This window comes from Haemorhous mexicanus, chromosome 13 (assembly GCF_027477595.1).
Source record: "Haemorhous mexicanus isolate bHaeMex1 chromosome 13, bHaeMex1.pri, whole genome shotgun sequence".
NCBI lineage: Eukaryota > Metazoa > Chordata > Aves > Passeriformes > Fringillidae > Haemorhous > Haemorhous mexicanus.
Genome location: NC_082353.1, coordinates 20,555,723 through 20,695,097, shown reverse-complemented (window position 1 = coordinate 20,695,097; position 139,375 = coordinate 20,555,723). Strand labels below are relative to the sequence as shown.

At 44.2% G+C, this 139,375-nt stretch overlaps 7 protein-coding genes and 5 non-coding genes across 16 annotated transcripts; 9 read left to right on the top strand and 3 right to left on the bottom strand.

The window, feature by feature from the left end:
• Positions 1-31,384: 31,384 nt before the first annotated feature.
• Positions 31,385-40,259, top strand: LCTL (lactase like). 2 transcript variants are annotated; one of them, XM_059858712.1, is made up of 13 exons: positions 31,385-31,516; positions 32,486-32,646; positions 34,098-34,185; positions 34,422-34,531; positions 34,788-34,916; positions 35,430-35,525; positions 36,167-36,221; positions 36,303-36,464; positions 37,033-37,307; positions 37,621-37,747; positions 38,157-38,356; positions 38,864-38,927; positions 40,016-40,259. In XM_059858712.1, the coding sequence occupies exons 1-13, from the start codon at positions 31,393-31,395 to the stop codon at positions 40,129-40,131; spliced, it is 1,707 nt and encodes a 568-aa protein (XP_059714695.1). In that variant the 5' UTR covers positions 31,385-31,392; the 3' UTR covers positions 40,132-40,259. The 2 variants fall into 2 exon arrangements, with proteins under 2 accessions (XP_059714695.1, XP_059714696.1); XM_059858713.1 differs by lacking the exons at positions 31,385-31,516; positions 32,486-32,646; positions 34,098-34,185; ... (1 more) ...; positions 38,157-38,356; positions 38,864-38,927 and having other exon boundaries at positions 34,827-34,916.
• Positions 40,260-41,446: 1,187 nt separating this feature from the next.
• Positions 41,447-49,968, bottom strand: ZWILCH (zwilch kinetochore protein). Its single transcript, XM_059858711.1, has 18 exons — positions 49,862-49,968; positions 49,532-49,583; positions 49,082-49,177; positions 48,856-48,974; positions 48,198-48,394; positions 47,639-47,718; positions 47,224-47,379; positions 46,949-47,020; positions 46,539-46,632; positions 46,106-46,161; positions 45,177-45,279; positions 44,505-44,584; positions 44,203-44,359; positions 43,603-43,631; positions 43,108-43,244; positions 42,736-42,831; positions 42,529-42,647; positions 41,447-41,864 (listed from the first exon to the last, which is right to left on the bottom strand). The coding sequence occupies exons 1-18, from the start codon at positions 49,915-49,917 to the stop codon at positions 41,773-41,775; spliced, it is 1,791 nt and encodes a 596-aa protein (XP_059714694.1). The 5' UTR covers positions 49,918-49,968; the 3' UTR covers positions 41,447-41,772.
• A 10-nt stretch (positions 49,969-49,978) lies between these two features.
• On the top strand, positions 49,979-55,740 carry RPL4 (ribosomal protein L4). Its single transcript, XM_059858716.1, has 10 exons — positions 49,979-50,292; positions 51,556-51,727; positions 52,978-53,084; positions 53,412-53,550; positions 53,869-53,993; positions 54,226-54,355; positions 54,767-54,923; positions 55,049-55,132; positions 55,314-55,434; positions 55,511-55,740. The coding sequence occupies exons 1-10, from the start codon at positions 50,290-50,292 to the stop codon at positions 55,658-55,660; spliced, it is 1,188 nt and encodes a 395-aa protein (XP_059714699.1). The 5' UTR covers positions 49,979-50,289; the 3' UTR covers positions 55,661-55,740.
• Positions 51,388-51,488, top strand: LOC132333607 (small nucleolar RNA SNORD16). The gene has a single exon (XR_009488213.1). It is a non-coding gene; the product is annotated as a small nucleolar RNA SNORD16 (small nucleolar RNA).
• LOC132333604 (small nucleolar RNA SNORD18) lies at positions 52,821-52,891 on the top strand. Its single transcript, XR_009488210.1, has one exon. It is a non-coding gene; the product is annotated as a small nucleolar RNA SNORD18 (small nucleolar RNA).
• LOC132333606 (small nucleolar RNA SNORD16) lies at positions 53,248-53,347 on the top strand. The gene has a single exon (XR_009488212.1). It is a non-coding gene; the product is annotated as a small nucleolar RNA SNORD16 (small nucleolar RNA).
• LOC132333605 (small nucleolar RNA SNORD18) lies at positions 54,399-54,468 on the top strand. Its single transcript, XR_009488211.1, has one exon. It is a non-coding gene; the product is annotated as a small nucleolar RNA SNORD18 (small nucleolar RNA).
• A 156-nt stretch (positions 55,741-55,896) lies between the features above and the next one.
• Positions 55,897-59,320, top strand: SNAPC5 (small nuclear RNA activating complex polypeptide 5). The gene is made up of 3 exons (XM_059858717.1): positions 55,897-56,042; positions 57,241-57,330; positions 57,822-59,320. Exons 1-3 carry the CDS (start codon positions 55,953-55,955, stop codon positions 57,930-57,932), a joined length of 291 nt encoding a protein of 96 aa, XP_059714700.1. The 5' UTR covers positions 55,897-55,952; the 3' UTR covers positions 57,933-59,320.
• A 423-nt stretch (positions 59,321-59,743) lies between these two features.
• Positions 59,744-93,553, bottom strand: MAP2K1 (mitogen-activated protein kinase kinase 1). Of its 2 annotated transcripts, none has more exons than XM_059858714.1 (11): positions 93,234-93,553; positions 79,725-79,968; positions 77,650-77,796; positions 73,156-73,233; positions 72,596-72,647; positions 67,188-67,312; positions 64,903-65,110; positions 63,743-63,807; positions 62,452-62,513; positions 61,540-61,585; positions 59,744-60,651 (listed from the first exon to the last, which is right to left on the bottom strand). In XM_059858714.1, exons 1-11 carry the CDS (start codon positions 93,311-93,313, stop codon positions 60,538-60,540), a joined length of 1,221 nt encoding a protein of 406 aa, XP_059714697.1. In that variant the 5' UTR covers positions 93,314-93,553; the 3' UTR covers positions 59,744-60,537. The 2 variants fall into 2 exon arrangements, with proteins under 2 accessions (XP_059714697.1, XP_059714698.1); XM_059858715.1 differs by having other exon boundaries at positions 79,725-79,935; positions 93,234-93,552.
• Positions 93,554-98,606: 5,053 nt separating this feature from the next.
• TIPIN (TIMELESS interacting protein) lies at positions 98,607-105,065 on the top strand. Its single transcript, XM_059858710.1, has 8 exons — positions 98,607-98,922; positions 99,280-99,437; positions 99,831-99,924; positions 100,156-100,231; positions 101,433-101,555; positions 102,104-102,167; positions 103,990-104,187; positions 104,461-105,065. Exons 2-8 carry the CDS (start codon positions 99,299-99,301, stop codon positions 104,610-104,612), a joined length of 846 nt encoding a protein of 281 aa, XP_059714693.1. The 5' UTR covers positions 98,607-98,922; positions 99,280-99,298; the 3' UTR covers positions 104,613-105,065.
• Positions 103,034-103,168, top strand: LOC132333602 (small Cajal body-specific RNA 14). The gene has a single exon (XR_009488208.1). It is a non-coding gene; the product is annotated as a small Cajal body-specific RNA 14 (non-coding RNA).
• Positions 105,066-105,474: 409 nt separating the features above from the next.
• On the bottom strand, positions 105,475-119,756 carry DIS3L (DIS3 like exosome 3'-5' exoribonuclease). 3 transcript variants are annotated; one of them, XM_059858706.1, is made up of 17 exons: positions 119,551-119,755; positions 116,949-117,102; positions 116,064-116,192; positions 115,376-115,511; positions 114,474-114,650; positions 113,501-113,579; positions 112,469-112,648; positions 111,745-111,914; positions 111,251-111,412; positions 110,334-110,581; positions 109,506-109,598; positions 108,421-108,954; positions 107,519-107,673; positions 107,252-107,430; positions 106,782-106,927; positions 106,076-106,250; positions 105,475-106,004 (listed from the first exon to the last, which is right to left on the bottom strand). In XM_059858706.1, the coding sequence occupies exons 1-17, from the start codon at positions 119,693-119,695 to the stop codon at positions 105,693-105,695; spliced, it is 3,174 nt and encodes a 1,057-aa protein (XP_059714689.1). In that variant the 5' UTR covers positions 119,696-119,755; the 3' UTR covers positions 105,475-105,692. The 3 variants fall into 3 exon arrangements, with proteins under 3 accessions (XP_059714689.1, XP_059714690.1, XP_059714691.1); XM_059858707.1 differs by lacking the exon at positions 111,251-111,412 and having other exon boundaries at positions 119,551-119,756; XM_059858708.1 differs by lacking the exons at positions 111,745-111,914; positions 113,501-113,579; positions 114,474-114,650; ... (2 more) ...; positions 116,949-117,102; positions 119,551-119,755 and having other exon boundaries at positions 112,469-112,522.
• Between the last annotated feature and the right edge of the window lie 19,619 nt (positions 119,757-139,375).

Genomic DNA, 139,375 nt, shown 5'->3' with positions numbered 1-139,375 from the left:
TCAGGACATTCCATGTAAAACACCCAAACCACACCACTCCCAAACTGTGTTCAGAAGGTAATCCTAATGTTATGATTTTCAAAGAATTTACAGTTTCCTGCCTAAGATGGATCGCCAAAAATCAAAGTGAATTTCTGTCATACCTTCACCTAAGACCGAAATTGTTTTTAAAAGGTTTTTCTTTAGGATTTAAAGGTAACAGATGCAAAGCTGTGCAATGGAATAAGGAAGAGAGTAGCAGGGATTGTCTCTCCCTTATGATTCCTTCAGCAGATGTTCCTTCCCTGGCATGGAGGACTCTGTGCTAAGCTCCATGAAGACCCTCCTTCCTTTAAAAGCTGTCGAAAAGCAGCTGTGGTTGGGCCACCTCTGCCATGAGATTGACCCCTGCCCTGCCTGCTCAATCCTGGCCCCATTCCCCAGGGACACGGGGAGCAGGGTTGAGTTTCCCGGCTGCCATTCCAAAGCAAAAGCCAGAAATCCAAGAGTCTTTGCTCAATAAATAAAATTCCAGCACTATTCAGGACTCTGGTGGCTCAGTTTACAGGGAGAGTTGACAGTTTTCTTCTTGCTCGGGCTCGAGTGAGTTACAGCGATGAAGGAAGACCCAAGAATGTTGATTAATAGATATTGGAATCTCCAAAAGGAGGCCCAAAACCCACGGCTGGAAAAGCACAAGGGCAGGGCTAAGAGGCAACCAGAGCTGCAGCAATGTGGGGTAGCAGTGACTCTCTGTTCTTTGCAAATCCAGCAACGACTCATGGTAGAAAAATTCTAAATATCAGCACTTCCAACTGCACTGAGACAACTTCCAACTTCATGAGCTGCCCAAGCATGTACCAAATTTGAGGCACTGACCAGAAGCAAGATGGAAATTAGTTATTGTTCCATATTTCTTCTCTCAAGAGAAGCACTAGTTAGGCTTCTCACGGGTTTGGTCCCAGAGTCACAGAGCTAAAATAGGAAAAAAATAATAAAATTCTGCCAGGAAGCTGCTGGAGCACTGGGGACACTGGGTGAAAGTCTGGTTTGATCCAGCTGGGGAGACCATGAGCTGTAACCATGGGAGGTTTGAGAATGGACAAACAGCTGTCAAGATTGATGTTGGTGTAGGTGACCATGGCAAGGGACTGGGAGATCTTCTGAGGAACTCCCCAATCTTCTCTTCCAATTCCTGAGCACTTTCACATCACCAGCCCTGTAGTAAAGCATTGGAACAAACTGCCCAGGGACGTGGTGGATGTGACACTTGAGGACCTGGTTCAGTGGTGGTCATGGGGGTGGTGCAGGGTGACAGACTCAATGATCTTAAAGGTCTTTTCCAACCTTAATGATTCTGTGATTAATTTGATTGTTATTCCTACATAACTAATTTCACAACAACAAATTTATATCCAACATCCACAACTTCAATGATTAGTGACACACTAGCTAATAAATCTTCTAAAATCCAGGTCCCTCTCAGCTGACACCGGCAGTGAAGGAGGAGCAGGACACATCTAACCCTGTCAGGAGTCAGCTGTCAGCCTCAGGCAGCCCAGCAGAGCATCCAGCTCTCAGTGAGCACAGATCACTCTGCAGAATCTCAGACACGAGTATGAGGAGCAGTTTTACAAATTCCAGACAAACTGCTCGTTCTGGCATCATGACAATGCAATAAACACACATTTCAAAGCCACTTTTGTCAGGTTCCTCTGTTGTTCACTGGACAGCTGCCAGGAGGAATGAAAATGTTACCCAGGGGTGAGCTCTCTGAAGGCATTGGAGCTGGGGCTGAACTGTGCTGATGGATCTTACAGAATCTCAGTCAGGAGCATGCTGGATATTCTGAATTCCGTGTTAGATTTATGGAAAACACGGTGATACTTTCTTTTTAAAATTTTACTAAATAAAGCAAAACACAATGAATGCTCCAATACTGCGATAGGAGATTTCTCAAAAGGGAAAAAAAAAAAGGAACCAGAACTAAACCAAACCCCAAGGAAGAAGCAACCATCAGTCAGCTGTTAAATGAAACCTGTTCTTTCTTTCAGATTAGCTACTGTCTAGTGGTCCATAATTAATATTGATTTGAAGGCAGCCTGCCCAAGGGATCCAGAACAAGTGAGTGCAGCACATGCTGACAAATGAAATATCATAATGGTCACTTTGCAGCACGCCTTGAATGAGTGTCTATCAGTAAGAGGAGGTTTTCCCCACTCAGACTTCCAAAAGGCAACATTCTAATTTGACCAGATTTCAGACATTGGAAAATGGAACTGATACTTGAGGAAACTGGAAAGTACTGCTCTGTTTTTTCAGCTACTTTAATCAGTTTTTTATGTCAGGGCCAGACTGCGTGTCTCGGGGAAGGAATTCCTCGGTGAAAGTCCAGGGACTAAAGGATGGCATTAAAACTTGCATTCCTGGGTGGGTTTTGTGTGAGTGCTCCATGAGCAGGGACCTCCCCTCCCTGGGACCTTCCCCAGGGGAAGGAGGGCCAGAGGTCAGGCTCTAACCCAGGGTTTTAGCAGCCTGACTTTCCTGGCCTGCCACAGACTTTCTGTGAAATGGGGGCAATTCTCTATCTTTTTGGGGTTTACTTTCACACCTGTGATAAGGGAGTAACAGGATCACCTTATGGAGGCACAGAAATTCTAGAAACCAAAGAGCTGAGAAAATCTGGGCCTCTGATCAAAGTGTGATTGCCCAAAGGTTTAGAAGACCATAACCTTCTGCAGCCAACATTGCCTGACACACGGAGAAATGCAGTGGAGGGACCAAAATTCAACACACTGAGGGGTTTCAAGCAGTGTTTTGATCCAGAAATGCAAACAGCAATCTCCTCAAAGGTAAAACATGAGGGGGGAAAGGGTTTTGGAGTCTTCTCCCCCAGAGCCACACCAAGGGGCCTCTGGTGGGAAAAAGCAGCGAGTCCTCCTTGCTGCCTTCTGTCCCTCTCCAAGGGGAGGGTTCAGGGAAAGGGTAGGAACGTGCTTGGGTTGAGAGCAGCCTCAAGTGACAATTAAAAGGATAAACCAAAAATGGCTTGCACAAGGAAAGCAGCTGCTGTGTGAGAGACCTCTTTACACTCTGCACTGGGCTTTCTTTCATCTCTCTAATGACTCGTGCAAGCACCAGAGTTCAGTGCAATTCCTCCCTCCCCACAGCAGAATATCAACTCCTGATGTGCAGCTACTCTGAGGATACAAGACACAGTAAACATTACATAACTCAGTAAAAGCTGTGCTCATGACCAGGACAGGAGCTGGAAAGATTTCCTATGTTTCCATGAAACATCCCATTTCCCTCTATACAATCCTATCTCAGGAAACAAACACAACAAAATCTATTAATTCTAGATTCTAAAGGAGGAAATGACAAGTTATATTAAGAAAAAATAGTGTGGCACTTTAAAAGAAAAACCAAGATGTCCCCAGTTACTAAAAGCAGTTTTATGTGTCCCCTTTGATACTGAAGCAAAACTGAAACAATTTTAGAATTACTCCTTTTTCTTCAACTTATTTTTAAACGAGCATGCTGGATGATAGATAAAACTTAGCTAAAAAAATAATGAATCATCCCAGAAATCATTAATATATTTCAGTAAGATTATTTAAACTCCTTAAGCCGTTTGTTTCCAAGTCCAAAACAGTTAAAGTTCACTGTGTAAATACTGAGCTTCTGAGCATCCTGCTGAACTCAACAGCACAGAAAACCTTCGGCATCATTAGAAATAACACACTGTTTGCATTTTTCATAAAGACATCAAGTGTATTTCATCCCCCTGAAACACGATCTCCCCCGGGGAATTATGGATGAGCAAAACCAGGACAAGTGGAAGTTTAATTTTTTTTAAATGCCAAGAAGCCAATGGGTTAAGCTCTCAATTTATCTTTGTTTCTCCAAAGATACAACACTCTCACAGAGACATTAAGAGGGAGACCACACCTGTGTTTCTTTAGCGGTGGCCTGCTGAAAATATTTGTCAGGCATTGTGTCAGGAGCCAGAGCACATTCCTTCACTTTATGATTAACCTTTGGAGAGATTATGTTGGGAAAAGGCTCAAAGTGACATTCAGAGTGAATTAACGGCGCTCAGGCTCAAGGCTCTGCCCTTGAAGCTGCCGGTGTGTTTCAAACAAAGCCCAAGTCAGACGTGGGCTGAGTGTCCAGAGGAAACAGAACCCACAGTCAGGAGCTGAAAACGAGCCAGGGACGTTGTGATATTTGGGCAGTGGCAAATTCAATACTCCATAGGAAAAAAAATAAAGAAAAAAGACAGATGAGAGAAAACCGACCCTTCTAATTAGATCTGGTCACAGAGACGAGCAGAGCAGCTTCAGTGGAGTCAAACCTGACCAGAACCAGGGCTCAGGCTGTGAGCAGATCCCTCAGCACCCCAAACATCTGTGACAGGTTCTGCCATCTCTGCTGGGCTTGGCACTGCACCGAGCCCTTCCTCCTGACAGGGTTTGCTCCCTGGATCTGTGTCAGCTGGGGCAGTTCCAGCCTTGTTTCATTGAGAGTTTATCTCGAGACTAAAGCAAAAGTCAGGGGCTGCCTGAGTCTGGGCACTCGGCCAAATCTCCAAAGACAAAGAACTTTGTCCAGCACAATGCTAATAAATGATTACACCCTCCTTCTACAAAACATTAATTCACTTGACTCGGGGCACAGGATCCCTTTTCCAAGTGTACAGTAGGGGTTTTCAAAAAACAAACCCATGGCAAAGCAACAGCAACAAGCCCTGACCAAACAGATTTTCCTGCTGTACGTTGCCCAGACTCCCCAGTCCCACACCAGTGACTCCAGGCAGAAATGGAGTGGCAGGAGCAGTACAGGAGTGAATGTGACCCGGGTGTTTCAGAGGTGTCAGGAGCAAAGGCAAAGCTTGCTGTGTCCCCCAGTCCTGGCGTGTCCACGGTCACCAGAGGACAAGGGGGATCCCTCACTCCACACCCAGCTTCCACGGCTGTGCTCAGGCACTGCCTGGGGACTGTCCTGTCTCAGCGCTCTGCCCTCGCCACGTGTTTGTCCCCTCCGAGCCTGGATGCAGAGTGAGTCCAGGACAGCCAGGCCAGCTCTCACTGCCCGGGGTGACCGAGCTGCTGAGTGACAGGGCTGGAGCCAGCGGCCCTGCAGAGCTCTGGGAGGAGAACATTCCGTGTTGTTGAGCACCACCTGCTGGTACCTTGGCCACGGACACTCGTGGGGCAAACCTCCACCTGAGGCTCCTCTTCCAAGGAGCTCCCTTACCCCACCAACTGCTCATCTTGCTATCTTCCCTTTCAATTTTTTGTTATTCTTAAAACAATGCTGCAATGCCAGAGCCTGACATGGTTTTTCACAGTGGCTGAGGTTGGTAAAAGTGTTTCTGCACTGGTCAATACCTGTCTGAATCCAGCTTCACCTTTACTTGAAATTTATTCCATCAGCTCCAAGTCCTTCACTTGAGGATGAATACTTAGCAGCCTAATCTCACACAAAAAACAGATGATGCCCCTGCTGAGAACAAGGACTGCCCTAAGATCTCCTGGAAAAGGACTTCAGGATGTATGGTTTCATCTGCATCCCTCTGTATAACTGCTGCTGCTTCCTCATGAGAGGCAGGAGGAGGACAAGGGAAACTGTACAGTTCACTACAGTAAATTTTCAAGACTACTTTAAGCTTTTTTCATGTGATTGAGAATAATTCCCTGTCTTCAATTATTAAAAGACCTGTGACAGGGATTGGCTTGAGTGCTCCAGCCTCTGCAGAGTCTCAGTGCCTCCCAAAGTGCTCCCATTTTCCATACTGCTCCACAGCAGTTTGCTGCTGCCCCTGGAATGCAGCGAGCTGGCAGCCACATCCATGCATTTATCAGGAGCCTGTGAGCTCCAGATGGGAGCACAGGATTAATCCCTGCATGTTCCTAAAGCATCTGATATTCAGGAACATCTGGGATTTCTGCAGTGTCCCACAGTACAGACCCTCCCTACCACCAAAGCCTTAAACTCAGCTTTCCCAGGTGGAAGAGAAAGAGCCAGGACACTGGGTCAGTCCCCAAAACCCAAGGATGAGCCTGGAAGCTGTGGGGTTTGGGAGAGTTGTGGGGTTTTGGTTAATCAAAAAGACTTGATACCAAGTAAATGATAGAGTTTACAGACATTCTTTCCTTGTTAAGGGACTTCTCAGTACTTGGACTTTGAGGCTGTTTCGGTCAACATCAAGGATTTCTGGTTTTTTCTTCTTTTTTAATAAATTCCAAAAATCCTTGAAAAACACTAAGACAAAGGCATGACTCATATTCAGAATTTCCTGTTGTTTTTTTTTAATGACCAGGATGTCATTGGACAGCTTGTCCTAAAATAAACTGATTACAATGGTTTTAAGAGACATGGGATTTAAAGCAGCAATTCTGCCTTATGAGCCCCTCTCACCAGCAGAGCTGTGAGTGAAGCCTCCAGGGCAAATTCTGGGACTTCTGCAGGTACAACATTCCCAGCAATGGGTTTTAGAGGTCCAGTTCTCACCAAAGACTGACAAAGCTCTTCCTGTAAACTGAGACTCAGCAGAAACAAAACCCAAAGCCATCTCCAAAATCAGAACTGTACTTCCAGGTTTGTCCTCCTGTGGGATACCAACACAGCTGGGAGGCTGATAGGGACACCAAGGGTTGGTAAATTCCTCTTGCCCTGGACCAGGCACACTGGGAATGGGGAGGAATGGCCAGTCTGGATCACTTTTCCCCATGCTCCAGGGCACAGACAGCTCTGCCACCCAGCACCACATCCCTGTCTCCATGAGCATCATGAGCTGCTTTCTCTCCTGGGCTGCCAGTGGCAGGGAGATGAAGATAAATGGGAAGGAAGCATGCTAGGAAAACATTAACCAGAGAGGAAGTGGTTTGGGATGGCACTTGGAAGTGGCCCAGGAGCACAAGGCTGGCCTGGGTCCTGCTGGAGCCCTGTGGAAGTTGATCACGTTCCTTACAGGCATATTAACCAGAAAAGGCAATTTTGGGGTTTTTCTCAGGCTCTCACGTTCATCCAAAGCATCGCTCTCTTGGAAAAGCATTCTAGTTGTCCATTAGATGTGGGGGATTTCTGCTGACCAGAAAGCCTGAATTTGAATGCCACATGCTCCATAAACCCAGCCCGGATAACGCTGATGAGCTGTGAGTTATTTCATTAGCATCATGCAGCTCTAAAGGGGGAGAGGCCACGTTAAACTCCACAAAACTTTTTGAATCCTGTGGAGGAGGGGTGGTGGGGAGAGAAGGAGACTCTCATAATCCAAATAACACATTATGAAACTCGGTTTTGGTCAGGCTGACAGGGTTTGCTGGTGAGCAAAGCTTTCACACACACAGATTTTGCAACAGCAGAGGAAAGCCTTGGTACAAATTACAGAAGGTTAAAAGGCAAGAGAGCCTGCTCCTTGATCCATTCTGAAGTGGGGCTGATCCCAGAGCATGAATCACAGAGCCAGCTGAGCACAGGGTGCTCAAAGGCAGGAGCAGGCTCTGGCTTTGCAGGGCTCTTGATGTGAGAGCAGCAACAAAGCGGGGCTGGAGGTGGTAAAGCCTGGCTTGGGAGCACAGCCTGCATGACTCATTCCCCAAAAAGCATCTCTCAAAGTCTCCCAGCTGAGGAGCAGCCAGCCAAGAGACTTCTTGCTATTCAGAAATTTAGTATACAAGGAATAAAAATTTGTTATGGAGTTACATATGGCACTACATCTGCAAATATTTTACATTTTCAAATGCTTAGAGAATTACAGAAATACTGACTCCTCCAGCCTCCTGTAAATGTTCTGAACACATTTTATAGAAGCAGCAGAGGCAGGAAAGTAGCTTTCTCCAAAGTCAGAGAGTTGGTAGCAGTTTTGAGGAGATCCAGAGCTAAAAAATACTGCAGAATATTTTAGTGCTCCTTTCATGGCACACACAGATTTACTACAACAGCATTCACACCCACTTTTATTCTTACAGTTTGAAATCATTATAAAGTTTTAATTAAAATTCCATCACATATTTATAAAAAGGAGGTTGGTGGCACCACCACCCTTACACCAGCTATGATAAAGCAAATAAAAGAGAAGCCTTAGTTAATTTTAGGTCCTTATTATCTCTGCATACATTTCATTATATTAATGGCTATTGACAGTGAATGTGAGGGCTATGTGGAGGATTGATAATGAAACATCCAGAGCAAAGGCTCCTTTTGAATCCTGATTTAACTCTTTCTACTTATAAATTCCCAGCCAGGCTTTCAGGATGCAGAATTTAGTTGCTCAGTCAAGTACTGCACATACAAAATGATGGAAGAAAGAGAAAGCAAAAAGTTTGGGAACATCTTGTGGACTTAACTCTGCTCTCAGGAAATCTGTTCGCTTGTGTCATCTGTGCAGGACTAAGAAAAATGAAATTCTGCTAAAAAACAATCAATAAAGAGGAGAAAAAGCCAGTAAATGACTGACTGTGGGCTCTGCTCAGGAGGTGCTGGCTCCCCTTCCCCAGCTCTGTCTCCTAAACCACCCTGGTTTGTGCCACACGAGCTCCAGCTGGAGAAGGCTCAGCTTTGGGTGTCCTGGTTAAACAAAAGGCTGCAGCCCAGGACTGGCACCGTTCCAGCAGGGTTTTGGCATCCTCAGCTCTCCCCTCCCCGTGCACACCCCTATTAATAAACACTGGCTGTGCCCTCCAGGGCATTGGCAGAAAACTCCAAAGTGGTGACCTGCTGTCACTGCAGCCGAGCTGGGATGGACCTTTCCTCCTCCTCCTCCTCCTCCTCCTCCTCCCTTTCACTCTCCTCACGCACTCCCAGCCCAGATGGCCAAACCCAGGCGTGGTTTTAGGGACTTCCACTGCTGCACTCCCATGTAAGCCAGTGTTTGTCTGTTTGCAAAGGACACAGGAACTGATACAACACATCTGCTCCCACAACACTATTTCTTTCATCTGTTGGAGTTTTGGCTTCCCGGAGAGGAAGTAATTGGCTGTTAATTAAGGGGGCTGAGAACTGGTCACATCACAGAACTGTGTTTGCAAGCATGATTCATGACAGCATCATTTCTCAGCAGCTGTCAGCAGTAAAGGCTCAGCACTTACAAGAAACTATTATAATATTATACCAGCAAAGGATAAAGACAAATGCTGCGCACAGCTGAGAAAGCAGCAAACAAAATATTTTTCTTAAACCTTTATTCGATAGAGAATCAACTCGAAACATGCTGTTTCTCAGGAGAGATAAACAACAATGCTGCCAGCACGGCTTCCCAGACCGTGAAACTGAAATCCAAACTCTTCAGATGTCCTCCCCAGAGCTGGATGAAAAATGAAAGACCTTTTCTCATTAATAGCTGGAAATTTTAAACTTGTTCTTAATACTCCCCAGACTGTCTCTGTTCCTGTGTCTTTCTTGTCTTGTGCTTAAATTGTTTGCTCCTTGGGGAAGACATTTTGATTTGTTATCTTCATATAGGCCCCAGGAGATCTGGCCAAAATCCAGCCCTAAAGTATTTAAAAGCAGGAAAACAATCAACCTGCATCAGATCAGAAGTCCATATAGAACAGCATCCTGTCTCCAGTGGCTCCCAGCAGCAAACGCTTTGGGGCAGAAAATGCAAATATCAGAGCATGGTGGACTGAACTTCTTCCTGACTGTATTTTCCCTGCTCCCTGCAGCTTAGTAAGAAACAAACAATAAGAAATAAAATTATGGCTCTGCTGCATAACAGAGAGATCGAAATGCCATTTATTGTTGCTGTCTCTATGGATTCTTTCTGAGGGAGCTTTGGCAAGCCAGGGGAAGCCTGTCCTGTCCAGTGTCACCTCATCCTTGCAGATGCCATTGCCTGAGAGAGCTCCAGAGCCTGGGAGAGGTGGGCTGTACCCACCCTAGTGTACAGCCTGAGCAGTGATTAACTGCAATCAGTGCAGGTGAAACTGCTGGGCTGCAGACTGGGGTGATCAAGGAATGCCTTCACAGAGTCCCATCAGCCATCCCGGCTAAACCTGCCCACACACAGCACACAAACACTTTCATCCCTCTAAACAAAGTCCAAGCTTGAAAAAATGTCTTCCTAGAAGCCAAACTTCAGTGCACTGGTCACTGGAAGGAAGAGTTGCACACAACCAGTTTGTCATAACCTCAGTTATGGTTTCCACAGCATAAATATAAATAAGAAATTCTAGAGAAGCTCTGGAGAGCTCTTTTCTCCTCAGCAACGACCATAAATCCCTTGCTTGCCAGAGCAACCACCACGAGGAAGAAGATGGCAAAATGGGCAGCCCCTCTGCCCTGGTGAAAAAAAAAATGGCCCAAAGACAACACACACGGAGGAACAGGGGCTTTTACAAGAAACTCAGATACTTTTGTATGGGCTTCAGCCTTTTTGGTGTGTTTGACATCCACAGCTCCCTTCCAGATAATTGATGCTGGGGAAAAGTCTGGTTTGTAGTAGGCAGGAAAAATTAAGGCTTCATGTTGTTTGTGGGCTAAACCAAAATACCAGGACTTGTATGTAAAACACAAATGAGAAGAAAGGAAAAACAATGTTATAAAAATCCCTCAAAGGAATTTAAAGAGAGCTGACAGATAACGACATCTCCACAAAGGCCTGAGCCTTTTTCCCACTGAATTCCTGAGACTTTGGAGGAGAAACTGAGCAAAATGTTTGTTTAAGTACTCAGGAAGCTTTCAGTTCAGGACTACTTATAGAAAAAGGGGAGCCCTAGGAATTTGAAGATAATGATACACTGCCCTCAAAAGTCTGTTTTTTCACATCAGAGAAAAGCAAGACATTTCCTTAATTTCATGAAGACTGGCTCTCCCTGGGACTAGACACAAAATACTGCAGTTTTATTGATGGGCAAGTGACTGCCAGAGAACAAATCCTTTGTGCAAGGACCAGCAAGTGAGCATCAATAAGAATTTATTCAATATCTTTAAGGTTGCACAGGGGCAGAGCTGTGGTTTCACAGTGCCATGTGATGGTTGAAGGGACAACACACAGGAACGTGAGCAGGTCTGTAGTTCAGGTTTTGTCTCTTGGTGAGTATGAGCTCGAAAAACTGAAGGTGCTTTCAGCCCCAAAGAGTCAGGGTTTGTGCTCTAATAGCATCTGACTGAGCTTCATCCAACAGTGACCAGTTCCTGATTCATAAATCTCTGTGTAACTCTTCAGGTCAAATTACTCAACTCCAAACCCAGCCCCTCTGCACCATCCTTGAGTCTGGCCAAGTCACTGAGCACAGACATAGAAAGAAATAAAAAAAACCACCTCAGACACCCCTGTCCTCACACCTGTTCAACACTCCCAGCCCCAAGATAAATTAACCCAGGCCCTGTTGCCAATGTTAACAAAAGTTATTCAAAGAAAAACAGTAGGCAAGTTCTGAATCTAGAAGTTTGGAGGACACCAGCCTCTGTTTCTGTAAGTTTTGCAGAGCAAATAGTTCTGATGATAGTTGAGAATTTAGTCTGCAATAAATGTGCCACAGACCATAGAGCACAAGCACCCCAAGAGTTAAAGGCAGTGTTACCTGACTGATCAAAAGCTGAGTGGTGAAGCTTTTCAAAATCCACACATTTATCCAGGTTATCTTCATAACTCCTGGCCCTTAGAGACATCCAGAGCAGGGTGAGCTACCTCAAACTTTTTCACCCACAAAAAGATTTCCAAGCTCCTTGTGCCCCTGCTAAAAGCTCGTTAGCTCTGTAATGGTTTTCAGGTGGTCCCTACAGACCAATAACGATTCTGCCCAGATTGGCATCACCTGTGAGGGTTTGACTCCCAGCCTGCCCCTGACTGGTGAAACTCAGAGCCATGTGCTCCAAAACACGCTGGGTGGGAGAGCTGAGCAGGAGCTGGAGCTGCCCAGCCAAGAGCACACAGCTGTGTGTGGCTGCTGTTGTTCTCACAGGCTCCCTCCCAGCACTGGGACAGTTGGTGGCTTTTGTTCCACAGCCACAACTGGAGCCATGCACCCTTGTGTGACTGCAATCAGGGAGCCAAAAATCTGCCTGAGAACAGCCCTGTCTCACAGAGCTGGCAATGCTGGCCAAAGCCCCACACTGATGGTCTGTGCCAAGGGGGTTCTGATCCACGGGGAGTGTGGGAGCTGCACCAGCCACCCCCAGGAACAGAGGGTGGCACACGGGCAAACCAGCTGATTGCCCAAATCATTCCTTAGGTGTTCTCCTTGGGACACCCTGAGCTGGCCTTGCCATGAGGATTTAGGGGCTGCACTCGGTGTCCTGCACAGCCCTGGAGCCACTGCCTGCCCACCCAAGCTCCATTTCCAGTCCACTTCTGGAGCAATGCTGAAGATTCACCCCAAAACCAAACATCTCAGCTGGGTAATCTTTAACCAATTCATCACAAAGAAAAACAGCATCTTTTGCAGGACTCAGAGGAAATGTGGACAGTTCCCTTCTGCACAGATTTATTGGAAAGGTTTTCATAAACACAGATGTTGGGAACGGATGGCTACTGTGTAATCATGTGCAGAAAAAGCCAAAGGACAAAATATCCCTTAATGAAGACCCATACCATGCAATATTCCAAAACAAGGGAGGAAGAAATATGGGTGGTGTTACAAATACACAAATTGCAAGAAGCCAGATGCCAATTTTTTTTTAGTTATTTATTCTCCCACTCTATTTGTAAGCACAAGAGCCCAAAACGACCTTGCTCTGAGCACACACAAGGCAGCTCAAGAGACCTTCATGGCATTTGAGTCAGTTTTTAGAGAATTAAGCCCAGTTTAAAACAACAGCATTGAGATGGGAGATAATTCTCACTATTTCTGATATCCTGATTTAATGCTTGCAAGGACTGCACCCACATTTTAATTGGCATTTTAATGTCACAATTTATTTGAAGAGCTTTTACTGGATTTTACAGAATCACAGAATGCCCTGGGTTGGGACTTCTTTGGGCAATTCAAGATTTTAGTCTGTTTTGTTTCAGTTTCTAGAGGTATAAAATAGATTAAAAATCTTGATGAAAATATTTGAGGCAATGTACCCATTGCCCTCTGCAATTGCCAGTAGCAGCACTGATTCTGCATTAGCACAGAAGTGTTCACCTTTCCCAAAGAAGAGAAAAAAAAATGGAGATTGAAGCAAATAGTCCAAATTTCTGGCTTTTAGCAGTTATTAGTGCAAAAATACATATTTTAAGTTTTCCAGAATATCTCCATAGCATTTTTAGGGAATTTCACTCTCCCTTCCCTCTCTTTCATTTGTGACTTTCATTCACTAATCACAGCAAAATAGTATCCAATGAGAGAAACTTATTTTTGCCAGTCCAATATCCCTGTTATGCCAGTGAACTTTGCAGAAGAACCCCAAACTCAGGCAACTTAAGAATATATTTGTAATATTCAACAAAATAATAAATTCTGCACATGACACAGGAAATAATAATCAGATGATCTCAGCCCCAGAAGTATTTCACTGCTGTGGAAATGCCAGGTTGGAGAGTTCATGTGGAAAAGGAAAAGCCTTGTAACTTCTCCAAACATCAGTCATCACTTCCAGATACCTCTAAATACAGCCATTCATTTCACACTGCAGGATATTGTATTGAAAAGCAAGGCAGGGCCAACACAGCACCTTCCACCACTAAATATGCACTGCACAAACCTTAGCTAAGTGTGTTTTTCCTATTTGGAATAGGGCTCTTTCATTTCCAAAAAAGAGCTTCATGCTTCTCGCAGAGAAAAATATTTATAGCCACATGCAAAAAAAAAAAAAAAAAAAAAAAAAAAAAGAAAAAAAAGAAAAAAGAAAACTACAAAAGAGCTTGAAAAGGCAAATCCAGAGGTATTCCAAGATAGCTCCGTGTCAAATATAGAGTGACTCATCCACCTCTTTCAATGAAAATGTTCATCCCAGATAGATCAAAGGCCCTGAGTACACCAAGCCCTTTTTGCTAAACCTGGCAGGAGAGTAAAAAGGGTTTCAATCAGCAGCCACTTGGTGGGAGGTCTGGGAACAAATGAAAGCCAGAAGACGCTGGCATTTGAGAGAGACCATCCCCTACAATGCACAATAGGGACAATGTATATAATGTAAGCACAGTTTGTAAGGAATAGAGGAAAGCCTGGCTGGATGTTTTTGTGCAGCTCTACCAGATGGATCTGATATGAGCATTTCTGCCTTATTTTTGCATAGACTTTCAAAGATCCTCCCCAGTGCCTATCACCCACGTGCTTTCACAGCCGCGGCTTTGAAGGCTGGGCTCTTTATTGAGGATTTCTTTGGAGCCTGGACGGATCCTGCCGGCTGCCCAGCCCTGTGGTTGCTGCGGACTAAAGGAGCCTCTGCAAACTGCGATATTCCTGTGAGCTCCCATTTTACCGCTTGGGCTTCCACCTCTCCCACCACCCCCACAAAGGTTGGGCTGCGGGGGCAGGGAAACCACAAAACACAGGAAAGCAAAATGTCAAAGTCTCGTTTAAAATAACCCTGACCTGCTGCAGCGGCTGCTTGCAGCGGGAGAGCACAAGGCTAAAGATTATCTTGCACAGTGGCGTTTTGTGTCGGGCTGCTGCTGCGGCAGGGCAGCGGCTCCCCCGGGCCCAGGATGACCCCGGGTTGCTCCCGGTTCCCTCGGCAGTCCTGGGACGGTCCCGCATCCCCGATGCCGGTGGTTCCCGGTCCCCCCGGGGCGGTCCCGCATCCCCGATGCCGGTGGTTCCCGGTCCCCTCGGGGCGGTCCCGCATCCCCGATGCCGGTGGTTCCCGGTCCCCTCGGGGCGGTCCCGCATCCCCGATGCCGGTGGTTCCCGGTCCCCCCGGGGCAGTCCCGCATCCCCGATGCCGGTGGTTCCCGGTCCCCCCGGGGCAGTCCCGCATCCCCGATCCCTGTGGTTCCCGGTCCCCCCGGGGCGCTCCCGGCTCCCGCGGCCGCAGCGCCGATCCCACGCTGCCATCGTGCGGTCGCTGCCGGCTCCTCGCACCGCTCTCTCGTCCGGGCCGGAATTCCGGAATGGTTTGGGTTGGAAGGGACATTAGAGATCATCCCGTCCCACTCCACTGGCAGTGACACCTTTCCCTACCCCAGGCTGCTCCAAGCCCCAGTGTCCAGCCTGGCCTTGGACACTTGCAGGGATCCAGGGGCAGCCCCGGCTTCTCTGGGCACCCTGTGCCAGGGCCTGCCCACCCTCACAGCCAGGAATTCCTTCCCAATATCCCATCTAACCCTGCTCTCTGGCAGTTTCAAGCCATGATCCCCCCTGTCAAGCACTGCTGGGGTTTGGGCAGACGCCATTTCCTCAGGATTAATTTTGGGGACTGTGAGCTCTCACGGTCAGAGAGGACACAAGTGGTCTCCTGAGAGTTAGATAGGAATGGACATTTCTGGCTGTGTCCCATGCCCAAATGTTCAGCATTTCTGTGCAGTAAAGCCATCACCCCATCCTCCTCTCACTGAGTGTTTCACTTTGCTGTTTATGGGAAATGGAGAGAACTCTATTCTCTAAATGCTCCTTAACTCCTTCCCAATTTCCTTTGTCCTCCTGCTTTGCTGGCTGTTTACCATTCCAGCAGCAGGCCAGGAGTCCCATTTCCATCCTGCAGCGTGGCTCATCCATGGCCGACCAACGGCCAGAGGGAGCAGGAATAGACAGACTGCCCAAATCACCCCGGGGGGAGCAGCACTGCCAGACCTCATGGCACAGACTCCAGCTCACTCCACTCTGGGATACTCCAAACACCAGGAGAGGGATGACACAGACTGGTGTTGACACCACTCTGACCAGAGCATGGGTGACTGCAGGTGCCTCAACTTTCCATACACAGGAATCATCTGGGCCACAGTGCTCCAGCCCTGCCCCTGCAGCTGAACAGTTTTTAGGAAGCCATTACAGTGAGAAAAATTAAATTGCAAGTTCCTTGAATTTTTCTGCTATATTTTTGTAACTCTTTTTAAATATTAACTGTGCAGAATTGACTATTCCTACAGAAGGGAAAATCTTGACACTAATATGCTTCTTAGTCATAAAGAATTCATGCATTTTGCCCTGTTTTGAAACTCATTAACCAAGCTTCTGGAAGCAATTTTTCCATGACCCAAAGTAACAAACAGTTTGAAAGTTTCTCTGGGTAACAGTTGCCTACAAAGCACTTAAAATTTATAAACTTCTCGTCCAGTTTGTGCCATTTATCATTGCTAAAGTAAATGGAAGCAGTGGAATCGACTATGCATCATGAGTAATATAATGCAATATTAAAGGACACCCAGTGGAGCACTTGGGAGGCTGAAGGATCTAAATCATACACTCAGTGCTGGGAAACCATCAGGAAAATGTGCAGCACCATTTGTTGGTGGCTGGAGCTGTCAGTGCTCAGCACTCTGTGAGCACAGGGGTACAGGACTGACAGAAGGGATTTATTGTTTGTGTGGATGAGGAGAGGAAGGAACACAGGAAAGGATTCCTAAGGAGTGATCACAGGCATTTCCACAGCACCCAAGCCACACAAAAACTTGCAGGGAGTTGAGGAGATGGGTTCAGGGAAAAGCTCAGCTCTTCCCACCTTCCTCCCCACTCCTTCACTGCTTCTTACCTGTATCCCAGGAAAATATATAGATTGATTTTAGCATATTAATCAGCCTTTGGAATTATTTTCTTTCATCCTCTGTTTTTAAATATAGTTTAGTTTTTAATCTTTCACTCATTTTCTTTCCCTCTTTTTGATTTTTCCTTCAGTCCCACTGAAGATGCACAGAATCATGATGTAAGAAACAAGTCATCCTTCCCATTCCTCTGTTCCTCCTCCAATAATCTGCAAATTCCATCAGCTGAAGGATGTGGGACAGGGATGGATTGGGGTAGACAGGGAGGCCCAGACACAAATCCTGCCTGGTGCAGGGCTGTGCTGGTACTGGGGAAGAGTTTTAGCAGAAGGATCAGGACAAACCCTAATCATGTTACAGAAATTGTGAGATGAAAATGAAAGCTTAAATTCCTTGAGGTTTTATCTTCATTTGTCCATTTCTGGCTCTTTAGATGGACATGTAGACATTATCATCCCCAGTCAAATGATGAGAGGATTCATGAAAGATGAAGCAATAGGAACTTCATCTCAAAGGTCTAAAAATGCTTTAATTCATGTTTGTGTCTTTAATGTCAAAAAATACATTATTTTTCTGGTATGATGACCAAAACAGTTCTATTGTCCTTCTGGGATAATTACTTGTATTATTAGCAAACGAGAAGCTTCTGAAATCATAAAAGTGATTTTCAGAGTGCTCTGTTTTCAGAGTTTTTAATAAGAAGCTTCTCTCCATCACAATTACAGAATAAAAGTTTGGAAGAAAATAGATACAAGCATTCCAGTGACTCTAAAACACCCAGGAAACGATGAATTTTGAAAGCATACTTATCTGCTTTAAGCTTATGGTCTTTAACAAAATCTCCTGACTTTAGAGAGCATTTTTGGCTTTTAAATGCTACCACTTGGATCTATAAAGCTGCTCTTCAGAGCCACTTCCTTCAAATCTTTGCAGAAAACATCTGGGGCTGACACAGGGAGCAAACGAGGCAGCAGGAGTCACATCAGCACAACTGCCTCGTGCTCCCCTGGCTCAATGTTTTCACAGCAAAAGTACCTTTATTTGTAAAACCAGCAATGTTTGATCAGTTACCCAGTACCAGGGATCACACAGTGCAGCCAGTGAGCAAACCTGCCCCAGGAAAACCCGGAGATTCCACAGGGCTGGAATGATTTTCCACACCCAGGAGCCCACGGAATCTTGGCTTCCAGTGACAGCTGGGTCTGGCTGGCCTGGGGGCTCCAGTGGGAACTTCCCAGGCAGGATCAATGTGCCAAGAGGACATCACCCCTTCCAGGACATTTTCAGGTCTTCCACCGATCCAGACTGAGGTTACCAAGAGTAAACTTGAGCTGGGGGCAGGTGGCACCCTCACCAACATGCCCAGTTTAGTCTGGAAGGAAAGATTTCCCATTCCCAGCTCTACCTGACATCCTGGTCAGCTCATCTCCACCTCCAGATTCAACAAAGCAACGCTGCATTGTCCTCCCCCAGCCTGTCCTATACAAGGAGCTTGTGGAATAGTAAATTAGGCTCTGAGCTTCTTGAGGATCCTTTGGGAAAGCATTAAAAGGGAGGCCATATTCCTATTCTGCTATTCCAGCTATATTCAGTGCAATATCAAAGTCTAGTCCCCATGGCTCTGATTTCCAAAATGCCAAGTCCCTGCAGGACACACACACACACACTTCAGAAACAAAACACCATAAAAAGATCAAAGATCCCTCTGGGAATACATTCTCTGCACTCTTCAAAGCCAAATGTCCCCTCACTTGCCCCCTTGTAAACTGATTAATTTCAGTGGGAAGAGTGCTCACAAAACCAGCAGATCCATGCAGTGAGGATAAGTGTTTGTACATGTTAACTCCACAAAAACCCTCTGTATTTTTCCCTGCTCGACAGAAACAACAGGATTTACGCTCATTCTCGTTTCCAAGGTGCAGTTGGTGTTCAGTGTGTTAGCAGGCAGCTTTCCTTGAGTGCTTCTGCACATGGAAGGGGTGCAGCCCCTTTCTTTCCCTGGATGCAGGAATAAATGAGAGCACCATGTGGCCAGCCCTCCTGCTCCAGCCCAGCGCCTGCGGTGCAATTCCAAAATGTGAGGAATGCTCACCCAGCAGCCTCCGTTCACATCCTCCCTGCTATTGACTAAAGCTGCTCTGTCCCTTCTGGGCTGCTTCAGAGAAGAATTTGGTGGGAAGATGAGGGCTCTGAAATCCAAACCATCTTCAAATGTGCCTGTGTGTGGTCCGAGCAGGCAGCTTATGCAATGAGAAATGGGAAGCCACTAAAACGATTCTGCTTCTAAATATTTTGACCTTTATTGACATTTATAAGTAGCAGGCAGCTTAATTACCAATTAAAGGAAGTTATTAGCTACAAAAGGAGCCTGTTCTTTTTTTTTCCCTCATGGCTCCTTTCCCAAACCAGGGCTGTTGGATGAGATGTCTGTGGCAGGACAAGGCAGAGGAGCCCAGGAGACCTTGGCTACTTTATGGCAAATCTGTGCAGAAATCCTTATAGAAGTAAAAAACCTTCATAAAGTGGATATCCAGAGACAGCTCATGCAGAACAACACACTCTCCATTGCTGCTGGGGTTCAAGCCTTGCTTTACAGAACTGTCCCATTTTCCTATGTGGAATTGCTTGATGGACATTATTTCTGGCTGATTTTCTTTCAAGCAAAACCATAAAAACTGGTTTTTTATGGGTTTTTTTCCCAAACTGGTTTTGTGGGGGGGTTTTCCTCTTTTATTTTTTTTCCCTTCACGATATGCATTTAGGGGTTGGCCTGAGGAGCTGAGAATATTCAGGACTTGGCTGCTAATCCTGACACACACTGTTAAAACAACTGGAAGTTCTGCCCCTGAGATGGATGAATTCCTTGAGCAAACAAAGCAGCTCCTTTAAAATCACCCAACCCTTCATACTGGATTGCAAGGGCTGGGAGCTCTGCACATATTTATTGTCCCACTAGAGCACTGGGATTGTTTGCTGGGAGATGGCACTCATGAGAACATCTTAATTGAAAAATATATATTGGAATGATCAATGCTTTCCCATAATTTTAGAGTATCTTTCAACAAAAATTAAGTACAACACTGCAGGATGAGCAGAGCTCTGATACTGACAGATGCAGGTATGACTTTTTAAACTAAATTAGTGCTAGTATGAATTTTTAAAAAGCCTCCTGAAAGAATTACCCTCCACTTGTATTATTTTCAGTTCTGTAACACACATTGTTGTTACAGAAAATGTTACAAAATGTTGTTTTAAGAGTCTTTATGTATGAAGGGAGACACAATGTAGAGAAGACATGGAAACCCAAGGATACTTAAAAGATTATTTCCTGCCTGGGTGAATAACCCCAAGGTATGAATTCCCCAGTAGCTGGGAAGGTGGATGAGTGATCCAAACCTCATTTTGGAGTATGGTATGGAAGATATGAAAGTTCCAGGCACAGTGATTTAACTTTTCCTCAATTCTTCTCCTGCTATTATCCAAAGAGGTCCCACAGTCCTTTCTACCAACCTCAGCTTCTGATTTTCTGGCAAACTTCTGGACTCACAAGCAAGAATTTAATGCCTTTTTTTTTTTCTTTTCCTGAATTTTCACCCCAGATCTTCATGGCTTTTTTTGCTCTGTATTCTTTACCCCTTTTTTACTGAGTTGGTTATTCACCCTCACTTTCAGAGGGAAAAAAATTTTACTTTCAACATATTTGAAACTTAGAGTTTGATCCTACAGTCACTAAAGTCTAAGGCAACAAGGGTGTTCTGTTCAGATGGAGCAGAACAGCCCCAGGTGCTTGGACTTGGTGTTTTCAACCAGGGAGCCTTCACATTTAAAAGGAAATTATTGTGTTCATATTCACTGCCCTGATACACAGGATGGGAAATTTGCTGGACAAAAAGGTCAAATGTGTTGATGGCAGGAGGGCAGAGCTGCTCCAGCTGTGCCTGCTGCAGGAAAAGCCAGCATAGCCCTCTGCAGTCCCAGCTCAGGGGAACCAGACCTGGTGCCTGGGATGTGGAAGCTCAGCTGAGATCCCTCTGTGGGGATTTCAGCCCAGGAACTAAAGCAGAACTAAAGCTCCAGGGAAAGGAGGTACCACAGGGAAGCTGCTGCAGCCTGACACAGACATCCATTATCAAATGTCTGAGAAGAAATTCTGTTCAGATCTATTTTCCTGCAGGTTAATAACAAGGAGAGCTTGTGCAAATATCAGCTGCAAACACTGGGGAAAGCAAATCAAATCCAAGCTTGCAACAGTGAACAGGTATCAGTGATAATGAAATATTTGCCTGGATTTTGACAACCTTGAACAATTCAGTAAATCCTAGCACTCCATGTGCACAGGCTGATGATAACAATTATTATTATCAGACAGCTTCACTGTCTTTGAGAACTGGGCAGCGGGTTCTGGGAGGAAGGAAATTGCTGCCACATGCAGTAAATAAAAAGAAGTTTAAAAAAAAGAAATACATACAGAGTTGTGCTGCAGAATCATTCTATTGAGCCTGACTAGAAACACAGGCAGCTACAAACCAATCATTCATCTCCAACATAAACACAGATTGGGTTCGACTTGCAGTAACATAGGTTGAGATTTTTAGTAGATGACATAAATAAATGTATTTTTATATTTCCTGACCACATTAAGCTTGAAATCAAGAGTTCTAAAATGTGAGCCATACACTGTAAGGCTTCTAATAGCCAATAAATTCAGACAGTCACACTGAAGCAATGTTTTCTCCTTAAAGGTACATTTTGCTGCAGTATATACAAATACAAGGGGACTTGTTTTTTATGGATTTGTAATTATATGTAGCTGAACACAACCATTCAATAAAGGTTAAAGTTCTCTTAGGAGGACAGCAAGATGAAAACCACTTCAGAGGGCACAATCTCAGATCCCAAATATTATTTCTACATGGAAAGACATCAGTAAGGAGATGGGGGAAGGCTGAGGAAAATTACTTTCTCCAAAAAAAAAAAAGACAAGTCAAGGAAAGGTAAAACATTCTGGCTCAAGAACATCAATGCATTCCTCTGTTCCTGCCCCACTAAGGAAGCACAAAACCAGTTCTTATCCTGCCCAGTGCATCTACTTCCCACAGGTAAAGCAGGGCTCAGAGTGCTGGATTTCCTTCAGGTGGTGTTAAAGGAATGAACCATCCTGGAGAATCACCAGTGGTACTTAAGAGCTAAAACACTCCCTCATCAGAGGCTGTTCTTCATCTCCAGCCCTTACAGCACTTCAAAGTGGAGCTCAGCATAATCCCCACACTGGGAAATGGAATACAACAGAGCAAGGACTTTTTCAGCTTCTCAGGAAGGACCAGCAGCAATGTCAGGAGGATTTCAGGCAGTAGAAGAGGTGTGGGAGATGCACAGAGGCCGATGCCCAGCAGTCAGAGAGCTCAGGGCCAGGGATCACAAGGCTGAATTTCAGCTTTGCTCCCCACACAAGCTCTGGCTGAAGGACACAGCCACTGCCAGGCTTGGAAGGCAAATCCCTCAGCACAGACTGAGCCTGTTTGTGTTTTGGACCCAGCACTTGCAGCGGGTCTCTCACAGAGCCATGTTCCCAGTGGGGGAGCCATAAAGAGTCAGTGTGTGCTGGCTCCAGAGCCCCTGATTGCCTGGATGTGCTGGAAAAGCCAACTGGAAATGTCTGAGTGCTGATGTCACTGCAGTTCCACAGCTCTGGAGGCTGCTCAGCTTTCCTTGGGGCACCCATTCCTTGCAGGAGCCTCGCTGAGCTTTGTCCCCTGGCTGGAGGCTTGTGAGCAGAGAGAAGGGAAGGTGGCAGCTGAGAGCCTCACTTCACAACGAGACAAATCATCCTTTTCAGGGAGAATTTGTCATTCCTAGCCCAGCTTAAAAACCAGTAGTTGGGACTGAGTAAATGAAATGGAATTTATTTTCAAAATAAATTTGAAAACATCGATGCTTTCAGGGGGAATTGAGCTGCATGTGACAGAATCAATAAGAACCTCCCCACTCACCTAAGCTAAGGTTGAAAAGTCAAGTGTTCAAGGGCTGGAAACACCAGAGTTAAGGCTGCCATGTGCACTCCTAATTCACATCTCCTGTGTGATACAATTAAAAGCTATTTTTCCCCATGGCCTCACCCCATTTAGTGGGCAGGATGAACAGAGCTATTCAGTATTTCTGGTGGGTTTTTTTTTACCTTTTGGAGTCAATGTGTGGCCTTGGCTTTATTTATAGCATGCTATTTAAACTCTTCACTGAAAACACGATTATTCACATCCTTGTGGGTTTTAATATAACACTTATCACAGAAATATTTGCTTCAAAAACATAACAAATGTCTCATGACAAAACCCCTGCCAGTGAGGTAGGATGGTAGCACAGCCCCTTGAGCCCAAATGCCTAATCAGAATCAGAGGTCCCACAAGCTTGTTTTGCTTAGGATGAGATCATGTGAATGTAATACAGTGTATAATATATTCTTGGGTTTTAGCAAACCAATGGTAACAAAACCCCATTTCTCTGGGACACAGCTCCAAACCTTGCAGTGCCCTGAGCTGTGGCTTTGGGAAAGCATCTGTTTCCTTTCAGCAGTGGCCACAGCATCTACAAACCCTGTTCTCTGGGCTTTAAAACCTCCTTCTAAGACCATGGGGCAAGCAAGCAAGGCCTGATCTGAAGCAAAGAAACGTAGCAAAGTAAGGCTGGAGTGAAATTATTCCTGGCTCACTTGATTCTGGAGGGTACACACTGAAATTTGCAATTTAAAAAGCAAAAGAATTACTCCTACCTCTGTTTGCAGGCCTCTGTACATGCATGTGGTTATCTAATACACCTAAACCCAAAATGTTGTCATATTTGATTACAAAATACCTGAAACTTCTTTGAATGTGCAGCACACAACAGTGCTAATGTTCTTTTTCAGCAGTTAATCCATCAGCAAAAGTTTAACAGACTTTAGCTCAGGCTCTACACAACTCCTCTCACAGACAACTCACATTTATCCTTTGAATTTGGATCTGGGTTACAAATCAAGTAACTTTGCTTTTGAGACACTGTAGAAAAAATGTTGCTTCAGGTTCTTCAACAAGTATGAAACCATTTGATACATACAATTTTCAAGTTTACACAAGCCTGCAGTCCCACCTGCACATCCTCTCAGGAAAATCAATCCACGATTCCCTGTCAGGCTGCTTGTTTTACAGCACAGGCTCAGAGAAAAGTGCTTGTTAGAAACATTTTAAAAACATTTACTCACTGTTCTGACAGCCCTTAGGATCTCTTTCCCTTCTTGTGGTCTGTGTTGCTTATCCTTCACTGTTCCTCAGCTGTCTTCAGAGGCTAGCTGAAAGAAAAATGCACAAAGCCAACAGTTTGTATCCACCAGACTGGAAACCTGGCATGTCTGCAGCATTGCTGTTATTATTATTGTTATAATTATTATTATTATTACAAATATGTTTTGGAATTTGTATTTTTGGCATAATGGGAAGATTCATTCTAAAGAATGTAGCTTAGCTTTTTGAAAACATGCTAAATCAGGTTGGATCATATCAAATTGGAGTATTTCAGAGATGACTGGGACTAAGATACTTTCTTGAGTTGAGGTAGCAAAAAGTTCACAAATATAATCTCAAGTACCACTTAGCAGCATCTTAAATATTGAAATTCTTCTATTAAAAATACTGCTATTATTATTGTGTTTAGGCTGGATTTGACCCTTCCCATGGCAATGTGACAGAGGCTCTCAGAACTCACTCACAGCCAGGCTGTAATTTGCTACACTTTTAACTGATTTACCTTTTCAACAATAAGGAGGCTGTGATGGAGCAAAGTGCAATATCTGCCCTGGGGCAGATATTTCAATTTAAGAACACATTTAATCTCCAGGGGCATCACTTGGTTTTGGATTTGAGCTGAAGTTGCTAAAGAGCATTAATGAGGTCTTGTCTCTGAATTTATCCCTGAAAAAACAAAAGTAAAATACTTTTTCATTTTTCTTCTCACTGGTTTTGTTTGTTTCATTTGATAAATAAGCTACAAGAAGGTCAGGCCGTGGCACCAAACAACTGCCACTGTGAGAGATGTGAAAGAATTTAATTATCCCAGTTCATATTCAGTTTCCCCATGAAATTTAAAATTTTATTTAGGAAATAAGGAGCCTGAAAGTTTAGAAAGGACTTTTCTCAGGCTGTGCTTATGTGAGCAAAGCCCTCCTGTCCCTGGCAGCTCCTGAGGTTGCACAGAACCTTCTGCTCCCTTTGCTGCCCTTCCCCACCTGCCCTGGCCAGGCAGACAGAGATCCCTGACTGCTCAGGCAGAAATCAGAGTTTGCAGCTCCCTGGTGCCCTGTGCAGAACCTTTCCTTTCCCTGGTGTTTTTCAAAGCTGCTCCCAGCTGAAGGGCTGAGGAGGCCAGGGCAGGCCAGGCTGGCAGTGCCCAGGCTGTCCCCAGGCTCCAAACCCTCCTCTCCAGCCTCAACCTCCAGCCTTGGGCAGAAGCAAAATTAGTCTGGACGTCTTTAGTTATTAAAGTGTTTTATCTGTCCACTCTGACAATTTGTGCCTGTCTGGTGCATGAGAAAGGGCCCTTCTGGGGCAAAACCACAGATAAAATGTGATTTAAATCTGAATTTAAAGCCCTGAATGTGGATATTTCATAATCTAAGCTGAATATCCATAAAAAGAACAACTGTATGTTTTTAGTAATGACCTAATTCAACTAATTCAATAATGAACTAATTCAACCCCTTCCAAAACAATTCATGAACTCTTACTCATTATCAACTGACAGTGCTTGGGGACCTTCACTAATTACCACTATTCTTTGCTGCTGGATGTATTTATGTCATGGGTGCAGGGTAAAGATGGACATGGAAAGAAAATATAACGGTTTCTTTTTGTTCCTACTCACAAACAGTGATGGGAAAACCTCCAAAAGCTTTCTTGCTGTTTTGTGGTTGTCAGGACACTTCATTTTCCCTCATTCCCAAGCTTCAGAAGCTTCCTCCTTGTGATTGCAAACAGATGATGGCAGAGGCAGCAATTAGACTAATCCAAGTAAATTCCAATCACTGGTAGCCTGCAGCAGCTTGCAGGGCTCCCATCAAATGGAAGCCCACCCTTAGCACCAAGCTGTCAGCAGGAAAAGAGAAATTAAAATTGATTTTTAGAAGCAAAATTCTGTGACCTTCCTCATTGCACCCAGGAGTATCTGTAACATCTGTCATTTATTACATATCATGGCTGGGGTTTTAACCAGCCACTGAGCTTGGCCATTCAAATCAAGTGTGCACCTTTGACTGTATCAGTGCCAAGTCTCAGGAGTTTTGACCATCTGGGAGTTCCACAAAAGGAGGAAGTGTCTACACCTCTCTGCACACACCAAGAAACATTAAAAATATACCATTTAGGAGCTGGTTTGAAAATGACACCTTTAAAATTGGAGCTTTTACTACAACCAGAATAGATTCTGCAGATTTACCCTATCCTTGCCAATCTTCACAATCTTTCTTTGCAAAACAGAGATGGCAGGTTCTCAAAGAGTTTAATTTTTTTAAACAATGTCCCAAATAAAGCCAGTGGCTAGTGATGGCAGCTCCTCAGTGAGCTCAATGCCATAAAATATGAGAGCAGTGTTTCTCATAATAGTGCAGGAGTACTAGGGAAATTTAGTGTAAGTTTCAGAGTCACTCCTCTCCATCTTTTCTCAGGAATCCCAGTTCAAACACAAGATCTCCCAGACTCTGGAGGTTTTCTTGCAATGGAGGCTGTCTCCAGAAGCTGCCCACAGATTTCCCAGGATACCAGACTGGTGTTCCCCACAGTAAAGCAAACCATCCTCATTTCTCTTCCTTCCAATATTCTTCCATAATTCCAATGTTTTTCTCTGAAAAACAAAACCAGGTCACAAACCCAGTCGAGCTTTGGACAAAAAAAGTTTCCAAAAGCAGCAAATATAATGCAAGGAAAGTCATTTTGTAACACAGAAAAATACAAGCACAGTTATACAAGTGTTCTTGTTCCAAGAACAATTGTAAGTGGGTTTTGTTTTGATTTGGAAAAAACTCCAATATCTCAGTGTAGTTGCAGCAGACCACACACTGGAAAAATTACATGGTTTTCTGGTGGCTGTATAATAAGAAAGGTTTCTTATTTCTGAGACAGAAAAGGCCTATTCAAGGTTGGAAAGGGAGTGTAGCTCAGAAGAATGAAGAATCAGGAAGCTGAGGAGGTAGGTCGGAATTGTGTGAGGGTGATGTGGTCTCATTGTCTGAACAGCTGCCAGGGAATTAGGAAAGACAGCTTCTTCTTTTTCATCAAAACACAGGGCTAAAAGCAGAAATCCAATAAAAAGCAGGTTTAGGTGTTTGCTGTTAGGGTGGCTCCATCCCTGGTGTCTAGTTGGAGATAAGAGATTTTGCAACACAAACTGGCACAGATAGAAAATAAAGTGGGAGGATAAGCACAGTGGGCTCTGTGCCAAAGGTTTTGTGATGTGCTCACACAGAATCCTGCAGCAAGAGAAGCCATAAATATCTGCAGCATTTATGGATGAAGATCCACTCCAGGCTGGGGACAAGTGAAGCACTCTCAGAGTCAGTCCCTGAATTCCCACTCATGGAGTGAGCCCATTGCAGAAGCTGCTTTCCAGGTTATTTTACTGCATTTTACTTCACTGGCCAATTTTGGATGGACTCCAATGAGTAGATTTTTTAAAAAACATTCTTTTTACCAATAAAACACAATAAAAGATTTTATAGCCTTGATGTGTTTCTGGCACAGTTCAAAAACTGCTGCTAATAAAACTTTTCCAAGAGGAAAAAATTACCAAGCTGTCACAATGTAAATATGATCATTTCTTTTTTTTTTTTTTTTTAATTTGGGGTTTTATGCAGGAAATTGGGAAACAACATCACAGGAAAAGATTATGTTAAGAGAAGAAAACCTATGCAAACACAACTTGGAGTGGAGCAGTGTCATGTTCCTGGCAGCCCATGTTCAATGCAGTTGGAAAGAATTGTGTTTTCATACACACCAAGGGCTGGCTCCTCCTGACCACTAAGTCAGTGACAATTCACCAAGTGACTTCAGTGATGCCCTAAAGCAGCAGCCTGGCTTAGGAATATGGCACCAGGCAGCCAGACCAGAGCTCTGAGCTCAGCCCTGGCCTGATCCAAGCTCCCTGTGTGAGATGCATGCAGAGAGGGGTGAGCTGTCAGTCTGCTCCCCTGCCAGCTCTCTGAACAGTCCCAGCTCTCCTGGCATGCCAAAGCCTTTGTTCTTGAGGTGGTTTTGGGTGCAATTATGATTTAACAAGGAATGAGTAATGCCCACCTTTAATCACCACACCTCTGGCATCGTTCAGCTGTGGTGACTCTGGTTCACTGCCCTACCTGGTTCTGCAGGAGATAAAATGTTCCAAATGCCAAAAAAAGGTGATAAAAATGTGCCTTCAGCACCCATGTCCCCAGCAGCAGGAGCTGAGCAAACAGCACTGCCCTTTGTGTGCAGAAGCTGCTGGATTTTCAAGGATCATCACCTCTGTCCCTGAAAATGGCTCCTCCTGAGGAGCAGGAGGGCAGGCAAGTGGACAGAGAGACCTGCAGGGATGAACAAGGAGCTCCTGGTGATATTCTTGCTCTCATTTCAGTGCATTTTTTACTTCTGAGATCTCTGAGATATCTCTGAGATCTCTCTTCTGAGAGGCTCTGTAAGAACTGCAATGTTGATATTTATTTTACTCTACCAGGCAACATTCTCAACTATTAAATTGGCCACGCGAGGGCACCAGCACTGCTCAGGAAAAACAAAAACAAAAACAAAAAAAGGCAAAAAAAGACCAAACCGGGTAAGCCAAGGAATAAACAGGAGTTTGTTTACAAACTGTACAGCTGCAAAAGCACAGGAGAGCAGGTCCCAGGCAGGAGCCCCCCAGGCAGAGCATCCAGCAGCTCGGGGGTGCACAGCAGGGAGGAGGAAATCCCCCACCCTCAAAAGGAGCTGAGCTGCTCCTGCTGCCCCTGCCAGGCTCCCCTTGCCCAGAGATCCCTTTCCTCAGGGTGGGTGTGAGAAAAGCTCTGTGCCCAGAGCCTCCCTCTGCCCCGGCTCAGGCACAGGCTCTGCCCCCTCTCCCTCAGCACAGAGAGGTTTCCTCATCTGACAGCCAGGTGAGCAGAGATGTCTGAAATCACATTTCAGCCCAGCAGTGGTTACCTGGTTTTGTGCCTTTTCAATGGACATTATGTGTGAAAGGGACTGAATATAACTCAAGAAGTAAAAGTAGTGAATTTTAGTTTGAGCTGAACATGCAGACTGGAGAGTTGTTTTTTCCACAAAGACATCACCGTAAGGAATTCCTTTAGAAAGAAAAGAAAAGCATGTGATTTTTCAAGGCTGCCTCTTAATTTTAAATGCATCTGATTTTAAATGATGCCATTATAAACAAAGCCCTTGGCCTCACCAAATCTGTCACTGAGTGCTCCCTGCCAAACACCATCCAGGACACAGACATTTGCACCAAGAGAAAATCATAGAATTCAGAATCCCACAATGCTCTGAGTTGGAAGGGACATAAAGACCATCTCATTCCACACCTGCCATGGCTGGGACACCTTCAACTGTCCCAGGCTGCTCCAAGCCCCATCCAGCCTGGCCTGGGACACTTCCAGGGATCCAGGGGCAGTCACAGCTTCTGTGCCAGGGCCTGCCCACCCTCACAGGGAAGAATTTCTTCCATATATCTCACCTAAATTTCCCCTTTCTGTTTGAATCCATCCTTGGCTCATCACTGCAATTCCTGATGAAAAATATCTACAAAGCCCCTGTTCAAGAGGCAGTCCTGTGTGAATGTGTAGATAAGTGCAAAGCTCATTTTGCTTACAAAGGAAAATCCTCATTGCTAACAGATTCCTGTGGTTAAGCTAAAGCTCGTCCTGCAGCATTGGCTGTGGATACAAAAGGATTGTTCGTTTTTGTTGTGACTGTAAGTGAACAAAATGCTGTTTCCAACTAGATGTTTCTCCCGAGGTTTTGTGATAGCCTGGATTAATTCCATGCAATTCTTCTGGGCAAGTAAATTTATTCTGAATGCCCTGGTAGGTTTGTGGCAGTTCAGAGGAATCTCCCAGATAGGACACATCTGTGGTGAAGAACACCAGGTAAGGCAGGGATGGGGGGAGATGGAAATAACTCCAGCTGCAATCAGGGCTGCCAGACAGCAAGGGGGTGAAAAGGGTTTTACAGGACCATCCTCACAGTCTACACTTACTAACCTTATTGCACTATTTGAAAAGCTATTTCTTCTGCTGTGATTGTAGAGATTCGTGCCAGAAAACCAGAGCAATGAAGAGTTCCAAAATGCACATATGAATTTGAAAAGTGTTTGACTGAATATTCCACAGCAGATTGTGCATAGATTGTTTTATTCAATACAGAGTGCTGTAAAATCCTGAAGTGTTTTATTGTTCTGGAGGTACTGAAATTATTTCTAATTCTACTAGTAAGAATAATCAAGCCAAAAAATTGATTTTGTTGTTATGCCCAACTCCAAACGAATTCCTAGCTCCTAGCAGCACTCAGTAAAACCCCATAGCCCTGCTGCCCTGGGGCAGTGCCTCAGCTGCAGAAACATGCACAGACACTGGAACATTTCCTGCTCTCCTGGCTCCTTTTCCTGGGACTGTTGGTCAGGGCTAATGAGAAGATGAAGGGCAATGCTAAATTTAAATCTACTGACTAAACCAGAGAGCTACTGGCAATGTCTAATTTAAAATCACATGTATTTGCAACCTTTTATATTCAAAATAAAAGCAATTCTAGAGTATCTAGACCTGATTTAAAAGTTTATAGTCTGCTACAGGCTTTTTTTAACCCTGTAATCTAAGTGCTCCCATTTGGAATGCAGAGGTGGAGATATTTTTAATCCAGGACTAAAGGCTTTAGTGCTGTAGTTCCATTTTCCCAAGCCAGCTGTGCAGTTCCTGTGTTAATTAGGAGATGATCATTAATAAACAGAGGAACAGGAGGTCTCTGAGGCTGTACATTTATGACATGTTCTCAAAAGGGGGGTCAGTCCTTTGCCTTTTGTTTTTTGCCACATTTGGGGGTTCGTTTTGGTCAGGAGCCAACCTGCAAAGAAGGTCAGGTACTCCAATGCAAAACATTATTATTTTAAATATTTGTTCTGCTTTTCCTCATGGCCCAGCCCCATCTTCAGATTCACCAGCAGATGCTCAGGAATGTAAAACATCCTTTGGGGACTGTATCAATTTTGGGAAAACAGTGCTTAGCTAAAAGGCCCTTCTGAAACTTTAACTCGGCTAAAATGTAACTCTCTAAAAATTTAACTAGATGTCACAGTTTAAAATTGATGTTGGGATTGGATAAAAAGGACAACGTCAAGATAAAAGCTGCAATTAATTAAAACAGCAATAATTGCAAATTTTAGTTTTCCTTTTCAACTTCCACAGGGATTGTTGCCATGACAGGTGGAAATATGCTACCAGCATAATTGTTTCTTTTTGTCATGGCTAGAGGGTTTTACTTACTGATATTTGTGGGACAGTTTGAAATTCAGAACAAAATAGGTACCAACAAAGAGACCTTTAGAATAAAGATAAGTAACATTAAATATCTGGCTTCTAATAATTATAATTTTGATTGAGGGGATCAATCTTCCCTCATTTTCCCCACCCTGCCAGAAGTTTAACTGCTGCTTCCACTCTGCCCAAACTTTCAGCCTTCAATTATAGTTCCCATACACCAGAAAAAGAACCAGCTTTTCCCTTTTGACTCCCCAAATTTGTGGAGCAGCAACTGCTGACAGAGCTCTCGTGTTTTCCCTGGCAGGGACAGCTGGTGAGGATGAGGAGGGACACCCTGAGGTGCTGGGCTGTGCTGGTGGCAGTGATGGCACTGAGCGTGGCCGAGGACTTCCCGTGGACCAAGAACAACCCGGGCTCCTTCTACTACGGCACCTTCCCAGCTGGTATGGCCCAAAGCCAGCTGGTTTGGGGCTTGGAATGTTCTAGACCTGCTCCTTTGCACAAGGAAGTGACCCAGAGGTTTTCCCTGTCCTTCCAGGGAGATGGCAGGAACAGAAATGGAGGTGGCTGCGGGATGCAGAGCGCTTTGGGATGTGCTCCTGGGAATCCAGGGATCCACGAGACCCTGCATTCCACAGAGCCACTTCAACAGGAAACACAAGGACAGGCTCACAGAGAACAGCTCATATCCAAGTGCAACAAGGCACACCTGAGAACTCTTCTCCTTTTTTATAAATTACCTACAACTAATGAAATAAACTAAAACACCCTTCGTTATGCAGCTAATTGAAGAAATCAGTGAAATAACTGTGCTGGGCTTGTTTCAAGCTGTTCAGTATTATCCAATCTCTTCAGTATGGATTTACAAACCTTATCCTTTCTTCAACACATATTTAAACACATTTCATCCAAGCAAAATCAAAACTAGAAATATACAGGCACTGACTGGTTTTCATACTCAAGTTTTTAAGTCATTTATGATATAGTATTTTATGTAACAACAGGAAAAAAATCCAGAATATGTCTGTATATTTTACATCATCTAAAGTTGTAGTTGCTAAAACTACCATGAAAGCCAGCAGGGAGAAATGATGTGGAACCCTGATTTGTTTTTTACAGTTAGACATTTCTGTCATGCTATCGATGCCCTACCTCATCACTGTAAAATACAGATTTTACAGGTTTAATAAATGAAAGGATGCCATTTCTTTTTGCAGTGTATCAGAGCAGGACACCTTCATTTATTCCCCATTTTCACACTATTTAGGCACAGACACATTTTGAAATGTAGAAAACCTCAGCCTCTCCAGCAGTGCTTCCTTTTGCTTCCAATTCCTCTCTCCTATGAACATTTAGCACCAAGACCACTGAGCAGAAAAATGTCCCAATAACTGCCCTGTTTTTACCTTCAGGTTTCTTGTGGGGTGTGGGGAGTTCTGCCTACCAGACCGAGGGGGCCTGGGACAAGGATGGCAAAGGGCCGAGCATCTGGGATGCCTTCACTCACAGGAAAGGGAAGGTGCTGGGGAACGAGACGGGAGATTCCGCCTGCGATGGCTACTACAGAGTCAAGGTATGGCTCAGGAGGAGCCAACTGCACCTCTGCAAATGGGCTGGGGCCACTCCTCAGTCCTGCTTTCCATTTTGAAGGAACAGCTTTAGCTGCTCTAAAGGTTATTCAGCTTAGGAATCCAAGTGCTGATATTTTTCATCAGTACAGTAAAATCTTCTTCCTTTATAATCTCATAGAAGCAATAATCCCAGTGTTTCCCAAATACATCTCAGCTTTTCAGGATTTTTGTGTCCAAAAAATATTGTAGATGTTGCAGGAAGTCCAAATGCTTAGTTAGAAATACAATAAACATACTTAACCTTTAAATAAAATTAACTTTTTCTCTCTGTGTGCATGTCTGAGATTTTCCATGTATTTTTCAGAGGCTTTAAGATTCAGTCTGAATGTTGTCCATTTTTTGAAAGGATAACAAACAAATAATCAATGCAGCTCTGTTCACAACATGTTTCCAAGGCTAATACCATCAAAACCAATTTTGAAATTACTGTGCTGGAGGAAAGACAGATACACAGCAAGGGGAATCCAAATGACTGTGAGCAGCCAGGGTTACATAATTGTTACATAATTGGAATTGCAACTAATTTAATAAAAGTTCTATTCCCCTGAGGTTTCTCCATGTAGATGAAGTTCAAGGAAGAACCAGAAGTCTCAGCAAGAACTAAGAGAAAAGAAACTATGCCTTACTCTCCTAAAATGGGAAAATGCACGAGAGGTTTCATTTGAGCTCTCAAACCAGCAGAAGTTTGAAAGAACAGCTTAAAAAGTCTCTCAGAGAAGCTGGGGCTCTGAGCTGCCCTAGGGTGTGGCACCAGAAGAGACTGACACAAAGATTATTTGGATTTAGAAATACTTTCTAAAACTTGCTTATATTTGTCCACTTACCCGGTCCTCGTTATATCAGAGCACTCTTTGCTTTCATCATCAGAATTCTCTTTGCATTGGCACAAATACCACAATTTTCTAATTTCATTGAACACTGAAGATGTATAATTTCTTAGCAAAAAGAACATATATTCATATGGGATTTCAGGGGTTTTCTCATTCCAGTATAAGACAGTGAAGAAAAGTCCAAGTAATTATGTTTTTGAGCCTGAACTGAAATGTTTGAAGTCAAGATTTACAGGCCTCTATTATTTTCTAACACAAATTCTGATATAAATATGATAGTATGGCAAAACCTCAGCTCATTTTTCTGCAGCGCAAACATTCGGTCTCCACAGTTGCACAAAACATTACAGGACTTCTTTGGCCTGTCAAAACAAAAAGTGGTTAAAGAGGACGGCCTCAAGCAGAATGAGCCATCACCTCAAAGATCAGAAAAATCCAGACTGAATCCTCTTTTGTGCAAATTTTTCATAGATATTCTGCATTCAGAATTAGTTAAGACAGATGAGGATCTGCAGTTATTCTGCTCGGCCTCAGGATGTGTTAATTGGATTTTCTTCTCACAGGATGACATTCAGTTACTGAAGGAGCTGAAGGTGAATCACTACCTCTTGTCTATCTCATGGCCAAGGATTATGCCCACAGGCATCAAAAGTAAGCACAATTTCACCACATTCTTCCCAATCTTCTTATCTGTAGGGAATTTTACTCCTGAGTAACCCTCAGTTGTTCAACATTCCTGTTACACAGATTTCTGTTTGTCTGCATTTTACCATTACAGAATTCCCAACACTGTAATGTAAAACTCCTTGGTTAATATTTTTAGATTTCTGTCCTTCCAGTTATTTGGGAACCAATGCAGGTAATTCCTTGTCTGTGCTTTCCATCAGCTGAGCAACTGAATGAGAAGGGAATACAGTTCTACAATGACACAATTAACAGTCTTCTGGAAAACAACATCACCCCTATTGTGAGCCTCTACCACTGGGATCTGCCACAGGTCAGACAATATTTAAATTGGTGAAACACCTCAAATAAAGCCTTCTGATAGAAATAATTTCTTAAGGTTAAGAACTAAGAGTACTTTCAAAAAAATAGAGAAGCCTGCATGATTTTAAGAATTTGCAAATATTTCCTATTCATTTGGATTTTATGTGCAATGAAGTTTTGAAAAATCTCTTTCTAATCTAGAAACAGAATTAAATAGAAATAAAAGTCTTTTAAAGCAATCAATAAGGCTTTTTAACCTCTTTAAGGTTCTCCAAGAAAAGTATGGTGGCTGGCAGAACATAAGCATGATTAATTATTTTAATGATTATGCAAATCTGTGTTTTGAGAAGTTTGGTGACCGTGTGAAACACTGGATTACATTCAGCAACCCTTGGGTAAGTCATCAATGCTTTCCTTCCAAACTCTCCCATTGAATTGTTCTGTTCCCAAAATTCTGTGCAAGTGACACTAGAGGAGAGTAGGTGAAAAAATCTTTCCCCTTCCCTCTCCAGGGGAGGGAAGGGGAGAGGGAAGGGGAAAGATTTAAACCACTAATCTTTGTGGCCAAAAATCTCAGTGGGCAGATTTTGCACAAGAGTTTTAAGACATGAAATTCCAGGAAAATTTTGAAAATTCCTCAGCTGGAGAGACTGAAATTAGGAACTGGAAAGGCAGTCTTTATTTACCCTTCCCCATCCCTCAGCTCACCCCTCTAACCCTCCTCACCAACACCCTGCTCCCAAACCGCCACAGCTCAGTACCAAGCAGGCAGGAAATGGGAGCCAAGGAAGGGAAGAGGGGATTGGAGAGGGCCAGCCCAGCAGGGGAGCACAGGATGCAGAGGATGGAGCACATCCCCCGGCTCTGGAGCCCAGAGCAGGACTGACTGTGCCTCTGTGTGTTTGCAGGCAGTGGCTGAAAAGGGCTATGAAACAGGAGAACACGCGCCAGGACTGAAGCTCGGTGGCTGCGGCGCCTACAAAGCTGCTCATCACATCATTAAAGTAAAAAAACTCCTGAAATTATGTGCCAATCCAGGACTTTTATCAGATTTCACTCCTTAAACTGAAATGTAGTTTCACAGCCCTGTAATTTTTAAGTAGGACACTGAAATTATCATTTGGCTTTACATCTCCAGGGCAGAATCCAAGGCACTACCAATGTTTGGCACTTGACTTAACACTTGCAACAATTTGAATTTCCTTATATTATAAATGTCTCTTTTAATTTGTTTCAAGCTGGTTGAAAAAGAAAACATCCAGGTTAGTCTAGAAACAAACATCCTGGCCTGTTGAAATGCACCTGAATGGTGCAAGTGACTTCAGGAAATCTCTGGTAAAAATGAACTTTCATCTGCCTGAATAAATTAGGGAAAGACATCCAAAGAGCAGAGTCATGGGACAGAGCCCTGTCCTGAGGACTGTGTGGCAGCTCCATGTTGCATGTCCTGGCATTTAGGGAAGGAATCTTGCATAAAGGATTTTGTGATGTCTTACATGAAATCAAGGTTTCTATAATAAACACAAAAGAAATTCTGTGGTATTTTCAGGCAGACCCCAGTGCAAAAAGTGATCACCAGCTTTCCACGCCATAAGGGATGAAAATGTGCACAGGATTTATTTCATTTTAACATTATTTTTTACAGACTCATGCCAAGGTTTGGCACTCCTACAACACCACCTGGCGCAGGGAGCAGAGAGGTAATGAAAATTCACTCTGTGCTTGTGCTGCTGTTTCTATTAAGGGCTTCAAGAACTGCAGAACTGTCCCTCTGTTTTAAGGGATGGTTGGAATTTCCCTAACGAGTGGCTGGGGGGAACCTGTTGATCCACACAGCCAGACAGACAGAGATGCTGCTGAAAGGTACATCCAGTTCCACCTGGGATGGTTTGCAAACCCCATTTACAGAGGGGACTACCCAGAAGTTATGAAGAATTATGTAGGTAAGTCCCAGTAGCTGTGACATGAATAGATCAACACTTCTAGCACATCACAGGGGAGCTGTGTCATCCTGGACACTGTGTGCTTTAGTCAAGTGAGGGCACAGGGGAGATACAGCAAGGCAAAGGCCCCCGGGCTGGGCACGGCTCCTAAAGCACTCTGGGGACACACCAGGACACTTGAAATCACTGTTTCTCCATGTATTGTACCCAACTTAATTCTCCAAACCAAAAGGATGAAAGGTGATCTCTTCTTAAAAAACCAATTTAGCTCAGGTGTCCTGAACATTAACACTAAATTCAAGAAAACCCTATTTGGCCCCAGCACAGGGTGCCCAGAGAAGCTGGGTCTGCCCCTGGAAGTGTCCCAGGCCAGGCTGGATGGGGCTGGGAGCACCCTGGCATAGTGGAAGGTGTCCCTGCCCCTGGCAGGGGGTGAGCTGATGATTTTAAAAGTCCCTTCCAACCCAAACCATCCAGGATTTTATGATTCCATGATTTATTGCTGGTGAGATAAAGAACACCCATTTCTGTGCTCCTCAGAAGTTGTCTCCTATAATTATTTTGCTAGGTAGGAAGAGTGCCCAGCAGGGCCTGGGGACATCAAGATTACCAACTTTCTCAGTGCAAGAGAAAACCTATATTAAAGGCACCTCGGATTTCCTGGGAATTGGTCATTTTACCACTCGTTATGTTCTGCAGAAGAGCTTTCCCTTCCTCCAAGTGTCCAGTTACCACACTGACCCTGACCTGGCTGAACTGGTGGACCCCAACTGGCCAGCCCCAGGCCCTAAGTGGCTCTACTCTGTGCCCTGGGGGTTCAGAAGGTTGCTCAACTTCATTAAGGTGAGTAGAGCAGATCTTTAATTATAAAGGAAGCAAACAAAATGCCTGGTTTAGATTTAGATTTTCAACAGTTCCAGCTATTGGTCTTGTCCTAGTGGGAATTTTCTTTGCCAAAAACCTCTTAATTTCAGCTCAGAAAACTACAAAATTCAGTCATTTTAAAATAAGCCTCACAGTTAACTAAAATTCCTACTACACATTTTTCTTACTTAGGTAAGTAAACGTAGAAAATTGCTTTTAATGCACTTTGCTAATTCACATATTCTGTCAAAATAAATTTTATGTGAAGAGATTTAAACATTTCTGTTTGCAGACCCAGTATGGGAACCCCCTGATTTATGTGACAGAGAATGGAGTGTCTGAAACTGTGCAGTGCCCTCAGCTGTGTGATGAGTGGAGGATCCAGTACCTGAAGGGATACATCAATGAGATACTCAAAGGTCACTTAAAAACAGCTTTATAGGATTTGACTTTTGGAGTACTTTTTACTTTGTCCTTTCCATCACAGAGGAATAACTATTCACAAGTCAAAATGGACAGCAGACCAGACTCAAATTTTCACCAAAATGTCAACCCAAGCAAACATATTAATACAAATAACTACAATAACCTACCTGAGATTTAATACTGCAATATTTCAGTTTCCACTCTCAGAAAGGAGAGATTACCACGCCCATAAAGCTCTAGAACCTCTAAGCTAAAGACAATGATTTCAAAGAATCTGAATTAATTTGTACTTCCTTTTTCTGTCCTCTTCCCCATCTCTTCCTACTATAAACCCAAACATTTACAGAACCATATTTGAAGGACAAACCCCACCTTTATCAGTGATTTGTGTTCTGTTTCCAGCTCTAAACGATGGTGTAAATGTCAAAGGCTACACTGCCTGGTCACTGCTGGATAAATTCGAATGGAACAAAGGCTTCTCTGAAAGATTTGGGCTTTACCACATTGACTTCAAAAACAAGAACAAACCACGGTACCCAAAGGCATCTGTTGACTACTATAAAAAGATTATCAGTGCAAACGGATTCCCAAATCCAAGAGAGGTGATGTCAGCTGCTAATTTTGATTTTTTTTCCTTTTCCTTTGATTTATGTGCAAATATCACATTGAATTTCAGAAAAAAACTGGTATGAATACGGTACAGAAGTGACACTTTGATTCTGTAAAATAGGGAGCTCTTTGATGCAGAGATATTCAGGCACTGAAAGTGGAACAGACTCAATTACTGTTTCTAAAGCATTCTAACTGGACTTACTGATGAAATCAAAAATTCTCCATCAGAAGTTATTTAGCAGAGCTGTCAGATTTCTAGGCAGAAAACTCCACAGATGTCCTACCCTACTGGAAAATAACTGGAATGTATTATGTGCCATTAAAAACTTTTTTAAACCATTAACTTGGAGAAATACCCTGGAATAAAAACCACAAAGAAACTTTCAGAAACCCACGTGTTGGTAGAATGAAGTGGGTTCAAGTTCATTGTAGGCACAAGGAGGGAGCTGTGGGAGTGAGGAGGATGCTCAGTCTCACAGAAGTGTCACCCTTCCCAGGTGGAAAACTGGCACCGGAAGGCCATGGACACCTGCTCTGCCACACACCAACACCTTGCTGCAGGTAAGGAGGGCTCTGGTTTGATCTATAAAAGCAGATCCTGTAAAGTTCAGATATTAAATTGCTCTCTGAATGCTGCTAAAAGGTATTTTCTCCCCAAAAGCACTACAAGCCTCTAAAGAAAAATGTTTGTATTTATTGTCTCCAGCTAAAACCACTGTAGCTAAATGGATCAGCTGTGGATGTCACTGAAATACAGGAACTGGAAGAGTTACTACTTAAAATTGAGGTTGGGGATTCTCCTTAAAACAAAACTCCTGAATGCTTTTTCTAACACAAACCAAACCCAGACAATCAAGAAAACCACAGTCAGAAAATCTCTAAATGTTTGACTTTTACATAAAGTGGAACTATAAAAATAAATAAAAGGGCTGAGGACCGGCCTAAGATTAAATTTGGGCTCTGATGCTGTTGGTAACAAAGAAACCCCAACACAACTGATCCAGAACACCTAAAAACCTCCTGGTGTAATTCAGGACCTTTCAGAATTCCTGGAGTAGGGATTTTATTAAGATCAAATAACTACTATAGGTTCTCACAAGAGGATGAGCTAAACTCCACATGGTAGGAAACATCCCAGCAGTCAGCCTAACCTAATCCTGCTCAGCCTCCACTTCCAAGTCATCTTCAGTGTGAATGAACGGGGTTTACTGAACTCTTCCAGGCTTCTCTGTGGAATAAAGTTCTACAAACTAAAACCCATTTAATTTTTCAAACAGATACAGAACAACCATAAAAGGGCCAAAGTTTCCCAAGGATTTCTCTTTGACAATTTTCTTTCACCTTCAGGTGAGGGAAATAAATATCAGAGGACCAGTAAATTGTTAATGCACTGCAGCTAATTCACACCAAGGACAATTTCTGCAGCCCTTTGAGCACTGATATGTCTTCAGAAATAAAAAGAGAGGGAAAACTATCATGGATTTGCCCCAGCTTTGGCAGACTTAGGAAGTTCTGTTTGCTTTGTTTGCTGTTTACGCCAATGTCAACATTTTTATGTTCAAAAAAATCTTTATGTTAACTCTAAGTTAGGTATTACTGTACTCCAGGGGATTAAATCTCTTACATATTCCTCATTTCTCAAATTTTAGATTCCCTGATTGCTCACATGGAAATGGTGACAGAGATTGTTCTTCCTACAGTTTTCACACTCTGCATTCTCATCAGTATTGTGCTCCTCATATTCTACCTTCGAAACCACAGCTAAGATTGATATTTGCACACATCTTCACTTGCCAAAAGATCTAAGGTGCAACTGCTTTATTTGAGCAGTTTAAATTTACCACAGATGCTTCTTTTCATGCCCCTGTAATGAAACATTATTTACCAATCCACCTAGAGCTTTTATCATCTTTCTATTCAATTCCCAAAACATCTTTTTGTTTTTACCAAAATACATTCTCTTTCCACTGATTCTAAAGTAGATTTTACAATCCTTATTATTTAGGAAACTATTACACATTTTGTTAATCAGAAAAATAGTTAAGAGTAAAGTGATTCAAATCTTGCCAGTACAAATTTCAAGTGACTAAAAGCTGCTCGCAAATTCTGATTTCAGTCTGTTCATCAACAGCATTTTGATTACCATGTAATTGCTATTTGAAGAAAGACATGTGATTTTAAAATATAAAAGGACTTAAATATTCCAAGAGCACTGCTTAAATATGAATTTACTATTGTCTAAAAGTTAGGATAATATATACCTTGCTATTTAGGTGTGGAGAAGAGTTGTTTGAAGGGAGTAATCCAAGGCGACAACTTCTGAATCAGATTTAAACCACACCCCTGCAGTTTAAACTTACCTGATACAACTTTATAATATATTACACACAAAAATGTGGACTTTAAGTAATCCAAGTACTTCCAAAATTAATATTCCGCCTTAAATTGCCTTCTACTGCATGTAGAAACAAGTACTATAAAAACTTGGCTCCACAATCCAGCTGGCTGTACTTGAAATATAACTTTGCTCAAAACCAGAAGTTATAAAAATTTATAATAATAATCTATAATTTATAATTTTTTAAAGCATGAATATTGGGGGGTTTCCTTATTCTTACCTACCTATAGTTGAGTTTTTAATACAAAATATTTATCTCAGATTATTTAGTCAGCATGTACAAAACCATGGAATTGTTTAAATTAGACCACCAAAATGTTACCTCACTGATTAATCAACATAACACATGCAACTGCCAACATATTTAAATGATTATGTCCAGCCAATTATACTGAATTTGTTTTTAAAAAAAATTATGCAAAACATAGAAGACAACACTGTTAAAATAACTCACTTCACATTGAAGGAATAAAATAATTTGAAGAGGAGAGAGAAGTATTGTCAAGAGTACTCCAAAATATAAATGCAGGGACAAAGAAACCCAGAGTGGCTGAGGATCCCAAGGCCCTGGATGAAGAGCTTTCCAAATCCTTCAGGATGATGAAGAACCCCTCGATCCCAGGAGAACATAACAATATTGCTTGGTTTGTTGGTTAAGATAATTCACACTTTGAACAGTGTCTGATTGCATTTTTAATGATCAAAAAATTAAATATGAAACCCCAAAGTGCACAACTTTGTTGAATGCCTGTAAATATATGAAAAATATCTGCCATATTTACAAAATATTTATACTGTACAGTCATAATTGCCCTGCATTTTTAACAAGTGAGGTGCCTACAGGTGAATTGTGGCTGTGAAGGTCCCACTTAAGTGGAATAAAGCAAATAAATCAGTGAAGATAAACTGTTTGAAGCCCAGAGTTTCTAAAGGTTCTGCTGGGACAGAAAACACTAAACTTCCCCCCTTTCTGTACCTTTCCAGTCCTGCTTGCTCAGTAACATCAGCTTAAGTGAACTGCACCTGACTGCACTGAGTCATGGTAATAAAATACAGCCTTTCTTTAATGCTTCCATTTACTGTGGAGTCAGACAAGAAACCTGCAAGGACAAAGGGAAAAGCTGGGATTAGCCACTCTTGTTAGAAGGTAGAGATTAGTCCAGATTAGTCCTAACAGCAGCTTCCAGAACAGTTTTCAAAGTGCAGTTTTACTGAAGCACTTCATGACAAGAATCAGTGACAGGGAAGATTTACCAAACCCTCACATCAAACCTCATCCCAAAAAGGCAAATCATTTCTGTACCAGTCTCTCTGCTTAATTCTTCCCCATTCTGATGCTTTTCCACTTGTTCTGCATTTGCTTGCAGCAAGGCAGATCCTCTCCCCTTTGCACCTTCTCTGACTTGAGACCAGCATTAACAACATGGAAATTTCTCTTCAAAACTCTTCTCAGATTCATTAGCAAACATTTTAGAAATAAGCTGGAAGATTTTTTGGGGTGTCAATCATCTCATATTTGTAGCTATTCTGTCATTTTAACTCTAAAAACATAATTCAGCCAAGGTGAGAAGGCAAAAAATCACCACTTTCTGAATACCCTTAATTCTGTAAATACCACCTCACTCTTTCAGTAGAAAGCAAAATAGCATTTTGCTTTTGCTGAAAAGTAAATATAAAGCTCAGACCTGCCGAACTCAGGATAAAAACTGAATTTGTTTGAAGTTTGTGCTTTGATTATTTCATTTCACTACTAACATTCCCCACCTGAATTGTCTGATGTCCCAAGTTCAACAGGAGCATTGGTGCTAACTTGCCACGTTGTTTTAACTTCCTTCTGTCCATGCCCACTGCTTATCTCCACCCTCCAGACTTCAGGGAGGTCACTGAGAGAACAATCAAAAAACACCAAAATTGAGTCAGGTATTCAGCCACATCTGAATTTTATGCTGCAAATGCTGAAATTTCTCTTACTTTTGATAGAATTTCTTCACAAGAGCTGGTCGGATGGGCAGCTGAAACACATGCTTCTCATTCAGAGGGTTTTCCTTGTAATACTTCATGCAAATCCTACAAGAGATATCAGGTTACTTTCTTTAAAGAAATACATGTACAACAGAGCAAAAACCTTGTGCAAAATTAACTATACTCTCACATTTTATTATTTTCTTTAGTTTTCAGTTTTAGTTTTTTAGTTTTAGTCCCAAAGCAAAATTTGGCAGGAAGATCCAACTCCTCTTTCTGCAGTCTCACTATCACCAACATTTTGGTGCTTCTTTAGAACTGCCAAACAAACTCTATTTGTGATCATCATTTAAAGAGCAAAAGAGGAAATGAAATAATTACTGTGTCAAAGGGAAGAGGTTCTCATGTCTGAACTGCAGTAAGCCTGTACAGCTGACCATTATTTCCAGCATGTGGTGAAGCTTTTGAACACGGTGGACTTGTTCCTGGAGCTCCACTGCCGTGGAAATGAAGTAATCCTGGAAGAGCAAAGAGCTTCTGCTCTTACCTGAGCACTCCATTGCTACAGACACACAACACACCCTCAGCAAATGAAATAATTTTCCTGTTTCTTTAGAGAAGCCAAGATTTTTAGAGTGGCCCAGCAGACTCAGAACAAAGTCCATCAAAGTGTGACAAAGGTTCACTGCCTTGACAGTGACCCAGATCAGATATTAGGGGAATTATCTTGGAATGAGAAAACAAAACAATGACATTTCTGCATTTCTGACATTTCCAGCCTCATGATCTGCAGTTCAGTTTCTCAGCTCATATGATTTGCATCCCACCATCAGCTAAGCATGCTGTGCTTCATAAAATAAAAATAAAGCATCTCACCAAGTAGGTTACTGTTGCAAGTTCCTGGCCTGTAAAAGGAACAGCAGGAAAAAAATTAAAATTTAATATATGGTATCAGATGAAATATAAGCAATGTTCAGGTGATCAAACAGGAAATCTACTAAAGGACAAAGTCAGCAGGAGTGTGATGTTATTTACTGACACGATCATTCATTCCAAACAAGAAAACCCCTCTAAAGTAGCATGGTCCAGGCATGATTTCATTGATCACCAAGGCTGCACAATGAGGAAACCCACCGTGTTCTTGGAGACAACCACTCTCCTCAGGACACACAGGTTTACAAAAGTAGTGAAAATAAAAAAGCAAATAAACAAAGAATGAGAACAGGATGACAGATGCCAAAAAGAAATGAAGGGGTATCAACAACAGTAAAACACAAAGCTATGCTTCTTTTGAAACAAGTAAGTTTTTAAAATTTTGAAATTTGAAAGCTGAAAAGTCCCATTATTAAGGAAGCTGGAAACTGCACTTCTGCAAATGGGAAGGAAGAGATAGAGGTTACCCCAAAAGTTCATTATTTCCTGCATGGAACACATTTCTCTTGAATTCCTAATGCTGGTACCAAGTGTCAGGCTCACCTATGAAAAAACTGACATAATCTTTCTTCATCTTCTCTAAGCCAACCTCCAGGAGCATCTGAATGGGAGTGATGTCACTGAGGGAAACATCCTCCATCTTTCCATGGTAGGACTGTTGGATCAACTGACTTAAGAAACTGCTACTCCCCTGATGAATCTAAAAAGAAACAAGACTTTCAGAAGTTCAACACCAGGGAAACACAATTTAAAAACAACACAAGTGAGGGGCAGTGAAGGGATGAGAACTGCATTTTACTCTATCCCAAATTTTAACTTCTATTGAGAAACACACAAATACGTACCCATGGCTGTATCTCACCACGTTCCAGGGATTTTATGACCAGTGTGAAACAGTCTATTAACTCCTGATAGGAACTGACACCTGGAAAGAAAACCACTGCATTTTCATTATCAATCCAGGCTCTTTCTCTGGCTGTTAAGTCAATAACACCAGGCCAACACACCCCTGCATGAACAAAACCCCTCCGTTAAAAAGAGAGCTGAAATTACAGACTGCACAACTTTTTGGCAGCTTTGTCATATGATGACTTTAAAAAAGGTTACCCAAAAAAAACCAATGACAAACCAATCAACAGAGACCAGTGAATTCTGTATACACTGAAAACTGTCCTTCAGATCTAGAGAAAAAGAAATAATAAAGTTTTCAGAGCAGATGGGTTTTAGCTTTAGAGAAACTACCAATGGTTTTATACCTTTTGCAATCAAACAAAAAGAAATTATCTCCTGCTAGATGCTGGTTAGTTATTGGAAGGTTGTAAGAAAATAGATCATCCTACATCCCTAAAATGGGCTCTGTTAGGAAGAGAGCAATTGGTAATGCTGATACCAATTTTCTGAAGAGCTGATGAGTCCTTAAAACTCAGAAAGGGATAGGAATGTCCCTGAAAAAGCAATAGTGTCTAGCAGATAGAGAAGAAAATGAAAGGAAAACAGATAGGTCACAATACACTTACTTTTCATTTTGCACCATAATTGTCCAGTGAAATCCAGGTCTCCTCGCTCACCAAAGATTGATTTTATGCAACTGTCCACAGCAGCTGTGTCACATTTGATTTTCTGGAAGAATTTATGGGTCTTCAGTGAAAAATGGTGCCTTAGAGTCAAAAACTTTCCACATCTGAATTTCTCCAGAGATCAAAACTGTCTGCATCACTGATTTCCTCCTTTTTTCCAGGGAAACTACCACACAGTATTTGGCAGCATACTTTTATTTAAAAGTGAGTCTGATTCTTTACAGAATTATCACACTGGATAACTGCTAGCCTTGGGCCAGGAAACAAAAGCCACTGTCAGAGAGACTTCAGATCTCAGCCAGGTATTGTCTGTGTACCCAGCAGTGCCTGGGAGGCCAAAATCCAGAGACACAAATTCTCAGAGCAGAGAACTACCTCCCTGTAATCCTGATACAGAATAGTTCTGTGACACAGAAACCAATATATTCTTAGATTATCAACAAAATGCTGCTTCTCTCTTAATAGAAAATAGACCTAAACCTTTCCTTGTAAGCTAAGAGGGGAAAAAAATAGCTTAATATAACCAAATACATTTTTTATAATTTGAATTTGCCCATTGCTTCACAATACTATAAAACACTAGATAAGAAATATATTCAACTGATAGTATTAAATTGGCACCAAAACCAATTTTAGCAAGAAAAGCAAATTAATTATAGAATGCAATGGCAGAAATGTCAGAATTCCTGGAAGAAATCAGACCTTTTCCCTTTATTTTTACACAGCAGAAACAGAAAGCAAGAGATCCACATTCCTTTACATCACTATTTACACATATAAACAATATACAAGATTTAGTCAAAATCTGAAATTTCTGCAGTAAAAATGGAAGCAAAATGACAAAGTAGCTGTTAGGAAATTGCACACACCTCTGTTTCATTCTTGTCTTCAAATGTATAATCTCCATCCAGTTTCTTCTTTAAATCTAGTAGTTAAAAAAAAAAGTTCCACCACTATGAAAAGTGTCATCAAACCAATCATTAATCCCCAGGCACATTATAAATAACAAATACACTGAATAACAGAATTGAGTCCTTTAAAACTGGTTTTATTGGGTAAGGATAAAGTCTGAAAATACTTTCTTAAAATACTAATTATTATTATTATTATTACTTTGATCTATGATATTAGGACAAAGAAAAATGACAAATATGTATTAACCTATTTAACTACTCTGTGCAGTGGTTACAGCACAGAAATGAACATTCCCAGTTCTAATGCTTTAAAAGTTGTATGTGGAATTCCCTTTCATCCCTGTGAAATGCCACACCCCTCCCTCCCCATGGAACAAGCAACAATTACCAGTCAGAAAATCCTGGACCAGTTTAAGAGCTGATTCAGACTCTGATGGCTCAGGCCACTCAGTCACACCCGTCTTCAGACCTTCAGCCAAAGCCTAAAAGCAGCAGGAAAAAGCCAACAGAAATCAGCTCTTCCTGGGAGTCCTGCATGTGTCATCTTTCACAGACAACTTCACCAAGAAACACAAATCTCTGCACAGCTAACGAGGAGTTACAAATTTTCAGAATTTCCTGGATGACTTGCCCTCTTTCTATTCAAGATTTCTAAAACTGAGCTCAAAGTTTCAGCTAAAATAAACACTTGAAGTTATCTCTGAAAGGTCTGATGAAGTTTTCAAGAAAGGAAATGATGAGCACATAAAATCCCCCTTCCATGCAAATGTGAAATGGGAATTTGTCCCCTGCACTCACCAAGAGGAACTGCAGCTCTTGGTACAGCTGGAACACAGGACTTCTGGGGTCCCCCGACTCCAGGGCAATATTCTGAAAGTTCCACAAGTTTATTCCAGTTTCAAACTTTAGAAATCAAGTGTCCTAAAATTTTCATCAGTGAGAAGCATGTCTGTACAACTTACAATTCAGGTTATGAACAGGTTACACAGCTTTTATCTTCAATCCCTTATACTACTCATGATGTGAATTGTGCCAAGGGCTTGGGTTTATTTGCCTTTTCCATCCTGACTTACCAGGGTGGCAGCAGAGATCGCTGGGGGAGTCTCCAGAATCTTTTCCACGCCATTCCATGTGATATCCACATAGATGTTGCTTCCAGATTCTACAATGGTGTCCTCTATTGCAGCAGCTGCAATCAGCTCATACCGAGCAAATCCTTTTGTTGTCACCTAAAATGAATGGATTTCAAAAATAAAAACAACAACACACCACAGGCAAAGTAATTTTAAAAGCATCTCACATGCATGCAAAAAAGGGTTAATACCAGACAAATGCATTATAAACATGACCTGAAATCAGACTTATACTATAGAATCATACTGAGGTGGTTTCCATAGAGAATCTAAAAAGCCTCCCCAAACCAGCATCATAAATCCCAAAAAGGAGTTTTTAAACTCCAGTTAAAGCCATGACAGCATAAAAACCTACAACAGATGAATGATGTCTTATTTTATGTTCCATTTTGAGCTCTTCCAGGTTTGGAAAACAGGTTTTATCAGCTGTAGGACCTAGGAAAGGAAAAAAGTGAGAATCAAAAACCCCATTTGACACAATTGAAATTTGGCACTTCAAATTCCTTCCCAAATACTCAAGTTAGTGAAACATGACTCGTGCTGTCCTTTAGAAAGCTGGAATTCTGCTTGCATTTCTCTGTTGGTGATAAGAGCTGATATGAACATACACAAATGTTTAGAATGAGTCAGGGGTTGTGTAAGATGCTGAATGGCAGCAGTTTAAAAGTTTATAAATGAGTTGAGGTAGGCCTGCACAGCTACAGGTGCACTGAGTAGATTAAAAAGCCATTTCCCCCCCAGCATTGGTTAAAAACATCTTTTCTCTTATCTTAATCCCTTCTTGCTCATTAAGACCAGGAATACAGAGCATTTCCAAGCCAGTATCACACAAAGAACAAAGACAGCATTCTGACATCATTCCCACATTTTTTAGCCTTCCTCATTTAATTTTCTATGCACCATGAGCACCTTACCATCACAGGAAACCAGGTAAATATTGAGCCCTGTGACTTTGTTTCCAGCCTTGAGAGGCTCAGCTCCAATCCAGCAGGTGTGCTGAGGATCAGAACCATCACACCTGGCCCACAGGGGAGGAAGCACAGGCAGGTCACTCATCCCCAGGGAGGCCATGTTTGGGTTTTGCATCAGTGTGTACAAGGAAATCAACTGCCTAGAAACAGGAACAGGAGAAAGTAAGACGCCAGCAAATAACACAAAATATTAATGTAGACTGAAGGCTCCAAAAAGATAATTGAGTATTGCATTTTAAGCTAAGTAAAATAATACATGAGTTAGGTAAACCACATTTTGGTACCATGCATTGGTATTGTAATAACACCAAAGACATAAGATTTTTAGGACTTTATTTTTAACAGGAGCTTTACAAAAAACAATCCACTGAAGTCTTAGTGAGCTTTTTTGGCTCATCTACACCCAGTGAATCCCATTAACCCAACAGCCCAGCTCACAAGTACTTATCCAAATCCTGCAGGATGGAAAACAGTCACAGCTCCTCATAAACTGAGTAATTTTATTTAGGGGATTGAAAATACAGATTCTGAATATTAGAAAAAGACACAGAATTACAAAAGAAAACCCCCTCAAAAGGGGAGAGAAAGCTTTCACACTTACTTTGCTCTTCCAACAGAAAGAGCCAGGGCTCCAGGACTCTCCTTTGGCAAGACCTCAGAGGCATAAACAGCATCATCTGTTCTTGATTCCTCCATGGAGTCGCTTTCTTCACTGTGTGTCTTGAAGAGAAACGTGCATGTAAGTCAAAAACTGCAAGGTGTGTGAAAAACATCTGATGGGAATTCAAAAGTCTGGATTACATTCAATGCCTACCAAGCACACTTACAGCTTTTTGCAAAATATACATTGTACTGCTTCCGTTCCAAAATTTTTCAACAGGATTTTTGCAACTGCCACCAACCAATGAGATCTCTACATCAGTCTGAAAAAAAAAAAAAAAAAGGTCAAAACTTTTAAACTCACTGTATAGAGACACTGCATTTCAGCAGTTTTTTTAAGAGGATGGAGTTGACAGGACAAGGTTGAACAGTTTCACACTGACAGAGGAGATGTAGATTGGAAATTAGAAAGAAATCCTTCCTGTGAGGGTGGGCAGGCCCTGGCACAGGGTGTCCAGAGCAGCTGGGGCTGCCCCTGGATCCCTGGCAGTGTCCCAGACCAGGTTGGACAGGGCTCGGAGCAGCCTGGGATAGTGAAAGGTGCCCCTGCCATGGCCGGGGGAGAAACGGGATGATTTTCAAGTTCCCTTCCAACCCAAACCAGTGTACGATTTTACCTCATAGAGATAGGGATGTTCGGGGATACTGTCCTTTCCTTCTTTAAGTATCCTGAAAGAAAAGAAAACGTTGAGACACACGACCTTTCTCCTCAGCCTTCCTCATTAAACAGCATCATTACCTAGATACAATAAACGCTCCAAGGCTACAACCGGAGCCTCAGCAGCCTCCCCACAAGCGGGGCCAGACCTCCCTCAGCAGAGCAGCGGAGACCCCCAGGCAGTGACCCCGATCCACACCGGTTCAAGAGCCCGGACAGCCCCAGGAACAGCCCCGATCCCCACCGGAGCAGGAGCCCGCTCAGCCCCAGGAACAGTCCCAACCCTCACCGGAGCAGAAGCCCGCCCAGGCCGCCGCCCGCCCGGCGCCGCCGCTCCGCCGCCATCGCCGCCCGTCACAATCGAACCTCCCGCCCGCCGGCGCTACGCAATGTCTGTGAGGGAAGGGTGACGCGTCACGCTGGATCCCTCCGCCGGCACAGAGTCCCCCGCTTTGGCGGGGAACTGAGCGAGACAGAGGCGCCCGGAGAGCTCGGGATGGGCGCGACGGGGCCGAAGGGACTTGGATAGGGACTGGGATCGGGGCTGGAGCTCGGTCCGGAACTTGGACTGGGTGTCGGGGGTTGACCGGCCGGCGCGGCAGAAGCGGCTGTCAGAACGCGGAAGGACATGTACGTATTGACGAGAAGGTGACGAGTCCTTCCTTTTCCGGTCGGGGCGCGGCGCAGGCGGGCGGCCGCACGAGCAGCTCCGCCGCCATGGTGAGGGGCGCGCCGGGCCCGGCCCGGGGCAGCGGGGGCCGGGGGGGGAGCGTGGAGGGCAGCGGGGCCGGGCCGGGGGAACAGGGCTCAGCGGGTAGGGCCGAGCCACGGGTAGATCGAGACCCGAGCTGGCGGTGTGGGGCGCGCGGCCGCCATTTTGGGCCCGTCAGTGCTCGGCGGCCGCGTGGAGCCCGTGAGCGACCGAGCGGGGCTGGGCCGGGGAGGCCGCGGGAGGGACCTCGGCCTGGTCGGCCCAAAGTTCTCCTTTCCTGGGCACGGGAAGGGATGGGATGGGTCCCCATCGCCATCTACCAGTGCTTTGTAGTTTCCTTATGTATATATCTAAAGCGAAACTGGCCCCACGGGAGCCTTTGCGCCCATCTAGAGTGGGACAAACGGCTTATATATGTCTCTTTTTTTAATCTATTTTTCTTGCAAAACAGGTTTTAAGAGGCCTTGGTCTAAAATCAGGTTGCAAATGAATCTTGCCAGTACAGCTCAGATTGTGCTCTGATGCCTTTACCCTGGCCAAGTTTGTTGCTTGTGTTGGGGTCTCTGGGTTTACACTAGAGGCCAGAGCCTTACTTGTGACCAGTGTCACATGCAGAGATGGCCCTTCTAGTGCTATCAACTACTTAGTTTGAAGTTCTGAATCATTTTAATACCTCTAAAATGAACTAAAATGGGAAGAGGAAGCAAAATGCATTGCCTGTACTGTTACCACCAGATTAATTAACAACCGATACAACATAATGCTAAAACTTTTTTTTTAAAGGGTGCTCCTCATCCTCTGGCTACTTTTAGGCATCCTTTCAGCCTTTTGACAAGCAGCCGGTGCTGAGAGCAGCTTAATTTTTCAGTGCATAAATATTAAAGCACCAGAGGTTGTTCGGTGTCCTCTGACACTGTTTGACGAACTGGTTACAGCATTTCCTAGTTCAGATTACAAATGTTTGGTTAACATAGGTGGGTTTTTTTAATAGTATCTGGGAAGTAGTTTTGAAGGGGCTTATTAGAGAGCCCGGAGGCTGAATGATGTAAATGCCTTGGAAACTCAGGTGTAGTTCTCTGGAGGTGAGCTTTGCAGTACAATATTGCTGTGATGACGTAATTTGCGTCTTATCCAGTGCCCAGCGACAGTTGCCTGCTGTCATCGTGCTGGCACTGCTGAGCTGACGACTGCTTGGTTCTGAGCAATACCTGAGGGTTTCAAACACCAGGAGTTCACCTGACTTTGTACTGAAAGGGTTTGTGCTTCCCCAGGCTTGCGCTCGGCCGCTGATCTCCGTGTACTCCGAGAAGGGGGAGGCGTCGGGCAAGAACGTGACGCTGCCCGCGGTGTTCAAGGCGCCCATCCGGCCCGACGTGGTCAACTTCGTGCACACCAACCTGCGCAAGAACAACCGGCAGCCCTACGCCGTCAGCGAGCTCGCAGGTACGCCTGGGCACTGCCTCAGCATTTGGCTTTTGTGGTGTTCAGGTTCTGGAGTGCTGCAGTGTGTGCACTGCTTTAGTCTGAGCTTCGTGATAGGGGATGGTGAGCTCTCTGCACAGAGCAGGGAGGCAAAACAATTCCTGCTCTAGCTGAGGACCAAGGACAAATGATCCAAATCTCAGGCCCAAGAGCACAAACAACATGAACTGAAGAGAGAAAAACAAGAAGGATGGGACTTCATAAGCTAAAGCTATAATCGGATAATCAACTCCAATATGCTAATAGACAAAAACTTATAAAATGTGAGACCTCATGACCAGGCATCCATTTTTGTGACCATTTTGGTTCCTTGTGGGTTTAGCCCTGGCTGGGCTCTTGTGCTGCCCAAGGTGGATCCATTGAAGCCTTCAAATAAATAAGCCTCCCTGTAACTCCGTCTAGCCTCTGTTCTAGGTCAGTCTTACAAGGCATCAGGGCTACACTGCAGGGGGGTTCACATGGAAATAAGGCTGGAGTTGGGATAAGAGTAGCATTTATCTGTGGGGTTCTGCATAAAAGGCAAGGTCGTTTGTTAACAGTATGGTTTTAAATGGTTTTAAAGCATTTAAAATGCAGCATAACACAGCAGTTGTATTATTCTGAGGAGCATCGAGGTGGTGTTTTGGGGTACTCTGTTGTCTTGCTTGAAGTGCACGTTGCTGGAAGTATCACAGTGCCAAGGTCCTCAGATGGAATCATCATTCTTTCCAGGAGAAATATAGAATGGCTCAAAGTGTTCCAGGTGAAAATCCCTGCTCCACAGTAACCTCATGAGACTTGCCTGAGGCATTCACCAAGGAAAAACTCCTGCAAATGGACATTTATTAGATTTGCTTTTGTTGTTTGTGCTTCTCAAGAAGTCTGTGCTAGGAACATGCCTTTTTAACCTTATTTCTAAGTTTCACACAAACATCCTAACTTGCTAGGTATAGCAATGCCAAGTCAGACCTCCAGATTGAGGATCAAGCTTAAAATAAGTGTCTTAAAGATCTTAATTCAGAATCAAGTACATTAATAGACTAGGATTAATTTTTATTGATCAAGATTTGTTATGCTGAAATGATGAGATTCCACTTCATTGGTCCGTGTTTCTGAGACACATGATTGGGTGGAAGTTCTGATCAGTGCCCTGAGTACAGCACCCCTCTGGCTGTGGGAGCATGGCAGTGATGTCCCCCGAATGACCCTGATGGTGTCTCTCTCTGTTGCAGGTCACCAGACCAGTGCTGAATCATGGGGTACTGGCAGAGCTGTCGCTCGGATCCCGCGTGTCCGGGGTGGTGGCACTCACCGCTCTGGCCAGGGTGCCTTTGGCAACGTATCCTTCCATGGCTGTGCTGGCTTTGGGGGCACCGAACTCAGCCAGCAGAAACGTTTTTAATTATCTAAATGTGAGATGGAATCTTTTTCTTGAGGTAGTGGCTGCAGCTCAGACTTGATTTGATGTGATTCCCACTCAAACCACATGACCCGTTCTGTCTTGCCATGATGTCGTAATTTGCGCCTTACCCTGTGCCCAGGGACAGTTGCCTGCTGTCAGAGTCCTGGCACGGGTGGTTGACGACCCATTAATGCTGAGCAAGCAATAAGGAGTCACTTTGGGATAAGAAAGCTCCAAAAAGTTGTTCTTAACTGCAGCTCCCAGATGTGTCGCGGCGGCCGCATGTTCGCCCCGACCAAGACCTGGCGGCGCTGGCACCGCAGGGTGAACATCATGCAGAAGCGTTATGCCATCTGCTCTGCTCTGGCTGCCTCTGCCCTGCCAGCTCTGGTCATGTCTAAAGGTGAGAATTCTGCCTCTGCAATTGTTTGTCTGAGTCACTGTTGGGTACTTGTGATGGCTTAGATGGAGTCTTGCAGTGCGGTTTCATTTGTGTTCATGGAGGCAAAGACTAACTCAGCTACACAAAGTCCTGTGTGAGTGAGACCTCTAAGACACCACTGGAACTTCACTGCTCTCGTTATTGTACCTGATTTCATGAATTTCTATCATGAATTTAATTTATCATACATCATTTATGAATATACAAAGCAATAACCTTGAGGAATGGTCTGGCCAAGGTCAGTGAGCAGCATTGAGTGTCTTGTTAAATCCTGTCTAGGCCACCGCATTGAGGAGATTCCAGAGCTTCCTCTGGTTGTTGAGGACAAGGTTGAGGGCTACAAGAAAACCAAGGAAGCTGTTCTCCTCCTGAAGAAGCTTAAAGCTTGGAATGACATCAAAAAGGTGAGCTGGGAAGGTGTGATCTGAAGGGCAGAACACAGGTGATTCAGGTGTGCAGTATTAGAGTAGGGATTCCAAATAGTTCTGTATTTTGACTCTGGAGAATGATGAACATCTCACCGGTCCGTGTTGCAGATGTGCAGTGATGATGGTGAAGTTCTGACCGTGCAGTGTGTTTTTGGATCTGGCTGCTGGGCTGTGGGCTCCTGGGATGTTCATTTTCTGCTTTTCCCAGGTTTATGCCTCCCAGCGCATGCGGGCCGGGAAGGGCAAGATGAGGAATCGCCGCCGCATCCAGCGCCGGGGACCCTGCATCATCTACAACGAGGACAACGGCATCATCAGAGCTTTCCGGAATATCCCCGGTAATTAACCTGGGACACACTCTCTCCTCTGTGGGGACACTGCCTGGAATGATGAGATTCCACTTCATGGTCCGTGTTTCTGATGCACATGATTGGGTGGAAGTTCTGACTGGCTGCAAGTACTTGATGTGTTCTTTGTTGGGGTGATGTTTAGGGTGTTGGTGACAAATGTCCCAGCCCTGAACTGTGTTTGGGGCAGTTAAAAATGAGGCTGGTTAGTTTGCCCCTGGAAAAAGGCTTATTGTTGTTAATTTAAAGTTCAGTAGATGTTCTTACTGAGAGGTGTGTGTAGCTCTGTAGTGTCAAAGCCAAAAACCCCCAGACTCTTTCTGCATCTTGTCCACTGCTTAGCCTCGCATTCTTCAATTGTAATTGCAAACTGAAGGGGTTGCTTTGCCTGCTTTCCTGCAGGAATCACTCTGCTGAACGTGAACAAGCTGAACCTGCTGCGCCTCGCTCCCGGGGGCCACGTGGGGCGTTTCTGCATCTGGACCGAGAGCGCCTTCCGCAAGCTGGACGATCTGTACGGCACCTGGCGCAAGGCAGCCACGCTCAAGAGCGACTACAAGTGAGTGCGGCCAGGGTTTCCCCTCTCCCAGAGAAGGGATACTGGGACTTGCTCCGGAGTGCCTGGTTGTGGTGAATTAGCCATGGTTTTATCGCCCGCTCACTCTCTGAACGTTGGTTTCGCAGCCTGCCAATGCACAAGATGACCAATACAGATATTGGAAGAATCATGAGAAGCCAGGAAATCCAGAAGGCCCTGCGTGCTCCAAAGTGAGTGATTTTATTTAATGAACAAAAGCTGTGCAGGGAGGTTTGAAATTGGTTTCAGGCTGGGATTTCTTAATTTCTGGGTATAAACACAAGGAATTGCAGTTGTCCAGATTTCAGGGAGAATTTAGCAGAAGTGGCATTGTGGAATACACTGACGATACAACATGGCTGTGCTTTTCAGGAAGAAGATTCAGCGCAGGGTCCTGAAGAAGAACCCACTGAAGAACCTGAGAATCATGATCAAGTTGAACCCCTACGCCAAAACCATGCGGCGCAACACCATCCTGCGGCACGCGCAGAACGTGAGTGGGGCTGCCAGGGCAGGGGCTCGGCGTTCAGGTGGTGCCCTGACTGATCATCTCTCTCTGTCTGTTCTAGCACAAACTCAAGGAAGAGAAGAAAGCCAAGGCCCAGGCCAAGCTGGCAGCTGCCAAGGCCCCAGCTGCACCCAAGGCAGAGCCCGCTGCCAAGAAGGCCAAGACAGCCAAGGCCACCAAGCCTGCAGCCAAGGCCAAGGCCGAGGCGTAACTGTAGCCGTGCTGCCCCAGGGTCCCCGCGGGGGCTGTGCCCGCGGTCTGTCCCTAATAAACGTTGTTGGAATACGGAAAGCCGTGTCGGGTGTGCGTGTCCGAGCAGGCGTTCGAACGGAAACTTCCGGGAAGAGGAGGAGGAGGGCGGCGTGGCTGAGCCCGGAACCGCGGGTGCAGTGACCGGCGGTGGCCGCGCGGGGGCGGCTGCTGCGCGCCGCTGTGGCGGTGTGACGTCAGGCGGGCGGGCCGTGACGTCAGGGGGCGGGGCGGTTCCTGCGCCGGCGGGGACGATGCTGAGCCGGCTGCAGGAGCTGCGCCGCGAGGAGGAGACGCTGCTGCGGGTCAAGGCGGCGCTGCACGACCAGCTCCGCCGGCTGCGGGTGCGCGGGGACACCCCGGGGACACCCCGGGCTGGGGGCGGCCCTGGGGACGGGAGCGGGAGCGGCGGCGGGGCCGGGCCTGCCCCTCAGCCCTGCGCGGCCGCGCTCCGCCACGGGCTGGGCCCTGCGCCCATCGCTGCTGGGGGAGGGAGCAGGGAATTGCTCACAGGTGGTCTGGGAAAGGGGGATCCACCTGCGGTGCTCTGAGAGGCAAATGTGACTGTGCAGGGTAAATCTCAAAAGAGGTAAATGTAATTGTGAATGTGTGTTGGATACATCTGTCATAAGTACCTGTAATTGTGAGTGTATATGTACATTAAGAGATAAATGTGTGAGTGTGTGTAGGATGTCTCTTAAGTGGTAAATGTGAGTGTGATGCATGTAGGATACACTGAGATAAATGTGAGTGTGCATAGGATACCTCTCTAAGAGGTAAATGTGAGTGTATGCAGGATACATTCACAGATAAATGTGAGTATGAGCAGGATACATCTCTAAGAGGTAAATGTGAGTGTATGCAGGATACATTCACAGATAGATGTGAGTATGAGCAGGATACATCTCTAAGAGGTAAATGTGAGTGTATGCAGGATACATTCACAGATAGATGTGAGTATGAGCAGGATACCTCTCTAAGAGGTAAATGTGAGTGTATGCAGGATACATTCACAGATAGATGTGAGTGTGCATAGGATACCTCTCTAAGAGGTAAATGTGAGTGTATGCAGGATACATTCACAGATAAATGTGAGTGTGCATAGGATACCTCTCTAAGAGGTAAATGTGAGTGTATGCAGGATACATTCACAGATAGATGTGAGTATGAGCAGGATACATCTCTAAGAGGTAAATGTGAGTGTATGCAGACTACATTAAGAGATAAATGTAATTGTGAGTATGTTACATCGCTAAGAGGTAAACGTGAGTGCATGGTTTGCCTTAGCTGGTGGATGGAGAAGGGATAGTTTGAGGAGTGGAACTGAAGACTACTTGGGTTTAGAGACTGTGCGCATCATAATAAAGGAGCTTAGAACAGAATTGCAGAAGATTGAACAAAGCTTTTCCAAGACTGACAGGTAAAACCCCGGAGTCCCGAGTGGGAAGCGTTAGGGCCGTGGGCAGTGTCAGGCAGGCGGGGTGTGCCGGGTGTGCGGGGCTCTGGTGACAGTGCCCGCAGTGCTCAGTGCGGTCCCTGCAGGTGGAGGAGCTGGCGCTGCAGTCCATGATCAGGGCCGGCGAGGAGAACGTCCCCGTGCCCCTGCCAGCCCTGGCCGAGGACACTCAGCAGGTAAGGGGGTCCCTGGGCTCGGAGGGGGCCCCACGGCTGGCCGGCAGCATGAGCTGGGCTGGGTTGTGCAGCTCCTCGTGTCAGCTCATGGATGCTCTCATCACTGCAAACTCAGCTGTAAAATGTCCGTTTTGCTCCTGGTTTGTTGTGAGGGTTTCACCTTTCCCCATCCCCAAAAGCAGCACGGTGTTTCCAGGGGGACTGGGAAATACCTGTGTGCTGTAGCTTCAGTCCCCCACGTGTTAAATATTCTGTGCAATGCTTGTGACCCTGGGGTGGCACCGGTGCTGGGGATGGAGGCACAGGTGCTGCTGCTTCTCACTCAATACCTGGCCAGCCTGGCCCAGGTGCAGCTTTCCATGCAGATCAGGGCCTTGTGGCTGTGATGGGCTCTCAGTCAGCACTTCTAGCTCTGGGATCTTTAATTAACAGTGATTGAGAGATGTTTGGTGTCTGTGCTAGGATTGGTAATCAGCCCTTTTCTCTGACAGACTCTTGGGCAGATGGACAATGAGGCTGCCATCAATCAAACAGAGTTACACCTCAGTCTTCAGGATGATAAAGAGGAGGAGGAGGAAGAGGAGGAGGAATCTGATTCTTGAGAGAAAAAAATCAGAGATGGTTTCTGATAGAGACTCAGGAATTTCTTCTTCATTCATCTGAAACTCACCAAGTGATTTCCATTTTGTGCTGTGTGGGTATGAACTGCTTGACATATCAGAGTCGAGGGCAGTGACACTGAACACGTGAACTTCCCAGGCTGGGCACATCTTGACTCAGATGTTGAAAGAATGAAAATCTGCTGCACAAATATGTAGCATAATCCATTCCACATTTCAAACCTAATGTAGCTCTTACAAGATCTCTGTATGTGGAAGGGAGGAGCAGCTGATCAATTAACACGTGCACTAAAGCAATAACTTGTCTGTTCTCACTTCCTGATGTGAGAAACAAATCCAGGTCCTGGAGCTGCTGCCCCAGTGATTACACTCTAACCTCATTTGCCCAAACTGGCAATTTAGGATACAGGTGAGAAAAGATGTGTCCAGGGCTGCCTCCAGCCTGCAGCTGCTGTGTTCTCAGTTCCATGGGAAGCTGGAGTTACTCCCAGAGTCCTCCCAGTGTCAGCCCAGTTCTGAGCACAGCAGGGAGGTCTCTCTGTCCCCCTGGTGCTCTTCAGTTCTGTCAGTCTGTCCCAGAGAAGGATTTTCTGCTCCTTCAGAACAGCAGCCAAGGAGCTTTTTATTTGTCCACAAATTGTAGACTAAGAAATGATCTGTGGTGCTTGTACTAAGCTAATACTCCTGAATTGGTGTTATTTCCTTTTTCTCTCATTGTAACCTCATAAATCAAGGCCAGGTCGCCTGCTTTCATGTGATTCTCAAGGAGGAGCATTAGCAGTGTAAGAACTGAGTTATAAATGGAAAGTGATGTGAAATCTTCACAATTCTTGCATTTGGAAAAGTGTCTGGTGTCCTGGAGGTGGTCAGAACTGACATTGAGCCTCCAGTGAATTCCTGCCACTGTTTAATGAGTGTTAATTTGGCTCTTGTTTGGTTTGTACCAATGGAAACTGCTGGGATGTAAATGTGGCTTCATCCTGTACTAAAGACTATTGGGGTTTTGGATGTCTTAATGAAGGAATGCAGAACAGGAGGGAAGAGATTGTTTAACAAAGCTTTCCCAAGCCTGTCAGGTAGGAAGCCCCCAAAAGTCTGAGCCAAAACTGCCATGGTCAAATAAGCCCTTGCAGTGATGTGTGTGAAGAGCTGCTTTGGGAGGAGCTCAGGAGCCATCCTGGCCTTTCTTGGCACATTTCAACTCCAAAGGGTAATTTTGACTGTTGAAAAGTGTTATTTGTGCCCAGCATGGTCCAGAGTAGTTTTCATGGGTAGAATTCCTGCTGCTTTTGTGAACGAGTGCTTTTGGATTTGAACAGCCCAGTTCTAGTGCATGTTGCAATAAAGTTCTTTTCCTGCTGTCCTTACAACTGTGCTTGCAGTGCCCAAATTATTGCTGTCTGGGGGCACGACCCAAAGTGGGAGCTGAACCTCCCAAACCTTGCTGTGCATTTCTTTCAGCAAACAGTAAAAGGCTCTGTTTGCTGGGTGTAGGCAAAGCTCAGGAAAGAGTTTAATTTTCACCCTCCCAGCTGTCACTTCAGGTCTCTGCAGCCAGGACAGGCTGGAGGAAGGCCTGGATTGTCAATGAGTCATTTCCTGCCTCTGCTGTGCCAGCCCTTTGATACCTGATCTCTGGCCATGTGCAAGTTCATGGCCCGCTGATGGGGATTCCTTCTGGGGAAGAATTTCAGGCATTTCCTCATCCCAAGCATCCTTTCAAAGAGCTGATATTTATAGTGCAGTGACCAGATTAAAAGCCTTGGTCAAGTTTTAAAAAAAGCTTCAAAAAGTTACTTGATAATATATTTATTAAGAGAACCCATTGCTAAACATCTGAGAGAATAAAACAATAAAGGATTTTCATACACTTTTAGACACTAAACACAGTTGTCATGACTCTTTAGGTTAAAAGAAAGCAAAGTGCTTGGATCATTGTCTTGATTCCATAGGACACTTCCAAGAACTAACTTTTAAAAATCAATTAGAAAGACATACATCACTAAATCCAAGGATGATGATATGTTTGAAAAATAAATATAGAAATATGAACAAGTCTACAATTAGAATATTGCCCTGTGCATTCTGAGAAACGCAGGGCTCTTGCCTTCTTCACCTGCAAAGAGAGAGATCTCTAGACAACAGCAAAATTGGAGCCTAACTTTTGGGAACAGCTGGGCAGCAGCAAAGCATGCTCACAGACAGGCTCGGAGCATCCCGATCCCGGGGAGCTCAGGGAAAGCATGATTGAAGTACCAACGATTTACAAAGAGTCTTGATAAAGTTCAAACAAGCCAGGGGCCAACCCCCCCCTGCCCCAGTGATATTTTCATTAAGAAAGAATATCCATAATCACCTAAAATCAGCAAGCACTGGAACTTACACAGCTTACATTTGGTCAGTGAACGACGGAACCCGGAACGATACCAATTAGTTTAGGACGAGATTTAAAACCGTTTTGGCACATGCTATCAAGACATTCTTCCTCAAGAGGTGAAAGACATGTTGGAACAGGTACAAGCTGAGGAGAGAGGACCAGGAGAGCGTGGTTGTCACCAGAGGTACAGTCCAGGAGCTGGCCCCGGGCTCAGACGCCGGCGGCGTGCGTGGGGGTGCTGGGCTGGTTAAGGCCGATGGTGGAGCAGAGCCACCCCGCAAAATCCACCTCCTCCGCCTCGGATCTCTTGATGAAAGCATGGATCTGGGCACAGGAGAACAGGGTCAGGGTGGCAGCCCTCAGCCTGCTCAGGAGCAGCCCTCAGGAGCACCCAGAAATCCACTTGGAGCAATGGAGCTGTGAAACTTCCCAGAGCACGTGGAGGAATTGCCACAGAAAGGCAGAACAGGCAGCACCAGGCAAAGCGTCCCAGGGGAATCCTGCCCCTGCCTGCTGCACCACAGAAGTGATGAGGATGTGACTCAGCCACTCAAGGGAATACTCTGGAAAATGTCTGCCCGGGCACTAAAAGGCTTTTTGTAATAAAAAGTCTCTTTGCATTTTGCACCATTATTGTGCAGCAGGGTCAGGGCAGGGAAAACCTGATTTCCTGCAGTACAACTGAAGTCCTGGCATTACACTTCAAACCATAACAAGATGCACTGAGACTGATATGGTTATTTCACACAGGGAAAAATGCAGGATGTGTGCTGAGTTCTACAGATTTTGCCAGACATAATTGGTAAAAAAGGGACAAATCTTGTGTTTCACAACAGATGATTAAAAATGTATTTAATTAGTCCATATGGTATGTGGAGCTTTATTCCTTTGTCCTCCTAAAAGCATTAATCAATGCTTTATTATTAACTAATAGAGTCAAGAGAGAATTCTTTTGTAAATTAATTGTGATTATCAAATGGCAGTCTCCACAACCCACCAGACTTTTGGTCTCCTTGACAGTCCCTGTTGTAGGAGGTGTGAAACCTGCAGCCCCTTGATCTCTAGCTCAGTAAAGCTGTTCCTGCTCAAGCTGAGCTGCTCATGGGCCACCAGCCACCCTCGAGGCCACTGCTCTGACCTGCTCTGGGCCAGCTGAGGAATCCAACCTGCCTGGGAAAGAGCTTTTAGATCAAATTAAAAACCTTCACTCACCATCAGCTGCTTCAAGTCGGCTCTCTCAGCAGGATTTTTAATTAAACTGGGAAAACACAAAGTGGTGCACAAGTTACACTCCATTATCTTTTAAATAAGGCTCCAGTCGTGTCCTGTTGGCTGCCCTGCTCTGGTCTGATGACACCACTCAATGAAAGCACCAGGTGCCTCTCAGACAGAGATGGGAGCCTGCAGTTCCCTTCTCTGGGTTCCACAGCTCCAGGTAAGAAATCCTGAGTTGTCTGAGACTGATGAGTGTCTAAACCAAGCTGGGGAGGTAAATCCCATTTCAACTAATACAACATGAACCCCTTTATCCCTCACATTTCTTTGCCCCAAGTTCTTCAAGCTCAGGATCAAGTAGGGCTATTGCATGACTGTCCTTCTTTTTGGAAGCTGTAAATAGAGATATTTGATAAATAAACAAACTTTTGGACTGCAATGAGCTGCCCCCCTTAGCACTGGTTCAGAGCTGGCACCACTGAGGTGCAGCTGGGGAAGTGAGGAGATGGGGGAGTGGCTGCTGGGATAAAGGTGCTGGCTCATGGGCAAGGAAAACCACCTGGAGCCTGCAGGATTGTGCACCCCGTGGCCAAGCCCTGCAGGAGGAGGTGCCCGAGCCTTGCAGAAGCTGGCTGTGCTGGGGGCCACTCCCTAAGGACTGCTCTGAGCAGCACAAATTCAGGGCTAAAGAGGGAAATCTCCCCGAGCCTTGGGGCTCCTCTGGATGCACCTGTTGCCTGTGAGATGAACTTGAGGCAATTAACACCCAAAGAGGGTTGATTATGCTGATTGCAATCCTTAAATCTGCCCTGGCCTGGAGCAGGTACTCTGCTTGCCAAGTGCCTGACAAAGCTGAGCCCAGGTGTCCCTCTGCCACTCAGCCACAGAGAAAACAAAGAAAATACTCACCATTTGTTAACAAAATCTTGAAATTCAGAACCAAAGACACCATTGGGCAGTTTTGGAGGTGGCTGTAAAGAAATAAATACATTTTAAAATCAGCAATCATTCAGCATAATGTTACAGTGTGGGACAGTTCCATGTCCCCCATCTGAGCAAAGCTGTGCCACCCTGTCTGACCTGGGTCATTACTCCCAGCTGCAGGACTTCAGGAGTTCCAGTACTAAACCAGACTTTCCCTGGTATGGGGTGGGTTTTGCTGGGTTTGGTTGGTTGGTTGTTCTGTTTTCTCCACGTACACACCTGGATGGGGTGAGCACAGCCTCAGGTCTCATTAAAGAAGGCTCAGAGCACTAATTAGCACCATCATTCTCCACAGTGCTGAGGGAAGATGCCCTGCACATCATTAGTTCCATAATCCTTTTGATGTCAGTTTTCTGTCCCTGGGAATGGTTTGTTCAGGCTCTGAATTCAGGCAGAATTCTGACAAATAAAGAAGGAGAAGTGCATAAACCTGCACGTTACTGCCTTGTCCTCCAGGAGTTGCCACAGGATCAGGGATAAGTTCCCATCCTTACACTGAGTTACTTTTCTGCACAGGGCAGGGACAAGGCCTGCACCCCTCCCTCACTGGAGCACAGCCTGTGCTGAGGCAGCAGCTCCTGCTGGAGAAGTTTGTGCTAAATCAGAGGTGGCACAAGAAAATCTTGCCAAACTCTGAGCTACTGCAGCTCTTCAGCCCAAAGTGGCCCCCTCAGGGATGCTGCAGTACAGGACCACAGCAGCTGAAGGGATTCAATGCTAACTCCATTCCCAGTTAGTGCTGGCAGATTGGGGTTTATGTAATATGCAAAACAGATTTGTAATCTGAGAGAATTGTGCAAGCAGGTGAGTTACAGAAGCAATTTATCAATTTCTCAGTGGCACAGGCAATGCAGGGACCCAGACACCAGCTGTGCCTTTCAAATGGGTGGGCTGGACAGTTTTCAATAATTCATCCAGCTGGAACAATTGTTATCCAGCTGCTACACATGTCAGCTAACATGAGCATGCTTTTGTCTTTTTTTGAAGAACACAAGCAGTGGAGTCACACAAGTTTCAGTGGTACTTGTGACAATACTGGAAACAGCCCATTCTAACATATCAATCTCCAAGTAGCCTTGTGGCCTAGCTATTTGAAAGAGAAGACAATTGTGACTCAGCCATAAGGCTAAACCAGACTAAACAGCACTAACCCCAAATTCCAGGATGCTTTCAGAGTTCAAGTTGTGAAGGGCAGATTTTTAAGTTTATAAATTACCTCATTGACGATGTAATCCAGAAGTTCAAAGATTGCCATTGGGGGTCTGCTGTCTGATCCATAGGCTGGCAAGAAATGGGAGAGAAATTGGAGAAACTGGGATCAGTGTCACTCTCCCTCCATGGCTTTAGGAAGCCCAGGTCTGCCACTTCTGGCACCCAGCAGATTTACAGAGAAAGGGTGCAGCAGGGAAATGCTTTCATGCAAGGAGACATCTCCAGGTCTGACCCAAAGCATTCACTTCACTGGGATCATCCTGCTGCACTGGGATCAGCACCCTGGAGAAAACCAGAGCACCAGACTGGGATCTCAGAGTGGAGTTTTTGGGTTTGTATCAGTTTTTTATCAGATGATGAAATCTGAAGGTTGTGAGTTCGATTCTCACATGGGGCACCACTTTGTGGAGTTTTTGGGTTTTTTTGTTAAGGTTGGGATTAAATGTGTGAGATGGTAGTTCTTGCTCAGACTCAGATGTTTATTAGTTCTTATCTATACTGTAGTCTCACAAATTGTGAGTTTTACAGCACTTCAAAAAACTAAAAATGGAGTTCTATCTTTCTCTCTACAAGGAACAAACTGTCTAATTAAGAAATCACACTTCAATTATTTTTACTTTTAACCTAATAACTACTTGTGGCTTGCAATGTGGACTTTTTTAGACAATTACACAAAACCACCCAAACCCATGGAGAAGAAGGTGAAGGACTAGCCCTAGGAATTCTGCCCTAAAAGTTCTATCTTGTTTTATATATATATATATTACTATATTCTAAAACCTTAAACTCTAAGTTTTTTACTATGTGATATTACCCATTTCTATTTAAACTCCACACCCACAATCCCAGTTCTGTCATTCCATTTTGGAAGCCTTCTCCACAGGCCAAATGCAGTGCTCTCTTGGGGGTCAGTGCCTGGCAGCACAGAAAGTCTCAAATTCTCCCCACCAGGGATCCAACATCTCAGAGCTGGGGCTCTCACAAGAACCACCAACCAAAGGTCTCTGGTGCTCTGCTCCCACAGGGCTCCTCCCAGGGAAGCTGAGCCAGGTGCCCAACACAACCCTGATTCTGTAAAGGTTTAAATCCCCTCTGTGCAGCCCAGGATGAGATAAAAAGGACCTTGAAGCTGGCAGGAGGGTCAGGGTGAGGGTTGTGACTCACAGCTCATGGGCCGGCCGGGCGCTCTTTGCCTGGGCGAGGTCTCTGTGACTGGAGAATCCCCCTCCACGGGGCAGCCAAACATCAGCTCCAGCTCCTTGGAGTCAGGAGGGGGGATGGGGTACCTGCCAATGGCCATCTCCACCAGGGACAGCCCCATGCTCCAGATGTCTGACTGCACCGAGTAGTGAGTGCCCTGCAGCCTCTCAGGCTGCAAAACACAGGGGAGGGGAGGACAGGCAGCTTTGTGACAAGGAATTACCAAAAAATGACATTCTGCAATAACCTGGATCAGTTAAAGCATGAAACCCCAACTTATTAGCACAGCATGCTCAAATGAGTGACTTCTTGTATTTTCCTGAAGTTCCCCAAACATTCCAGCACTGCATACGAGTGTGAGACTCTTCAGAAATTATTCTCTTAAGTGCTGTTTTATTTCTTTAGCACACATCTAATGGAACTCTTACACAAGGCTCTGCAGGCAAAATCCATTTTGTATTGTCTTTAGGAGATTCACACACTGTAAAGATATTTAGGTATGGGATTTTTTTGCATCATGATCAGAAGTGTATCTGACTATTCCAGTCCCACTGCTTCAGAGATCCTCAGCTCTGAGCAGTGTATTCACCTCCTGCTTCTGCCAAAACCAGCAGATGAGTGCTGCACCAACTCCTTTTGCTTCATTTTAGCACCTGCTTTGTCAGCCTATGTTCAGTGCTGAATATGGCTCCTGAAATTATTAATACATTCATCTACTTCACCCTTAAGTCCATTTTTACTCAGAGTTCTCAAAGAAAACATTCACTTTTCTGGACTCTTTTTAAAATCAAGCTCATATTTTACCAAAATGGTGCAGATCCTTCTGATTTCATGCATGTTTTGGAAAAATACATATGCAATCTGAAACCCCCTCTCAGAGAATGTGAGCATGCAGTAAAGCCTCCTCCCTCTGCCATAAGGGGGTGATAGTTTTGTTTAATTTGTTTTGTAGCATTTACTGAGATGATATTTGAGTTTTCTCCAGTGTCCCACCTCAGTCAGTTCCAAAGCCATCTGGACAAACTACACAGCTGCTGGACAGCAATAGAAATGTCCAAATCCCAAGATTTTCATAAAATGTAAGTGTACAGGAAGGTGGGTGGATGAAAAAGAGCAGGAAACAGAGAGAGCACTTGTAATATAAATATAAATAGAATTAAAATCTAGAAATCTGTTCAAGTTAAACAGTGTTGTTTTTCCACACCTCCATGTGGTGAAAAGAGATGTTTGCATGTAATCATTCTGTCTGCTTTTGTGTGTATAGAAGTGTGCAAAGGGAGCTGCTGCAGGAGAAGATCCTTCAGACACTACAGGACAAAATCTCCCTCGTGGCTTGGTCTGGGATGCCAGAGAGCCAAGTAAAACTCCCCAGGTAAAACCCTCAGCCTGTAAAAACAAGAAACTGAAGAAAACTGAAGGCAGAGAGCACTTGGCTCTCATCCCTGCTCCTGGAGGGGCCAGGGCAAGGCAGGAGCATGGATGAGCTGAGCTGTGGATTTGGTTTTGCTCATTAGCGACAGCCCCCAGAGGTGAGAACTTCAAGCCCAGCCTGGTTTCAGGTGTCACCAAGGAGAAATGACACAAAGACAACGCAGGGCTCCTGCTGAACAGAGCAGCATTAAAGCTTTTCCCTGCAAGCCCAAGCCCACACAGTTCTAATCCTCCAGCCAGAGCTGGGAACAAGAGCAGCAGTTCATGGTGTGCTGCAAAGGTGTGTGAGAACAAAAGAGCTGCCACTGCCATGAGCTGGGGCCTGCACATCACACAGAGAGCTGGTCTGGAAAGAAGTTCCAAGGTGTTCCTCATCCCCAGGGACACAGAACACCCTGGAACAGCCCCAGATTAACTCCCTGCCCACTGCCAGGACTTCTCCTGTGGCTGCACTTTGCCTGCAGAGCCAGCCCAGCAAATGCTGGAGTGGGGGGAGAACCCAAGGAAAACAAGCCATAAACACTGGGCTTTTCTGGGAGACAACGTGTGTAACCCCAAAGGCAACAACTGACTGGGTTCTGCAGAGCACACACAGCCCCAGCTCTTCTGCTGTGCTGTAAGCATTCCAGGTTTTTGGCTTTTCCTGCAACAGCTCTTCCCCCACACACACAATCTGATGTGACACCGGAACATTCCTGGAATGCAGGAAGAGCTGAACCAGGAACAGCAACAGTTGGTTCTTGTTAGATCACCAGAACTGGGACAACTCAACCCCAACAAACTCAGAGCTGGGTAATCTGGATTAAATCTGTACTTACAGACATGTAGGAGCGTGTGCCAACAAAGGAGTTTGCCATGGAATCTATCAGCTGCCCACTGACACCAAAGTCACAAAGCTTGATTTCACCTCTAGAGTTTACCAAAATGTTGGATGGTTTTACATCTGGGGAAAAAAAAAAAAAAAGGATGATTTAGGAGATAAAACAGGAAATCTGACAGTGCAAGGTGAGAATTCTCACGTGCCTCCCTTTGCTTCCCTTCTGTGACACAATTCTGGCCCTCCTCTGGCAATAATCAGAGACTTGGGTCCCTCCCAGGTCCACCTCACAGACTTTCTACTTAACTACAGACAAATAAAAAGAAATATTCAAAATTACACATGCAAGAAAGGTTGTCAGCTTTTTGATTTCACACTATTTGACTTCACCCTATTTCCTGGCTTTTAAGTATTAGGTTTGGGCCTCCCCATCCTCCTTGCAGATAAATGGTCTCCTTTGAAATAAATAAGTGTACAACAGTGTAACTCCTGCATAACGACGATGCTTTGCCTAGAAATGATCAACAGAGAGGCCCTACATATTTATTTTACAAAGGTCAATGAATTACAGCAGCCAGACTATCATTCCTTCATATTTACACAGGCATAAATCACCCCATGGCCAAACACTTCCTGGAGTGGGATCTTGCTCTCTGGGTTTGGGTTTGTTGGGGTTTTTGGGGTGGTGGTCTTGGGTTTGTTTGTTGGTTTAGATCTGGGGGTTTTTTTGTTTGTTTTTTTTTTTTTTTAAAGCTCTGAAAAAATAATTTTCCTATTATTGAAAATGTATATTTAAAATAATTGGAGGTTGTTTTTTTTCCTGTGACAGAGCCCCCTCACAATTTTGAATTCATCACTGTTCCTAAATGGAAATTTAATAAGGGTCACTGGTAGCTTAGCAACTAATAACAGCTCTTTGTGAATGCAAAGGTACAGGGAACAAGTGTTCAGTGTTTCTTTTATAACTGCAAGGAGGTTTTTCACTGTATCTCACTGCTTGGCTGGTCATTACCAACCATTATCAAAATAAGCAACCAACAGCCCACACTGGCCGAGTAATGCTGCAGAAAAAAGGGAACTGGGAAATTGTTCTGAAGAAAGAGAATCATGATTTCACTTCAGAGCAGACTCAGAAGTCTGTGGCTGTCACATTTTCATTTGCTTTTCACTTTTAAGCACAGATCTATTCCAGGAGCAGCCCTTTGGCTGGGATGTCCCTGGGAGGAGGACACTGATGTGACAAAGATCTCCATGCAGGAGGTTTATCCCTCACAAAGCAAGATCCATGGGGAGGGGAAAATAAAACAATTCCAGCTGTCTCCCCCCAGTTCCTTTTGAGGAGTAACACCAAGTTTGGATAATTATCTACTTGGGGAAATTGTGGCTCCATGTTTTTGCCTCTTTCCAGGCAAGTGAAATGTCCAGGAACAGTTTCCTGCTCTGATTTGTGGATGGAAAATCCAGGCAGGGATTTTGTGTGTGCTGCTTTCAATTGCCCACCCCTGGGGGAGGATCTGGCCTGCTGGGCACACAGCTGCACCTTCTGCAAGCTCTGCCTGCTCTGGGCAAGCTCTGCCTGCTGAGACCTCACCACAGGGACCCTTCACTGTGGCAAGGATGGATCCAGGCTGGAGCTCGACCTAGCAGTCTAAAACTCTAGCAGGAGCTACAAACAACCCAAGCCAGAGCCCAAGCAGCTGGAGCAGGGAAGCAGCAAGCAGAGATTAGAGGTTCCCAGCTGCACAGGAATCTGCACCCAAAGCTCTGTGCAAAAGCAAGGTGGAAAACACAGTGTCTACAAAACACACTGGGAGCACAGCAGAGCCTGAAGAAACCACAGCCAGCCAGGTTTGTGCTGCTCACCAATGCACAGCCACAAACTCAAAACAAAGATGTAAATCCTCACTTTCATCTCTAGAGTTCAATGATTCTTCATAATTAAATGGCAAAGAAAAAATCATTACCATTCCACTGCCAGTGCCAAACAATTCTCTCTACGAGCATCTTGAAGTCTCAGAATCCCCCTGGTCTCCTGAAGGTTTCCCCTTTCCCCTCAGTGTTTTTGCAGGTGGCAATGCCACACTGCAGCTCTCAGAGCAGCACAGCCCCATCTCCTCTCTGCATTCCTGCACAAAGCTTCTCCTCCCTGGAGTATTTTCATTTTCCACACAAGGCACCCCATGTGATCAGTGTGATGTTTGGAAGGCTGCTGCATTTCCACCCCTCTAAATGTAGCACCTATTCTATTTTCACTCCAGAGCCTCTGAGCACTTGAGCAGTTTCTCTGGAAACCAGAGATTTGTACTGCCAGAGGAACAGGACTGCCAAGGCATCCTGCAAAATGTATGCTGGAACTTGCAAGAACAGACAAAAGGAACACAAAATGTGTTATGTAAGCACTTCAGCTTTAAAGAAAGTGGAAGATATTTTATACACCACCCCAGACAAGCCAGGAAGAGAATTCTGGAGAAGTCCTTTGCCAGGGGGATGGATTTATGGCACTGCAAAGGGAGCTGGTAACACAGAGAAGTTTCCAGAATGCCTGATAATCTCAGTGAGAGGTTCCTTCCTCTGCTCTGCCCCACAGGCTCATTCTGAAAGGTGGCCCTGGATGTTGTTAAAACACCTTCAGCCAGAATTCACTCTGTACAAGCTACAGAGCAGACATGTGAGCAGACACAGAGCAGAGAGGTGTCTTGCAGCACATCTTTGGGATTTTCCAATCAGTTCCCATTTGTCAAGGCAAGATCTCACAAGAACCCTCTGGAACTGCAGCCCTGGAACAGAGCAGTGACACTTCCCTGAGCTGCTGCCTCCAGCTGGGGTTCAAACCCTTACACAGCAGCTTCCCTGCAAGGAGAGACCTTCCAGAGAGGATTCAACTCCAGACAGCACCACAGATATCCTTATTTAACAGAAAAAGAAGAGATTGTTAAAATATCCAGCACCGTTGTGCTTCTCACCCCTTCCTGTCCTGTGCCTTGGATCCCACCAGCTGAACTTCCAGAGGTTTTGTGATTTCATTCCTGTCTGCTCAGAGAGGACCAGAGCACAAAGCACAGAGCTCCACGTGAGCAAACCCTCTAGAAAAGAACTCTACTCTCCTCTAGAAAAGAACTGTATTTTCCATTCCTGCTCTACTAAGCCCCAACACCTCCTTCCCTGAGCTGTCTGGAATGACAAGTGATCACTGCTCCTCAGTTAGTCCAGGACACAGCTGTGCATGGAAGCAGTTTGGGTTAAATATTCCAGACTTGCTGATATTGCCACACAAGTAATAAAACATAGCAGTGGAATAAATTCCTTCCTGCAAATGAGTTCTCACAAGCCTGGCTGTCTTTAGATTTAAGAACAGATTTTTTGGCCCTTTGTTGCTGTGTTCTCACGTTTAACAGGGATGTCTCTTCATTTTTAAGTCACCCACTCTCCCCACAGCACAAGTCCAGTAAATCCTGCTGAAAACAAGCCCACCAAGTGCACACATTTTCCCCAGGGATGGATGAGTGAGAACAAACAGCCCATGTGAGGTGCTGTTCTCACCTTGTCAGTGCAGGAGAGAAAGCAAAGCACAGAAATCTCCAGTTGTCAGAGCTGTGTATAAAATAATGCTGACACAGGCACAGGAGAAGTGCTTTTACCAGCACTGTTTATCTCAGCTGGGATCCAAGGGAGAGGCAGTTTGGAAAAACTGCCAGAAGCAGCTTCACCTGCACCCCAGCCTTCATAAGGGGAGTCCAAAGGATGCACAAGCTCAGTGGCACAGACAGACCCACGGACAGCACTGAGGACAGAAGCTGCAAGTTTGGCTCTGGCTGTCCAGAGAAGGGAGAAGCACTCACTGCTCTGACTGATTCTCCTTTCAGCTGCCAGCAGTGGCCATGATCAACTCCCAGAATGTCATTTTGGCTCCCTCTTTATCAGACACCACAGGTGTGATGTGATCACAGAGCAGCCTCTGCAAGGAGTGCACAAGGCCACCAATTCCTGCTGCTGTCAGAGCACACAGGAGGGAACCTGGGCTGGAAAACAAGAAGCACCACGAGGACATAGAGCTGTGCACTGCAGGGCACACCCAAGCCAGGACAACTGGAAGCAATGCAGAAGAGGAATTTCTGATTTCTCCATGAACCTGCAGTGCAGTCTCTGCCATAGCAAACACCGTGAGGTTAAGCTGCACTTAAACAAGATCAGGAGGGCTTCACTTTGGATTGATCAGATTTACAGGTGGTAAAGCTGGAAATAAATAAATAAAAACTGCTGTCTCAGTTGAGCAAGATCAACCTAAAAAAAGCCCCAGGCACCAACATAGTAACAACCCACTGCTGTGGCTGACTCGAGGACAAGATGCAGCAGTAACTCTTCCAGGGTGCCCTAAAATAAGGTGATCTCCCTTCCCTGGAGTCCTTATGCTCTGAACAGAGACAAATGACTTTGAAACTGTCACCAGAAATGTTTAGAGTCTCCCTCCAACCTCCCGGCTCCACAAGAGAGCTATATTGGTTTAAAAAAACCCCACAAACCAGGAATGTGTGATAAACACAACTTCATGTGTAAGGTGATCCTACAACAGCTTGTGCAAGCTGGGATTGCTGATTCCTCTTTTTGGTCTGGGCAATAAATGTAAATTCAGACATGCATTAATGTCTGCTGCAGATATTTGATAATCTGAATATTCTCTGTGGCCCAAAGCTGCCCAGCAGCTGCTGTGGGTTGCACACAGGGCACCAGCACTGCTCCAGCCCCACCTGCACAGCACACCCACAGCAGCAAAAATGGATTTATTACTCCACCAAGGGTCATGCTTCTTTAATGGAACATGCAACAGATTAATGGAGGAGTTGGATTTTAAAAAGGGTAACTAAAAGCAGAAAATAATTTCATACATTTATTCTAAAGTGAGTAAATACCCAGGATAAGCAACACTCCCATTTTACACAGCTTCACCATGGTTTTTAATTGCTTTAAAGTATGCAAAGGATGCAGTTCTGCATGACAGCTCTCAATAAGCAGCATGTGCATGTAAGACACATGGGGAAAAAGTGACTTTCTTTTAAAAGTTTTCATGGCAATGACTATTGAACAGTCACATGAAATTTAGCTCAGGGGTTTTCACTGCAGTCAGTCTCAAACACAGACAAGTTCTGTGTGCACATAAAATGCAAGAACAGCAGTTCAAGCATGGATTACAAACCCAGATAAGCTGCAGGAAGACAGAAGCTGAAGACACCTGATAATCATGGGAAGAGATTTGGATTTAAAACAAAAAGTTTGCCCTACACTGCCCAAGAAAAACCCTTTGAACCAAAGTCATATGGAACCATAAAGAACCAAGCATAGAAAAAAAAGAGGAATTTTAATGTGAATAAAAATCATTCTCAAGGAAAGTTACAACACAAACTTTTCTCTCACCTCTGTGCATTATTTTATGTTTTTCTCTCAGATATGTGAGTCCTTTTATTACCTAGAGACAAATGAAAAGCAAATTAATTTAGGAAGCAGAAGAGAAAGTTGAATGCTTTGTCTGCACAAGAATTCCTAATGCATGCAGCTTAACAGAAACCCCAAAATGTAACCACTGCCAATCAACACAGACTTTTAATCTGTCCCTCCAGCTCGGACTAGAAAAATGAAAAATAAGCTGAATCCCTTCCTGGGAGCTCTGTGTACAGAGAGCTCTGCACACATTCTTGCTGTAGAATGGAGAGGAAAAGGTAATACTGAAAAATAAGGAAGTGTTAATTCAGCTCTCATCCAGAAGCATCAACTGATCCAAAAGCAGCAACTCCAAGCACACAGCCCAGAATGTGTTACTCATTCCAGTGCCCACAGCTACCACGTACAAAGAGAAACTGAAAAATGAAAAAACACACTGAAAAACCTGGGAATATTCCCTCCTCCCTCATCCCCAGCCCCCTGGATGTGGCACTGCCCAGCCAGGCCCCAGAGGTGCCATCCCCTGCCCCACTCACCGCAATGCTAACTTTGCCCAGGATCTGCTCTGGAATCCTCCCAGCCTTTTTCAGCACTTGATCCAAGGAGCCACCATCCTAACAAGAAATATTTGAATAGTCAAGCTTGAATCAAATTGCTCTAAAATATTTTAAGCAGGGCTGTAAACTGAAGCTTTAATTTGTTTAAAAAAACCCCAAGTTGCTCTTCATGTTTGCTTTAACATTGTTGTGGTGCAAATCTGAAATAAATAAATCACTCCTCGGGAGGAATCAGTCAGGTTTGTGTTTATTTTAAATAAACATGTGGCCACTAACAACATCCACTCAAATAAACACTGCACACAATGCTCTTCCAGAGCAGCACTTCCATGGTTTGGATCTCCTTAAGGAAGCACTGTCCACAAACAGGGGCAAGCAAGCAGGAAGGATTTCACAGCTTTCTGTAATTTTCAGCCCAATGCATTTTTTTGTTTTTGGCACATCCATCCACCATAATCCTCCCCCTCCAAAGACAGAAAGAAAAGATTTTATTGACCCTGATTTATGAGGCTGAAAACTCCTCATACTGAAAGAGACAGAGATTTCTGAAAATCCCAGAATGCTGGGGCTGGAAGGGACCTCTAATCCTGGGGCAGGGACACCTCCCACTGTGCCAGGCTGCTCCAAGCCCTGTCCAGCCTGGCCTTGGGCACTGCCAGGGATCCAGGGGCAGCTCCAGCTGCCAGAGGCACACCAGGATGATGAGAGAACTCAGATCCCTGCCCCAGTCCTGTCCCAGAGCAGGCCCTGCCCAGGAGGAGCTGCCTCTGTCACTTCTGCAGGTCCAGGGTGACTCTTCCAAGGATGGTGTGGCACAGAAAGAACCAAAAGAGAGAGAAAATGTTTTGAAGGTTCCTGGTAAGCCATGGCCTTGTTTATTAGATTAAATAAACTGCCTGCATGCACACACACCCCCAGCAAAGGCAAATATATCCCACTGTTGCTAAGAGCTTTTCAAAAGGAAAACTGGGAAAAATGCTGTTTATTTTTAGCAACTGATTCAACAATAGACTTGTGCATAAGGTCTGGATTCTCTGGAGCAGAGAATATACAATCAAAGAAGAAACTGGAAAGTTATTTCTCCAATTTAAAACCATATCCTGTTGTCTGGATCAGCACTGGATAACTCCCAATGCTTGCCATAAAGATCCAGCTGGAGTAATTAATTGTCTTCTGCCTTAACCTCCCCTTTGGAAGTTCCCATCAACATTTACACATGGTGAAAGCAAAAAAACTGAACACAAAGGTTTATTATTTGAGGACTAAAATCTACAAGTCTTATGAGAAGGGAAGTATATAAACACTTATCTGATCACGTATTTTTGTAAAAAACACACCCACATACTCCACACTTGATTAAAAATACACCAGCAGAAAAAAATATCTCTAGAAATCTCTTAAACCAGTCTGAATTTCTGGACAGCTGTCTCTGCTGAGACACTGGTATATTAACCATAATTCTGTTACAGAAAAGAGCCTTTTTCCCCTTCCCTGAGGAGCAGCTCTGATCCTAGACAAGGCTGAACACAATTCAGCTGCCTCGTCTTGGTTGCAGCCTTCAGTGTCTTGCAGGAGCTGCCTCCAACCCTTCTGCCTGTTAAATACCTGCTGCTAAGCAAAGTTAGGCATTGATCTTGAATTTAGGTACCTAAAAATATCAAACACTCAAGTTCCATGCCTGTTCCACCTCCAACTTTTTTGTTCATAATCCTGCTTAGGTTTTGTAACCCACTGCTAAAAATAAGAATTCTGAGTGGTAGCAACTGAAAAAAAAAAGACCCACATTGGAGATTTTCATCCAATCTTTTATCCAAAAAGAGACCAAAAACTTCTACCAATGATCTGCATTAAGCTTAATGCTAAATTAAGACCATAATAATAAATTATGACTATAATAATAGTCTAATAATGATAATATAATAGCATAATAATAGCATAAATTAAGACTGTGATAAGCCACCTCTCTTTTGATTTCATAACTTATTGATCAGCTGTTCTACGTGTAAAACATTGTACCCAGTCTGGCTTGGACCAGATTCAGCACTGAGCCACCAGATTTCACCCTGCCTTCTCTCAAATGGAAAATGTTTGCTGTCAGACATAATATTCCCTGTCAGATATATTATTCCCTGCTTAGGAACCTACAAACCCTGATTGCTGCTGGTGATTTTCTCATTGACAAATAAATTGAGACTCTTTAGGCCTTTTATTTCTCCTCTGGAATGTGGCAACACACAGGCTCCTTCAGCAACTGCAGCTGTGCACATCTGTGACATTTAACATATTCTCCAGCAATGCCCAGACAGTTTTTCACCACCAATTTTCCTATTTTTCACTCTTCTTTTCAATTTTGAGAGCTGGATTTCCCATTCCCAGCAGGAGTTAGGATTTTGGGGGTGCAAGCTTCCCCTGGGCTCCCACATCCTGGAGCCCGCATGGTGAGCGCTCGTTCCTAAGCAACCATCGATTCCTTCTCAAAATTCTGAGGGACCACAGAAGCATTACAACAATCACATGCACTTTCCAGAAAAAATACAGCTTCTCTCCAAAGAAACAGCTCTTTTCAGGGGAAAAAATAAAGAGGTCTTTGGCTGTATTGTGCTCTGTGTTGTTAAAAACCTCCACCAAGTGAGGCAACAAATTCAACTGTCCCTTAATTACAGAAAATTTACTTTTCATGTTTTGAGTCCATATGGCTGGAGAAAGGCAAACAGATGTCGAGAAGAATGTGTACTTTGTATTAAAATGAAACACGGTGAAAAAAAATTTTTTTGGCATTAAAAAAGTTGTGTAAGATCCCTCTGGGCTTGCTCACTGTTGTTCATGTTTGCATTTTCTGTAACATTTAAAAAAGGGACAAAATATGGATTCATATAAATAAGAAAAAAAATAGAATCTGCACAGCTGCAGTATCAGTGATCTGGTTCATTCTGCAGAAAAAACAAAGCTGAACCCCAGTCAGAGCAAGTGTTTAAGTAGCAGGACTGGGTAAATATTTTGAAATACAACAAAAGGATAAAAAAGAAGCAATTGGGAAGCTACATTTGTGCAGGGCAGACACTGGAGAAGGGGATGAAACATCTCCTATCAATCCCAGCCTCTGATTTGCAGAGTAAATCCAAACCACATCTTTAGAGAAGAGAACTTGGGTAACTGCAGGGCTGGTGGCACTGAGGGTTTGCAGGAAGGCTCAGGGAACAACCCCAGGGGAGAACTCCCAGGAAATAAATTTTCTGAGCACCCACCATGTGCTCCATGCAGATGGAGATGATGCCTCAGATTTTAGCTTTTATATTTTTCACATTCTGTGCTGCTTTAGTGGGTGGGTCTGGGCTTCACATTATGGGATGGTGAGCTCTGTGCACAGAGCAGGGAGAGAAAACAATTCCTGCTCCAGCTGGGCACCAAGGACAAATGAGCCAAATCTCAGCCCAGGAGCACAAACCCCGTGGGCTGGAGAGAGAAAAACAAGCAGGGTGGGAGTGCCTGGGCTAAAGCTGGGCTGGGACAATGAACTGCAAGGTGCAAATGGAGCAGAGCTGATCCCAGGGAGAGCCCTGTGCCCGGCCGTGCATTTTGGGGCCATTTTGGGTCATCTTGGGTGCAGCCCTGGCTGGGCTCTGGTGCTGCCCAAGGTGGGTCTATGGAGGAGATCCTTGGAATCAATCCCTGCTTTAATCTGTCATTCTGCTCCAGCTCAGCCTTTACAAGGCACCAGAGATCTCCCATCAGTGGATAACCCATTCCTGGCACTCACCATGTGCTCCATGCAGATGGAGACCTCCCCATCAGTGGATAACCCATTCCTGGCACTCACCATGTGCTCCATGCAGATGGAGATCTCCCATCAGTGGATAACCCACTGCTGGCACTCACCATGTGCTCCATGCAGATGGAGATCTCCCATCAGTGGATAACCTATTCCTGGCACTCACCATGTGCTCCATGCAGATGGAGATCTCCCCATCAGTGGATAACCCATTCCTGGCACTCACCATGTGCTCCATGCAGATGGAGATCTCCCATCAGTGGAGAACCCATTCCTGGCACTCACCATGTGCTCCATGCAGATGGAGATCTCCCCATCAGTGGATAACCCATTCCTGGCACTCACCATGTGCTCCATGCAGATGGAGATCTCCCATCAGTGGATAACCCATTCCTGGCACTCACCATGTGCTCCATACAGATGGAGATCTCCCCATCAGTGGATAACCCATTCCTGGCACTCACCATGTGCTCCATGCAGATGGAGATCTCCCCATCAGTGGATAACCCATTCCTGGCACTCACCATGTGCTCCATGCAGATGGAGACCTCCCCATCAGTGGATCACCCATTCCTGGCACTCACCATGTGCTCCATGCAGATGGAGACCTCCCCATCAGTGGATAACCCATTCCTGGCACTCACCATGTGCTCCATGCAGATGGAGATCTCCCCATCAGTGGATAACCCATTCCTGGCACTCACCATGTGCTCCATGCAGATGGAGATCTCCCCATCACTGTAGAAGGCTCCATAGAAGCCCACGATGTAGGGGGAGTTGCACTCGTGCAGCACCTGCAGCTCCCGGATGATCTGGTTGCGGATGGCTGGCTTGATCTCCAGGTGGATTAACTGCAAAAGAAACCCACTCAATAAAATCAAATCCACTCTTCAGGAGTGAGTTGTGTCATTCAGAGAGGTTTTCAACACCTGGCAGGCCCTGAGATGTCCTGATCTCAGAGCTGACTCTGCTTTGAGCATCTCATGACCTGCAGAGGCCCTTTCCAACCCAAATTATTCTACAATTTAACTGTAAAATAATCCATCCTTGCTTTTCTAGTGTGTGGGAAATGGATTTGGAGAGAATTCTTAAAGCTTGACAGAAGGTTCACACAGTATATATTTGTATGTAAACTGATGTATGTCATTTGTAGGTAAAGGATGATGGGTTAAAAACCACTTATAATGTATTGTAATTAGGAAATAGTTGGCTTCTGATTGTGATGCTATGAATTATAACATCGGTACTCTCTCACCCTTCACATGAGACTGAAAATGGAATAAAAGCTTTTAAAACACCTCTCAGTTGCCCTATCTTTGGGTCAAAAAAGGGCAAAATCCAACACTAGTGGCCAAGGGAAAACACTATAACACAGCACCCAGGAAAAGGCAGGAATTCCATCCTCTTTTCACAAAACACTTCTCCAGCAGAAACTTTTGGTTGCAGCACTTTTCCTTAGAGAAATGTGTCAAAGATGCACTGACTCAGAGGCAGCTGCTGAAAAATACCTGTCCAGGTGTTTGTAAAGCATTAGTGCAAGGAATGAGCTGAAGCTCCCAGGAAAAGCTCCCCAGTACCTTTTCCCCACCAGACTGTTTATCCCATACAATACAGGAGTGTCCCACATGTGAAAGGAAAGATTATGGAAATGAAAGTTTGGTTAATAAATGGAAGAAAAATCACAATTCAGCAAACATCTCAGTTGCATCAAATATTCATGAACTGGGTCAAAATGTCCTGTTAAACCCACAGCAGGTGAAAAAACAAAAATCGATTAAATTGATTCAGTTTGAGAAAACCTCAGTGACTTGTGCATTTTGTAATTGTCACATCTCAGAACTGGGCATTTTCCTTTGCTTCTCCCCAAACTGCCAGTGTCCTCAGCATAGTTTATTCTTAGCACAAGCACATTTTCCTTTAGTTTTGCTGAAGTTGATGATGTCCCCATCTTAAAAAGAAACACCTTAAAAAGAAAATTACTTTTATACTGTCTTTTAAAGAAGTCTTCAACTTCTGAATCAAAAAAAGGGAAGTTCCCAGTGTAGTAAAACAATGGGACCTGGGATGAGTGTTCTGTTCCCAGGGATATTGACAGGAAGTGAAAGCTCCTCATGTAAACTAAATGAGAATTAAAACATCAAGCTATTTCAGTCACAAAAAAAAATAAATCTCAGTTCTCTTGCAAACTAGGTCACAACTGCTCCAGGTTGTAAAGCATGAAAAATACTCTCAGAGAAGGAAAAATCCCTTCCTGCTCAGAAACTGCATCCCAGGATGGAACTACTGAACAGGAGATGCCACTGAACTCCACTGCTTTCCCTCATTCTCATTTTTTTGAGTTCTCTTCTTCTCCAGTCTCATCCAGAGCTCTTTTCTGCTGTGGGCCTGTGAAGGAAACTCTTAAGACAGGTGATACCTTTTCCAATCCTCTAAATTTACTGCCCAGAATACAGAATATTGCCACTTTTGTCTAATTGATAATTTCCAGTAATTTTTTAGGCCTCCTACTCCTGAGTGAGAGAGGAAAAGGAGGAACAAATGCCAATCCTTTCATTACTAACACATGTGACACTGCTTCTGAAAAACTGGGATGCTCATGTAGGATAAGGAAGTGCAACATTTCCTACTGATGGAAAGACATCCCTTTCTCTGAAAGCTGGCATTAAATAGTAATTTCTGTGTGTCAGCACCAATTATTTCTCTAAATAAACTCGCTGTATTTCAGAGACAACATCCTCTATAAACACCATCCCCAGGCTGTTCCTTCTGACCCCCTCACCTTTCTTGCCATGATGAGGCCGGAGGGTTTGTGAGACACTTTGAAGACCACACCACCATTGCCTGCTCCCAGCTCACTGATCTTCTCAAAGTCATCATCCTTCAGCTCCCCAACCTTCTGTTTCTGGGTGAGGAATGCCTCCAGGCGCTTCCGCTGCTGCTCATCCAGCTCCAGCTCCTCCAGCTTCTTCTGAAGGGCCTCCAGATTTGTCCTGCACGGGAGAGAAGGGCAGGATTGAGCAGAGCTGTGAGGGGGAGAGGGAGGAACAGAGGTCAGAGTGAAATCACTCCATTTCTGCACCTGCACACGTTGCCCAGAAGCACCCAACCCGCACAGTCACCCCCGTGAGATGTGGTGCTGCACCTCTGATTTAAGTGAACTGTGTTTGATTTTTTTATCCCAGATAAAACAATGACAAACACAAGATACCCAGCTTCCCCATCCCTGAGGTCCTGCCCACATCCAGGCATGCTGAGTTTCACCACCTCCAGGAGTGGCTTCATGACTCTGCACTTCTGGTCAGAGAGAGCTCCTGAATCACAGCACTCCATGCTATTTTTAGTTGTGTGTTTTCAAGGTTGTGGTGTAATTTCCTCCTCAGTTTGCCTAAATGTTTTATTGACTGATTTCCACAGCACTGTATAACCAACAATTCATTCACAAGTTTCTAATTTAGTTATCAGTAAAAAGTCATCAAGCCCAGCCCAAGAGACCCAAAACAAAGTCACTGGAAATGTGAAAGTCTTTGGCCCAAGGGTTTTCAGCTTATGTTGATTTTGTTTAAGGACACATGTGCTGGAAACCTCATTTTAACATGAGGATTCATGTTTTTAAGCAACACAAAATAGAAAACCAAAACTTTATGCAGGAGTTAAGTTTGGAACTACAGACACAAGTTCAGTGTTCCAGGAACATTTTAACAACTTCAGTTCCTATGGAAATGCTTCATTCCAATATGACAACTTAAAGGCTCCTTTAAAATTTCCTGCTTCCAACTGCAACAATAAGTTGCTGCAAGGGTAAATATTTAACAGAAAGAACCTGTTTTGCTTCACCAAATTTATGCAATGTTCCCAGTGTTGCTAGGATGAAGAATTTGAGGAAGATAACGTATTTCTTCAGAAGTATGAAGAACAGAACTACTTTCCATTTAAAAAAAAATTAAATTTCACCAATAATCAAAACTATTTCTATTCACCACTTCATAAAATGTTCACTCTGAAAATCTGTTGTACAAAGGGACATCCTCACAGCCAGTGAGGAGCTGGTCAGCTGAGAAGATACATGACTACAACCACAAGTGTCTCTATCTTACCTTAAAAATCAAGTATCTGCACCAAAACAAAATTATTCTTGTACTATCTTTTAAAGAGAAACTTCATTTCTGTCCTCATACCGTGTTTAGTATCTGTATAATCACACACCAATAATCCTGGAGTATCCCCACTGAAAAATCCCCCAGGTAGATAACGTGGCTTACACAAACATCCAAGTCAATCTGTTTTACTGACTCTGTTTTCGAGAGGAATCATTAAGAAAGAAACACATTTTTTGAAATTCAGAAATGCATAACTGAATGATTAATCCCTGGATTATTTTTTCCCCATCAAATGTGCCCAGTGAAGCAAACAAATTCCAGGCTGAAGTCAAAGTGAGATGTGTCTTTCCTAGAACACAGCTGAACCAGCTCTTCCTACACCATGAGCACAGGAGAAAAGCTGAGGCAAAGTCAAGCACCCCTCACTTTCCTGCAATCAACTCCAAAACAATCAATGCTGGCCACAAACTCCATGTTTTACCCTGGAAAATTACTGTTGTGAGAAGGCAGAACTCAAATCTTCATTATAATTTACAGGTTTTGAGAAGAAACTTGCTGTCATTTTTAAGGATTGCTGAATAAGGCAGGGTTGTCCATTTGGAATTAAAAAAAAACAAAACAAACTAGAGACACAGAAACAGGATGCAACAAGGCTTTCCTTGCTGTGCTCTGAAGAAAACAACTATTCAGTTTTTCTCTCAGGCAGAAGGGGGTTTTTGGCTTTGGAGAGAACACAGAGATGCTTGAGCACATGACTTGGAGCAGACAGACTGCTGGTGTGAGGGAACAAACAACTGTCCTGCTGATGCTTTAGGAACAAAAACACTTGCTAGGATAGCACTTATCTATTTAGTCTAATGTTTGTCTGGATAAAGCTATTTTTAAAATATAAGTTGCCTGCTTCAATCTAAATAAACTGGGCATTCACTTAAAGCAGGCATTTCCTTGCTTGAAATTATGAATTATTGCTGGGGTCCCTGCTTGAATACAAGTCAAGAGGTTCCAAAGGCTCTCCCAGTTGGGAAAGTATTGATCTCATGAATTTCAGCACCTCAGGTTTCCCCACCAGGTGTGGCCACCAGTAAAATCACCAGAATGTTCTAAGCTCTAATTTCATTACTTGCAGTGATGAGCAAGGAAGTTCTCAGATTTTCAGGACCAGTAACTACCAACATCTCCAGTTAGCTTTATGAAAAGAACAGAACTATAATAACTGAATGTCAGCCATCAGGAAAGAATTGATTTTTTTCATTCTGGCTCTTTGCTGGAAGGACTGGACAATAATCAATTTAAAATGCAGATAGGTAAACAGAAGGTGTATTTTTGTCATCTAAATTGGTGGTGTAACCTACTCAGAGTGTTTCCAGGACGTAGGACTTTGGAAATTTCAGTTTTTTAACTCCAACTACTGTAAGAACACTCCCCTGACTGCTAGCTGGGACTGTCACCTGGCCCCTCCCCAGGTAAAAACATCACAGCAAGTTCCAAAGCACAGAGAAACAGGTGGAAAAGTAAATCATTACACAGGAAGTTTTACAAACTGAATGAAACCAGCACATCCAGAATACAGAAGAGAGAATACTTTAGACAGTTCATCACCAGGCACCACAAAAATGTTCAGGAACTTTGGCAGCTAAAATAGCAACATGCTACTGTGCAACTGTCTGCCTCCAGAAAGAGCACTGGGAGTCACTTAATCTTGTATAAAACTTTTATTCAGAGACAAAGATTCCTATTAAAATTCATCCCCATTACCTGCTGCAGTCTTGGGGTTGTGTTTTTCACTGTCAAGGCACCATGGCTTTGCCAGGGATCCATCAAAGCAGGAAATCATCAAATCAGCTCAGGACTCCACAGTGCCAAGCCCTACTCTGAAGCAAGAGGTGATCATCTCATTTATTGCTAGCAGTCTGGGAGCCAAGCACACTCTAAACTGCACCAGGGATGGGATCCAGCTCTCCCAGGGTGATCCTTGGGATGAAGCCACGGGGAGGTCAGAGCTGCTTCCTCCATTTGGGAAGGAGACAGAGGAATCCCACAGAACACCAGCAGTAAACACCTTCCTGCTCTGCTGGCAGAAGGGGAAACACCCTGCACAGCCAGCAGACAGAACCTCTGCACTCAGTGCTGTGTCCTCACAATTATTGTGAGATCTCTCCCTTCCTGACCAAATGGAAAGTTCAAAAAAAATACACATTCTGGGCAGGGAAAGCTGGTTGTTTCTTCCTGTCTCCCAAGGGCAGCATGAGGTACCAGGTGCCCTAGAGGAGGAATCCTCTGCACCCACATTTGGTCAGGGAGGATCTTCCCTATTAGCTCCCATTGCTTCTTCCCTTCTGTGCTCAAGGAAGTGTTCTGACAGTGCAGCATCCTCCCCTGCACTTCAGTGACCTCCCAAGTTGGAAGAGAATGCAGCAAGAACCAAAGCTGTGTCTCCTACTGCTGGCTGGGCAGGGAGGAGCCACAGACTGTGCAGTGAGAGCACTCAGCACCCAGAGATGCACAGAAGGCAAGGGGAGATTCTCAGCTCCTGGCTTTGGGAACAGCCACCTCAGCACTGAGGAAAGCACTCCTGGAGGAGATGCATGGACATTTCAGAACACACTTGTTCTCCTGGAAGCAGTAACAGGAAGAGAAATGCTGCTTGTAGGCTGCTAGCACATAATGGCATAACAAAAACCAGAAAATAAGTCCTTAATTAATACTAGTACTCCAAATCCCCGGGAGCTTTTTTTTTTTTAATTCATGTTAGTGCTAAGTTAATCATACACTCAACCCTAAAGGCTACAGTGAAGCTGTTACTCAACTCTAAAGCCTGCTTCAGAGAGAGAAGAAAAAAATGTGGCAGGGGAAAAAGGAAAAAAATCTGAGAGCCTTTACCAGCAATTTGTCAAATATCTGTTCAAAGGCATTACTATCAGTGCTGCAAGCTGAACAATTAGCATGAGTGAAAGCGTCAAGAAGTACTTTCACTTTCAGATCTCCTGTCGCATGAGGATACAAAGCTTGGGGGTTGTTTTCCAGAACAGTGACATTAATGCTTTCCCCAAGCCCACACAACTGTCAGTTTAGAGAAGAAAGTAGGCAGTTCACTACATAATTTCCATGAACAACCTCAATCAGGGAGCTGAAATTAAGTGTTAGGAACATGAAGACATTCTGTGGTTTTGAGAAGACAGACTACTATGTTGTGTGACTCTGCCAAACCCGGGCAACAAGACAAACTCTTATTAAACTTTTCCTTTAGCAAAGAGCAGGTCACAGAATAACATGGAAGATAAATGTAATTCCAAAAGTCCTCCAGCTTAGAGCACAGGTGTCTGTCTGGGTTAACTCCAGTGCAGCCTCATAAAACTTGCAGTCAGAGCATCAACTAAAAAAAATCCAAATTCCCTATAAATGCAATGAGTCTGCTTTGGAAAAATACACTGGTTTTCAACCCTCGTTGATTTTCAATCCTTGCAATGTGTTAGAGGATCCTAAAAATTTTCCCTTGTACGTAGATGGGATTTGTAGGTGAATTTATCCTCTGAACATCCTTAAAGCTCATCTTGTCCCAGCCCTGCCATGGCAGGGACACCTTCCACTGCCCCAGGCTGCTCCAAGCCCTGCCCAGCCTGGCCTTGGGCATTCCAGGGATCCAGGGGCAGCCCCAGCTGCTCTGGGCACCCTGTGCCAGGGCCTGCCCGCCCTCCCAGGGAAGGATTTTTCCCTAATATCCAAAATTCCATCCACTTCCACATCACAGTGACACTGCATGGCATAGAGTGAGGTTTAATACTGCCAGAAAAAAAAAAGGAGGCAGACATTTGATGAAAATCTATTTCTCAGTAAAAGGCATGCAAAACAAAACCATTAGAAAAGCACTGCTCTGTCCAGAAGAGTATCCTGCTAGCCCTAATTTAATGTAAATTCTCATTTTTCTAAGGCTGAAAGGCATGAGTTTTAAAGAAGAAAGCAGACACAACTTCAAATCTCCTGTTGAGTCTCCAGCCAAGTGGACAGCTGAACTTCCAAACCTCCCTCTAGGCTGGGAATCTTTGCTTTAAGCCTCCTCCTCTTTCTCCTGAGCTCACCATCATCCCATTCTCCTCCCCTGAGCCCAAGCCCATCACCCAGCACATGTGGGCTGAAGGCAGAGCCCAGGAAAGGCAGAGGGTCCAGACTGGAGCCCTGGGTGCCTCTTCCCTCCAGGGTTTTTGCAGCTGGTCCCATCTCCTGGTGTTCCAGCCCCTCATCCTGAGGGGCAGCAGGAGCTGCTGGCTCAGGCACCCCTTTGGCATTTGAGCTCTCTAACCAATGCCACAGAGAGGGAGTTTGGGTTTTTTTCTGAGTTAAGAGCCTTCCTCAGGACTTACCATTGCATTCAAAATTTGCCCTAAATCAACTCTGTAATCTCAGGTTAAGAAATTCTACAGCCAAATCTTCGGAAATCCAAGCTCTCCATCTCCCTTTCATGTCTCTGCATGATTTTTCCCAGCCAACACTACACATTATCAGGATAAAGGAAGCACAGGGCAATTAAAATTTCCTTATGGACAGAAAAATGAACTTATTGATTGGATATTTAAAGCACAACACAGAGGATACACAGAATTATAAATTCTGATCATCAGCTGACACATATATTTACCCGAGGCCTGCACTGTCATTGTTTTATGTCTCTGAATTAGGAGTTAAATAAAATGACAAAACCAAAGGATGAGCACAGCAATAGTTACAGTAACAGTATCTTCCCAACTCTCCCATGTGGCAGCTACACAGCCTTTGAGGGCCACTACAATAATAAAAAAGATGAAGTTACAGGATCAGTTTTCAAGGCCCCTGAATTAGGCCAGGATTAGAATTGAGACTCCTCTGTGCAAGGGCTGAGCCTGGAGCACAGCAGGACAAACTCCATCCAGAGCCACAGAGACCACACCAGGGACCAGGAAAAGAAACTGCCTGAAAACAGACCCAAAACCCCATAACTGGGATTCTGAGAAAGCCAGGAATTGGAAGGTTTGCCTGTATTTCAGATGGATGGATTGCATAACACTGAACATTTGTCAGCACAGCCATTTAGCAAAAGAAATTAATAACTTTTACCTAATATATGAATGGAGTGTACCAATACATACAGAAATATTCACATATCTATATCCAAAGAGAACATTTTTTTTTTCCCAAAAGAATGTGTTCTGCAATCTGCTGACTCATCTTCCCACCACTCTGAAAAAAAGTTCTGGAAAAGCACAGAACAATGCTGAGTTGTACAAAACCCTGCAAGGAAGGGGGAAGAGCTGCCAGGAACTTTCAAGGGTCTGTTATAAAAACCCATAAGGAGGTTTTAAAAAACATTCTTGTTCATCCAAAGAATCCCACACTGTTGGAATATCTCCATCCTGGTGCTAGGGATGCAAAGGAAAACAATCTGCTTTTTTTTTTTGTGTCCCTTGTTATGGACTCCACCTGATGGATGAGGCTGGATCCAGGTGGAAATCCCATCCTGAGGTGTCAGCAGGGAGGAGTTCTGCTGGAATCCACCTTCCTCCTGCCCAGACAGGACTCAGGATGACAAAGGCTCCTCCACAGATGTTTGCCAAGAGATGCTGAGCACTGAATGAGCCTGGCCCAAGGTGTGCCCCTGCACTTCTGCTCCAAAGTGTAACCACGGTTTTGTCTGAGTAATGCTGAGCACGTATCAAAGCAGGAATCATCTGAATGCTAATTTCTAGGGACAAAAGTGATTAGAAAAAGAAATACACTGCTTCCTCAAAAAAAAAAAAAATAAATTAAAATTAAGAAGTCTTTGGAAGAAAGAACACAATTCCCCAAAAATTCACTTTTGCCAGCTAACATTTCTGCCTCCAAGAGACATTCTTGTGTTTTGGCAGTGGAATTTGCAGACTTTCCACAGCCCAGGCAACTCCCAGGGCAATGGTGGGAGAACAAATGCAGCTGTAAAAAAGGTAACACAGGCAAAAAGGGGGAGGAGCTTTTTTACTGGAAAATTTAGAAGTCAGTAATTGAAAGGGAACAAACTACCTAAAGGTGAGATGGAAAGGTTTATCAGACCTCATAGAAAATTCCTTCCTCAGCTCATTTCAGAATGTTTTCCCTGTTTACAGTAAAATACACTAAAAAAATCCACTCTAAAAAGTGGCTGGTGGATTTCCTGCCTCATGTAAATTCCCCACAATTTTCATGTTTGGGTTTTTTGAAGTTAGTGCTAACTCAAAACCTCTTTTCCCAGGTTAACAGCAGCAGCACTGTTGTTACACCAATAAATAATTCAGCTGCATGTTGGCTTTACCCAGACCCTCTCGATCCCTTTTTCTTGCTGTGAGACAACACTGGAAGGTCTGGCAGGAGATTTGTTCCCCTTGAGACAGAGACCTGAGCCTACTCCACTAAAATCTGTGCTCCTCAGGAATTGCTGCAATTTCTGAATTCCAGCATCTCCCTGTGCTCTGTCACTCATCCTGCCAAGGCAGGAGGTGATGGTCTCATTCTGCCCCAAGGCTCTCATTCCCAAATACAAATTAAACCCCATTTTCAGTGGGATTATTTCCCTGGCTAAGCTGACCCTGTGGCTACCCCAGTGCTGCTGGGCAGAGCTCTGAGGACTCCTCAGGGCTCCTCTGGAGGGTTCTGAGCTCTCAGCCAGGAGAGGAGAGGCTCTGCAGAAGGAGCAGGATCTTGCACAAGCTGTGTTGTGAAATCACACCTCTGTGCCCTCTGCAGCCTCCCTGTAAGGACAAGAAAAGCAGCTGGATCCAGAGCACAGCTGCACTTCCCTCACCACTTATCCTCCTCACATTTCCTCAGCAACAATTATTTTTACACCCAGTTTTTAACTCCCCTAAACCTACTGAAGCTTTTTAAGCTCATAAAAACTAAAGTATTCCTCCATTTCCATCATTGTACTTAAACTTGACTGTCAGAACATAACAAGACAGTATTAAATGTCTTAAAATCCTTCCTACATCCATAATTGTCAACAAAAAGCTGCCTACAGCCAGCAAGAGCTGCACAGGTCAGTGTGCCCCTTAATTCATTAATTTCTGTGCTACTGGTGTACACTTAGATTTTTTTTCAGCACAAGCCCATGAGGTGCTGCAGGCTCTGACTTTTCATTATTTTATTATAACAGATTACATGTTCTATTAATGCACTTAAGTAACATTAAAAAGGTATTTCTAATTCAGTGAAGGACAATGCCAGGCTCAAGCATATTAAAAGAGAAAGCTGTGCATGAGTATATTTTAATTTAAAATGCACTCTCTCATATCACATGTATTTGGAAGTTTGATTAATCCTTCATTAGTAGGGGATTTAAAAAAATGTTTCTCTCTTTTTTTTTTTTCTTTTTTAATATTTAAAAGCTTGCAGTAATTCTACATGTATGTTGAATGCAAATGTAATCCAACCAGATCAGTCATAAAATTCCAGGGTCTAATCTTCCAGAACACTGCACACAGGCAAAAAAGCTCCCCTGACGTCCAAGGAATTCCAAAGGGAAAAAAAGCCCAAACAAAAAATCCCCCCAGGAAGCAAGGCAGAAATGACCCTGCCAGCATTAAAGTGAACAACTCTGTGAAAACCTTCCCTTCCTTTTATCTAATCTCACATCCAAGAAACTGATAAAAACCTACTCCATGGAGGACAAATCCTCTTGGAACAGGATCCACTGGGAAAGAGCCCACAATGGGAACTTAAAGCCCAAAAACCCAAACCCAAAGCCCCAAACCCCCATTTCTCTGATGGGACACAGCCTGCCCCTCTACTCCTCAAAAACCCAAACTGAAGCTCCCTTGAGGAAGGCACTGAAAAACACAAAAATGGCAGGAAGCACAATAAGTAAGCAACTGTTTACTTTGCAATTTATAATATATACTAAAGTGCAAGCCAGTTCTGCACAATCCCCAAACTTTTCTTTGCCAAGCGACCACAGGGAGTTGCAGCAGCCATTCAGGGACCTCCTTAAATGCAATTTAACCAGAATAAACAGCAGCAATAAGAAAAGGCTGATTAATTAATACTCAAACTATGACTGGAATTTGCAGTCACCCACTTTTACAAAATTACTCTCTGGCTTGAACAGTTCTAAGGCATAGATTTGTTATAATTAAAGCTTTAAAAAGAGAAAACCCTGAAAAACCACATTGTGCCTGATGACTTGGCTCTACTCACAGTTTGCTTTGGATTTTCTTTCTTTTTTAAAAAGAATTACAGCTCCTAAGGTGGTAAAGACCTATGGACAGCATCTTAAATCCCTCTCAAGGGCCCATTTATTTTCAGCTGTTGTCTACTTTTTTTTTGCTCTCATTTTTATCTAATTAAACACAAACCTCCCGATCATAGCTGATAGTTCACATCTGAGATTTGCAGACGTCACAGCTCAGGCTTGATTTGGGAGACACCAGTTGTTGCTAAAACACATGCACAGTTAGATTTTGAAAAAAAAATACACTTCAATCCCATCGTGTCAAAGCTCATAAAATACATAAAAGTCAGTGGCACTCAATTTTTAAAAAGAATTGTTGTTATTTTTGTATTTTATCAAATGCCAGGCACTTTTGGAAGGTTTATATTTTAACACCAGAGCTGGGAAAGTTGTTTGGATTTACTGAGACAAGGTAAAAAGTCATGTTTCAGAGCAGTTAGTTTGACCCTTCTCTTTGATTTTTTTTTAAATTTTATTTCAAAGATGCCATTAAAGAACTTCATGAAGAACCTTTCTTTCCATGTGAACAAAAATCTTATTCTAACATGGAAAGTGGCATTATCTCAAAACTTGCTTTTTTTTCCTACTTCACGTTCTGAGGCTGGGTTGGCTTCAGAGAAACAAAAATTGGTTGAAAACTGTCAGATAGTGAAAGCAACAGAGAGTTAGAAGTTTGAAAGGAACATAAATCCATAAACTGGAGATTTGTTCTTGGTTCTTTTGGCTATTAAGACACTAAACATTCAGCCAGAACAGTTTTCCTCCAATTAATTTTCATTCAGGTTTGCTCGGTTGGGTTTTTTTCCTTTCCCTGCAGAAGCTTTGCACAATTATATCTGTGCAGCTCCGAGGAATGAAATTAAATCTGCAGCTGGCCAGTGTCATCTTGGTTTCAGCCTGAGGAGCTGAGGCAGCTCAGAGCAGCAGAAAGGTTCGGCCCTCGCCGTGCAACCGCGGCTCCGCGGGAAGTGTCAAAAGCAGAAATGAAGCTCAGGGCACAGGAAAACCTCTCATGAAGTTGTCTCTATCGTCCCACTGGGCAGAGCCAGGGATTGGGAAGGCCCTCGAGAAAAATTATTGGTACAGGATGTTGTGGTTAAGTAATAGCTACAAGTAACAAAATCTGCTGTCGGAGAGAAACATTGTGAAATTTTCATTTAAATATTTGGGATACACGGTTTTAAATTCTAAGTGTGCTAACTCCCCTTTATACTGCCTTGCCAGGAAAAAGAGGGATAAAAAAGAGAAAAAGAAAGGAAAAGAGGAAAGAGCCAGGCACATGAGACCCAGGCCTCCTGCATACTCCTAAAACCCCACACCACGTGCTATAATAAGCTTTCCCTTGCTCCAGTCAATGAGCTCCCATCACCAAATAAGGATGAAGACAGAGGACAGGACACAAATGCAAAGCAGGACATCCTGAATCATCCAGCCCCTTCTTTCATTTCCTCCCTTTCCCCTTCCTTTCTGCCAGGAAGTCACGGTGTCAGAAGTGCTCATTCCTAAAAGCATTAATGAGTTACAGAGCCTTCCCCTGTGACAGAGAGAAAGCCTTGGAATTCCAGCACGCAGCTCCCCAGACCCTGCACATCCGTTTGGGCCGGTGCCAAAATCACCTTCGGGCCTGAAGAACTTCCTCCCCTTCCCTGGGGATGCGGGGGTCCTTGGGGCACTCACAGACAGGAATTCCATCGCCTCGCTCGGAATCTGCCTTCTTGCCCTGCCAAGTCCTCGAGCTCCTTTGGTGCTTTGCCATGTCTGAGGAGCAGGGAGGCGTTTGGAGAGGGACAGGTTTGTGTATGTAACCAGTAACCAGAGCCTCGCATTGCCAAAATTCCAGGAGGGCAGGCTCGGGGCTTTAGGAAGTGTTAATATGGCAGTGCAGGGATGCACGGCATGCACAGCAGCCTCACAAACACCTGACTGAGGAATTCAGGCAGTGACCAAAGGGGGAAAAAACCCAGAGCAGGCTCGGGGAGGAAAATAAACAACCTTACAGATTAAGGAAATGAAAAACAAAACTGTTTTCAACTCAATTCCAAAAACATTTTTAAATTCTGATGCAACTGTTCTTTGCTATTTGAAATCTTTCACAACGAGGGCCTAAAATTAGCAGGATGAGGGGATATTTCCACCTTTAATTAATCCTGGCTGTATATAGGACAGCTGGCTGCTGAATTTACTTTCACTAAGCTACTTCTTTTAAAAATACTGGACACCTCTAAGCCTGGCAAAAGCTGGGTATAAGGTCCTGTGTGTGACACAGATCACAAGTCTGGGGACACACACACACAAACCCCAGCCAAATCAACACACGGAGCAGAAAATGAAGCAAGGCAGTTCATCAATGCAGAAAAGACCCAGCACTCCCAGGAGTCTCCAAAGGCTTCCAACAAGTAAATGAGTATCATACATGTAAAAGCAATTCAAAATTAATGACATTTCTTGCGGGAAGAGGTACGATATTGAGTATATTGGGAGCGAGTGATTTACATCAGGTACTACAAGCAGCGAGTGATTGGTGTATTAGATTTATTCTGTAGAACAAGACTAAAACACACAGAGATCCCTGAAGACTAAATCAACATATTCCCAACTGCCTTGAGAAAATCGACTGGAAAGTGCTACCCAAGCAAATATAAAAACACAGTATTTTCCCCCCTGTCAATCCAGAACAAAAGCTCTGTAATATTTAGATCATAATGCTTAGATACAATCAGTAACTCCTGCCAAAGAACAGTTTTTAAACAGCTCACCGCTCAGTTAATCATCAAAAGAGTTTGCTAGAAATGTCACAGCTGGAGCTGCTAGATGCTGAATTTTTTATTTTTCGGGAGGTTTTTGCTTGGTTTTGGGGTTACATTTCTTTTGCGGTCGATTTGGTTTTGGTTGTTTGATTTTTTTTTTTTTTTAGATATTCGGGTGGTTAAAGGAGATCTGAGCCTGTGTGAAAACGTGGCACTGATGAACACAGAGCACTTTAAAGCCCAAGAGCCGCACATGTCACTGCAAGGCTGCCTCACATCCTCTGTGTCACCGTGGTACAGCAGCACATCGCAGCTCAGTTTCCATCTCCCGGAGAGGACAGCACTGACCATACAGGGGCAGGAATCTGCTCCTCCAAGACACACCTTTGTTTCAAAGCTCACTGAAGGGCTAGCCCGACACCATTGTCTGAAAATCAAGGTGTGAACATTGACCCGTGAACCTCAAATGCAAACCTGCTGTAACATTTCATCACTTGGCGGTGCCGGGGCTGTGTCTGCCTGACCGAGGCCACCCTTCCCACCCACATCCGTGAGAAACGTGCAACAGAGGCTTCACCAGCACCACCATGCAACCATCCAATATTCACTATTTTTTTCCCCCACAAGTGTCCCCGTGATTAGCTCAGCCCTTCCCACATTTACAGTGTCATGTTTGTGTTGCCCACAGAGGAGCTCCGAAGCTGTTTCTCCACACACGCTCCTGCCGTAGCCAGCACAACATGTCAATTAGTGACAAACAGATCTGCTCAAACTAACGATTGTTTGGGTTAAAGCCAAGGACGAGGCAAAACAAAACAAAACACCTTTTCTACAAATCTGCGAGTTCCAGTATAAATTCTCCCACACACAACGTTTATGAAATATGCCATGGCAAACGTGTAATTTGGCATTACTAGGTAATTATATAAGCTGAGAACCCAGCAGACACCATTACGGACTAGGAGAAAGGAGTTATACAAGTTTCCCCCTATTTTTTCACCAGTTTTTTTTCCCCTCGCCTATGTGACAGAAGTTTGTTTACTGCCGAAGGCAGCATCCCCTCACTCCGCGGAGGGCACGGCGAGCATCCCCCGCCCTGAGGCACCCGGGAGTCCCGCCCGCGCTGCTCGCGGCAGCCGGGCCGGGGCGTGCGGGGCAGGGCGGGCTCGGAGCACCGCACCCCGCGGACAGCGCCCGGCCCGGGCCGGCCCGCACCCCGCCCCGGCGGCACTCACTCCGCAGAGCTGGTCCCGTTCACGGCGGATCCATCAGGAGCGGGGTTCAGCTGGATCGGCCCGGGCTTCTTCTTCGGCATCTTCGCCCGCACACGGCGCGCAGGGGAGCGGACGGAGCGGCCGCGGCCCCACTTCGGACAGGTCCGAGGGACTTCCTGAGGCGCGGCAAACTGGGCGGGGAGCTGCCCTTCGCGGCGGTGCCCCCGCGGGCTGCGGGCAGGTGGCCGTGCGGCTGCCGGACCCCACTCCGAGCGCTCCGAGCTCCGGCGGGCACTGCCCGGGATCGGGATGTGCCCGGCCGGGACCGCGCCGGCGCGCGCCGCCCGCACCCGCCGCACGCATGCGCGGGGAGCGCGCGCACGCGCACGGCGAGGAGCGAGGCCGCGGGAAGCGCTGCCCTCAGAGCGCTCCTGCCCTCAGAGCGCTCCTGCCCTCAGCCTGCCCTGCCCCAGCCCTGCCCCGCAGTCGGCGGCGACAGCGGCAATAATCCTGCCCGGGCAGGGTGGGCAGGCCTGGCACACGCTGCCTAGAGGAGCTGGGGCTGCCCCATCCCTTGGAAGTGACCAAGGCCAGGCTGGACGGGGCTTAGAGCGCCCTGGGATAGTGGAAGGTGTCCCTGCCCATGGTAGGGGGTGGCACTGGGTGGGCTTTAAGGTCCCTTCCAACCCAACCTATTCTATGATGACTTAAACACAACCTTGCTTTAACACCAACTTGCTTCCACAAATCGATGAAGGACTAATTTTTAAGAGTCTGCCACTTAATACTAAAGGACGTGCGAACTGCAGTATTACAAGCAGTGGGAGCAGAGGGATCCAGAGGAGAGGCAGGACAGAGGTGTCCTGTGCCATCGGCTGGACCTGGCACAGCACAGGTCACTCAGCCCAGGACGCGTGGGGCTGTCACCAGCCACGGGCCAGCGGGGCACGGCACCCCTGGGCAGGACAACTGCGTGTCCATGCCCCAGTGGGCCCTTCTGGGGCAGCAAAGGTGCTTTCAGAGCAATATATATATATCTATATATGTCCTTGCTATGGTCAGTGGAACGTGTTCTTCCATCGCAGTTCTCTCTCCACCAGGGAGAACTGGATTGCAAAGGTGCAGTTGTTTGGCTGTGGGTCTTGCGGGGGGTTCAGGGGCAGGATATGGAATATTAAAGCACCCAAAGGCCCTGTTTGGATAGCACAGCCAGTCTGGACACACGTGTGCAGTTAACTGTGACACATACATTAATCACATGATAAGGTTCAGGAGACAAAAGGAGTTCCATGCATTTGACTTCCGTGAACAGAGTGACACTACAATCCTGCCTCTACTGCTGAGATCTGTAAGGAACTTTGCTAAAGTTTGAGTTGCTTTATAAGACTAATTTCTCATTGTCTGAATCCAGCAGAAGTCATCTGAAAACTCTTTTAAGGCCTGTGGGAGTTACACAGTGAGAAGGGCTTACAGATTTCTTCTGATTTCTGACACAGCTGAGAAATTCTTTCCCTTGCTGCTGTACATTTCTGTACCACACAGTGCTCCATCTGTCAACAAACACAACACATGGAGCAGAAAAGACTCTGCAGTTACTCATAATTTTGCTTAAGTGATAAATGAAACCTCTCACAGACACACGTGAGCTGAGAAGTGAAGCAGCACCGAGGAACCCAGCACTGAGGTGGAGGTAGTGCCTTGGTACTGGTAAAAGAGTGAAAAACCAGTTTCTTTGGCAGCTCCATTTTCTCCTGAAATTCCCTAACTGTCCTTTTCAAATACAAGATATGTGAATACACCACCTGAATGAATAACATCTTTCCAGCAGAGGACAGGTTTTATTCTCCAATGAGTTGATTCAGACACCAGAAGAAGTGCAGAGTTAATTCCATAACAAAATTTCTGCTGTGAATACTGTGGATAAAGAACCAGCCTGAATTCTGTATGATTTAAATTGTTGTGGTTTGCAAAAGTACAATTATATTTTAATCAAAGTAATCATTAATGTTTTTACAGAAACTGAAATGATGAACAAGGTTCCCCATATATAATGAAAAAATGATGAAGAGTTCCTATCATCTTATCCATCTCTAAAGTAAAAATAATTTTTTTTTCACAGCTTTGCCATTAAAGACATATTCCCTCTTTCCAATTCCAGATATTAAGGGACAGCTCCCTCCTCTGGAGTGCTTTGTCCTTGCACTGAGAACACTGGACTGTGAAATTACTGATTGCATCAATCTCTTTTCAAATCCCTTTGACCAAAGTACAAAACCCAAAAATATCTTGGATTCACTGTATCTAGAAATAAATTCATGGGCGTATGGATTGATGCCACTGCAGAAATAATTTCTGTGCTGTTGTCTGTAAAACAAAGAGGTTGAACTTCAGGGCATTAGTTACTATAAATGAAGTGCATTTCCCCAGCCAAAACAGAACACACATTTTGGAAATTTGAATATTCTCTGTGGAAGGAACTGTGTTTTGCTGAACAAATGGGTGTTTCTGGAGGTGAATCACAGAGGAAAAGATGAAGAAAAAAGAGAAGGCGCTGTCATTTCAGCGAGAGGCTTCTGAGCGGGGAGACCTTCTGATTTATTGATCTCACCACTGCTTGGAAAAATAGAAATAATTTGTCTCTGAAAACAGAAGTGGAACAAAGAAGCTTGTCTTCATTACCACTTTTTTCCCCTTATAGAAACCAAAATTTTGCCTAATTTCTTGCATGAAAAAAAAACCACAATTACTATGTAGATCAGTTGCATCTAAATTAAGCCAACTTTTCAAACTCAATTGCCACATAGAGCTGCATATTTTACAGCCAAAACTTGTGCACACAAACTTTTATTTGCAAGATTTAATACTTCTTATCTATTTAGTGGTTAGCAAAGCAAGTTATGGAAATAATTAGTCCCATAAAGCAATGGAATTTTTGAAGTCTGGTTCGAATTTTAATAAAATTGGCCGAGAGGATCAAAAATTATTTGAAGGGAGCTGACAGAGAGCCTGACAGAGGCCACACCTGTCTTGCACCTTATTTTCCTCAAGAAACACAGATTTAAAAGAGCCCTGTGGATCACAGCACAATTTGAATGCTTTGTGATATACTAAAAGCTTAGAAATGAATGTTTAGGGTGGCTGCAAAATATCAAATTTAGATTAGATCAGCGAGGTATAAATGTAAATAAGTATAAATGACAAATAACTGAAATTTGCTTCATCCTTAGGATGTGACTTCCCATTAAAACAGATACAATGGGAGCAGTTGTGCTGAGGGTTTATGGCATGAACAGCTTTGCCAACACGATATTTGAAGGGTTTTTTGCTGAGCAAATTCTGCTCCCTTAGGAATAAACCCCTTCAAGCGTGGAAGCAGGCAATTATCCATTTGACAGATTTGCTTTGCTGTATATTACGTGTAACAAAGCAGGAAATGAGACTGAAATATAAAATAAGGTGCTAATTTTCTGCAGTTTTTCTAATGAAATTACAGTAATCAAACAGAAACAAGCAGTAATATTTCCTTTCCACCTGAACTAGAAACCAGAAGTGTTTTCTAGAATGGAGGCAACCTGTGGGGGGTGTTTTGTTTGTTTTTTCCTGACTTATTATTTTAGCAGCATGTGGCTGGTTATTCATTTCCTGAGGAAAAACCAATAATCAATGCTTGCCAGCATTTGCTTTTTATTTAATTAGGACTGGAAAGAACCACCTAGGTCATCAAGTCCAGATTCTAATTAAACACTCTTCAAAAATATTGATTAATCAAAGTCGCATAAATATGGTGGGTTTTATAACCCTGTGTCCTCTGCAGAGATTGTAAGTGATCTTCTGATTTTTTCTTTTTTTTTTTTTTTGTTTGTTTGTAAGGATTTTTCAAAGAGCAACTATTATTTTCAGTGCAAAGAGCTCATCATGTAGATATTTGATTTTCAGTAATTTTATATGACAATTACAATATTTTGTGCTGGAAATTAGCAGCACTTGATCTATGATTATTATTAAATCTCTGTGCTAATTTTCATACTTCAGCTGCCTCGATCAATTGAAGAAATTGGCCATATCTAAAAAGATAAGATTAATTGATTCCGTGCTAAAAAATCCATTAGTGTGCTCTCCCTATATTTAATATATTCTTGATTATAAAAGATGCTGCAATTTTGAATACACATTTTAAACATTAACTGTAAAAGAATTTTAACCAGAAAGTAACTGCAATTGATTTTGTCTTACTAGAAAGAATTCATTAAATTACCAGAAACATTGTTTGTCAAATTTGAATTTATAGAGAAATAAGGGAAAACCAATTCCTTTAATGGATTAATATTTTACATTAATTTATATAGTTTTGTTTAAACAAAAAAGACACTGTAATTTAAGTCAGATACGCTTCTATGGACTGAGCTGTAAAAATATGAGAACAATTTAGAGCTCCAACTGCTTTGGAGACAGGAGCCTGGAGCCTCTCCTGTTGTCCCTGCAGCCCAGATCCTTACATGGCATTTTATGTGCACGGCTGCCAAACCTCTGAGGGCTCAGCATATTTATTCCAGCCTGGACAACTGCAGACTGTTCACTTGTCAATTCCCAGAAGACTTTGTCTGGAGAACATCTCAGGATGGCTCGCTGACCTGGTCCTGGGCTGAGCCAGGGTGGGAATCCCTGACCTGCACTCCGGGCAGTCTGGCCACAGGAGCAGGGCACTGTTGTTTTGCATCACTGCATTTTTATTTTTATTTTCCCTAATAAAGAACTCTTACTCCTTCTTCCACATCTTTGCCCCCTAATTTCAAAATTATAATAATTCAAAGGGAGGGGGTTTGCATTTTCCATTTCAAGAGAGGTTCCTGCCTTCCTTAGCAGACACCAGGATGATCAAGGGGATGGAGCACATCTCCTGTGGGGAAAGGCTGAGAGCTGGGATTGCTCAGCCTGGAGGAGCTTTGGGGTGACCTGTGCCCTTCCAGTTCATGAGGGGACCTTACAGGGAGGATGGAGAGGGACTGTCTACAAGGATCTGGAGAGACAGGACAAGGGGCAATGGCTTCAAGCTGACAGCATAGGTTTAGATAGGATATGGGGACGAAATTCCTCCTTGTAACGGTGGCGCAGCCATGCAGCCAGGTTGCCCAGAGCAACTGTTCCATCTCTGAGTGTCCAAAGCCAGGTTAGACGGGGCTTGGAGAAAGCTGGGATACTGGAAGGTGTCCCTGCCGAGAGCAGGGGGGTTGGAACGCGAATGAGATGATGTGTAATGTCCTTTCCCACCCTGGGCATTCCCGGACTCCATAGTCCTGGGATGGCCTCAGCCGCCTCGCCCCACCCACTGCGTTTTGGCGCCAAAACCCCCGAGCCGCCGCCTTCGGGAGCTCGCGAGACTCGGAACTCTCGCGGGACCCGGCGCGCGCTGGGGTGGCCGCGGCCCCTCAGCCCGGCCCGCGATCCTTCGCGGCCAGAGCCGCTCCAGAGAGCGCTCCTGGAACAGAGAAACAGAGCTATTCCTGCTATTGCATCAGCCCGGGGCTGCTCCGGAGAGCGCTCCTGGAGCAGAGAAACAGGGCCATTCCTGCTATTGCCTCGGTCCGGAGAGCGCTCCTGGAGCAGAGAAACAGAGCCATTCCTGCTGTTGCCTCCGGCCGGGAGCTCTGGGTCAGCTTCCCTGGGGCAGCCGGAAAAGGGAACTCCTCCTCCAGACCACGTTTCGGAGTGGGTGAGCGCCCTGTGAATTTGGGGAATTGCCCCTCCGCCCCGGAGGCTTTGGTGGGGGATGTGAGCGGCACGCGGTTCCATGGATAAGCGCTGTGGTCAGGAATCCACTTATTTTGGTTAATTCCTGCCACTCCCAAGTAACTTTGACGAGTTGAAACATCACAAACTCTTGTTTTATTCGGCTCAGCAAGGCTGGGTAGTGTTATCCTCTGTATGGTATCTGCTGTTTAACTTGTATGATGATCAGGTTGGCAGATCTTTTCCTGAAAAAGCTGTAAATATTGTATGTAATTGACGTTTATCTGCTTCTGTGGCAGCCTCGCTGCTTCTCTTTAAATGCTTTTGGTGTTTTCTGCAGGAGGGGGAAGAAAGGCTTTATGGCAATGCTAGATCCTTTAGAGAACAACTTGTTTGATCTTCCTGATTATGAGAACACAGAAGACGAAACATTCCCACCTCTTCCACCTCCTGCCTCTCCAGGAAGAGATGATGCAGAATGGGCTCAGGCTAATGGAGGTGAGCACCTGGGACCCCTAAAAATCCCATTTTAATGCTGAGCCATCGAAATTAGTGGTGTTGGACTTCAGGGCCTAAAAATAGGCAGAAAACAAACTATAAATTTAAAGTGTCAATCATGTGATGCTTTCCAGCTTGTGGGAAAACTTTATTTTTGTAGAGTCCATGAAAATATATGCACAAAGGAATAATTATAAAACTCAAGCTCTTCTGACAAAATGTTGCTACAAATAATTATGCAGCTATGATCTATAGTTACTCTTTATGACTTGGCTTTTAGAAGAGATAAGAGTGTTGGATGTGCTCTTAATGCACTTTTCAGAACTACAAGTAGAAACTTAAAATGTACAGCAATTGTTTTGAATACTTAAATGATGCTGTTCTCTTCCCCAGATCCAGATGGAAACCAGCAGTCCCAAACAAAGGATTCTGCTGTGACCACACAGAAGGCAGTAAAAAGACCAAGGCCTAAATTAGATGCCCAAAGGTAACATTATACAGAATATTTCTTTGTGTGCTGAGTTTGATGTAGGGCTGTGGGAGAAAATGATTAAGGTACCTCTAAAACTAGTGTGAGTTCTTTATAAGCAACAGAAAAAATCCAAGCTTTAGGCTGTATCAAGCAATGTGAGAGTATTTTCTTTCTTTATTTTTTTTTAACTTGTTAATTGAAAGAAGAAAGTAGGTTTCAAATAACTCCCCCAATTCCTATTCCCAGGTTAATTTCAGAAAGAGGGCTCCCAGCTCTGAGACACATGTTTGACAACGTCAAGTTCAAGGGCAAAGGGCACGAGGTAAGAGCTGGTGAGCCTTGGTTTTGTTTCCTGGGAGGTGAATGTAGGTTTGCTCGAGTGCTGCCCATCTGATATGGGGAGCATTGATAGCACTCTTGCCTGCCAGCTTCCCAGCAGTACCTGGACAAGCCCTGATGGCATTTGGAGCTGCAAATTTTAAAACAAACATGAAATGTTTTTAAAAAAAAATCCATCTTTTGATCATAAAATTCTTTTCCTCAACTCTAAAACTAGAATATCCCATCTGTGACTCTTGTATTGTCCATACCAGCAGGGTTTTGAATCCCAAAGTCTTTTTAGAAAGTGTGGCATAGCACTTGAGCAAAGAGCAAGCAGGACTTTCTCTACAGGCTCTCTTCTTGTTTTGGGTGCACTTCAACATGCAGAGCTTATTTTCCTTTAGATATCATTATGGAGCTGGCTGTAGATGGGGAGGGTCGGTCTCTTCTCCCAAGTAACAAACAGCAGGACAGGAGGAAGCAGCCTCACGTTGTGCCAGGGGAGGTTTAGGTTGGTTATTAGGGGAAATTTCTTCACCAGGAGTGTTGTCCAGCCCTGGGAGGCCTGTGCTGTGGAGCCATCGTCCCCAGAGGGATTTAAAAGACATTCAAGTGTGACACTTGGGGATGTGTTTTAGTGGTGGCCTTGGCAGTGCTGGGGGAGTGGCTGGGCTCTGTGATCTTCAAGGACTTTTCCAACCCAAACAATTCCATGATTCTCCTGGCACACTGCAAGGACACCCGTGCATCTCTGGTTTATGTGTTCTCATTACCACTGGAGCACAAAGGAACTGGGCAGTAGTGCTGAAAGGTGCAAAAACCTTTCCTAGATCAGCCTAATTTGATGTTACCTGCATTTTAAACATCAGGGTCAATGATCAATGCCAGCTGTGCCCCTGTGGATTTATTTCAGCCTGAGTTCAGCCCTGGGTGTTTAAGGACAATGCTTCAGGACCTGCAGATGTTTTACAGGATATGCAGATGCTCCCCTGAACTTGTGTCAGTGCTTTTCTCACAGCCTGAGCTTACTCTGACAGGGATGGTGGGAGGAGGAAGGAAGGGTTACCCTCACATAGGTCCTGCTGACATTTTGCAGAGACTGGCAAGCTGCTCCCTGTGTTCAGGAACTGCTGTCCCATTCCCCTCTGCAGTCTCCCTTCTCTGTCAGCTGTAGCAGCTGGGTGTTGTGTTTCCTGCTCCAGGCAGAGGACCTGAAGACACTGATCCAACATATGGAGCACTGGGCTCACAGACTGTTCCCAAAACTGCAGTTTGAGGATTTTATTGACGTAGTGGAGTCTTTGGGAAACAAAAAGGAGGTTCAGGTATGTGTTTCTGTCAGCTCTTCATGGTGTTTGGAACAGTGCAAGAAGTAGGTTTAGAGGATCAGTTATGCAGCAAAAGAAGACTTAGGTTGTGCATGCTGATGACAAGTATAATGTTATTTAAACAACTTTCTCTCAATTTAGAGCTTTGTCTGGTATTTATGTTTATATTTAGATACAACCTTTCTTTATTTGAAATAATCCTCCAAAGAATTGGCTTCAGCATTTTCAGGCCGTCTTTAACCACAGCAAGTTGCTTAACCAGCTGGAACTGGTTGGGGGTTTGGGTTTTGTGTGGTTGATTTTTTTAATGTTTGAACCTGCAAAAGAAGGCTGATAAAGAATTCAGCTTCACCTGGCTGGGTCATAGGTGATGGACTGGGAAGTTGATCACAGCACTGAAGGTCTATGTGTGAAATGGACATGAAGTGAGAGTATTTTTTCAGAGCAATAAAGTGTAAAATTGCTGTGGCTTTCCCATGTTCCCAAAGTTGAACATAAAAACCTGCTGCAGATGAAACACCAGTCTTTTAATGTCCCACCTGCAGACCTGCCTCAAGCGGATTAGACTCGATCTTCCTATTTTACATGAAGACTTCAAAAATAATGAAGGTATGCTCTCTCTGCTGTTTGTTCAGTACTTCAGTGCTTAAGATGATTTATTTCCCTTCCTACTGCCCAGAAGTGAATGATCACAATAGGCTTTTTTAGTGTAGAAGAAATTGTTGAGAGGTCTCTGCTTTAAAGCCAGGCTTCTGTGAGTCTTATGGTGACACAACTGAACTGGTACTTGCACATGTATATGTAAAAATAAATAAAATTGCATGGTCTGCTGAAAGGAAATGGAAAATGGGATTAACCAGCATTGTTAGAAATACTCTTCCAAAAAAACCCCTAAAACTGCAATTATTGAGCACACAGGTTTGTGTTGTACTCTCACATGAGGGCAGTCTGGAGAGCTCTTGGATCCTATTAAAGCAGGAATCACCATCTCGTCCTGATTATTCTGTGAGGAGTTGCAGTGCAGTCAGGGGGTGGTGTCCCTCCTAGGCCGAGTGCCTGCTCGTGCTGGGGCACTGTTGTGTCTGTCAGAGCTGGCACACAGCTCTGGGACAATTCCTTCTGCCAGGAGGATCAAAATCCAGCACTTACTGAGGATGTAAGGCAAGTCTCTTCCAATCAAAGAGAAATTACACATAAACAGTTTTTTAATTAAAGAGGAAGTAGAGTTCACATGGTAGCTTGTAAAAAAACTTTAGCAGCAGAAAGGAGGGAATTTCATTGTCGTTCCTAAGGATCTGTGCAGGGTTTTGCATTTCTACTGTCAGTCTCTCTTGAGAGCATTGTCTGCCCATTGTCCCGTTTGTCTCCATGTGAACCTCAGCCTCCAGCCCAGCCAGTGCTTGGGAATGTGGATGAGTTCATGTGTGGAAACAGCTGGCCTGGGCTTCGGGGTGCCCTCGGGGCAGCGGTGACACGTGGCTGCCTTCCCTGCTGCTGCAGTGTGAGAGCTGCACTGCAGCCAGAGGCAGCCACGGACAGCAACACGAGTGGTTCCTGCCGACAGCGTCCGCAGAGAGAGCGGATTGTTCTGTGCGATGGTTCCACACACTGCCCTGCCAGCGGGCTGAGCGCTGAGCTGCTCTCAGCCGGGGGGCTGAGGGCACTGCTGCAGCTGCAGGGGAGGAGCTGTGTGAGAGAAAACCTCAGGCTGGGGTGTTGTGTTAACATCCCAGCCTTTTTGTCAGCTCTCCTTTCTATTCACGGGCTTAAAGTGGTGCAGAGGCCTTGGGTGCTCTGCTGCTCTGTGAGTGGGTGAAGTTTGTCTAGCTGAACTGCCTCCACTTTGCATGTTTCAGTGCTGGCAGATGAGTAAATTTCTCTGTAATAGAGCACACTGAATTCAGAACTGACTACTCAATGTATGTGTTCAGAAGGGACCTTAAAACCCATCCTGGTCCATCCCCTGCCATGGGCTGGGACACCTTCAATTAGTGTCACACAGCCTGGCCTTGAAAGGTTGGAATTCTTCCTGTAGGACTCCTGCCACTTTCTAAAGGACAGTGTTGTATTAGTAGTGTTGGGAGGAAAATTACCTGGCCCTAAGGATTGCCTGGATTTCCTGTCCCTTTTGACCCTTCAAGCGCAGCTGATCTTGCTAACTCAGTACACAGAGCTGTGCCTCTGCACTCAGGCATTGATTGTTGTGTGTGTGAGCCCTGAGCACTTGTGCCCTTTGAATATTGGGGATGTGGGCCTAGGCAGAAAATTTCCCATTAAAATGAAATCCTGGAATGAGTTTCAGCTGTCAATACAAAATGTAGAACACAGAAATGCCTTCAGAATGTTCTCTTGACTGCTGTGTTGTGGATATCTGTGGGTTTAAATATTGATTCTGCCCCTCTTCCTTGTACCACCCCTCCTTTTTAACCAGAAGGAGAAGGGGAAAGCAATGGGCTGGATGCAGCTGCTGAAGGTGCACATTCCCACTCCGGCAGTGCAGAGGAGCTGGATTCCCTGCCTGGGCCGAGTCTGACGGAGGAGCAGCAGGAGCGGATGAAGAAGAACCGGCAGCTGGCCCTGGAGCGGAGGCAGGCGCGGCTGCAGGGCCTCAGCCAGTCCCAGCACCAGGGTAAGGACCCCATTTCTGTGGGAGCAGGGGCCTGAGCTGCTGGCTCACGGCCCTGATGGCTTTCCTAGGAAGTGCTGCAACGTGCAACTCTCACATTTTAACAGTTCTCCTGTAGTGGTTGTACCAAGCTGTGACAGCTTTGTCTCTGGTGAAACACAACTCTTATCTCTGAGCTGCCTTTGCCACAGCCTGGGATTCTGCTGATGGAAGCATCAGTTAAACACAGCAACAGGGTCTGCTCATGATTTTTCTTTTTTTTTTTTATCCCAACAGAGCTCCCCAGCAGTTACTCAGAAGAGTTTGACAGCCCAGTTGCTCAGGATCCCCCTGACCTTACTGAAGACACTCAGGTTCCTGCAGCCAAGGATGCTCCCACAGAAGAAGATGGAGATGATGAATTGGGATGTGTCAGGGAAGAGCAGTAGTTCCCCCACACCGTGAATGCCTTTCTTGACCAAAATAGACCCCCTGCTTTAAGTACTTTCATTACACTGAAATGTTGCTGGCTCTTGGCACTCCAGAAGCTTCAGGGACGTCTTTCCCATGGCACCACTGAAGGACAGAACTTGTCCCTGGAAGCTGCAGGGGAGCAGCTCAGTACACCAGGAAACAGAACAAAGTTCTTCAGCTGCACTTGAACCATCATTTCCACCTCCCAAAACATTTTCTAGGACATGTTTATGAGTTTTTGGACCTACTTTGAATATAGTTTATAATTTATGTTCATTTGATGGATTAAGTTGCTGTTAAAGGTGTGTTTGGGGTTTTTTAACAGTCCTTTTAACAGGGGTACTGGATTTTTTTTAACTGCTTATTCATTACTTATATATTTTTCATATAAAATGAAAGCTATTAAATTTCAAAAGTCAAACCTGAAATTCTTGTATGAGGCTGCTACAAGGCCAGGGCTCCACACCTCCCCATCCCTTGGGTCAGACATCTCTCCCCTGCCAAGCACCTCCCCTCAGGGAATGAGACCTTCTCCTGATCTGCTTGAGCCTCTGCTTCATCCTCTTCTTAGAGTCCTGGTTTTCCTTACACCACAGCTTTTTTCTTTTTAGAATGAAGAGGAATCACCCCTTCTGATAAAGGGGTAAAAAGTACTGAATTTCTATGCACTGAATTAAGCCACTACCCTCAGGGCAACAGGTGTTACTTTATGAAGGAATTTGCTTTTTATATCCTTGTAGGGAAGAAGGAAGTATTTAGGTTTTAAGAACTTAACTTGTGAACAACATGAGCAAAGTAATTTTTTGAATGATTTTTAAAAGAATTCACAGCACACTCTTTAGTCTGAAATATGAGCTTTATCAGGTATAAAATCTTTTCATAACTCATCCATACTCATAATCAGATAAAAATAATTCTTATTTAAAATAGACATTTAGCTTCTTATTGAAAGGACTCTTGAATATTTAAATAAACTGCTTTTTTAAAGATCCCCAAGCACTTGTGCACAGTGAACAGGAGTGGGACAGCCCCAGCAGCTGGTGGCAGGTCCCAGTTCAAGTCCTGACGTCCTCTGTCACATCCAGCAGTGCCAGCTCCCGGATCTCCTCCAGCAGCTGGTACAGGCTGGGCCCCTTGGTCTGACAGAACTCCCGGGACTCCTCATCCATCACTTCCCCCCTGGCTCTGTCCTGGGCACGCTGGGCCTCCTCTGCAGACTGGCTGACTTCCTTCACCAGGTCAGACTTCACCACGTGGAGACTCCTCTGGGCAGCCTCGGTGTCCACAGTGTGGTGCGGCGCGTTCCTGATGATCTCCAGCTTGATGGTTTCAGCGTGGCACCGGGAACTCTGCACAAGGATTCTCACCTGCAAAGCAGTACTCTGGTTACATTTCTGATGGGGCTATTTCCTCTTCCTCCCTCACATGAGATACTCACTGTGATGTGATCAAAAAGGCTCAAGGTCATGGAGTCTCCAGTAGTTGTAGTGGAGGTGATTTTATGCTGAGAGCGATGGAGGGATCCAGGCTTCCACTGGCAGCTCCCAGCCCCTTGACAGGAGATGACCAAGCCCTCTTTGTTTTTCATGTAGGCTGCACCTTTGATTCCGTACCTAGAGAAGAGCAGAGAGCAGCTGTTCTAACCAGTGTCATGTCTCTTAGTTTCAAAACCCGCAGGCTGGCTGGGATTGTAGGAAAGCAACAGGAAGGGGCAGGCATGGCAGCCTGATAATCCTGCCTCAGGAACAGGATAGGTGTTGTTAAAGAAACCCAGACATGAAAACAGCATGGAGACAGTGACTGAAGTGTTTCGAGAGCAGTGAAGCAGAAGTGAAATAGTCAGTGATCCATTATCTTAGTACAGGGTGGGGCCTGGAATGGATCAGTGATGGGAGAAGAGCAGCTTTACAGGTTTTTCCAGCCAGACCATAAGGAGACAGTTCTCCATTTTAAAAGAAACTCCTAGAAAAGCTGCAGCATGTTTGCTCTGGGTTCTCCGTAAGGCAGCAGCCTTTTCTGGCTGGGGAGGCTCTTGAGCCAACCCTGTGGAATGCTGGAGAGGGCAGATGTGAATTGAGCTGTGCCAGGCTGTGCCCTCCCAGCGTTCCAGCAGCAGCAGGTGTCAGTCCCAGCGCCGGGCTCACCGTGGCACGAAGACGAGCACGCCGTTGGTGCGGATGGAGTAGATGACCCCGTCGGCCACGCAGCGCTCGTCGCTCTCGGCGCTCCTGTCTCGGAAGTACATGCACTGGAAGAGCTCTGTGGACTGCTTCTGAGCACGCTGGGCTGCCTGTGAGCACCCCACACACACAGAGACAGAAACTACGTAAACATTCCAACAAGCATCTCTGGCTTTGACTTCCACAGCTGCTTTTTCCCATTATTTATTCTCTTATCTGTCCCCAAGAAAAATTACATCTAAAACAAAATCCTACATGCAGGGCAAGTGAAGTATAAACACTTTTACTACCACTCTCAGAAAACTGATATTTAAAAAAAACCCAAAGCACTACAAATAAAAGCAAAGTGCTGCTCTTAATTCACAAAAGCCACAGTCAGGAGTGGTATCCCATTCCCTAGGGCACCATGGAGACTCCCAGAAGGACGCCCTTACCCGGTTCCTGTTATTGATGTGTCTGCACAATTCCTCCAGATCCTTGTTGCTGATGATGTTGTCCTTCACATCCCCCGGGGTTCCCCTCAGGGTCGCTGCCATCAGGAGCCTGTGCACAACGATGTCAGCATATCTCCTGATGGGAGAAGTGAAGTGAGTGTACTTCTCCAGGGCCAGCCCTGCCAAGAGAGAGGAACAGAGATGAGCAGTCAAAGCCTCCCCCAACAGTTGAGAAATCACAGGAAAGGCAGGAAAGTGATCAGATACCATAATGATGAAACTGCTCCTCGGGACAAGAGCCAGTTGAGAAGTACAGGGCGTTGGACATGGCGTGGGTGGCCATGGAGCGCAGCAGTTTGTTCACAATGGGATCCGAGGGGTCGTTTGCTCTGTCCAGAGACTCAGCCAAAGCCTTGTTAGACCTGGCAAAAAGGTGGTAATTCCAAAGAAAATTACACTACCCCTGGTTATAATGGCTCACAGTTGACAATAGCACAAAACTCACAGAGAAGTTAATAGTTAGCCATACAAAAATGGCAGAGTGATATTGAAACTCTAAATGCAGTTTAGTAACATCTCTGCTCTAAGAAAATGTTTAGAAAAAACCCAGTTTTCACCCAGTTGTCTGCTGCAACCTGGAGAACCAGGGACTGGAGCAAACTCCATCCTGTGCAGTACAAAAGAGTGAGCTGGTCCAAACCTTTGTGTCCAGCACAAATGGGACAAGGTGACCCCCAGGTCACAGAGGCTCTACTGATGCCCTTCACCACGGCCTTCTCAGGTTATCTTGCCCAGGGAGTTATGAATTATTTTGAGTAATTTAAAATTACTAAATTGCACAGAATCACCTAATTTAAACCAGTACTCTTACACGGAAAATACAGTGCAAACAAGGCCACCGCAGAGCTTGACCACTGCACAGTGACTGAACAAATGTTTTGTCTGGGTATGTGTAAAATTATTCAGCCACTGCCATTTGGAGTACAGCCAGCAGAATGCAGGCAGCTTCTCCTGGTCAGAACATCATCAGAAAGGTTCTGATAAAACTCCTTTTACTGCTATGCATTGTCTCGTAACATTGATATTCAGAGCTGGATTTGTTTAACACTAACATGGTCAAACAGTTAATTGCTTAACTTTAATTACAGAACTTTAGTCAAGAAAGCTACCGTGTGTCTATTGAGAAGCCTTTGGCACTGGCACACTCCCGCAGCTCAGTGAAGAATTCCTGGCGCGGTGGAGGGTGCTGCCGCAGCAGAGCTTGGTGGGGAAAATCCTCGGAAATCCTTTTCGCCACCCAGTGGTTGGCCAGGATCATGCATTCGGCCACGGTCTCGTGCACTTCCAGCGGCTGCTTGGGGATGAGGTCATGGATATTCCGTTTGTCATCCAGCTGCACTCGGATCTCGATCCCCTCCAGCTCCAGCGCGCCGCACCGGTCCCGCTTAGCCCGGACGTGTCGCGCTATGTCGGTGAGCTTGGATATGGCCCAAACCAGCTCAGCCAGCTTCTTCTGCCTCGCTCCTTCATCCAGGCCTTGCAGTTCCAGGATATCCCCCACGACACTCGTGTCCCCATCCAGCAGTCCCTGGGCTGTCTCGTACTCCAGCTTGTAGGCAGAGCGGATCAGGGTTTTGCTGTACTGAACCCTCAGCGTCTCGAACGATTCCTTCTCCAGCTCCCACAAGACACTCACAGCGTATCTTAAAGACAACACCACGATTCTGGAATACTTCTGGTAGACCTAAACTCCCACTGCAAGCACATTCAACTCTTAGAAATTTATAGATTTAATTCTGGTTGTGGAAGAATCTTTTTTCTTCATTAAACCAGTGCTCAGCAACACCACTAAATAATGCACTTGCCTTTCAGTCTCATGCATCACAACTGAAATGAGGACCAGCTACACAGCAGTATCTTCAATTCATCTGCTGAAGCAGAGTACCCCTAAGGTATAAAATCTCCTTTATGTTAAAGCAGAGCTACAGTGTGATAGTCACTTTTACCCATTTTTATTTTATTAGTCAGATGCATCCACAATGAACATCTCTGTACCCTGAATGTCCTCATGCCAGCCTTGCATATCCTCACACCAGCAGCCAATTGAGCCTGGAAATTGATATAAAAAGGCCTATAAAATTCACCCTACCTGTGGCAGAACTGAAAGGTAATTTTTCATGTGCACAGTTCTTCCAGTAATAATGCAAAATGACTTGTAGAAGTGTCCCTGCTGAGAACAACCCCCAAGCCTTACCTGTCCACCCCGCTGAGGAGGGAGCACAGGTCAGCGCTGAGCACGGAGGGCAGCATGTCATAGCGCCGGTCTGCCAGGTAATACGTGGTAGCCCTGGAACAAAACACAGCCACTGCTCTTCCCACCCACAAACACTGCTCCACAGCCTGGTTTGAAAAGGTTACTCCCACAGAACACTCACAGGTGCAGTGCCAAAGTCAAATAGCAATTTGTACAATACAACCCTGATTTTGCCTTCCTTGGTATTTCAGCTGCCATTAAGGGCAGAACCAGGGCTGGACAAAATTTGCTCACTGAAGAAGAGGTGACTTAATCAAACACCTCTGCTGCCTTCACATTATACTCCTTTGAGTCTACAAAGAATACAGTTCATTAAGTGATTCAGCAGTTTAAGTTCAAGACACTGGCAATAAAAGAAAAAAGAGAATGAAATATTTGCACATTAAAAGACAAGATTGAATATTAAAACATAAGCCTGACAAATACCTCTGGAATGAAATTCATGTAAGACTTAATTCCATTTTGTGGGTGTTCACCTCCCTTGGAATGCAAACAAGTGGTTTTTAAATGTACTTTAAGTCACAGATGTTAAATTAGACTAAAGCAAAGAAGAGTGATTAGGGAAGAAGAAACTGGTATAGCTTTCTGGAAAATGTGTCCAAATAAAAGCAGAATGTTATTAGTTACCTAATACTTTAATTAGCTATAAGAAATGTTTAGTTAGACATGAAAGGTGAAAGCATGTTTCTTTGCTTCCAAAGTTTTCTTAAGGTAGCATCACAAACTTCTGAGCTCCATAAATTTTCTCATTTCCAGAAAATAACTCACCTTGCCCTGGCCTCAACATCAGTGTAGGAATTGGCTGCCACGAAGTGAGTCACATCTGCAATGTGCACCCCCAGCTCGAGGTTCCCGTTGGGCAGAGTCCTGACAGAGAGAGCATCATCCACATCCTCGCAGCCCTTGGGGTCAATGCTGAATATCAGGTGGGTATCTCTCAGGTCAAGGCGTTTTTTCACCTCCTCTGGACTCACTTTCCATGGATTCTTTGGAGAACTCACTGGCATTTCACTCATCTATACAGAAAGATTGTTGATGAACATAGATTTATGTATTTTCTACAAAAAGATGTCAACAATTAGATTTAACTAGTTTTTCAAATTCTTCTTTTGTTTCATTTTACAAGTCCATTACATATACTTTACAGAAAGGATGGAAAACTTGAAAAGAATTCTATGTGTATTAGTAACCAATGTCATTACTGTGGGGATTCTACAGCTCTGGCAAATAAAACAACTACATATTGGTTTTTTAGTCTTCTTCTTTCTATTAATTGCAGGTATAAACAAAATAGTTATCCATGAAAGCTGGTTCCTCTCCCATTTGAAAACAAAGTATTCAATACAATGATTTGAGTAGGATGAGGCCTTCAGGATCAGTAGATAACCACATACTAAAGACAGAAAAAATCTACCTCAAATTTGAATTAAGAGTTTGTAATCTCCTCACAGCAAAAGGATTATCTTAAAATCACTACTGACTTGAGAATCCATAGTATCAATAGAACCACTGATCCAAGAGATTCCAGAAAAAGAAAGTAAAATAATAATAAATTTTCAGCTTTTAAAGTGGGCTTTCAAAAACCCACTGGCAACAAAGATGTCGAGCTGTAAGAGGGTCCCTCTCCTTGAGAAACAAGACCCTGGAAATGAACAGAAAAGGCTGGATCTATCACAGAGACAAACCTGGATTTCTGAGAAAGGGGCAGCACAAATGCTGTTCTCCACCAGAATAGCTGCAATTTCCCCCTCGAGATCCCCAATTCTCCCCAGCACTCTCACAAAGTGCCCGTTCGGGTACAGGGAAGTCGACTCCCAGGAATCGATGCGCACCACAACTCTGTACTCCTGCAGGGAGACAGCTCTCTTAGAACAGCTCTGTGCCCCTGAAAAGTACAATTTATTCCCCTAACACAACCTTAAATTTAGCAGAAAAATCCCAAGCAAGTGGTAGGTAAGTGCTCAGGGCAGCTGGACTGTGGTCCAAATTCAGAACTCAAGCTATGTTACCTGAAGCTGAAGTGGTCCTGACAGGAATTGAACACAATCCTTCAAGGCAGAAATTGAACCCTCACAGATTCTGTTTTACCATGGTTTAGTCAAGGAAAACATCATCAGAGCTATAACACCCACACAGCTTTGTAGGAACACAGAACAGAGAAACACTTCAGTTAAATTACCTGTAATGCTTCAGCCTGCTGAGTGCTGATCCGGATTTTGGGAATTCGGTAATCCCAAGGTGTTACGAGGACTTTCTGAGCATTTCTGCCCTGGGACTGGCTCTCTTCTTTAGAGGGGAAAGTGACCACATAATCCCTCCAGTTCTTCTGCATGATTCCAACTACTTTACCTTTAAATCAGGAACATTGTGCATTAAAGAATTAAACAGAACCAGGAAAGCAAATATGTGGGAGTGCAGGAGATTCACTGCTTTGTAAAATCAACTGATGTGTCCCCAAATCTGTTAAAACTGCCAACAACATATGGTGTGCAGACAATACAAGTGTGTGTCATAAACTACTGTTGGCACAGGCAGATTTTAATGAGCTTTTATTTATGTGGAGACTAACTCATTGTATAGATTTCAACTGACACACAACATAAATTATTCAGAGATTCCCAATGCTGCTGAATTGTGGCCAATTCTAGTAATACAGAGAATTGTTAATAGCAAAGAGCAAAACAAAACATGATTTCCCTACAAAAAGAGAATTAACCTCTTGAAACTTTTAGCTCTGACCTCAACCAACTTTTAAGATGAAGCTACAGCTGCAGAATAATAATTTCAAACAAGATTCTAAGTTCCCATGGTACCCAGGCATTTCACATGGGGATACTTTTTCATCTAACATATTTTTCCCCCATTATTTATCAGCAGGGAATTATAAGGATGTTTCTCCTTACCTGTGGGCATAGGGTCACCTGTGGTGTCTGCAGGTGCTTTGTCCTCAGTCTCATTTTCACAGAGGGCAACAGTCCTCCCCTTCCATTCATGCACAGGCAGCAACTCAACCACAACCACATCCCCATGGATTGCACGATTCCGAGCCTTGGTCCCATAAATAAGGATGTCACTTTGAAGTTCTGTATTTCAAATAAAAGGAAACAGAACTATAATCTTCTAAAAAAATTCAAATCCCTCCATTCTTGGCAGCATTCTGCTGAAATAACAGAAAATGGCTTTTCCAATACTATTTCTTACAAAAAGGACTACTGTCAAGAAATTAATATTGCAAAGAAATTAAAACCTTTTCCTATTTTTTTTTTTAAGGATCTTTTAAGGAATTCTGTAAGTGAACTTTTGGATAAAAAGCAGCATAGGCTGGGATAAGTTCACTGCTCGTAGGCAGCAGCTATAAAAACAGGCAGCATAGTTAAATTGTGAAAGCCACTGCCACAAGATTCTGGGGAGGATTTAGAATAAAACAAGCTTTTAAAAAATAATGAGTATATTGAGCACTGGTTTGACTGCAGGGTCTGTCACAGGAACATTTGAAAGTAGTCATCAGTGAGAGCTGGGCCAATGTGTCAGTGCAAGGGTAATGGACTGCTCCTTCAAAGGTGCTGATTAGTAACTCAATCCTGGATCACTTTGGATCAGCTTGATCCAAAAGGCAATTTTCCAATTATGTTCACCAAGACCAGCTTCCTAATCCTGCCAACATCTTTGCAAACTCTTACTGCAGTCAAAGGAGTGGCCCCCTGAGGTTAGAGCAAAGCACAGGGACAATTTGCACCAGCATTTCCCTTCAGAGAGGTGCAGGCAAACAGGACAAGAGGCCAGAATTTGGCCAAAGGGGGTAAGAAAGAGGAAGGAGTTCTCCTCACAAGTTCCACCCTCTGGTTAATCTTTAGCTTCCTTTTTGGCCTATGGAAATCACACAGGCATTGCAGTGTCTCAGCCCTCAGCTGGTTTGATAACTGAACACCTCTCACCTGTGTCTTTGCTGCTAAACCCCTGAAGCCGGACAAAAGCTTCCAGCTGTGCTCGGTGCTTATTGACATTCAGTGCACCCTGGAAGAGACCAACAAACCAACCAAAGGATGAAACAGTCACCCTAAAAATAGACAACTTTAAAGGATAACATTTGGGGGGTTACAATTACTTTTGCATTAATTAGTTTTTATTGATCCGTAGGTTATTTGGAACACAGCTGTTCTCTCTACAGCAGGGTGTAGGACTTTAGGTATTCACTTCTGGAAAAGTAAATTCTTTTAAATGCCGAATTTATTTGTAAGATGCTAAATGACATTTTGCTCCAAGCACAGGCAGTGTAAAATTACTTTTGCTGCCTGCCTTGGTAGAGAATCTAGCATCACTCCAACAAGAAAGAAAAACCTCAGTGTTTCTGTTTGTATTTTATTCCTGCCTCTGATGAATTTGCCAAGAAAGGAAAAAAATCACTGTCTCTAATTTTTAAAATTATTTTTACAAGAAGGACACTTGTCTACCAACAATCCATGTTAAGACCCTGAACAGTCTTAAACCTGTAAATTAATTTCATTGACTGGGAAATCTCTGTGCAGAAGTTAGAACTGCTGCCTTTGTGCAGCACTATTTATATTTAAGAACAAGGTCTCACTGCTTCAAATCACTCCTGGTCTCTCAATTTACAGGTACATCACATATCAACATAGCAAATTTCAAATCCTCAATAGCCAAATCTTACTTTAACTTCTCCAAGACAAAAAAAAAAAAATTATATATTCACATGTCACAACATGGGAATTAAGGGAAATACTTTGAGAATTCTAAAAATCCTAATCCCTTCCATCCTATTGGTTTTTGTTTTCTTTTCCTCTTTCCACCACAGCCATGTTTCTTTCTCTAATCACTCGAATTCAGGCAACTCAAGGGATCAAGCACAAGACTGCACTGCTCTGTGTATGTTCCCTATGCAACAAATACCTGCAGGTATCTTCCAGACTTGATCCCAGCCTCCAGTACCTCCACAGGTAAGTGCTCAGGATATTCTTTTCCATGGTTCTCTTGGCTTTCACTCTCCCGCTCACGCCGAGCTTGGACTATGGAGTCAAAGAGCTCATGGGCAGCCTTCAGGTCAGGCCAGAAGTTATCCAAGTAATTCTGTATGCACAAATAGAAATAAACAGAAAAGTACTATGAGATCTCTGTTCCTTTAATAATGCATTTGGAAAGCCCATATTGGACAGGATCTCTCTCACACTGTACCCCAATAACACAATGGTAATGATGAGTCTGCTCTAAACCCCACAGATCTGTCCCAGGTTCAGCCTAATCCACTGCTAAATACAACAAAGGTCAATCAGTTTGGTGCAGTTTTTACTGAACATCCTTTCACAGCTGAACATGAACATCCCACCCCAAGATCCCACGGAGTACCAGCGGCATCAGTGATGAAGAATTAATTATCTTCTCAGACATCACTGTATCCTCAGCAGTCCAGGCAAAGTACCTGGCATAACACTGTTAATGGATATTTAGGCTACAGCTGCTTATGGACCACTTGCATTCCAGATTTAGGCAGCTGTTTGAGGGAACTGGTCACTGCTCATCAATGGCAAATTCCTTAAAAACAAGGAAAACAAGGTAAAGGTCTCCTGAGAAAGATGACCTTTATCATCAGAGCTGCTGTTTATCTTTCCAGCTCTCTGCTTTTTTCTGAGATTCCCATAAGTGACATATTTGCTTGCTTTGATAAATGGAGATATGAGCTACCTCACAGTTTTCTTGAATGTAAACTCTGGCATGATTTGCAATACACTCTAATGCACTTGCTTCATCATTTTGATGCAGCATAAAGGAAACCTTTAACTTTTCTGGCATGTTACCTTGAAGGAAATCACAAACACTCCTTCTGTTTCATTTCCGTACCGCCTGATAGCATCTTCATCTTCTGTTACCATAACAACTGGCATCTGACCCAGGCAGTGATTGTGATACCAGGCTGCTGCATTGTAAATATTCCTAGAAAAGCAAAGTTTGAAATAAGACTTCTGGCACAGCTCATTTGCTACTTGCAAGATCTTGCTGGATTTGTATAAATGAGATTTTGATTTAACACTCAGACATTTGAGAGATAAACACCAAGCTACAGAAATGTTTTTCTGCAAAAATGTTCCTCTACCATTCTTAAGCTCCACAAGAAGAGAGGAGAATAGAATGTTTCCTCCCCAGTACATCCACTTGTGCCTGGACTCCAACACAACATGAAGCTCCTCTGAGTGACTGTAAAAAGCGGGCTGGAGGTGCAAAGACTCTGATGCTATGGTGTGACTTTAAACTGATCCAGCTTTCTCTTTAGCATTACTGCATTTAATTTAATTACATTTTGTCTCTTTCCCTAAGAAAACAATGCTGATACATCTACAATCATAAAGCACAATGCAGACTTGCAGTGCCTGTAAACTGCTGCAGAGCTAAGCAGAGCAGAAGCATGAACTCTCAGTAGCTGGTGCATGCTCACATCTCTAAAATCATGATGCTGTGCAATGTGACACTGCAGAGGTTCAAACAAACCTGGTCTGCCACTTCTCCATGGATTCTCCCTTCTCCCTGGGCAGGTAGCAGTGCTGCTGGAATTCATTAGCAAACACAGTACAGTCGTGACGGGGATCCTTCAAGAGATTCCGTAACTTGTTGTACTGTCTGCAAGGAAAAAAGAGAAATATATTCTTGTGCCTGCTTTTGATAATCCTGTTTTAACTCCACGTGAAAATACAGCTGAAAAACTCCGGGAAACTTACTGTCATGCACAGAGAAATGCACTCATTAAATTACACCACTGATGATAAATCCTAAACCATCACCTGCAAGCAAACTTTATTAAGTTCCACCGTGAGCACTTCTGATTTTAAACATACTTGTTTTCCACTGAGGCCCAGAAAACATCCTAAGTGTTCAGGAACTTGTTTTATTTGTCACTTTTGGGGCAAGTGCTATTACTTTAAAAGCCTTCATGCTTTAGAATTATGGGAAGGCCCCGAGAGCAAATTTTACTCTGAAATGCTCTGGCAATGCCCAGGTTAATGTCTGGTGAGAGAAGTACCATACAATAATATTAATTGCTCCCCAAAGACAAATGCTCAGGCATCAATAGAGCAAATCAAAACCTGTCCATAATCTAGCTGTGGGCACATAACAGATCATTACTGCAAAGTCTAATGAATTCCTGCCACCAGCCTTTGGATTAGTTAATAATGCTGCAGGTTTCAAATTGCTCCTATCAAGTGAAAAGTACACCAGGCATTGATATCCATGGGTCACAAAGGATCCCAGTCCTTCCCCTTCTGTAAAACTACATCAAGACACTTGAAAGGCATAAAACCAAATGATACATTTTTTTCAAAAATCAGCATTTTTACTTCAATCTAAATAAAAAATAAGTTCCTATGGGATAAATACCTGCGCCCTTTCTGATGTTGCACAGCCTGACAAGCTGTTTGCATGAAAATAATTCCTTTCAGCTCCGGAAATTCCAGAATCTCCAGGTACTCCTGAACAACCTTGCAGTCAGGGACAACGTAGTGTGTGACATCATCTGATAACAATTTGCCATCTGGAAGATAATTCAGAGTTTCAACGTTCAAACTTTCAGTTGCAATAATGATTACTTGAAATTGCTTCCTGATATAAGAAAATTAGAGTTGTGTCTCCTCAAATGGGTACATTTCTTTTTCTGATGAACAAAATTACGGATATTATGGTTTAATTCTGCAGTCCATAAATTTGTGACAAAACCCTTTTGCACCCACTGATGCAAACTTTTGTGCAGATTCTACCCAGAGGAGTGAAAAAGATCCACTTTCATTATGAAAAGGCTATAGCTTAAAAGAGTGAAGGTTACAGTTCTTTCTTCTCTGCTTCCATATGAAAAAGGGACTATACATCTGGCACAGAAAATCTTTTCATGGAATTTCTAAAGGCTGTAGAATTATGAGCAGTTCTTTCACCTGCTTCCACAGCCCTCTCTGTTCAAGCACACCATTTACAGCAGGCTCTTTACATAAAAGAGCACAGGGAAGGGTGCAGGCAGAGAAAACCACTGCTACTGCAAAGGAAAGATGTTTTTAAACCTAAACTATCAACCATCAGTGTTAATTTTCTTTATAGAGACTCTATCCCATCAAAATATCAGACACAACACATCACAGGTGACATCTTAAAAAATACCTCAAAATTCAAGAGTTTAATTGCTTTTGATATTTCAAGGAGTACCCAAAAGCTTTCAGATGGGAGGGGATCTCCACTGAATTTTTTCTTAATACCCCTTTACTATTTTTTATAAACACTGAACTCACCACAGTGCAGGCAAATGATACAGAGTAAAGCATATAGATATTGACAAGTCAGGCTATTTTTATGTATACCTTAGAAGCTGACACGGGACAATCTCTGAGCACAAGTGTGAATCCAGCCAGCACAATTGTGCACGCAGTAACCTGGCCTCATCTCACACTGAAGGCTTATAATGGATGATGGCAGCATATACACAAGAAAGCTAATATTTATTAATAATTCAGAAAAGCATTAAAGTGAAATGTCACTGGAAGATTTAGGAGCTGTGCCCATACGAAGCTATCCTTGCCTAACCCATCCATCTAGAGCAGCATGACTCCCAGGCAGGCACAGCCCACCCTTACAAGCACTTGCTGATGTGATTTTTGCAGGCAGTCTCTCCCAGGGCATGAAATAGATTTGCTCAGCACACTGTGTAGAGTCAGGAAGGAAAATAAATATTTCCCTCACATCTGGGTTACCTTGAATAATCACATAGGGACATATTCTGACAGTCACCTGTAGCACAATTTACATTTAAGTACAAAAGAGGGGGAGTTAGGCACAGCAGGAAAGGTTAGAGTTTTTTCTGATATGTGCCTTTAATTTATCCTTGAAGAATTCACAACCAAATGCAGTATTTTAGGGAGCAGTAACTATCATTAGTCCTGATTTCCTAGACAGCAGTAATACTCTCTAACAGTCTAAGTCATACACCTTCTGGCCTCGACTGCAGCCTAAATCAAAAGTGAAAACATCTATGCCAATCATAGTTCCAAGGAAAAAAAAAAAGTGTCACAATTCTCAACTTTTTCTTTCAGGCAAGCCATTTGGTCGATTTCAACAGGTTGGATATTATGTTTATTATTTACCAGTCATTTTCCTGCATCAAATAAATTGTTCTATTGAATAACAACTACAACAAACCCAACTGAAATATCAACCACAGCTCTGGTGATGATCTACGATGCACATAACAGCACCACAGTACGTAAAAACAACAACAAATGCAGACATCAGAGCCTGGCAGCCTTCCCGTGTCTGAAATGCCCTGATATAACACAGGCAATTACATTTAATTACTGAACAGAAATAGCTGCTGATGCAGAATTACAATGGCTTCAAGATAATGGCTTGGCCCCATTGTAGTACTTAACAGGTATGTATGGAATTTAACTCATGCTATAAACCACCACCCTGCAGAAATTAATTCATTTTAAAGGATCTTTTAAAACAAGAGAAGTGTAAAAACTGAACAATCCTTTAGCCTTTTATCACTGCCAGTAAACTGTTCACAGTTAAACCCTCTAACAATCAACTCCTCGGTTCCTTCCGCTCTTAACGCCTCGTTGATTTCTCAAGGATCTTGCTTTAAAGGCTACAGCCGTGATTTGTTCAGGACCATCCAGGACACCCCAGGACGGGGATCATCCCTTCCCCGTCAGGGACAACCCTTGCCCGAGGATCATTCTCTGTCCTCTGGGGTTCTCCCAGCTCAGGGATCACCCCTCGCTCAGGGACCACCCCAGTTCAGGGATTCCCCCCGGCTCTGGGATCACTCTGTCCTCAGGGATCCCCCCAGCCCAGGGATCACTTTGCCCTCATCTCTGACCCCCGCACCCGCGGCCCTGGGGACGCCGCCCACCGCCCCAGCCCGGCCCGCGGGCGATCCCGGCTCTGTCAGTGCTCGCCCCCGGCTCCCCCCAGACCCCTCACGGCGGAGCCTCACCGCGGGCGCAGGCGGCGCGGCACTGGGCGCTGCGGCACAGGGCGCTGCGGCACGGCACGTCGGGGCGCAGGTAGTGCTCCCGCACCACCCGCACGGCGCGGCCCTGCTGCCCCCGCAGCTGCAGCACCTTCTCCGTGCGGAGCATCGGGGCGGCGGGGACCGGCCGGCAATGGCGGGGACCGGCGGCCCCGAGGCCGCGACTGCCGGGGCGCCTGCGCGGGGCGGGGCGCGGGGTCACAGCGCGGGGATCGGCTCAACCGAGGGGCGGGAAGAGAGCGGGTGGGGCGGTCTGAGGGAACCGGGCGGGAACGAGCTGAGGGGGCGCGCGCTGAAGGACGGGTGGGCGCGAACTGAGGGAGCTAGAGCTGGAGCTGAGGGACGGGCGGGAACGAGCTGAGGTGGGGGAGAGCTGAGGGAACCGGGACGGTCTGAGGGACGGGCGGGAGCGAGCTGAGGGACAGCGGGGACGAGCTGAGGGAACCGGCCGGCTGAGGGAACCAGGGCGGCCCTGAGGGGCGGGCGGGAGCTGGCTGAGGGGGAGCCCAGTGCAAGCCCTGAGGGAGCCCAGGCTTGTGTGGCTGGGCGAGCACAGAGGGCCGATTCCCTTCAGGTGAGGGATGAAGTTGTGTGAACCTCCATGGTCTTTCACTGCATTTCTAGGAGAAATTCCGGGTCCGTTCCTCACCCCTGATTTCTTGTGATCTCATGCCAGAGCACTCCGCGAGGTGGGGATCGGGGCAAGGGTGTGTAAGGAGAGCAGGCAAGCCCTAATGACAACTTATCTCACAGTAATCACCAGTATTGTCCTTCACATTTGCAGAGCAGAAGATAAAGGCACTGACAGATGAAGTCTAGTCCAAGATGAAACAGAAAAGCAGTGGAAGGTCAGGAGTCCAAAGCAATGTCTCTGGGTGTGAGTCAGTGCTCTGTGTCTGTAATGCTGCCAGTGTGGCTTTTTGGGGATGATTGTTTTGACTCTTAGAAAAGCATTCATACTTTCTCAGATGATAATTGCCTACACCATAACTTCACTTGAACATAAATAAATGGTGAGAGCTGTGTAGTGTTTGTCCTTAGGAGGGAAAAAACCACTGGGAAAGAGCCAAGGCAGTATGTCACTGTATGTTCCTGTTTATTCTACTTCTTATTTTTCACATGTTTTGTAAAATGTGTATCTCCAGTGACTAATACTTCTAAGTAACCAATTTGTGCCAGTAAATGGAAGCACCATCTGTAAAAAGCTGATTTGCAGAAGCCAAGTTCTCAAACATCTGAGGAGGAGGAGGTGTTATAACTTAGTGAGAGACGACCAAAATGTAGACTTGGGTTTGGGAGTCAGGATGATTTCAGATGTATTATGTAAGCAGGATGTGAGAGGAAAAAGGAAATGGAGAGCAAAATGATGGAGCTCTTGTTCAGCAGGAGCAAAGATAAGTAGCCCATGCTAATAGAAAGGGTAAGAAAAACTCAGTGTTTGGTAAAAAAAGACATTTAATTGAGTTTGAAATGTAGCAGATGCTGATTGCTGACACAGTGAGGAACACAGACCAGTGTGCTTACTCAGTGACATTCAATGACTGTAATAAAACAAAGGGTAATTAAATAGAAGTAGCTGAGATCACTGCTCCCATTTGTGCACTGTTTCACAGAGGAAAATGGAAGACCTTTGGGCCAAGTTCATGCCCTGGGCATACAGTTGAGTAGCTGCATGTGTATTTATAACATCCTAGTCTGAACAGTTTTATCATTCTTGAGTTTCTCCACTTCCTTCCTCTCTTAGAAGAAACCTCAAATGGTCGCAAAAGGCCAAGCTGGAGTCACTAGAGCCAAAGAGAACTCTTGACACTTTATCTGACAGCTGAATTTGTCCCTGTGAGATCAGAGATGAACTTTCATGCTCTGGTATTTCATGCTGATCTGGTAATTGTCTTTACACAGGGCAAGAAATTTGTGCGGGAACAGCCAAAACTAGCAAGATAACGTGTGCATGTTTAATTGTTTAAAAATAAAAGTTGCAAAAATGTTGGTGTATCAATATTAGAAGATCTTACCAAATGTTGAAGAATAAAGGTGAAGTGCAGTCTGCTTGCAGAACTATGGGACATACATTGCTTCATACAGCTTAACTTCATAAAGTACTTTGTAAAGAAAAAACTCATCGTAGAATGTATTCCTCACTTTGTGCAATGCCCCTGTGGATAACACCAGCGAGTGCTAGAGAAGCTTTTATTTTTACATGGGCAATAGAAGTCTTTCAGTTGTGCCTGCTTGGGATGGGAAGTGGGAGCCTCCCGGGAGCTCTCCCTGCCTGCAGAAGCCTGTCAGGAGATGCAGGACAGATTTCAGTGTGTTACCTTTTAACAGAAGAGTTTGGGCAAAGAGATTTGAGGTCACTGGAGAATACCAGCAATTGGCTCAAGTTTCCCAAGCCTGACTCATCTGACAAAAGCCACAAACAAGAGGCAGAAGATAAGTCTGGATCCACACAGTTATGGAATCAATAGAAATTGTATCTTTCCATTTGAAAAAGGCCCTTTTTATATATTTTGTCCTCTGAGTACTCTGTGACTGAGGTAGAGGATGCAAGATTTGATTATCTTATAGCATATTTTTGAAGTTGGTTCTCCCATTCTTAAAGCAATTGTGGAGCAATTGGCAATTCAGCATCTCCTTCTAACTCATCCTAAACTTGATAAATGTTCTTTTCTCTTGGAGATTCCTTCTCCTGGATCGCTGGCTCAGTAAAAGCCAAGTATTATAAAGATTGCACCCACATCTAGAAAGGTCTCAGGATTATTAGGCCATTCCTTGCACTCATAAAAAAGAAAGATATCAGATGATCTTAACAATGTCTGTTTTATGTAATCCCGTGTCCACTGGCATTAATTATGTCACCCTCCTTTAATTATTTTTGTCAGATCTCATGTTAATTAGACTGTTATTTTGCTTAGGATTGCACTTTCACTGATGATTATCTCATTTATCCTTTAAAATCATTTAAACAGCGTTACAAAGAGAATGCTATTTTTATTCTCATTTTAGCGAAAAGAAAACGATTTTTTATTCGTGCATTTTTGGGCTTCCGAGTACTCTCCGTGGATTTCCTTTCGTCCGAACCGCGCCGTTGTCCTTTGCGTTCGCAGTACCGGACACCCCCGCTGGGGGACGCTCTGTAATCGAGTTTGGGCTGAAATCGGACCTTTCGCTTCCCCGCCCGTCTCTAATGGGCTAAAATTCAAAATTCCACCTTTCAGCTTCCGTGAACAAACTGCTTGGAGTTGTTTATAGCATAAAGAGACAATTTTCTCCACAAAATAAACTAGAAAGGGATGCTGCTCTATAATAAAACAAAAAAAAGAAAAATGGCTTGCAGATCTCTTCAAGCATGTCAGGAATATGAAACTACACGATGTTTACAATTATTGGAAGCATAAAACCAATTTATCACAGTACCTGATATTTACTATGGCATGCATTTGATCTTCTTTCCCCCACCCTTTTCTTGCAGGGATGCAGTTCAAAAGTTTACAGCACAGGAATGCTAAGCTGTGGACTCTTGTGTTTCACTTACTTTCTGTACCTTGGCTTAGTTTATCCAAGGCTTTCCCTCTGTATTTACTGATGAGAGATCCTAAGTATTATTTAAAGGGAAAAAAGCCTTTATGCTGAGATGATTAGAGTGTTTGTTTCAGGGAGCTTTAGGTTGTTTGCAGCTGATAATAACTTGGTTATTATCCAAGATAGTAGTCCATAATTTTGCTTTCATAAAATATGCTTATATTTGCTATGCTAGAAATTATGAAAACAATTTGGATTGAAGGAGAAGGCCACCATACCAATCATTTGTCATCAAAATGCATTTGATTCGGTGGGATCCTTGCACTGAGGTGATGCTCAGGGTTGTCTCAGCCCTCAGAGCAGCTCCTGCAGGGTTCAGAGGATAATGGTGGTCAGAGATGGAAAGACCCAACAGGTCAGATTTTCCACCCACTTCCAAATTGGGAGTGCTCCCTCTGGTACATCTCGCTCAGGTCTGGGGTCAGTGCTGCACAATATCATGCTCTAAGGTTTATTTATTTATATACCCCAGTAAATAGAAAACAGAATAGCAAGGGTGACTTTTTATCCCCCTGCTTTCAAAATAACAAGAAGTTTCTAGGTGAAGCTGATTAATTCCCTCTTAGGCTCCTATCAGCAGAAATTAAATGGGGTTGACTCATGGGGAACTCTGCAGTTGTGATTTGCTCTACAAATGAGATATAAGAGGTTTTCCTTGAGAGCTCAATGATGTATAAAAGGAAACTAAAGGAAAATGTATTACACTGCATTTCTGGGCTGCAGCTGTGCATCTTAGGTGCTTTAAATTCTTCTTACTAAAAGCCCTTGAGCAAAGATTTTATGCCCATAACTGCTCTATCCTCTGGCAAATCATATCGCCTGGCAGGGCAGGGTAAATATCAGGTTACTCTTTAAAACAAAAATTACAGAGGAAAGAATACAATATTTCAAGATTTTTTTTTTCATAATTATTGTTGAGAACCAAGTCTCAGCCAGCAAGTAATTCAGGAATACCACAGCTTTAACCTGTGCTGCCCTGTTCTGTATGTAGTGATATTATTGAGGTTTCCTTGATGTCCCTGTGTGATAACTGACCAACAGTGAATATTTTTAATTGATGTAAAAGTCATAAAATGACACGTGTACTGCTAACCACTTATTGTGCAATTGGAGGTTTTCATTTGGCAAATGTTCAAGCTTAAAATGTGTTTTTCATGATTATTCCCCTTATTAAAGCTCATTTGCTATTCATGGAAAGTGAGCACAAAAGAGATGTGAGCAGTCAAAGAAACTCATTTAAAAATTCAAATGAATATCCAAGGGAAATGGATTTCAGTGTTTGTCCAACTCTACTGGGACACTCAGCTGCTGAGCGTCTTCTTAATGGGTGCCTTTGTCATTGTCCTCAAGGCTTCCATCACAAATGCTGCATGGTTCCTTACGACTTCATATTGCAGTCATTATGCAAAATTCATTCTTGATATGGTTAAAGTGGTTCATTAGAGAGAGGCAAGGTGAGAGTGTGTTCACCACCTGCCTGCTGCTTTTACAAATGAGGCAAAAAATAATTTGTTGTGATACTGACTACTGAGTTTAGTGTGGAGTCAAAGGAACTCAGGTCTTTGGCCCTTGCTAAGAGCTGAGACATCCAATGGCCTTGCTCATCCTGGCCTCAGGGACTCCAGTTATTCCTCTCTGTGTCTTAGTGATGGGAAGGATCTGATCATCAGCTGTGGAAACAAAAAACAGTAGCTGATGTTTATTTTCTACCTAGGCTGAGCTCCTGCAAGCTAAAATGACACCTTTATTCTTCACTTGCTTTCCTGGCAGCAGGATCTGCATGCAAGGCTCCTTCCTCTCCACTGCTTTCACCCACAAGTCTAATTGAAGTAAGTCAGGTGGTCAAGAACTGTCCTCTAGGTCCCAAACACTTGACAGAACCACCAAAGTGCTGCTTGTTACCACCTCACTAAATGGTGTACTTCCTTATTGTGCTGAAAATACAAAGAGATGTGAGCAACCACATAGCTACTAGGGATAGATAACTGAAAAAACATGTTGCATCATTCAGCCTGAGACTTTGGAGGTGCATTTACTCCTGCAAGCTGAGGTCAAAGGCTGATGCTTTTCAGAAAGGTTTTGCTTCTTAGCCAAATTTTTAACTGCTTCAATTAAAGAAGATCAGATTCTTTGCCTGGGGTCATATGGCAGCTCAGTGGCTCAGCCAGGGTTTGAGCCAAAGATCCATTCTTTTGGTTCATCACCCTTGAATGCAAATAGGAAATTTAATTCTGCTTTATGAAGATACTAGGCAGATTTTATACATTTTATATTTCTGGACTGTATACAATATATATTTCTGAAAGAGACCGAACTGCCATTATAATGAGGAAATAGTCTAATGGGTAATAAATTTAAGAAAAACAAGACAAAAAAAAATGTTTTCAGGGGAAGAAATTGGACCTTGAACTAGTAGTTTGTGGCAGCTGATAAGATGTGGAACTTTCTGAGGGTGTGAAGGACATTAGAATGGCAATCAAAGACCAAAATGCTCATTTAACTTAGTGAGAGGCTGCCTGATTTTTTTACACTGATGCTTATTTTTGGTATTTTTCTACTTTTTCCCCAGCTGCACATTGCAGAATGCAGTGTGTGGAGGGAGTGCATGGCACCAGTGTAAGCAGGTGTCCCCACGCTGGATGAGCTGGTGCAGCTGCAGGTAAGGGAAAGGTTTTCTGCTGGTGCAACAGGAAAGCCAAAGAGCAGCCCCAGCAGTGGGACAGAGCTGTTCTGGACTTACAGTCAGGTGCCAGGAATGCTCTTACAGATATGGCAGCCCATACCTTCAGAAGCATGGAAGAAGAGGAGGGGCAGTCTCAGATTATTTCTGGCTAATATTTTTGCTTAAAATAGAGTTCACCATGTTATTTTTCAGCTTATCTCACCACCCTTCTTTTTTTTTTTTTTTTTTTTCCTTTTCCCTTCTAGAATGGCCTATCCCTTCAAGTTTCATTTTTGGAATTTAATATCTCCTGTTGATTTCTGTTCCTTATCTTCTCTTGATCCATTTCTGCTTCTCTTTTAGATTCTGTCTCCTTCAGTCTCCAACTAATGTCTCCCCCTATGTCAGATTAAAAAAAAAAAAATTTACAAGATACTGGGCTGTGAAAGGAACTAGGGAATGTTTATGTGGTTGCAGCAGGCTGACCATTAAAGTGACTTTATTTCTACAGCATTTCAGATGCTGGGCTTGACAGTTTCATTTCTGAAACTATTTTTACTCACAAAAATCCATAACAGCATTTCCATTATTTCCTTATATGATTTTTTTGCCTATATTTTATCAAGTCATCTTCTTCTATTCAGGCCTGATTTCAGACAATAGGAATACAAAGTGGAAAAATCCTTTCTAAAAGAGACTGTAGCTTTTTATCTATTAAAGCATCTTTCTGTATCCCAACACATTTTTATCTCAGCCTACTTTTCAGCTTCTCCTGTTGATTTGATCCAATGGAATGACATGCAGGGGTGACTTAGATGAAAGCTACACCTGAAAAGGGTGTGTGCTCAGAGCTGAGGAACCTTACTGAAGCTGCCTTCCTCATTATCCAGCAAAGTCCTCTTGCAGCTCTGGATCCTGATTGTAGACCATGCCATATTAAAGCAAAGGCCAGCTGCAGCTGTTGCCTCCCACTGAAAACACAGAAGGAGTTGGTATTTTACTAAGCTATCACCACTGGACATCACAACAGAATAGGATGGATAAAAATGATGGATTTTATATTCTTGCTTTTCTAAATATCATGCTGTCCAAGCATTTATATATGTGATGTTCTATTTTTTCATCATTGCAAGAAAAAAACCAACCAAACCATAACTTGCAGTTTTGAAAAGGAAATTACAGCTAGCATTAAATATTCTTGAACAACATCAGTGTATTAAATTCTGGCACAGTTTGCATAAAGAGACTGTGTGGCAATTTGTAAGAGCATGTGCAATAGACACGTTAAGAGGCGTCAGGTGTAAGTTGTTCCTTGCCATGGTAGTAAAATCAGTGACTCCCAGACTTTCTCATCTGGCAAATCCTTGCCAGCCCTCAGGACTCCTGCACAGACCCCCAGACCCCCTCAATGTCAGTGGCTGTTGCAAACAGAATAAAGAAAGGCTCATTATGATTTCACAAATAAAGTTTGGAAACCACCAGACGTAGTGATGGCTTTGGCTCCCTGCAGCTCTACACTCCTGTGGCTCTGGGCTGTTGCTGTGACTCCAGGGAATGGTAGGGTAAGCTTGTGGTGGAATATGATGATAACAACACTGAGCTACTGAGCACAGCCCCTTTTGCTTGCCTTGGAGAGACGCTGGCCCAGGAAGGTCAGCAGGTTGTTTGCTTCCTGCTGAGCTAATTGGCAGGGTGACAGCCACTGCCTGCCAGACTCATGCATTTGTTTAATCTCTGCTGGTTGGGGATATAAACCACCAATAGACAAAAGAGGCCTTCTTTAAAAGAGCAGATTTAGAGCTGGGTGAAGATGGGTTCTCCCCTTAAACCCCAGGGTGTCAGTAGTAGCTGCTCTGGATGTGCACAAATTAACACCCAAGCTCACTTTGGATCAGTTCAGTAGGAGGAGGGGGGAACTATTGATCTTGGTATAATATGAAAAGTAACCAGGATCAGGGAGATTTGGCATCTGAGGTTTTGTATTTAAAAGCTGATGCTGCTTATAAGTGCAAGATTGAACGGATTGTAGGAGAGACAAGGAGCTTCCTGAGCTGATTTAAGATGTACCAAGCTGCTGTATAAAGGACATGTGCAAGGCCCAAGGGAGTCAGTGTAAAGAATCTTGTTAATGTTTATGGGCTTTTGATCAAGTCCTAAAGACAGACTCAAGAGCTGAGATGTTTTGACTTTGAAACAAAGGCCCTGGTGCAATTATATAATTTCTATTATTCTCTTTAAACTGGTGTGTGTTATTCATCATTCTGATCAGAACACACTTTGTATCTCTGTCCTATTTCTGGTTTGGTGATTGTGATAAACTTGGTAACCTTTTGCAGGCTGTGAAGTTGTACACTTCCTTCAGATCCTCTGTTAGGCTTGTGAAAGTGCTTTTTAAATTTTAAAGGACAAAATTTGTGTTTGTTTTTGCCAATTAGGGATTACCAGGGGCTAATCTTATTCTACAACTATAGGAATGATTGTGATAAACTTAGTGACCCTTTTCAGCCTGAAAGATGTACACAGCTTCATTTAGATTGTCAAAGTGCTTTTTAAGTTTTAAAGGGCAAAATTTATGAGGGTTTTTTAATTTCACCAGTTTGAGATTATTAAGGTCTAGTGGTATTCTAAAAATACAACTTCTAGTACAGCTTCATCTTTGCCTCTTTCAGAAATTTGCATCCTCTACATTTGTATGGAATATACCTGTTGCTGCCATCTCCCTTTGACAGAGGGCTATCTCTTTGGTATCCTCAGGATTTGCAGGTTTTAATTAGAATGGATTTATGTTGATTAGAGTTGATGGGATTGAAATGCCATGTAGTTATTAATTTCCTAGTTTTAATTTTGCTACTTAGTCATACGTTACCAAAAATATCTTGGAAATGTGTTTTTTTCCCTTGTAAAGTGGCAAACCAGAGAAATAAATGCATCTCGGCAGGCTGTCATTTTGAGTACAACTCCTGCTAGATCCTGACTTAGAATTCTGTGAATGACTATGGAGCTGGATGAAAATGAAAAGAAATACCTGCAGCCAAGTTTTCTTAGATTTTCTTTGAAAACAGGAATGAACCTTCAGGAATTTCTGCTAGGATTTGTTTGGTTTCTTTTTTGCATGTAAATGTCAGTGAACATAATTCCTTGGCATTCCAAAATTTCAAAATGTCCTTTTTAATTTTCATCTCTGTAGCACGTGCAAAACAAACGGTTTCTGGGCAGAAGTCAGTATTATCCAGCACCTGGAATGCTGTTTCCATGTTGGCAGGGAGGAAAGTGGGGCATGAAATAATGTGTGGTCCAGTCCAAGGGTCATTACAGTCAGTCTAAAGTGCATCCTCAGATCTCGCTACTACAGGATAAGGTGTTGTGCGGGGGGACTGGCTTTGCAGGCAGCTCATCTCTGCAGTGATGAATAAAAGCACTAACAAAATTTCCAGAGCAGATAAAAATTCAAATGATCCTCTTTCCTAAGGTCTCATGCTGAGCCCATTGCAGATGAAGAGAGGAGACCACAGCACTGAGATACACAGGTGGCAGAATTTTGGACTGGGAGTGCAGACTCTGGCTTTTGCAGAGAAGGGGTTCAGTGCAGAGCATGTTTATATTCAGTGCTGGCATTCAACTAGTTCCTAAAACTTCAGGGTAAAAATTTCTGCAGAAATCGATCCTAAAGATAAATTCACAGCTTCTTTCAGCTTCTCTCTTCTTTCTGTAATCAAACCCATTCCTCACTGAGTACAAGAGCAGTGAACTCAAAATTTCTTTGATAAAAGCAGAGCTGAGCAGCATCGTTTCACAATGTGTCCAAATCATGCCAATTGCTCTAAGACTACATTTCCTGCAGATTTAAGTTCTCTCCTTAATATTCTATCTATCTGGAGACAGCTGTTTAAAGAAAACAGGTAAGCTTGATCATAAATTTGCCCCAGAATGTTTAGAAATATTTGTAAATAAGATCTGAATGAATCTATCCTATGGACTTCTTCCAGAATACCAAGCACCAACTTTGGTCTGCTTCAGTCCATATTTTAACTCTATTTCTGGCTATCACTTGGAAGTTTGGTCAGCTTTCTCCAAATGGAAATTTTCTGAGAGAGAGCAGTTTTTGGGTTCCATTGTGAGGGAGCAGAACTTTGCATTGGTGTAGTCAGTTGGAGAGAATCAGGATTCTTCTTTAGCTCCTGGGCCTGCCCCTTTTCTGGTCTGTACTTGCTCAAGGCTGTTCCAGCCTTTGGGTTTAGGTGGAGGTGAAAGAGAAATTTAGAGATACAAACTCAGGAGATGGGGAATATTCAAATAATTGACTCAACCACAAATGCAGTTGATAATGTTCAACCTGTAAATGCCTGGTTGGTGTTGGAAAGTTGGGAATTGGTTGGGTTTCTCCCATAGCCTTGATTCCACCTCAGGCAGTACTAGGAGGGATGTCCTGCAGACACAGGAACACGGCAGGTAAATTGTCCTTTCAGAACCAGGAGGTGAAGGTGTGCTTGCAAGCTATTGGTTTCTTGCTTCAGTTGCAGTGTGAATTTTCTGGATAAAAGAAAAAAATCTCATCTTGCAGTTATCCACATAGGAATTTGCACTAAAAAGCCAACACTTGCAGTCTGGCCTATATGGCATTGCTGTTAATTATGTATTAAATATGCTGCTTTTCCTATTTTTTCATTGGGAGGAGCCTCTTGGCTTCTCAGTTCATATGCATTACTCTCATTAACATTAATAAGAATTTAGGTGTTGCAGAGTGATTGTCAATCTATTTTGATATCATTCCCCAATACTTATCAGGGTCATGTGCTCCAAATTAAGGCAGAATGTCATTCTGGATACCAGGGTGTACTTGGGATCCTGCTTCCTACAGAATTATACCCTGCAGCTCCTGGAGCCAACCAGGATTCCATGGAGCTCTCTTACATGCTCAGGCCATTCTGATCCATCCAAAGAGCTGATGTGTTCATGCAACAAAGCTGTCACAGCCATGCTGCAGCACAGAGTTCCACTCATCCCTTTTGTGGGAGGCTGGTCTCTTACCCAGTGTCCTTTATAATAAAAGGAGTAATAGCTGTGTGCAACTGAATTTCTCTGTTGTTTTTGTTAGTGGATCAAATTCCTCCCTGAAATAACCAGCTACAGTTCAGCTGAATGAAGGCTATGGCTTCATTTGCATCATTGCATAATTATTTACTTCAGCCTTACCAAATCCTTTGTTCATTTTTAAATTTACATCACGCTAAGCAGAAAATAATGTCATGCCCTGGAGCAGTGCAGAAACCATGATTAAGAGAAATAGCAGACACTAAGAATGATGGTCATACACACAGGATTCAGAGTGGAATTTGAGTTCCTACAGCTCAAGATTTACACAAACCACTTGGTCACTGGCCAGTTCTTAACTCATTTTGAGTGTCCTTTTTATTAGGATTGGAGAGCAGACTTAAAAGCTGTGTTAATGAAAAAAACAATTGGCATGATTGAACCAGGCCCTAAATGCCTAGTGTCCGTTGGAATTAGATGAACAATTCCTGTATATTTTGCTACTGTAATGCAGGATTAATGTTTTCTGTTGATGTTTTCATTACTTGTTCTCTGAGAGCACTGAGACAATTTGAGTGAATCTTTGTATTTGTAATGGGTCCATCATGTGGGAAAAGATAAATGAACGTGATTCTTGCTGTCCTTATTTGGAGAGATCAGGGATGGATTGGGAAAGTCAAACAAAACCTGTGCAGAACTGGCTCTAGTTCAGACTGTATTTTCTACACTGCCTACAACTAATGTTTGTATTTGATTTGGACACTTTGTATTGGTAAAAGGGAGTCAGGCATAAATGAGGCCAACACTATTATTCAGTGTTATTAATGATGTTGTCTACTCTTAGTTCCTCAAAAACTAGAAAACTAATAAATTTTACATATTGGAAAAAAAATCACAGATAAATCAAACAAATACATAAATTCTTTAAAGTATTTAATATGTGTTAAGAGGACAGGATGATGAATTCAATATTGAAAACCAATATCAAGTTTACAATTATGTGCCATTTATCATCACTGATTGCACAGACAGAGTATTATTGTGGGGAACAGAATGATGCATAAACTAAAACCCTGATTGGTTTTCTAAAAAAAAAAAAACAAGTTAAAATTCATGTTATGTCTGAAAAGCTTTGTTTTTCTTTTTCAGGCATTATTTTCAATAGTAATTGTTCATTCAGACACAAATGATGCATATTTAATTTCTTGGGCTTTGATATTAACAGTATAATAATTTTCCAGTGTTGATAACTTGTGCTTTTACAAACACCAGCAGGATTCAGTTTGCTGTTGTTTCCTGAGGCCCGATTTCCCCTTTAAGCAAAAAGAACATATGGAAAATGAAAAAGTGGAGAGGAACTAGTTTTGAATTGGACATGTAGAAGCAAGCAAATGAAAGCAGCAAAATGCTCTTGAAAGGTGAATGGACTTTGAAGAGAAAACATGTGCAAGTGGCTGGTTTTACTCAGCAGATCTTTTCAAAGGGTAAAATTCTGCCTCCCCAAAAGTCAACAGCAGAGCTTGCAGTGACTTCAGTGTTTTCAAACTCCTGTTGTCTGTGTGAAGGACATACCTGCTCACCTTTATAAAAGAGCTGCTCTTCTTTAAACTCCTGTCACCCCAGCTGAGCTCTGGGAGAGGGAAATGAATTCTTCTCTGGCTCACACTTTATCAGCAGAATTATTAAGCAGTTTTCTGTGCAGAGTCACTCTTGTAATACACTCCTGATTTTTTTCCCCTTTTTTTTTCAAATTCTTTTCTCATTTTCATGTTGGTGCTCAGGTTTCTTGGGGATAACCAGCTATCACTTCACCAAACTGAAGCTGTGCACTCATAACTGAGAGTTATTTTGTCCTTCAGAATTTCAACAACTCAATCTGATTTATGAAAGAATCTGGCTAAGCTTGAAAATTCAGCTGGAGTTTACAGAGTTATAACTCTAGCCTAGACTCATTGAGTCAACAATAATAAGAAGGAAGCCAAACTGTCTTTTTATATATCTTTTTTGTAAACTACACATTTTAAAAACAGAAGCACTGAACTAGAACCAGTGTGCTGCAATCTAGCGCTGTTTGTACTGAATGTCTTTTAGAAGGGGGTTGCATTTAAATAGACACCAAGAAGAAATGAGTATTCCAGTAGTCAGCCTCAAATGGAGAAGCATCCATAGCCACATTCATTGGCACTTACTGACATCTACGCCCCTGCAAGCAGACAACCATTGTGCAGAGAATGCCAGAACTTTCCGTGGGAAATTACTGAGCTGGATGGGATTTTATATGAGCAAGTAGAGTGGGGCTGAATGCTTTGCTCAAATATCTGTCAGAAGTCATACAGCAGAATGTAATATCTTGGGTTTCATTGGTGTCCAGAGAACTCATAGTTTGACAGACCACTTCTTTGGAAAGTTTTACAGAGAACACCGAAAGACCAAGGAAAAAAATTGTCGCAGCAGGCTTGCCTAATTCATTTTAAGCAGTCTGGTTTAGTCTCTGTACATTTCTTACCATTTAAAAAGGAAAACCAGGGATGCTAAATAGTTATCCAAATGGAAACTGAGTTCTAAACAATGCCATCAGTATAGAGCAACTGGTGGTTTTTAATATTCTTAGACAAACAACAAAACCTAATTATCTTTATTTATTCAATGAGTCAAGTTCAAATTTGATCTATCGAATTGTATTAAATATTGCAAATAATTTAATAAATGAACACGATTGCTAATTTATTATTGATATTCATCATTAGGATTTTGCTAAAAAGTAATTTAAAACAGGTGGAGAAAAGCAGTGAGGAATTCACCTCAGGTACCAGTACTGCTGCAGAACCTGCTTAGGTTGCCTTAGCCATGGGTAATGAAGAAAAATAGCTTGTGGAGCCAGGGAGGGAGCAGAACTGGGCCTGGAAAAGAGGTAGGGAAGGAGGAATCTCTCCAGCAGCTGCTCCAGCACCTAGGGATTCTCCACTGCCCCGTGCTGCTGGCTCAGGAGGCTGCTGCAAGGTCTCAGGAATGCTACAAACCAGCACAGCCTGGCAAGGAAAGGCTGGGAACCTGGGGGCATGAAAGCAGTGCTAGAGTGAAGGTGTTTTTTGGGAGGCTGGGAGGTTGCAGGGAGTCCCTTATGGAGCCAATGTACCAGTCCTGGCCCAAAGGATGTCGTTTTTGAAACACTGCCATCACCTGCAGTCATGCATTGGCACATGACCAAGAAACACACAGTGCAGGACAAAGGATTTTGGCAGCCTCATATGGACATAAAATACTGTACAATGTGGGGATTCATCATGTGGCTACAGTGACAAAAAAAGTTCTATTAATCCTTTTGGTCTTTTATCCAAAAGGGACTTGGTTTTGTGTTTCTTGCGTACTGAGATGTTAAAAAAGCAGGATCACAGTCAATATTGTTATTCTAATTAGAATATAATCAGTAATAGTACCTAACACAAGTAGAGCATTTCATCTTGAAAAGCCTGTGCAAGCATAAGATTGCTGGCTAAGAGCTAAGTTAGTGCAGCTGTTCAAATCACCTGTCATGATCCTTTTGGTCTAATGATTTTAATCATTATTCATTTGTAACTTCTGGTACATCTTTCAGGAAGAAAATGACAACTGTGGGGTGCGACTCATTCCCTGGCTGATGCCTCCCTGAGCATGCAGTGGCACTGAGCCACCCGAGAGCAGCAGCGATGCAGTCAATGTGACAGTGCAAGGGCAGATGCTCTGGACGGTAGAGGATGCTAGAGAAGAGGTAAATTTTCCACGGCGCTTTTCCCCATTAGCATCCCCTGAACCTCGCGTGGTATCAGCTCGAGCCAGCGTCTCCCCGTGCAGGGGCTGCTTTAGGCTCTGCGAGCTGCGTGTGCCTGCCCGCGTGTGCCCGCTCCTCCAGCTGCGTGCGTGCCTCTACTTGCAAACCCGGCACCTTGAAATGGGTCCAGAAGTTTGCATGATCTCCCTCTAAGCACATCCTCGGAGAGAGATCGCGGTGTTTCAGCCGCAGGAGGCAGGGAGCCGTGCTTTCCCCCCATCTCCTGCCTCTGCTGAGCCACCAAGTGTTTCTGCCTCTGCTACAGTTTGCTTCCTCATTCCCACACGTTCGGGCGGCAGCCTTTGGATGCCGGAGTGGCAGGCTGATTCTTTGTCCTTCTAGGCTATTGAATGTATTTTAATTGAATCGGGCAGAGAAAAAACCCCAAAATGCATACACACACAAAGCCCAAGGCATCAGGACTCGATCCCTCTTCCTCGAAACAACAAACGGTTAAATAAATAACGAGATGCCAAACCAGCCATCACCAAACGAATAAGCCAAAAATCAGCGTCAGCGCCGCAGGAAACGGGAAAGTTTCTGCGCTCTGAAGCTGGTACCGCACGTCAAAGCGAGAATCCAGGGGGAGGGGAGCGGAGCGCGGCCTCAGCCCAGCGCCTGCGAGAGCCGGGGATGCGCTGGTGCGCCCAGCCCTGCATCCCGGAGCGACTGCCCGAGAGATGCTGCTGTGACTTGGTTCAGCGCTGGGAAAAGGACGGCTCTGAGCCCCCACCCCCGTCTCCTCCCGCCCTCTTCTTCCTTCCCCCTCCCCCGGGTCCTGCGGGGAGGCGGGTTTAAGGTGGGTCGTGTGGCCGCGGTAACTTTCCTAACAGAGCCAAAGAGGCGCCCGGAGTCCCCCGCAGCAGCATCGCCCGCCCGTCCTGGGCAGCGGCACCGGCGCGGTGGCCCCGTGCGAGCGGCCCCGGCTCGGCCGAGGCTGCTCGGGCTCCGCTCGCCGCCTCCCGCCGTCGTCCCTCGCCGCAGCCCCGCGAAGCCGGACCCGGGTCCCGCCGAGGTAGGTGCGAGTCGGGGCAAGTGCTGGGCGCTGGCGGGAGGGCGGCATCGGAGCCCCGTGCCCGTAGCTGCGGCTCCCCACGCCCCGTTTGTTCCTGGCGCGACTGCGGGGCAAGGAGCATCCTCTGCACCTCCGGCTGAGAGGAGCGAAGCCCCTGCCCTGCTCCTCCTGGAACTGCCCAGGCAGCCAGGACGAGCCGGGGGGAGGCAGTCTCTCTCCAGTCCCTTGCCTCAATCTTTGCATTCTCGTTGGTGCTTTTGGAAGTGCTGAGCTAGGAGATGTGTGCGTGGGTGAGATCTTACGGTTTTATTAGGACTCTCCCCTATCAGCGCTTCTCTCAGAAGCCGCTTCCTGCCCCCCGCGTGGTTTACTGGGGTGTTGTATCGGCACGAACTTTCTTCTGGTTGCAGGAGACAGATTTGGTCCCCGCGTGTCCCCGCGTGTCCCCATCCTCGGGCTGCTGCGCTGCGCGGGCGAGCGGACTCGGGCTGGCGCCTCGCTGCTCGGATTGTAGTGGCTGTAGTGGCTTCCCTTGCGTGTACCTGCCGGGGCTTCTGGGGGGAGAAGGTGTTTGGGGCAAGGAGAAGTTGTAGGATGCAGTGCGTAAGCGACACCTGCGTTTCTAGAGCCTGGGAAGGGGGTGGAATCTCACTCTCACTGGCGCTACTCGCTGCTGCCAAACATTGCCTTCTTTTGCCTAGGCAGGACTCTGGCCACGCTGCCAGATGGTTCCTAACAAAGAGAGAAGTTTGGCAGTGTCAGGACATCGGCTCCCAAACGCAGCGCTCACGGCGGTCCTCGGGGACAGCGCACAGCTCAGGTGCCTGTGTTTGTCTGTGCCGGTTACTTAGCGCAAGCACGGGGCACCTGATTGATCCCGAGGGGTGGGCAGGGCATCAGTAGTTGGGAAACCAAGGCAGCCATCGCTCCTCGTTAAATAAATCTCCTGTGATCATTGTGATCACTGCTCGCTGGGCTTAGCCCGTCCTCCCCCCCTCCGGAAGAAAGTCCGGAGTTAACTAAAAGGAAGGCTACAATTCATGTCTTTATTGCCCCCTGACTTAGAACAGAAGTATGTAACACATAAATTAGCCAGAATGGAGCAGCCTGTTTGCCTTCCACGACCTGTCAGATGGGGGAGATCCCACCCCCTGTTGTGCTCAGTCCTATATTTTGTAATAGAAATCTCAGGGTTAGGTGACTGGAGGTTATGTCTCAATTTCACATCATTGGGCTAAGGAAATCTGAGAAGATTTATGCTGGGATATCCAAGTCTGAGTCAGAATCCTTTCCATGCTTAGATGTCTCCTAGAGTCCATCCAGAGCTTTGCTGTCCCTCTTGCTGTTTGGACCTTCCTCCCATGTCTACTTTGTTATTAAATCCCACAAATCTTCCTTCTCAGAGTAGTTAATGCCTGCTGGAAGAATTCTTTCAGGTCTATTGCCTTGGTTATAGTGCTGCTAAATAAAGGTGACCAAACCAACTGAACAGCCTCACCACAGGGCTGGATTTTAGCCAATCTTTTACAGAGCATGGATCTGTTCTTGTTTATGAGCAAGTTGATGTTCATGGGCCCTTCTCTGGAGTCTCTTAAAGTTGGTGTGGGACACCTGAAATTGTCTTTGATGAGGTTAATAAATGCTAATCAGCATGTGTGAAATATGTTTGCAAAATCAGTTTCAAGGCTTGTTTGTCAGTAACAATCTATGGAGGGTTCTTCAGTGTTTAAACTCATGAGTTCAGTTTTATTGCTGCTTCTTGTTGATACCCGAGTAAATTTGTTACAGAATTGCAAGAGTTTTATGGTTAAAGTGTTTCAACATAGGAAACACTGAAAATGGTCGTATGGCCGTGATCTGTTTTTCAAAACGGTCTCAGTCTTGTCTTTATTTCCAGTCACTCCCAGTCACCTACTTAAAAAAATTCTGTCATTTTAGTTAAAAAACCCGAATTGGCTGATATTAAATACTCACTAGTAGGCTGCATTACATTGCTCCAGCTTTTTACTTATGAAAAAGGCCTAATTTGATCTCTTGGTTTTTTTAAAAGTTAAATATAAATTAATTGTCCAAAGAATCAAACAGAAGCCAACAGTCCCTTTTAAGAAGTCCCATATTTACTGGGAATGAGGCACTCAGCTATTTTCACTTTGAACAATCCATCGTGCTTTAAACACCAGGCAGCAGAATTAATATTTAAGCAAATGCATACGGCAAAACTATAAATCACTGCAAACAGTTAATTATATTGGAGCTGTGAAAATACCTTCGAGTACAGTCTGAAATAGCATAAACTATTTCTCTCTAGCATGATCACAATTCTTGCAAACCTTTTATCCTTGTATGTGAAATAATTTCTAATTCTGTGTTCCCGCAAAGCATGTGCTTGGTTATTGTTTTCAAAACCATGTGGTTTGGGTTACTATTTGAATATAATATTTATGATACTGCTTAGGTTGTTCAGCTTAAAAAGGGAAGTGCTGCATACCATTGCATATTAAAAAGCTTCCATGTAATTACTACTTTTTGCAGTACTGCTGTGCAAATCTCTGGGTCGGGAATTTAAATGGAGATTTTACAGAGTTCACAGTTACTTTATATAAAAGCCATAAGTCTCCTTCTAGAAACATGGGGGCTGCAGGCACTGGGGAGTGTGGAGTGTGGTGCCTGCACTGGTTTTTCTTATTGCAGCATCTCTGCTTGCCATTGGCCTTTGTACACTCCCAGGTGCATAAAGTGTGGTTGGGCTCCCCCAAACCATCATCTGTTGGTCCCTTTTGGGTCTGAATTACCTATTTACACATTTACTGTCATATTGTCATCTTATCCAAGTATGTCTGTTCTGCTTGCACCTTGCAGAGGAGTGCATGACATGGGAGGCACTTCCACTGCCCCTCTCTGCCTTGCCTATCCATGCAAAGGAACCTGTGAGGCTGCAAGAGGCAGAGTCTGTTGCCAGTTCAAAGCCAAAGTCCCTGGGAGGTTCTTCAGGGATGGTGATGGTAAAGACCATCCTATAGATGCCCGTAGGATTCAGGTCTCACAATCCCCTTCATTCCCCAGGTCTCCAGCTGCTGCTCCACCAGAATTCCATTGTCCTGGGAGACACATGTTGGATCTGGTGCCCAATGCAGATATCTTGGTTTTCCTCATGCATCTCAAATAGCACTTGGGATCCCTGTAAAGCCACAGCATCCTGCCTATCTCACATATTACAAAAAATGGCTAATATGTAACCCTGTATCAATGAAATAGTTACAATTGCCATTGTGAATAAATGTGTTCCCCCAGAAGGGCTTGTTCAGATATTAATGGCAAAGACAGAAAAAAGTCCCCCTCATTGTTCTAAGCCCTGCAGACTGACCATGCTGCCAGACACACCCGTGGGCTCCTTTGCACAAAACTGATTGAAACCTCAGTGGAGAAGTTCTGTATGTTAAAGAGTGAGACATGAAAAAGCTTGTAGAAAATTAAAAGAGCCAGTCTCAGAGGAGACAAATCCCAGACAGAATCAGTTTGAGATTGCCAGGAGAGTTCAGCTATATGACACTTCTCTGTGAATCCTGTGAGTAATGTACAATCGATGTGTGCAGGTAGAGAGGAGGAATTTTGTTAAAGAGTTTGTAGAATGTGACCGTTACCTTATGAATTACAGATAAAGTACCAAATTCATGAAGAGACAGTATCCCAC

What these genes read in the sequence shown, in the direction of transcription:
- TIPIN (XM_059858710.1), top strand. Translation starts at nt 99,299, where the DNA reads ATGGCAATGCTAGATCCTTTAGAGAACAACTTGTTTGATCTTCCTGAT. An exon ending in AGACTTCAAAAATAATGAAG is followed by an intron (nt 102,168 to 103,989) that starts GTATGCTCTCTC and finishes CTTTTTAACCAG; the next exon opens with AAGGAGAAGGGGAAAGCAAT. An exon ending in CAGCCAGTCCCAGCACCAGG is followed by an intron (nt 104,188 to 104,460) that starts GTAAGGACCCCA and finishes TTATCCCAACAG; the next exon opens with AGCTCCCCAGCAGTTACTCA.
- DIS3L (XM_059858706.1), bottom strand. Translation starts at nt 119,695, where the DNA reads ATGCTCCGCACGGAGAAGGTGCTGCAGCTGCGGGGGCAGCAGGGCCGC. An exon ending in TGTTTGTGATTTCCTTCAAG is followed by an intron (nt 114,651 to 115,375) that starts GTAACATGCCAG and finishes TTGTGCATACAG; the next exon opens with AATTACTTGGATAACTTCTG. An exon ending in AGTCTGGAAGATACCTGCAG is followed by an intron (nt 113,580 to 114,473) that starts GTATTTGTTGCA and finishes GGTCTCTTCCAG; the next exon opens with GGTGCACTGAATGTCAATAA.
- RPL4 (XM_059858716.1), top strand. An exon ending in CTTGGAATGACATCAAAAAG is followed by an intron (nt 53,994 to 54,225) that starts GTGAGCTGGGAA and finishes TGCTTTTCCCAG; the next exon opens with GTTTATGCCTCCCAGCGCAT. An exon ending in ACGCTCAAGAGCGACTACAA is followed by an intron (nt 54,924 to 55,048) that starts GTGAGTGCGGCC and finishes TTGGTTTCGCAG; the next exon opens with CCTGCCAATGCACAAGATGA.
- LCTL (XM_059858712.1), top strand. Translation starts at nt 31,393, where the DNA reads ATGAGGAGGGACACCCTGAGGTGCTGGGCTGTGCTGGTGGCAGTGATG. An exon ending in TTACATTCAGCAACCCTTGG is followed by an intron (nt 34,917 to 35,429) that starts GTAAGTCATCAA and finishes GTGTGTTTGCAG; the next exon opens with GCAGTGGCTGAAAAGGGCTA. An exon ending in AGTTATGAAGAATTATGTAG is followed by an intron (nt 36,465 to 37,032) that starts GTAAGTCCCAGT and finishes TTATTTTGCTAG; the next exon opens with GTAGGAAGAGTGCCCAGCAG.
- ZWILCH (XM_059858711.1), bottom strand. Translation starts at nt 49,917, where the DNA reads ATGGCGGCGGAGCGGCGGCGCCGGGCGGGCGGCGGCCTGGGCGGGCTT. An exon ending in AACATCCCTATCTCTATGAG is followed by an intron (nt 49,178 to 49,531) that starts GTAAAATCGTAC and finishes TTTTTTTTTCAG; the next exon opens with ACTGATGTAGAGATCTCATT. An exon ending in TAAGACATCATTCATCTGTT is followed by an intron (nt 47,380 to 47,638) that starts GTAGGTTTTTAT and finishes CATTCATTTTAG; the next exon opens with GTGACAACAAAAGGATTTGC.
- SNAPC5 (XM_059858717.1), top strand. Translation starts at nt 55,953, where the DNA reads ATGCTGAGCCGGCTGCAGGAGCTGCGCCGCGAGGAGGAGACGCTGCTG. An exon ending in ACCAGCTCCGCCGGCTGCGG is followed by an intron (nt 56,043 to 57,240) that starts GTGCGCGGGGAC and finishes CGGTCCCTGCAG; the next exon opens with GTGGAGGAGCTGGCGCTGCA. An exon ending in TGGCCGAGGACACTCAGCAG is followed by an intron (nt 57,331 to 57,821) that starts GTAAGGGGGTCC and finishes TTTCTCTGACAG; the next exon opens with ACTCTTGGGCAGATGGACAA.
- MAP2K1 (XM_059858714.1), bottom strand. Translation starts at nt 93,313, where the DNA reads ATGCCGAAGAAGAAGCCCGGGCCGATCCAGCTGAACCCCGCTCCTGAT. An exon ending in CCATCTGCATGGAGCACATG is followed by an intron (nt 73,234 to 77,649) that starts GTGAGTGCCAGG and finishes ATTTCTTGTTAG; the next exon opens with GATGGTGGCTCCTTGGATCA. An exon ending in TGGGCAAAGTTAGCATTGCG is followed by an intron (nt 72,648 to 73,155) that starts GTGAGTGGGGCA and finishes ATTTGTCTCTAG; the next exon opens with GTAATAAAAGGACTCACATA.